Here is a 144,179-nt window from a genome sequence, read left to right on the forward strand (position 1 = left end):
AGTTGCTTCTCATAAATGGTAGTAACATTGTGTCAATAGCAGCTGGATCGCCTTCCACCATCATTGGATAGTTTTGTCCAAGGAAGAGCGTGTTTCCTCCAAGACTTTCAATACTAAACCAGGGAAAAGGTGTTGGCGCTAGTACACTAATATCCATCCCGAATGCCCTACAATGGATGTTGGAATAGTTCTGGAGAGTGCGACCATACGAGACAACACCTGCTTCCTTAGTAACATCAGCAGTGCCCCGTATACAGACAAGAAGAGGTGATCCATCGGAATAAGTTGCCAGGTGCCACTGAGTATATGGGTCCTGCTCGTCCTCATGCTCGTGAATAAAATTTTCAAGTATAGGTGGTGGAATGTTCATAGGACCTTGGAAACACAAGAAGGTTAATTAGTAAAGGGAAACTAGCTAACCCGCATGCATGTGGATAAAACAATTATAATCACGGTGGAAGACAAACGTACCGAAATCATGAGGATTCCATGCAAAAATAGTGCCACGAGTGGTGGCAGCAAACAGAAGACCCTCGTATTGAATTGCATCACAGTACTCATCCGTGTATAGAAACTAATTTTTGAGCAATATCCATCGAGTCGAACAATGAAGGACGGCAACAAGCTTGTCGAAGATAGCGACAACATAAGCATTCCTATAACCCCAAGAGCGGTTGGGAACTCAAAAAATTGCTATCTTCCGTAGAAGACAGTCAGCATGATCGTATTTGAACTCACATATAATACTGGTGTACTCAACCTCTCGGCAGTCATCTGAGATTTTTCAAAGTGGAACCCGGTGACGAGTGTACACATTCACAAGTTACCACTCGCAGTTGTACCCAATATAAACAACCCAATCTCCATTTTCGCCTGTCCAAGCCTTGCCCTCAAGCGATGGCATCTTAACATCCTACGTATCATTATCAAATGACATAAACTTACACAAGGCGAGGCTTCCCTCATCCCCGCGCCAGTCAGCAGGGTCACGACGAAGAAGATAGGGGAGATCAAACCACTCCTGGACCCTTGGGTTCCTTGTAATGATGTTATTAGTTGAGTCGAGAATGGTCTTGAACGAACCTGCCATGCTAGCTGAGGTGATGACGTCGCACCGATCAATGAGTTCCTCCACCGCGTCATCATTCAGATCGGGGCAAGAATAACGGGGTCGTTTCTGGCTTGTTCCCTCCATGGAGAAGATGATCAAATAATGGCAGAAGGAAGGGTGAAGGCAAATGGAGGAGGGAGGAAGAGCTAGTGTGCGACAGCAGTTCCAAATCGAGAGGGAAAGGCGAAGAGTCGGTGGACGGTTGCCACGATACACGAAGAGGCGCCTGGGGAGCTAACGGTTGCCACAGAGGTCACACACTGACGACAAGGGCCGAGTGAATGATACGTCTCCGTCATATCTACTTTTCCAAACACTTTTGCCCTTGTTTTGGACTCTAACTTGCATGATTTGAATGGAACTAACCCGGACTGACATTGTTTTCAGCAGAATTGCCATGGTGTTATTTATGTGCAGAAACAAAAGTTCTCAGAATGACCTGAAACTTCACGGAACGTCTATTTAGAGGTAATAAAACATCCTTGCAAAAGATGAAGACTAGGGGCCCACACCCTAGCCACGAGGGTGGGGGCGCGCCTGCCCCCCTAGGGCGTGCCCTCTACCTCGTGGGCCCCCTGGAGCTCCTCCGACCTCTACTCCAACTCTATATATTTGGTTTCGGAGAGAAAAAATCAGAGAGAAGGATTCATCACGTTTTATGATACAAAGCCGCCGCCAAGCCCTAAAACCTCTCAGGAGGACTGATCTGGAGTCCATTCGGGGCTCCGGAGAGGGGAATCCATCACCATCGTCATCATCAACCATCCTCCATCACCAATTTCATGATGCTCACCGCCGTGCGTGAGTAATTCCATCGTAGGCTTGCTAGACGGTGATGGGTTGGATGAGATTTATCGTGTAATCGAGTTAGTTTTGTTAGGGTTTGATCCCTAGTATCCACTATATTCTGAGATTGATGTTGCTATGACTTTGCTATGCTTACTGCTTGTCACTAGGGCCCGAGTGCCATGATTTTAGATCTGAACCTATTATGTTTTCATCAATATATGAGAGTTCTTGATCCTATCTTGCAAGTCTATAATCACCTATTATGTGTTATGATCCGTTAACCCCGAAGTGACAATAATCAGGATACTTACCGGTGATGACCGTAGTTTGAGGAGTTCATGTATTCACTATGTGTTAATGCTTTGGTCCGGTACTCTTAAAAGGAGGCCTTAATATCCCTTAGTTTCCGCTAGGACCCCGCTGCCACGGGAGGGTAGGACAAAAGATGTCATGCAAGTTCTTTTCCATAAGCACGTATGACTATATTCGGAATACATGCCTACATTACATTGATGAATTGGAGCTAGTTCTGTGTCACCCTAGGTTATGACTGTTACATGATGAACCACATCCGACATAATTCTCTACCACAGATCCATTGCCTACGAGCTTTCCATATATTGTTCTTCGCTTATTTACTTTTCCGTTCCTATTGCTATCATCACTACAAAATACCAAAAACATTACTTTTGCTATCATTACCTTTTGCTACCGTTACCACTACTATCATATTACTTTGCTACTAAATACTTTGCTGCAGATATTAAGTTTCCAGGTGTGGTTGAATTGACAACTCAGCTGCTAATACTTGAGAATATTCTTTGGCTCCCCTTGTGTCGAATCAATAAATTTGGGTTGAATACTCTACCCTCGAAAACTGTTGCGATCCCCTATACTTGTGGGTTATCAAGACTATTTTCTGGCGCCGTTGCCGGGGAGCATAGCTCTATTCTTTGAGTCACTTGGGATTTATATCTGCTTATCATTATGAAGAACTTGAGAGATCCAAAAACCAAGATTTATCCCTCAACTACGAGGGGAGGTAAGGAACTGCCATCTAGCTCTGCACTTGATTCACCTTCTGTTTTGAGTAAGCTTGCGACACCTAAACCTGCTTCTGCTATTCGTTCTGATATGTCGCATGTTATTGATGATGCCACTTCTGCTATGCATGATACTTATGATGAAACTACTTCTATGCTTGATACTACTGTGCCACTTGGTGAATTTCTTGATGAACAACTTGCTAGGGTTAGAGAGAATGAAATTATTGAAACTGATAATATTGATGAAAGTGATGATGAAGACTCTCCCCCTAATAAATATGAATCACCTGTTATTCCTGAGGGTTATGTTTTTGAAAAAGAAGCAGCTCTAGCTATTTTAGCTTGCAAAGATAGATACGAGCTCAAGAGGTTATTTGCTAAATCAAAGCATCAATATATTAATGCTAGAATGAAACCTGACCCTGCTTTTGCTACTTCACCTATCTGTGTTACTGATAAGGATTATAAATTCTCTGTTGATCCTGATATAATTACTTTGGTTGAATCTGATCCTTTTTATGGCTATGAATCTAAAACTGTTGTGGCACATCTTACTAAATTAAATGATATAGCCACCCTGTTCACTAATGATGAGAGAACTCTTTACTTTTATATCCTTAAAATATTTCCGTTCTCATTAAAGGGTGATGCTAAGATATGGTTTAATTCTCTTGATCCTCGTTGTGTGCGTAGTCCCCAGGATATGGTTTATTACTTCTCTGCTAAATATTTCCCTGCTCATAAGAAAGAAGCTTCCTTAAGGAATATATATAATTTTGTGCAAATTGAAGAAGAGAGTCTCCCACAAGCTTGGGGGAGGCTTCTCCAATTACTTAATGCTTTGCCTGATCATCGTCTTAAGAAAAATGAAATACTTGATATCTTTTATAATGGACTAACCGATGCTTCCAGAGATTACCTGGATAGTTGTGATGGTTCTGTTTTCAGGGAAAGAACACCGAATGAAGCTGAAATTCTATTGAATAATATGTTGACAAATGAAAATAATTGGACACTTCCTGAGCCACTTCCCGAGCCAGCTCCTGAGCCTATTCCTAAATCCACTCTGAAGAAAAGGGGTATTCTATTGCTCAGTCCTGAAGATATGCAAGAGGCAAAGAAATCTATGAAAGAAAAAGGTATTAAAGCTGAAGATGTTAAGAATTTACCTCCTATTGAAGAAATACACGATCTTAATTTACCGCCTGTTGAAGAAACACATGATCTTAATCCATTACCTATTAAAGAAATACATGGTCTTGATAACCCGACACATGTAGTAAAGATAAATTCTCTCTATAGATATGATAAAGTTGAAATACCATTTACTAAGTTTGCTAGCCCATGCTTAGATGAGTTTGATAAATTTATGGTTAAGCAAGAAGACTTTAATGCTTATTTTGGTAGAAAATTGAAATACAATTCAAATATGCTTGAACACTTGGGTGATTATATGGCTAATGTCAAAGGTAAACTTAAACTTATTAGTAAACATGCTTCTATGGTTACCACTCAAGTAGAACAAGTACTTAAGGCTCAAAATGATTCGCTCAATGAATTGAATAGTAAGAATAATGATAATGTTGTTAGAGTTATGACTAGAGGTGGTAAAATGACTCAGGAACCTTTGTATCCCGAAGGCCATCCTAAGAGAATTGAGCAAGATTCTCAGAGAAATAATATAGATGCACCTAGTTATTCTAAAAGGAAGAAAAAGAAGAATGATAGGACTTTGCATGCTTCTAGTGAACCTATTGCTGAAACACCTGAGAATCCAAATGATATTTCTATTTCTGATGCTGAAACACAATCTGGTAATGAACCTGAAACTAGTGATAATGTTCATGATGATGCTCAACCTAGTAATGATAATGATATAGAAATTGAACCTATTGTTGATCTTGATAACCCACAATCAAAGAATCAACGTTATGATAAGAAAGAATTTATTGCTAGGAAACACAGAATGAAAAGAGAGCCATGGGTTCAGAAACCCATGCCTTTTCCTCCCAAACCATCCAAGAAAAAGGATGGTGAGGATTTTGAGCGCTTTGCTGAAATGATTAGACCTATCTTTTTGCGTATGCGATTAACTGATATGCTTAAAATGAATCCTTATGCTAAGTATATGAAAGAAATTGTTACTAATAAAAGAAAGATACCGGAAGCTGAAATTTCCACCATGCTTGCTAATTATACTTTTAAGGGTGGAATACCAAAGAAACTTGGAGATCCAGGAGTACCCACTATACTATGCTCCATTAAAAGAAACTATGTTAAAACTACTTTGTGTGATCTTGGAGCCGGTGTTAGTGTTATGCCTCTCTCTTTATATCATAGACTTGATTTGAATAAGTTGACACCTACTGAAATATCTTTGCAAATGGCTGATAAATCAACTGCTATACCTGTCGGTATTTGTGAGGGTGTGCCTGTTGTAGTTGCAAATGTTACTATTTTAACGGACTTTGTTATTCTTGATATTCTCAAGGACGATAGTATGTCTATTATTCTTGGAAGACCCTTTTTGAATACTGCAGGGGCTGTTATTGATTGCACTAAAGGCAATGTCACTTTTCATGTTAATGGTAATGAGCATACGGTACACTTTCCGAGGAAACAACCTCAAGTTCATAGTATCAATTCTATTGAAAAAATCCCATCGATTATTTTTGGAGGTTTTGAATTTCCTCTTCCTACTGTCAAGAAGAAATATGATATTCTTATTGTTGGGTATGTGCATATCCCCGTTAAGGTAACATAGTGTTATTCGAAATTTCTCCGGTTCCATGTTATTCGGAATGAGTTTGTTAACAAGACTTGATCAACCTTGTTAGTGGATTCCTTTTGATGAGCATGAGATGGATGAAACTAGAAGGCACAACCTTCTGTACCCTCCTTTTACTTTCTGTTATTTATATTAAATAAAATAAAAATAAGTATTTTCCGTCTGTTATTTGAATTATCCGTGCAATATAAAAATACCCTGAAAATAAAAGTTCTCCGAATGCCCTGAAATTTAAATATGAGTTTTCTGGAATATTTGAGAATATTTGGCACTGAGAACATAGCATGGGGGGCATCCACCTGGCCACGAGGGTGGAGGGCGCGCCCTACCCCCCTGGGCGTGCCCCCTACCTCATGGGCCCACGGTGGCCCCCTCCACTTATTCCTGCACCCCACACACTTCTTCTTCCTCCCACAAACATGAATATCCAGCTCAAGCACGAGTTCTAGCTCATTTTGCTGCCATTTTCGATCTCCTTGCTCAAAGCACCTCTCACAAAACTGCTTGGGGAGATTGTTCCTTGGTATGTGACTCCTCCATTGGTCCAATTAGTTTTTGTTCTAGTGCTTTATTCGTTGCAAATTTTTGCTGCTTAGGTGACCCTGTTCTTGAGCTTGCATGTCAAATTTATATGGTCAAAAGTAGTTTTGATGCATGATATAGGCTCTAGGCACTTGTAGGAGTAGTTGCTATCAATTCTATTGAGTTTGGTTCACTTTTATTTTGAAGTTACTAAAAATTTCAGAATTTTTCAGAAAATAATGAAGAGATTTTTGAGGGGCTCATCGAGCTGAAGCTCGAAGGAAAAAAGCAAAATGAAGAAGCAAAGAAGCCCAAATATAATCTGCCTCGCACCGCGGAGGTTCGGCCGTGTGAATGGCCTTCTGATGATTTCTTGAGACCAGTCGGGATTTATGATGATTTCTATGAATTGGCTGAGAATGCAAGCCTCACCGCCTTCCTCCACGACCAACGCGAACAATATCGCTTACTCACAAATATCTTTGTGCAAAACTTTCATTTCCATGCTAGGAGCTCACCACCTACGGCGGAGTTTTATTTATATGATGAGCATAAGGAGATGTCACTTTATGATTTTTGTCGTGTTTGTTTGATACCTTTCGAGGGCACAATTGAGGAACCACATCGAGGTGATGTGGATGGGTTTATTGATACCATCACTGTGGGGGAAACGAGGAAGGTTTCCGATGCACGAATCACCAGCATACATTTTCCTGTTTTACGCTACTTTGCAATATTTGCTAGTCGTTGCTTAATTGGTCACGGAAACTATGGAAATCTTAGTGTTCTTGATATTATTATTTTGTTCCACGATTTATTCTCTGATAACTCTGTTAGTATGGGCGGTATTATTGCTAAATGGTTAAGTCTGAACCGTACAAAGGGCCCCATCTTTGGAGGCATCTATGCTTCACGCCTAGCTGCACATTTTAACATACCTATTAGGCATTATGAGAAGGAAGAAAAATTGATGCCCCGTGTTTATTTAGATTATAAGAGTATGGTGGCACACGATTTTATTGTTAAGAATAGGGAAGGGGAGCTTAAATACAAATTGTTCTTTCATAAACATCATCCTGAGACTATTACCCTGCCTGCTCCTTCCTTGTTTGATTTATCTGCAGGCCAGTACCTTGTTCCGTTAGAGGCTATTCACACCTACCGGAACCCTACATCAGCCACAGAGCCAGAGTCGGAACCACAAGTTGATCCTCCACGACAGTCTAATTACCATTGGGATCCGGAGATGATTGCCGACCAGTGGCAATCAGAGTCTTCTTCTTCGCAGTACGACCCCAACTATTACTATGGATATCCGCCAGGCCAATCGTGGCCATAGACCAACTTAGGCCAAAAGCCTAAGCTTGGGGGAGTACGTATTTCCCACCGACATTACATTCATGTTCACACACTCATTGCTAGATGTCGGTGCTCATACTTTTTCATTGTATCATCCATGCTAGTTTATTTCCCTTTTTATGCTTTCTTCTTGTGTGCTTAATAAAACCTTAAGAAAAACAAAACAAAATTAGTTGTAGTTATTAATTAGTTTACTTTCCATGATCATAGTAGTAATTAAAAAGAAAACCCAAAAAGATTTCATGTTCTTCTTTTACTTGTGGGGAGCTTTCCCGTGTAAATAGTTTTATTTCTTTTCTTTTCTTTGGCGGTTGATAGGAGAAGACCATGATTAAATTGTTGAAGTGGCTCTTATATGCATTATTGCTGATCTGACAAAAGAGCCCATATCACCTTGTCTTCTCTCTTGAATTGAATGCTTGCATAATCCAACTTAGTCCAATGCACGTGCACTATTATTATTACCCACATCATTCGGTCGTGCAAGTGAAAGGCAATTATGACGATATATGATGGACTAATTGAGATGAGAAAAGCTGGTATGAACTCGACCTCTCTTGTTTTTGTAAATATGATTAGTTCATCGTTCCTGATTCAGCCTATTATGAATAAACATGTTTGCAATGACAACTAGAGATCATAATTTCTTGTGCCATGCTTGATTAGCTAGGAGCTTATAATGGTTCACCTTGCGTGCCAACATGCTATTAAAATGGTTGTGATGTGGTGTGATAGGGTATTATCCTCCTTTGAATGATTTAAGTGACTTGACTTGGCACATGTTCACGCATGTAGTTGAAACAAAATCAACATAGCCTTCACGATATTTATGTTCATGGTGGATTATATCCTACTCATGCTTGCATTCGGTGTTGATTAATTTTAATGCATGTTCATGACTGTTGTCGCTCTCTAGCTGGTCGCTTCCCAGTCTTTTGCTAGCCTTCACCTGTACTAAGCGGGAATACTGCTTGTGCATCCAATCCATAAACCCCAAAGTTGTTCCATATGAGTCCACCATACCTACCTATATACGGTATCTACCTGCCGTTCCAAGTAAATTTGTATGTGCCAAACTCTAAACCTTCAAATAAATATCCTGTTTTGTATGCTCGAATAGCTCATGTATCAACTAGGGTTGTCCGTATCTTCCATGTTAGGCGGGTTATTCTCAAGAGGAGTGGACTCCGCTCCTCACTCACGAGAAAGTGGCTGGTCACCGGGATGCCCAGTCCCATGCTTTATGCAAATCAAATCAAAATAATTGCAAACAAAACTCCCCCTGGGACTCTTGTTAGTTGGAGGCACTCGTTGTTTCGAGCAAGCCATGGATTGATGCTTGTTGGTGGAGGGGGAGTATAAACTTTACCATTCTGTTTGGGAACCGCCTATAATGTGTGTAGCATGGAAGATATCGCCATCTCTTGGTTGTTATGTTGACAATGAAAGTATACCGCTCAAAATATTATTCACCTCTATTTCAAAACCGAGCTCTGGCACCTCTACAAATCCCTGCTTCCCTCTGCGAAGGGCCTATCTATTTACTTTCATGTTGAGTCATCATCCTCTTATTAAAAAGCACCAGTTGGAGAGCACTGCTGTCATTTGCATTCATTACTGTTAGTTTACATTGAGTATGACTTGATTGGATCTCTTTTACCATGAATTACAATGTCTAGTCAGTCCTTGATCTTTAAAGGTGCTCTGCATTTATGTTTTGCGGTCTCAGAAAGGGCTAGCGAGATACCATCTTGTTATATCATATTATGACTGTTTTGAGAAAGTGTTGTCATCCGAGATTTATTATTATTGCTCGCTAGTTGATTATGCCATTGATATGAGTAAACATGAGACCTATGCGTTATTGTGAATATGGTTAGTTCATAATCTTTGCTGAAAACTTCAATGTTGGCTTTACATATTTACAATAACAAGAGCAAACAGAGTTTGTAAAAGTTTTTCTTTATCACTTTCAGTTTATCAACTGAATTGCTTGAGGACAAGCAAAGGTTTAAGCTTGGGGGAGTTGATACGTCTCCGTCGTATCTACTTTTCCAAACACTTTTGCCCTTGTTTTGGACTCTAACTTGCATGATTTGAATGGAACTAACCCGGACTGACGTTGTTTTCAGCAGAATTGCCATGGTGTTATTTATGTGCAAAAACAAAGTTCTCAAAATGACCTGAAACTTCACAGAACGTCTATTTGGAAATAATAAAAAATCCTTGCAAAAGATGAAGACCAGGGGGCCACACCCTAGCCACGAGGGTGGGGGCGCGCCCCCTACCTCGTGGGCCCCCTGGAGCTCCTCCGACCTCGACTCCAACTCTATATATTTGGTTTCGGAGAGAAAAAAATCAGAGAGAAGGATTCATCACGTTTTACGATACGGAGCCACCGCCAAGCCCTAAAACCTCTCGGGAGGGCTGATCTGGAGTCCGTTCGGGGCTTCGGAGAGGGGAATCCGTCGCCATCGTCATCATCAACCATCCTCCATCACCAATTTCATGATGCTCACCGCCGTGCGTGAGTAATTCCATCATAGGCTTGCTGGACGGTGATGGGTTGGATGAGATTTATCATGTAATCGAGTTAGTTTTGTTAGGGTTTGATCCCTAGTATCCACTATGTTCTGAGATTGATGTTGTTATGACTTTGCTATGCTTAATGCTTGTCACTAGGGCCCGAGTGCCATGATTTCAGATCTGAACCTATTATTTTTTCATCAATATATGAGAGTTCTTGATCCTATCTTGCAAGTCTATAGTCACCTATTATGTGTTATGATCCGTTAACCCCGAAGTGACAATAATCGGGATACTTACCAGTGATGACCATAGTTTGAGGAGTTCATGTATTCACTATGTGTTAATGCTTTGGTCCGGTACTATATTAAAAGGAGGCCTTAATATCCCTTAGTTTCCGCTAGGACCCCGCTGCCACGGGAGGGTAGGACAAAAGATGTCATGCAAGTTCTTTTCCATAAGCACATATGACTATATTTGGAATACATGCCTACATTACATTGATGAATTGGAGCTAGTTCTGTGTCACCCTAGGTTATGACTATTACATGATGAACCGCATCCGGCATAATTCTCTATCACCGATCCATTGCCTACGAGCTTTCCATATATTGTTCTTCGCTTATTTACTTTTTCGTTGCTATTGCTATCATCACTACAAAATACCAAAAACATTACTTTTGCTATCATCACCTTTTGCTATCATTACCACTACTATCATATTACTTTGCTACTAAATACTTTGCTGCAGATATTAAGTTTCCAGGTGTGGTTGAATTGACAACTCAGCTGCTAATACTTGAGAATATTATTTGGCTCCCCTTGTGTTGAATCAATAAATTTGGGTTGAATACTCTACCCTCGAAAACTGTTGCGATCGCCTATACTTGTGGGTTATCAGTGAACCGCATGCAATCCCATCGCACAACACACACGTCTTGTTAAGTTGAACCGTTTCTGTTCTCTTGTGTCAACGCAAATAGTTCATCTGAGTGAACTGCATGCCATATATCGCACACACCTTGATCTGGCTGACCATTTCTTTTGTGTTGCCTAATCACAAATAGTTCATCCGAGTGAACCGTATGTTGTATATCACACACACCTTCATCTGGCTGCCCATTTCTTTTGTGTTGCCTAATCACAAATAGTTCATCCGAGTGAACCGTATGTTGTGTACCGCACATGCCTTCATCTGGCTGCCCATTTCTTTTGTTCCTCCTCATCGCAAACAGTTAGTTGAACTGAATCGTATGCCCTTCATCGCACACGCAACTAAAATCTGAACCGTGTTTGATGCATCCTCCATCTTAAACGTTTTCACCTTTTTTGACGGTTTTGATACACCACCGTTTGCGATTATTGCATCACACACAGTTTCTCGGAGGGTCTCTGATCGTAGTGTCGCGTTAGCAGCATCCTGCAGTAGTGATATATATATACACGCACACATTTCAAAATAATTTCAACAAGCATACCAACAACAAGTTTCCAACAACATAAGAAACATACAAGTTTCCAACAACATATCCAACATACAATGATTTCCAACAAGAAGTTTCCAACAACATATCCATATATACATACATATCCAAAAGAAGTTCCCAACAACATATCCATATATACATACATATCCAAAAGAAGTTTCCAACAAGTTTCCATAAACAAAAAGGAAGCACAAGGAGAAGTGTACACTCCATCAATGCAAGCTTCCTCATCTAAAGCAAATCTGCAAATTGGGAAAGATGAAAGTTAGAAGAAGAAGAACAACAAGAAGAAGAAGAAGACTAGCTAGAAGAAAAAGAAGAAAAAGAAGAATAACTTATCTTCTCTTTCTTTTTCTCCTCTCCTCTTATTTATCTTCTTCTTCTTCTAAGTAAGCTAGGTAAAAATGTAAGTGTGTAGGTCATTTTAGAGCTAAGCTAGGTAAATAGGTCATTTTGGAGCTAACCTAGGTAAAATGGATCATATTGGAGCGAACCTAGGTAAACTTGGTCATTTGGGAGCGAACCTAGGTAAAATGGATCATATTGGAGCTAACCTAGGTAAAATTTGTCATTTTGGAGCTAACCTAGCTAATTATGCCATTTTTGAGTTAAGTAAGCATATTATGCCATTTTTGACATAAGTAAGCTAAGTATAGGTCTTTCTTGAGCTAACCAAGGTAACTAAGCATATTAGAGCTAATTTAGCATTTTAGAGCTAACTTAGGGCAAACTTAGGTCATTTTGGAGCTAACTTAGGTAAAATTGATCATTTTGGAGCTAATTAGGCTTATTATGTCATTTTCGAGGAAAATAAGCTAACTATATGACATATATGAGGTTACCAAGATTGTTATGCCATTTCAAACCTAAGTAAGCTAATTATGCAATTTTTTGCATAATTAAGCTAAGTGTATGTCATTATTGAGCAAACCTAGGTAACTAAGCATATTAGAGATAACTTAGCATATTAGAGCTAACTTAGCATAAAAGAGCTAACTTAGGTCATTTCAGAGGAAACAAAGCTAAGTATAGATCATTTTGGAGATCTGACATACCTGACATACTCCACTCCTCCTTCTTCTCCTTCTCCTTCATCATCCTGATGCGCTTAGAGCGGCGAGGCAGTGGGATGTACTCTTCTACCACAATTGGCATGGTCATGTCGCCCAGCTGTGGGATCGTCGAAGCCACCACCTATAGCAACCAGACCTCAAATAGTCTGATCTCTGTGCTCAGGTGTCATCCCTGGATCAGTAATGCTGACACCATATAGTACTTGAAGGATTTATAATAGAGTAGCAATCACACACTTATTACATCGAATGTCTCAAAAGAGAACTTATTACAATAAGTATGGCTTAAGGCCATCTAATAACGATAACAGCGGGAGACTTGGAAGATAAGTGAGTCCATCAACTCCAACAGCATCACTGAGTATAGAACCACGACCTAAAAGGCACCTTACTCGTCATCTGAAAAGTCTGCAACATGAAACGTTGCAGCCCGAAAACGGGTCAGCACATGGAATATGCTGGCAATGTAACACATAGAAAGTAATGAAAGACTAAGCCTATACTACATGCATATTTGGCTGGTGGAAAGCTCTATGGTTACAATTTTTGCGTAAAGCCAGTTTTTTCCTACTGCAAAGGAATAAATTTTATTTAACTATCATGGTGGTTGTTAAACATTGAGAATGGTTGACAGCATCCTCAATCCCAATTAAAGTAATCATCATTAAAAAAACCCAACAGTAATTAATTATGGTAACATGATGAGATTCAAATGATAATCCAAGTACTAGATACTCGAAACGTCCATAACCGGGGACACGGCTAACCATGATTAGTTTATACACTCTGCAGAGGTTTGCACACTTTTCCCCACAAGACTCGATCGCCTCCGTTGGATTTCTCGCACTACATGGTGTTTGAGAAATGGATGACCGAGACATAGTCTTTCAGAAGCGCTAGCACCTTACGATGGATAGACTGTTACACCTACTTTCCCCTACATCTGCTAATCTACCCTGTAAGAGTTCGCACGACTTAATCAACTATGCTAGAGCCCATAATAGCTTGTGGCTGCACACGAAAATTTCTAGTATGAAAAATCTCATGATCCCTTTGGGCCTGGGTGGCGGTCCATAAAGAAAAACAATAGGTAATCCTGGAATACCCAGGTACCTCAATCCACCCAGATGTGTGTTTAAGTTGCCACCTTAGATAAACCATTAATTAACAAACTCACATCTGTCATGGATATCACTCACCCAATCCACGTCTACTAGCATAGCATGGCATAATAGGCAAACGTAGAAGTAACTCCCAAAGGTTTGGTAATACAATAGGTAATAGGTACTACCTCAACTACTTCCCATCCCACATTTTAATTAGATCCTAATCATGCAATGTTTGAGGATTGATCTAATGCAATAAAACTGGGTAGTAAAGAGGTATGATCAAAGTGTTACTTGCCTTGCTGATGATCCGCGAAACCTAGAGATTCGAAGAAACAGGCGGCACACTCCGGGTATTCTATTGCAGACAAACAAACAAGCATACGATAAGTATTCATCTAATGCACAGGTAAAACTCAAATAAGAGTCTAACCAGGAAGTTCAACTTTAGAACTCCGGTTTGCAAAAAGAATCAAATCAAATGAAGCAACGAAAGTCGAACGGCGAAAGAAACAAACTTTGTTCTACTAATTTGGATCTAAGTCAAATTTTACAGAAGCAAAAACTTGTTTAAGTTGGTTAAACGGATAGAGGGTTTCGAGATCAAAGTCTGGGCGCTTGAATCGCCTGATTCCGACAAACGAGCGAAAAGTTATACTAAAACGAAAATCGGAACAGAAATCGTGATCAGAAAATAATCGCGGAAAATCCGAGAAAAAGATAAACGACGAACAGATTAACGAACGAACGTTCGTTATCTGGATCTAAATGACGAATACGTTCGTTAAAACGAACGAACAAGCGAACGCTCGCTAAATAAATAAACCGAGAAACACCAGTCTAAAAAAACAAAACTAAAAAAATAAACCGCAAAAACCGGGGGGCGAAAACGATGTTGACCTCGGGCAGCGGGTCCGGCGGCGGCTCCGGCGGGCGGCGGCGGGCGGCGCGCGGCTAGGTTTAGGGTTTCGGGCGCGGGTGGGCTGGCGGCAGCGCTGATGGGCTGGGGCGGCTCGGCGCGGCACTATTTAAAGGCTGCCCCCGGGCGGAGTCCCGCTCGGGTACGGCCCGAAGTCGGTTCGTGTTTCTTTTAATAATTCTGCGCAGAAAAACAGACAAAAGAAATACTAAACGGACTCCAAAAATCCCGAAATAAAATTTCCCCCACTTCTAAAATCAAGCCGGACAAAGTGAACATTTATTTGGGGCCTAAATGCAATTTTGAAAAACACATATTTTTCCTAAATTCAAATAAAATATTGAAAAACTCCGAAATAAAATCTTATTTGATTTTATTATTAAATCCTCAATATTTCTTTATTTTGGGAAAGTCATTTTATTCCCTCTCTCATATTTTTGTAATAGAAATAATTGATGATAAAATAATTAAAATCAAATGATCCTATTCTCAAAATTTGAGAAAACTCAAATATGAAAATAACGAAATCCCCAACTCTCTCCGTGGGTCCTTGAGTTGCGTAGAATTTCTAGGATCAAAACCAAAAGCAAATAAAGTATGATATGCATTTATGATCTAATGTATAACATTCCAAATTGAAAATTTGGGATGTTACAAACCTACCCCCCTTAAGATGAATCTCGCCCTCGAGATTCAGGTTAGCTAGAAAATAGGTGAGGGTGGTCCTTGAGCAAATCTTCCTCTCGCTCCCAGGTGGCTTCATCCTCCGTGTGGTGGCTCCACTGAACCTTTCAAAACTTGATAACCTTGCTGCGGGTGGCTCGGCTGGCAAACTCGAGAATCTTAACTGGTTTCTCCTCATAGGTCAAATTGTTATCCAACTGAATTGCTTCCAATGGCACTGTGTCTCTCAAGGGTATGTCAGCCATCTCCGCGTGGCACTTCTTCAACTGAGAAACGTGGAACACATCTTGAACTCCTGACAATCCTTCGGGCAATTCCAACTTGTAGGCCACTTCTCCCATACGTTCCAATACTCGGTATGGTCCTACAAATCGTGGCGCTAACTTTCCCTTAACACCAAAGCGCTTTATTCCCCGAAGTGGGGATACTCGAAGATAAACTCGGTCTCCGACTTCGTAAACTGTCTCCTTGCATTTAGAGTCTGCGTAGCTTTTCTGCCTGGACTGGGCTACCTTAAGCCTATCACGAATCAACTTCACCTTTTGTTCAGACTCCTTAATCAAATCAGGTCCAAACAACTGGCGGTCTCCAACTTCATCCCATGACAATGGTGTCCTGCACCTCCTTCCGTACAAGGCTTCGAAAGGGGCCATCTTTAAACTGGATTGATAGCTGTTGTTGTAAGAGAATTCTGCATATGGCAAATTGTCGTCCCAACTAGATCCATAATCTAGCGCACAAGCTCTCAGCATATCCTCCAAAATCTGATTGACTCTCTCGGTCTGTCCATCTATCTGTGGATGAAAAGCTGTGCTGAACTCTAGCCTGGTACCCAAACTTTCGTGCAACTGATTCCAGAACTTTGAGGTAAACTCGGTTCCTCTATCTGATACTATACTCCTCGGAACTCCATGTAAGCATACAATCCTGGTCATGTATATCTTTGCCAACTTAGCACTGGTGTAAGTGGTCTTTACCGGGATGAAATGAGCTACTTTCTTCAACCGATCAACTACAACCAAATCGAGTCATAGCCTGAACGAGTCCTGGGTAATCCCGTGATAAAATCCATGCCTAGCTTATCCCACTTCCATTCGGGTATCGGCAATGGCTATAACAATCCTGCTGGCTTCTGATGCTCTGCCTTTACTCTCTGACATACATCACAAACTGCTACATACTCCGCAATATCTTTCTTCATTCCGGTCCACCAGAAAGTATCCTTCAAATCCAAATACATCTTGGTATTTCCTGGGTGAATCGAATATGGTGAATCGTGTGCCTCTTGCAGAATCAACTTCCTGATCTCCAGGTCATTGGGCACATAAACACGGTCTTCAAACCATAGGGTGTCATGCTCATCCTCACGAAATCCTTTAGCCTTTCCTTCGCTCATTTTCTCCTTTATAGAGGCAATCTCCTTGTCAGTCTTCTGAGCTTCTCTGATTCTATCCATCAAAGTTGACTGAATCTCCAATGCTACTACATAGCCTCTCAGAACTATTCCCAAACATAGCTCACGAAGATCCTCGGCTAACTCCTTTGGTATTTCTCCCATAATTAGTGTATTGACATGGCTCTTACGGCTCAATGCGTCAGCTACTACATTAGCCTTTCTGGGATGGTAATGCAATCCCATATCATAATCCTTGATGAGCTCCAACCATCTCCTTTGTCTGAGGTTTAACTCCTTCTGCGTGAAAATGTATTTCAAAATCTTGTGATCCGTGTACACCTCACAATGATTTCCAATGAAGAAATGTCTCCATGTTTTCAATGCATGCACTACGGCTGCTAACTCCAAATCATGCATGGCATAATTCAATTCGTGAGGTTTCAGTTGTCGTGAGGCATATGAAACAACTCTCCCTTCCTGCATAAGCACTGCTCCAAGTCCTTGACGTGAAGCGTCGCAATACACCTCATAATCCTTGGTCTGGTCTGGCAAAATCAACACTGGTGAAGTAACCAAGCGTTTCTTCAACTCCTGGAAACTAGCCTCACACTCCTCAGTCCATATGAACTTGGTATCCTTCTTTAACAACTCCGTCATAGGTTTTGCAATCTTGAAGAAATTCTCAATAAATCTCCAGTTGTATCCTGCGAGTCCAAGGAAACTCCGGATCTCTCCAACTGTTGTTGGTGCTTCCCAATTGGTCACAGTGATAACCTTTGTGGGATCAACTGCTATTCTTTCTCCAGATATAACGTGTCCGAGGAATCCTACTTCCTTCAGACAAAACTCACATTTGCTGAACTTGGCATACAACTGATGTTCTCTAAGCTTCTCAAGTACCAATCGCAAATGTTCCTTATGTTCCTCTTCATTCTTCGAGTAAACCAGAATATCATCAATGAACACCACGACGAACTTATCCAAAAACTCCATAAACACTTTGTTCATCATGTTCATAAAATAGGCAGGTGTGTTAGTCAGACCAAATGACATAATGGTGTACTCATACAGCCGATATCTTGTGGTGAATGATGTCTTAGGTATGTCTTGCTCTCGAATCTTCAACTGATGGTACCCTGATTGCAAATCGATCTTGGAAAACACTTTAGCTCCTTGCAATCGATCAAACAGATCATTGATCATTGGTAGTGGGTACTTGTTCTTGATCGTTACTTCATTCAACCCACGATAATCAACAACCATCCTTAACGATCCATCCTTTTTCTACACTAGAAGTACTGGTGATCCCCAAGGTGACGAACTTGGGCGAATGTAACCTTTATCCAGTAACTCCTTAATCTGCTTCTTAATCTCCACCGAATCCTTTGTGGGCATCCTGTATGGTCTCTTCGATATTGGCCCTGTGCCTGGCAAAAGCTCAATCAAAAACTCAATATCTCTATCAGGTGGCATGCCTGGCAACTCTTCTGGAAATACATCAGGGAAATCCCTTACCACTGGTACTTCCTCCTGCACAACTCCTGATAAGGAATTTACTTGTGTCCTATTTGGCGCATGCCGGGATACATACTTGATCCTTCTTCCTTCTGGCGTCGTAAGCAAAATTGTCTTACTGGCGCAATAGATGTTTCCCCCATACATCGACAGCCAATCCATACCGAGAATTACATCCAAACCTTGGGATTCCAGAATAATTAAATCGTTGGGAAAATATGCCTTCCTATACTTAATGGCACTTGGAAACATCCTTGACTGGCCATATACTCCGCTCCTGGTGAGCTTACTAGCATAGGTGTTCTAAGAACCTTAGTGGGCAGGTTATACTTATCCACAAATCCCCTTGATATGTATGAATGTGATGCACCAGTATCAAAAAGAACGAGTGCAGTAAATGACTTAACCAAAAACTTACCTATTACTACATCAGGTTGGGCTTCAACCTCCTCCACATTAACGTGGTTCACTTGTCCCCTGCTGAAAGGGTTCGGCTTCTTCCTAGAGCTTCCATTGCCATTCTGGCCTTCAGGACATTCATTGGCATAATGTCCGATCTTCTGACACTTAAAGCAAGTGACTTGGCTCAGGTCTTTCTTGGCTGGGGTTGATGGGTTGGTACGGTTCTGGCCGTTGCTTCCTCCATTACCATTACCATTCCTGGGGCCATTGTGATCATGCAAGCTACCTCCTCCATGGGTATGCTGAAAATGTCCTCCCGGTCTAGGGGTAAATCGTGGCTTCTACTGAGCTCCTGAATTGTACTTTCCATGTGCATACTTCCTCTTGCGATTTTCAATTTGCTGCTGCTTCCCTTCAATCATGAGAGCACGATCTACCAATTCCTGGTAGTTGTTGAAGGTTGCTACCATCAACTGCATGCTCAACTCATCATTCAGTCCTTCCAGAAACTTCTCCTGCTTAGCTGCATCCGTAGCAACGTCATCTGGGGCATAACGTGCTAGCTTACTAAAGTCATCCACATACTGGCCAACTGTCCGTCCTCCTTGGCGCAAGTTGCGAAACTCACGCTTCTTCATGGCCATAGCTCCTGCTGAAACATGGGCAGTTCGAAAAGCCTGCTGAAACTGGTCCCATGTGACAGTGTCGACAGGGAAAGTGGCTATGAAATTCTCCCACCATGATGCTGCGGGTCCTTCAAGCTGATGTGCGGCAAACTTCACCTTCTCCGCATCTGTGCATCCTGTTGTGGTCAACTCTCTAGCTGTCTTGCGGAGCCAATCATCTTCTACTATCGGCTCGGTGCTACTGGAAAACACCGGCGGATTCAGCCTAAGAAAACGGGCTAAGTGATCAATAGGTGGTGGTGGTGGTGGGTTGTTGTTGTTCCCCTGATTCTGATTCTGGACTAGCAACTGCATCAATGTGTTCTGCTACTGGTTCAACTAAGTGAGCTCCGGTGGAAAGGTAAATCCGGGGTCACGTCTCGAGGCATCTGAGGGTTTAGAAAAGATGAGATTTAAGAATAGAGGGGGTCTAAAGAGAAAAACTACCCGTATGCACATGAGGCAAAAGCAAACAGTTCACTTCATTCAATCAAACAAGGGCATACAATCAATCTAAGTATCACAAAAGTGCTCAGACTACTGTATTTACATGGTGGACTACTACTACTGATGAGGTGGTCTACTAGAAATATTCTTCGGTTGCAGGCTCCATGATATCTGCTCCGGCTTCATCAACATAGTCATCATCGCTATCATCTGGATCCGAGTCGGTGTCGTCGATGATGATGTAGTCTTCCGGGCGAATCTCCTTGGGTTCTCCGTCTTCATCTACTGGTGTAGGGCCTCCCATAAATATCCCGATCTTCATTGTTAGGTCGGCATTCTTATCCACTAATACTTTAATTTCTTCTTCATAATCTTCACGTGTAGCCTTGAGTTCTTCCTCCAGTTCCTTGATTCTTGTCCTTGCCTTCTTCAGGTCTATCATGTCGGCGCACATCTGGTTCTCCTGACGTCGAACGTGCTAGTTTAATTCCTGGATAAAAGCTGCAATTGATCTATCCTTTCTGGTGCTGATCATCTCCCAGTGCTCATCTCGGCGCCCACAAATCTGGTAGATAGTATCCTTGAGATCATTGCGGTAGACTTCTCCAATGCGTCCCATGGCGATGTGAGCTGCCATGCTCTTTCCTAGACTCCAAGTTGGTGCATCAAAAGAAAACTCCACGGGCTCAGTGACTGGTATGAACGTCCTTCCTGGAACTTGAACTTGAATCATCCAGCGCTCTTCTTCAGGTAAAGTGGCGTTGTAGGTTCCGGTGAAGCTTGGTACTCCTATGTTCAGGTATCTAGTGACTTCCTTCAAGTGATGTCCAAAGGGTGTATCTTCATCCGGTTGCGTGAACTTGTTCCTTGCATCCGCCATCCTAAAGAGTAGAAAAGATGAGAGGTCAGAAGAGAAAAGAGTGAGTAGTGATCTAGGTCTTTAGCTTAGTGGTCGTGTCCTACAGTCAGCGTGTGCTCTGATACCATCTTTGTAGCGACCAGACCTCACACAGTCTGATCTCTGTGCTCAGGTGTCATCCCTGGATCAGTAATGCTGACACCACACAGTACTTGAAGGATTTATAACAGAGTAGCAATCACACACTTATTACATCGAATGTCTCAAAAGAGAACTTATTACAATAAGTATGGCTTAAGGCCATCTAATAACGATAACGGCGGGAGACTTGGAAGATAAGTGAGTCCATCAACTCCAACGGCATCACTGAGTATAGAACCACGAGCTAAAAGGCACCTTACTCGTCGTCTGAAAAGTCTGCAACATGAAACATTGCAGCCCGAAAATGGGTTAGCACATGGAATATGCTGGCAATGTAACACATAGAGAGTAATGAAAGATTAAGCCTATACTACATGCATATTTGGCTGGTGGAAAGCTCTATGGTTACAATTTTTGCGTAAAGCCAGTTTTTTCCTACTGCAAAGGAATAAATTTTATTTAACTATCATGGTGGTTGTTAAACATTGAGAATGGTTGACAGCATCCTCAATCCCAATTAAAGTAATCATCATTAAAAAAACCAACAGTAATTAATTATGGTAACATGATGAGATTCAAATGATAATCCAAGTACTAGATACTCGAAACGTCCATAACCGGGGACACGGCTAACCATGATTAGTTTATACACTCTGCAGAGGTTTGCACACTTTTCCCCACAAGACTCGATCGCCTCCGTTGGATTTCTCGCACTACATGGTGTTTGAGAAATGGATGACCGAGACATAGTCTTTCAGAAGCGCTAGCACCTTACGATGGATAGACTATTACACCTACTTTCCCCTACATCTGCTAATCTACCCTATAAGAGTTCGCACGACTTAATCAACTATGCTAGAGCCCATAATAGCTTGTGGCTGCACACGGAAAGTTTCTAGTATGAAAAATCTCATGATCCCTTTGGGCCTGGGTGGCGGTCCATAAAGAAAAACAACAGGCAATCCTGGAATACCCAGGTACCTCAATCCACCCAGATGTGTGTTTAAGTTGCCACCTTAGATAAACCATTAATTAACAAACTCACATCTGTCATGGATATCACTCACCCAATCCACGTCTACTAGCATAGCATGGCATAATATGCAAACATAGAAGTAACTCCCAAAGGTTTGGTAATACAACAGGTAATAGGTACTACCTCAACTACTTCCCATCCCACATTTTAATTAGATCCTAATCATGCAATGTTTGAGGATTGATCTAATGCAATAAAACTGGGTAGTAAAGAGGTATGATCAAAGTGTTACTTGCCTTGCTGATGATCCGCGAAACCTAGATATTCGAAGAAACAGGCGGCACACTCCGGGTATTCTATTGCAGACAAACAAACAAGCATACGATAAGTATTCATCTAATGCACAGGTAAAACTCAAATAAGAGTCTAACCAGGAAGTTCAACTTTAGAACTCCGGTTTGCAAAAAGAATCAAATCAAATGAAGCAACGAAAGTCGAACGGCGAAAGAAACAAACTTTGTTCTACTAATCTAGATCTAAGTCAAATTTTACAGAAGCAAAAACTTGTTTAAGTTGGTTAAACGGATAGAGGGTTTCGAGACGAAACTCCAGGCACTTGAATCGCCTGATTCCGATAAACGAGCGAAAAGTTATACTAAAACGAAAATCGGATCAGAAATCACGATCAGAAAATAATCGCGGAAAATCCGAGAAAAAGAAAACGACGAACAGATTAACAAACGAATGTTCGTTATCTGGATCTAAACGACGAATACGGTCGTTAAAACGAACGAACGAGCGAATGCTTGCTAAATAAATAAACCGGGAAAAAACCAGTCTAAAAAAACAAAACTAAAAAAAATAAACCGCGTTTTTTTAAAAAAAATGGGTGGCAAAAACGAGGTTGACCTCGGGTGGCGGGTCCGGCGGCGGCGACTCCGGCGGGCGGCGGCGGCGGGCGGCGCGCGGCTAGGGTTAGGGTTTCGGGCGCGGGTGGGCTGGCAGCGGCGCTGATGGGCTGGTGTGGCTCAGGGCGGCGCTATTTAAAGGATGCCCCCGGGCGGAGTCCCGCTCGGGTACGGCCCGAAGTCGGTTCGCGTTTTTTTTAAATTCCTCGCAGAAAAACAAATAAAAGAAATACTAAATGGACACCAAAAATTCTGAAATAAACTTTCCCCGACTTCTAAAATCAAGCCGGACAAAGTGAACATTTATTTGGGGCCTAAATGCAATTTTGAGAAACGCATATCTTTCCTAAATTCAAATAAAATATCGAAAAACTCCGAAATAAAATCTTATTTGATTTTATTATTAAATCCTCAATATTTCTTTATTTTGGGAAAGTCATTTTATTCCCTCTCTCATATTTTTTAATAGAAATAATTGATGATAAAATAATTAAAATCAAATGATCCTATTCTCTAAATTTGAGAAAACTCAAATATGAAAATAACGAAATCCCCAAGTCTCTCCGTGGGTCCTTGAGTTGCGTAGAATTTCTAGGATCAAAACCAAAAGCAAATAAAGTATGATATGCATTGATGATCTAATGTATAACATTCCAAATTGAAAATTTGGGATGTTACACCACCATCGCAAGGTCATTGTCAGGAGCCACCACCATCTTGAGGCCATCTTCAGGCAGCACCATCGCTAGGTCATCGTCAGCCACCACCATCTCTTGCCCATTGTGAACCACCACCATTGCTTGGCCATCGTCAGCCACCACCATCACGAGGTCATCGTCAGACAGAATAGGCTACACCTCCTCATCCCCACTCTGCTCCTCTTCTTCCCCACTCCATTTCGGATCATCCTCGCTGCTGCTTTCGCTGTAGCCAGAGTCATTGCTGCTTTTGCTGTAGCCAGAGTCGCTGATGCTGCTCCGATTTCCTGACCAAATGCAACAAAGTTTTTTTAACAATCAGTGTGAGACAAAGCCAAATGGAGAGGAGGAAGAGGCAGAGCATACTGGCATCATCATCATCCTGGTAGTGCATGTAGCACATAGTCGTGTCGAACGCCTTCATAGTGAGCATGGCATCACCGTCGTACCTGAAGACAAGGAAGTACCCGTGCCGCAGGTCGTAGTCACGGATGGACTGCTCCCAGCCATGACACAGGTACATGTGGTCGTTCCTGATCACCACCTCCACATCCCAAAGCCTGTGAAGCCCGCTGCCGGCCTGTCGCAGCTTCAGATTCTTTGGCCGATGCCCATCCAACATCTCCATAAAAGTGCCATGCAACCTCTGCAACATGAGTCAAGGAGTGATGTAGCAAACAACAGAGTTATGATAAAGAGATGGGTGAAGGGGAGATCTCTCCTTTTATATACCTGCCTCCTGGAGGAATTCTCAAGTATGACCGTGAAGAACTTGAAACCTTCCAAGTCGTACTCCGGTGTGGCAGAGCGCAGCCTGTGGTGGCGGCCTCCCCCATCTCTGATAAGAAGCAGAAGAGACCAATTACTACCATTACAACATTATCATATAACATTACAGCAGCAGAAGTTTTGAGCAGAAGATAATCAACTACAATTAATTAATTTGGTAGGTTAGTTGGCAATAGTTGGAACATAGCCAAGTTTTTAGACATGAAAGAAAACTGAGAAAAAAGCAATGCACTTGTGCTCAACAACATCAACAACACTTATTTAATTTTGTAGGTTAGTTGGCAATGGCAATTGGCACCCTTCAAAACTAGGGATTTCTTTAGACATGAAAGAAAACTGAAAATGTTGAAAAACAGAGTATAGTAATCTAAAAACAGAGCATATTTTAGGTGGCTCTAGGTTGACATACTAGAGCTAAGCACAAGATTTATTAGTAGCATGTTATTCAATATATTCTTGATCATCAAATGAAAGAGAATATATATCCTCACCATGCCCGGTTCAATTTGTAAATCAGCCATAAACCCCCGCGGAACTACTCTCATTGCACTAAATGGAAATTTACTAGGTGACATGGCAAACATTTCAGGAACAAAGCAGATTTGACGTTGTGGTCCATGGCAGTTTTCTACATGAACTGTTCTAAATCAAGTCTGTTATCCTCATTTTTATTCTAAGTGTGGGAGTTTTTACCTACAACATGGCAATTTCACACAATCTCCTGTCGGCTACATGAAAGTAAAAAACAAAACAAAAAAACAAAAACAAACTGAAAAACAAGCAGTGCACTTGAGAAAAATACACTTCTTCTTCCTCCACTTCTTCTTCTTCTTCTTCTTCCTCTTCTTCTTCTTCTCTTCTTATTTTTTCATCTTTCTTCCTAACCTAAACTAAACCTAAAGTAAACTAAATGTAAACCAAAACTTAAAAAAACACAAGATTATAAAATTCATCAAAACCACAACCAAGGAAACTGACATGGTGTTCAGCCAGTTAGCTAACAAAACCAACACAATCGACATTGGCACCATCGGTCATGCGGATGCGGCATCAACAACAGCCTCTTGCTATACTTCTTGGGCTAGTAATTCTACCAATCATGTCAATTTTTCAAACGAATTGCTAACTGGTGAACTTGAACAGGGTGATGAGGAGTGATGATGACTGGCAACACTTGACAAAACCACATGTCGAACCACTGAACTGAATCGAACCTAGAGAGAGAGGGTAAACAAGCAGGTGAGAGCAAAGGAAAAAAAGAAAACTTGCTCGTTCTTGCCGAGGCCCTTGCCGGACTTGGATCCCATCTTCTGCAGCAGCCTGAAGCTGACGTTGGAGGGGCGCCGGGGCGGTCATGTGGAGGAAGGGGTCAGGGCGGCCGGGTGGAGGAGGGGGTCGGGGCGGCCGTGTGGAGGAGGGGGCTCTTCTCCTCCTCGTCAATCTGCGCCTACGTAGCTTCGATCGGTAGAGAGAAAGAGAAAGAGAGAGAGAGAGAGAGAGAAGAGGGAGGGGTGGCGCACCTCAGTGTTGGGGACGACCGGGGTCGGGGTCGGAGGCAGAGGGGGTTGGGCGTCCTTCTCGGGGGAGGGGCCGGGGTGTCGACGGTGACGGCGTCGGGGTCGGGTGCCGTGTCGATGATGGCATGGGCGGGTGCGGCATCAACGAGGGTGGCGCGGGGCGAAGGAGGGGGTTGCCGGGGCGGCGGTGGCATGGGGCGGGGTGGCGCGGGGCGACGGCGGCTCAGGCACGGGGCGTAGAGAGAGAGAGAGAGAGAGGATGGAGAGATGGGGCGCGGGCATCGTTGGCATTTTAGTTAGGGTGTGGTTCTTTGCCGTCTGCTAGAAGACGGCAAAGAGCCTAGCTAACGGACGTTAGTTTGGTCACTTTCTTTGCCGTTTGCGAGCTGACGGCAAAGATGCTTTGCTGTCTGCTAGCAGACGACAAAGAAAGTGGCCGTTAGGTGGCTCTCACGAGTGGGCCACCCTATTTCTTTGCCGTATGCTAGTGGACGGCAAAGATCTGGCTGACGACAAACATGATCTTTGTCGTCAGCTCTTTCTTTGCCGTTTGTTTTATGTAAGCTGATGGCAAAGACCTTTGCCGTCAGCTGGCTGACGACAAAGATCAGGCTGACGGCAAAGATCCTAATTCCAGTATTGATGGTGTTATAAAATTTAATGTTGGTGATACGTCCATTTTGCATCATGATTTCCTACTGTTATTTATATTGTTTTTGGTCATTATTCCACCTTATGATGCAATTCTAATGCCTTTTCTCTCTTAATTTGAGAGATTTACATGGAGAGGGAGATTACCGGTAGCTGGAATTCTGGACCTGAAAAAACTAAAACAGAGACACCTATTCTACAGAACTCCAAATGATTTGAAACTTGACAGAGATTTTTCATTGAATATATAAAAAATACTGGAGCAAAAAAAATACCAGAGGGGGCCACCAGCTGCTCACAAGGCAACATGTCACGACCACCCCCTAGGCTCACCCTGATGCCTTGTGGGTCCCTTCTACTTGTGAGCTGCGTTGGTATTTCCCCGAAGAGGAGAGGATGATGCAGTACAATAGAGATAAGTATTTCCCTCAGTTAAGAACCAAGGTTATCAATCCAGTAGGATAACCAAGCAACACCTTGTTAGCGTACAAGGGGTTGTCAATCCCTTGGCGGTTATTTGCAAGGATCAAATCTCATAGTGATAGATAGAAAACACAAAATAACAAATACTTGCACCCCAACGCAAACAAGGGGTTGTCAATCCCTTGGCGGTTATTTGCAAGGATCAAATCTCATAGTGATAGATAGAAAACACAAAATAAAATAAAGTAAATAAAATTGCAGCAAGGTATTTTTGGATTTTAATATATGATAAAAATAGACCAGGGGGCATAGTTTTCACTAGAGGCTTCTCTCTTGAAGATATCATACAGTGGGTGAACAAATTACTGTTGGGCAATTGATAGAAAAGCGAATAATCATGACGATATCCAAGACAATGATCATGTATATAGGCATCACATCCAAGACAAGTAGATCGACTCCTGCCTGCATCTACCACTATTACTCCACACATCGACCACAATCCAACATGCATCTAGAGTATTTAGTTCATAAGGAACGAAGTAATGCCTTAAGCAAGATGACATGATGTAGATAAAGTAAACTCAAGAAATATGAATAAACCCCATCATTTTATACTTAATGGCAACAGTGCAAATACATGTCTTGTCCCTTTCTATCACTGGGATATAGATCACCGCAAGATTGAACCCATTACAAAGCACCTCTCCCATTGCAAGAAAAATCAATCTAGTTGGCCAAACGAAATCAATAGACTGGAGGGAAATACAAAGCTATAATAATCATGCATAAAATAGTTTAGAGAAGACTCAAATAACATTCATAGATAATCTAATCATAAACTCACAATTCATGGGATCCCAACAAACACACCATAAAAAGTGATTACATCGAATAGATCTCCAAGAACATCAAGGAGAACATTGTATTGAAGATCAAAGAGAGAGAAGAAGCCATATAGCTCTTAGCTATGGACCTATAGGTCTGTGGTAAACTACTCACACATCATCGAAAGGGCAGCAAGGTTGATGTAGAGCCCCTCCATGATCGATTCTCCCTCTGGTAGAGTATCAGAAAAGGCCTCTAGATGGGACCTCGCGAGAACAGAAGCTTGCGACAGCAGAAAAAGTGTTTCGGGTGGCACTCTATTGGTTTCCCGTTTTTAGAGAATTATAGAGGTGGAGTTAGGTCAAATTGAGTGAAGGGGGCCCATGGGGCACCAGGGCGCGCCTACCCCCTGGGCGCGCCCTGGTAGCTTGTGGGCCACTCCTTCATCTTCTGACCCCCCCCCCCCCCCGAAGCTTCTAGGGTTTCTTATGTCCAGAAAAAATCATCAAAAAGTTTTGTGACATTTGGATTTTGTTTGGTACTAATATCATGGAAAACCAAAAACAGGAAAAAAACAACAACTGGTACTTGGCACTAAGCTAATAGGTTAGTACCAAAAAATGATATATAGTGACATATAATTGCATATAAAACATCCAAGATTGATACTATAATAGCACAGAACAATAAAAAATTATAGATACGTTGGAGACGTATCAAGCATCCCCAAGATTTAATTCTTGCTCTTCCTCGAGTAGGTAAATGATAAAATCAAATTTTTTATGTGGAATGCTACCTAATGTAATCTCTATTTTGTGGCATGGATATTAAGATCTGAATGATTCAAAGCAATACTCTATAGTTTGACATAAAAACAATAATAATAAGGCATACCAACAAAGAATCACGACTTTCAGAATATCAATGCTAAAGAACATTATCCCTACAAAATCATATAGTCATGTCATGCTCTGTCTTCTTAACACAAAGTATAAGTCATGCACCACATGGGTCTTGGCCAAGCGATTAGTTCATACTTTTTAACGCGCTTCAACATTTTCAACTCTCACGCAATATACGAGCGCATGCCATGGACATAGCACTATGGGTGGAATAGAGTACGGTGGTAGAGATTCATATGGAGAGGACAAAAAAGGAGAAAGTCTCATATTGATGAGGCTAATCAATGGGCTATGGAGACGCCCATGAATTGATGCCAATGCAAGGAGTAGGGATTGCCATACAACGGATGCACTAAGAGCTATAAGTGTATGAAAGCTCAAAAAGAAAACTAAGTGGGTGTGCATCCAACTTGCTTGCTCATGAAGACCTCGGGCATTTTAGGAAGCACATCATTGGAATATACAAGCCAAGTCATATAATGAAAAAATCCCACTAGTTATATGAAAGTGAAGGCATAGGAGACTTTCTATGTGAAAAAATGGGCTACTTTGAAGCACAAGTGTGGAAAGGATAGCAACATTGCGGAAATCCAATTCGACTCTTGGGAGCATATGCTCCTGCCCATGAAAAATATTTTTATTGGGTGTAATTATAATCTTTGTCACCCAAAAATAGTGTGTTAGATGGTGATTTGGTTTTCTCAACGCTGCGTGCAATTTCAATGGAACTATGGATAGTTTACTTGTTAAACTCACATTGTTATGAGAATTGGTTGCAACATATTTTTGCTGAGATTTGATTATACAAAATATTATTATTTTATTATTATTATTGAGACTGAAACTGAAAATACACACTAGTGCATATTGGGTCATCGCAAATAGTTAATAACCCTTGTCCACAAGGAGTTGTGAAACAGTAGTCTTGCGATGGTGTGAGATATGCAGTGGCGTAGCCAAGATTACGGGTCAAGGTGGTGCAGTTGACTTAATAAAATTCATCACAAATATAACATAACAACATACGAGTACTAGTATGGAGTTTATCAAAAATATTGAATTTTGAACCGCAAACAGTAGAACAATAGTTCTACGGTATAATTTTCATTAATAGAAAGTATGTTACAAGGAGGGAGGAAAAAACATATGAAAGACTAATAAAATCCTATACAAGTGATTACAAACTCATCTCAAGTTGGTGCTGTTTTAACCTTCTCAAGGACCAGGCGTAGCCACACTCGGTTCAACTAAAGTTGGGGAAACTGACACCCGCTAGTCACTTGTGTGCATAGCACGGCGGTAAAACCAGTCTCACGTAAGCATATGAGTAATGTCGGTCCGGGCCGCTTCATCCAACAATACCGCCGAACCAAAGTGTGACATGCTGGTAAGTAGTATGACTTATATCGCCCACAACTCACTTGTGTTCTACTCGTGCATATAACATCAACACATAAAACCTAGGCTCGGATGCCACTGTTGGGGAACATAGTAATTTCAAAAAAATTCCTACGCACACGCAAGATCATGGTGATGCACAGCAACGAGAGGGGAGAGTGTTGTCTACGTACCCTCGTAGACCGGAAGCGGAAGTGTTATAACAACGCGGTTGATGTAGTCGTACGTCTTCACGGCCCGACCGATCAAGCACCGAAACTACGGCACCTCCGAGTTCTAGCACACATTCAGCTCGATGACGATCCCCGGACTCCGATCCAGCAAAGTGGCGGGGAAGAGTTCCGTCAGCACGACGGCGTGGTGACAATCTTGATGTTCTACCATCGCAGGGCTTCGCCTAAGCACCGCTACAATATTATCGAGGATTATGCTGGAGGGGGGCACCGCACACGGCTAAGAGAACGATCACGAAGATCAACTTGTCTCTAGAGGTGCCCCCTGCCCCCGTATATAAAGGAGCAAGGGAGAGAGGCCAGACGGCCCTCGGGGCACGCCAAGGAGGGGGGAGTCCTCCTCCTAGTAGGAGTAGGACTCCCCTTTCCTAGTCCAGCTAGGAAGAGAGAAGGGGGAAGGAAAGAGAGGGAGAGGGAGAGGGAAAGAGGGGCCGCGCCCCCCTCCCCTAGTCCAATTCAGACTCCCCATGGGAGGGGGCGCGCCACCTCCTGGGCTGCTGCCCTCTCTCTCCCTCGGGCCCACAAAGGCCCAATACTTCCCCGGGGGGTTCCGGTAACCCTTCCGGCACTCCGGTTTTCTCCAAAATCACCTGAAACACTTCCGGTGTCCGAATATAGCCGTCCAATATATCGATCTTTATGTCTCAACCATTTCGAGACTCCTCGTCATGTCCGTGATCATATCCGGGACTCCGAACAACCTTCGGTACATCAAAATATATAAACTCATAATGAAATTGTCATCGTAATGTTAAGCGTGCGGACCCTATGGGTTCGAGAACAATGTAGACATGACTGAGACACGTCTCCGGTCAATAACCAATAGCGGAACCTGGATGCTCGTATTGGCTCCTACATATTCTACGAAGATCTTTATCGGTCAGACCGCATAATAACATACGTTGTTCCCTTTGTCATCAGTATGTTACTTGCCCGAGATTCGATCGTTGGTATCTCAATACCTAGTTCAATCTCGTTACCGGCAAGTCTCTTTACTCGTTCCGTAATACATCATCCCGCAACTAACTCATTAGTTGCAATGCTTGCAAGGCTTAAGTGATGTGCATTACCGAGAGGGCCCAGAGATACCTCTCCGACAATCGGAGTGACAAATCCTAATCTCGAAATACGCCAACCCAACAAGTACCTTCGGAGACACCTGTAGAGCACCTTTATAATCACCCAGTTACATTGTGACGTTTGGTAGCACACAAAGTGTTCCTTCGGTAAACGGGAGTTGCATAATCTCATAGTCATAGGAACATGTATAAGTCATGAAGAAAGCAATATCAACAAACTAAACGACATCATTCTCCTAATGATGTGATCCCGTTAATCAAATGACAACTCATGTCTATGGTTAGGAAACATAACCATCTTTGATCAACAAGCTAGTCAAGTGGAGGCATACTAGTGACACTTTGTTTGTCGATGTATTCACACATGTATTATGTTTCCGGTTAATACAATTCTAGCATGAATAATAAACATTTATCATGATATAAGGAAATAAATAATAACTTTATTATTGCCTCTAGGGCATATTTCCTTCACTTACAACTATAGAACTTGTTAGAGAATTCATATCTATCGACCCGGGCATGAGCTTGGAAAACCACTTTCAGCTCTTGGAACATCTCATATGCTTTGTGTTGCTCAAAACGCTTTTGGAGCCGCGGTTCTAAGCTGTAAAGCATGCTGCACTGAACCAGGGAGTAATCATCACTACGCGATTGCCAGGCGTTCATAACGTCTTGAGTTGCTAGGAAAATGGGTGCGTCGCCTAGCAGTGCTTCAAGGACATATGCTTTCTTGGCAGCTATGAGGATGATCCTCAAGTTACGGACCCAATCCGTATAGTTGCTACCATCGTCTTTCAGCTTGGTTTTCTCTAGGAACGCGTTGAAGTTGAGGGCAACATTAGCGTGGGCCATTTGATCTACAATACATATTGTAAATACATTTTAGACTATGTTCATGATAATTAAGTTCATCTAATTAAATTATTTAATGAACTCTCACTCAGATAGACATCCCTCTAGTCATCTAAGTGATACATGATCCGAATCGACTAGGCCGTGTCCGATCATCACGTGAGACGGACTAGTCATCAACGCTGAACATCTCCATGTTGATCGTATCTACTATACGACTCATGTTCGACCTTTCGGTCTCTCATGTTCCGAGGCCATGTCTGTACATGCTAGGCTTGTCAAGTCAACCTAAGTGTTTTGCATGTGTAAATCTGGCTTACACCCGTTGTATCAGAACGTTAGAATCTATCACACCCGATCATCATGTGGTGCTTCGAAACAATTAACCTTCGCAACGGTGCACAATTAGGGGGAACACTTTTCTTGAAATTTTAGTGAGGGATCATCTTATTTATGCTACCGTCGTTCTAAGCAAATAAGATGTAAACATGACAAACATCACATGCAAATCATAAAGTGACATGATATGGCCAATACCACCTTGTGCCTTTGATCTCCATCTTCGAGGCGCGGCATGATCACCATCATCACCAGCATGACACCATGATCTCCATCATCATGATCTCCATCATCGTATCTTCATGAAGTTGTCTCGCAAACTATTACTTCTACTACTATGGCTAACGTTAGCAATAAAGTAAAGTAATTACATGGTGTTTTCATTGACACACAGGTCATACAATAAATTAAGACAACTCATATGGATCCTGTCGGTTGTCATACTCATCGACATGCAAGTCGTGATTCCTATTACAAGAACATTATCAATCTCATACATCACATCCTTTTGGCCATATCACATCACATAGCATACCCTACAAAAACAAGTTAGACATCCTCTAATTGTTGTTGCATGTTTCACGTGGCTGCTATGGGTTTCTAGCAAGAACGTTTCTTACCTACGCAAAAACCACAACGGTGATATGCCAATTGCTATTTACCCTTCATAAGGACCCTTTTCATCGAATCTGATCCGACTAAAGTGGGAGAGACAGACACCAGCTAGCCACCTTATGCATCAAGTGCATGTCAGTCGGTGGAACCAGTCTCACGTAAGCGTACGTGTAAGGTCAGTCTGGGCCGCTTCATCCCACAATGCCGCCGAATCAAGATAAGACTAGTAACGGGAAGCAAATTGAACAAATCATCGCCCACAACTACTTTGTGTTCTACTCATGCATAGAATCTACGCATAGACCTAGCTCATGATGCCACTGTTGGGGAACGTAGTAATAGTTCAAAATTTTCCTATGTGTCACCAAGATCAATCTAGGAGATGCTAGCAACAAGAGAGAGGGATTGCATCTTCATACCCTTGAAGATCGGTAAGCGGAAGCGTTACAAGGAAAGCGGATGATGGAGTCGTACTCGCGGTGATTCAAATCACAGAAGATCCGATCCAGCGCCGAACGGACGGCGCCTCCGCGTTCAACAAACATATAGCCCAGGGACGTCTCCTCCTTCTTGATCCATCAAGGGGAGAGGAGAAGTTGAGGGAGAGCTCCGGCAGCACGACAGCGTGGTGGTGGAGCTTGCAGTTCTCCGGCAGGGCTTCGCCAAGCACTACGGAGGAGGAGGAGGAGGTGTTGGAGAGGGGGAGGGGCTGCGCCAGGGGAAGGGTATGGCAGCCCTCCCACCCCCACTATTTATAGGGGAAGGGGAGAGGGGGCGGTACCCCCAGATCCCATCTACAAGGGGGGCGGCCAAGGGGGGACTTGACCCCCAAGTCAGATGGGAGGCACCCCCACCCCCTAGGGTTTCTAACCCTAGGCGCCTAGGGCCCCTTGGGGGCGCACCAGCCCACCAGGGGCTGGTTCCCTCCCTTGTTCAGCCCACTTGGCCCACCGGGGCAGGTGGCCCCACCCGGTGGACCCTTAGACACCTTTCGGTGGTCCCAGTACAATACCGATAACCCCCGAAACCATTCCGACGACTGAAACTGGACTTCCATATATAAATATTCACCTCCGGACCATTCCGGAACTCCTCGTGACGTCTGGGATCTCATCCGGGACTCCAAACAACCTTCTATAACCACATATACTATTTCCCATAACAACTCTAGCGTCACCGAACCTTAAGTGTGTAGACCCTACGGGTTCGGGAACCATGCAGACATGACCGAGACATCTCTCCGGCCAATAACCAACAGCGGGATCTGGATACCTATGTTGGCTCCCACATGTTCCACGATGATCTCATCGAATGAACCACGATGTCAAGGATTCAATCAATCCCGTATACAATTCCCTTTGTCTATCGGCATGTTACTTGCCCGAGATTCGATCGTCGGTATCTCTATACCTTGTTCAATCTCGTTACCGGCAAGTCTCTTTACTCGTTCCATAACGCATGATCCCGTGGCTAACTCCTTAGTCACATTGAGCTTGTTATGATGATGCATTACCGAGTGGGCCCAGATATACCTCTCCGTCATACGGAGTGGCAAATCCCAGTCTCGATTCGTGCCAACCCAACAGATACTTTCGAAGATAGTTGTAGTGCACTTTATAGCCATCCAGTTACGTTGTGACGTTTGGTACACCCAAAGCATTCCTACGGTATCCGGGAGTTGCACAATCTCATGGTCTAAGGAAATGATACTTGACATTAGAAAAGCTTTAGCAAACGAACTACACGATCTTGTGCTACACTTAGGATTGGATCTTGTCCATCACATCATTCTCCTAATGATGTGATCCTGTTATCAATGACATCCAATATCCATGGTCAAGAAACCATGACCATCTATTGATCAATGAGCTAGTCAACTAGAGGCTTACTAGGGACATATTACGATCTATGTATTCACACATGTATTACGGTTTCCGGTTAATACAATTATAGCATGAACAATAGACAATTATCATGAACACGGAAATATAATAATAACCACTTTATTATTGCCTCTAGGGCATATTTCCAACAATAGCGACGACGGCTAATGCATGTACGACTCTGATATGTGCTCCCATGGATCAAGAAACAGAGGGGATGACTGCCAATGAGGCAGCGGCGTACGGCAAGCTCAAGAGATTTTGCTCTAATACCATCAAGAGCCTCGCCCCACCGTTGCTCCGGGAAGTGCAAGCATCTCATCTATGACCTGAGGCTGAGCCCTTCACGCCCAAGAGGACCACAAGAGCTTCCAAGAAGAGCACGACGACTAAGAGGCCACGAGACACGCCGGTGGAGAATGTGCTTCTCCACGCACTTGTCATGGTGCCGGGAGATCTTGAGGTGGATGATGGGGTGGTGCATGAGCTCAAGGAGCTCTTTGATTCTCTGCTACGTGAGCAACATGTGCGGATTATTGCGGCTCTCTTCGGCAAGTCGTTACCATCGGCGGAAGAGATGGAGTGTAACACCCCGGATATGATTTACCTAATATGTAATCCAACTCTTGCTATTTCCGGCGCTAAGTTATTTTATTTCCTCGGGTTCGGGTTTTTGTCTCCATGTGTTGTTGTCGTTGTCATGCATCTCATATCATGTCATCATGTGCATTGCATTTGCATACGTGTTCGTCTCATGCATCCGAGCATTTCCCCGTTATCCTTTTTGCATTCCGGCGCTTCGTTCTCCTCCGGTGGTCATTTCTACCTTTCTTTCGTATGTGGAGATTAAACATTTCCGGATTGGACCGAGACTTGCCAAGCGGCCTTGGTTTGCTACCGGTAGACCGCCTGTCAAGTTTCATACCATTTGGACTTCGTTTCATGCTCCAACGGTTAACCGAGGGACCGAAAAGGCCTCGTGTGTGTTGCAGCCCAACACCCTTCCAATTTGGCCCATAACCCACCAAAACCCTCTCCATCATCTAGAGCGTTCGATCACGATCGCGTGGCCGAAAACCGCACCTCGTTTGGACTCTCCTAGCTCCCTCTATGCCTATATATATCTCCCCCCATTCGAAATCACGGGTGAAACCCTAGTTCCCCTCCTCCTCCAGCCGCCGGACAAAATCCGGACGGCCGGACGTTGTCCGCCGCCGCCGCCGACCTACCACGCCGCGCCACGTGTCCCTGGGCCGGTCCCCACTTCCCCGCCGTGCCCGCGGCCCGCCGAAGCCCGAGGAGGGCCCCCGAGCCCAGACGCCCGCGCCGCCGCCCCGCCTTTGTCTTCTTCCCCGCGCGCCGCCCACCGGATGCCGCGCCGCCGCGGATCCACGCCGCCGGCCGCCGCCACCCAGCCCGCTCCTCCGCCGAGCCGAGGCGCGCCCCGCCTCCGTCCTTGCTTCGCGCCGCCACCCGGGGAGCGCGCCGGCCGCCGCGGTGCCATCGCCGGCCTCCCCCTCCACCGGCGAGCTCCTCCTCACCTCCGGCGTCCTCCTCCGGCGAGCACGAACTCTGGCGCCGATCTGCTACAGTGCGCGCCCGATCTAGATCCGGTCCGGGTTGCTACAGTAAACCCTAGATCGGGTTGACTTCCCCCCCTCTTCCAGTAATTTTTGCATACTTTGACGCATCGTAACTTTGCATATGTAGCTCCGTTTTGGACGTTTAGCATATCAAAATGTTCGTCTCAAAGAGTACATCATTTCTTCTCATTGCATCATTTTCATTTGAGCTCATCTTGATACCCGAAATGCTCTTGGAAGAGTGCTATTTGAGATAATTGTCAGATCTGCTGCTCCAATTAGATATTTGTCATTTTTGCCATGATTAATGTGTGCATGATATGCCCCTGAGCTCTACATGAGTTTTGTTATATGTTTTGCCATCTTTCCAGAGGTGCAACCCATGTATTTTTGTGATGTGTGTGGTGACTAGCACAAGCTTGCAAAGTGGTGCATTCGTTAATGCTGATTTCAGGGACTTAGCAATTCCACTAAGTCCTAGATCTGTTTATATCTATATGCCATATGTTCATGTTGTTTCCTAGTGATCTGTGCCTCTTTTGAGGATGATCGGTAAGGATGTTTTGTTAATCTTGTAGTGCTCTATCCATCCATGTCTTTGTTTGCAATTATGGGGCACCCTAGCTTGAGTCAATCGAGCTCTACTTTTGCTATTTCGTGAATCTGGGCAGATTGTCTACTTGTTAGCGATTTTGCCGAGGATGTTGTAGTTGATCCGTGCATGCTATGTTATTTTTCTTGCTATGTCTAGCTTTTATAATGTGTATTCTTGATGGGTGTATGCTTAGATTGTCATGACATGCTCTGTAGTGAGTGCATCGAGCTCGTAAACATGCCTACTTGATATCTGATTTGCATGCTCCAGTTTTTCACTAAGTCTGTGATCTGATTATGTTTTTGCCATGTTCACATGCTTGCAATTGTATTTTCTGATCCCTTTTGGCTCAAGGTCACTAAGGGTCTTTTGTTAAGCTCTTTGAGTAGCTCCATACCATGCTTTACTTTGCCATGTTCAGGTCCTGTAGCATATAGTTTTCATGCTCCAAAGTGTGCTACCTGATCTGAAATTCCAGACAAGTGTTAATTTCACTAAGTCTGAAATCTGTTTACCAAATGCATTTTTGCCACGCTTGTTTGAACCTGTTGAGGGATGAATTGGCCGTAGCTCAGTGTTCATCTTTTGTTAAGAATCATGAATGGATCCCTTCCATGTATTTTGATGCCATGTTTGAGTGCTGTAGAATGTTCATCTTGTTGCATTTAGATGGCTACTTGCTGTAAATCGCAGACCGGTGTCATATTTGAATTGCTTGCCATTTCCAAACCGTGTCTTCGATTCCGGTGATCTTTATATCGTTTTCAAGCAAAATCATATCACCTTTCCAGTGGCACACTTGGATTTCCATGTTTAGGCCAGGTTCATTCATTCCTTGTCAAATCTTGCATATGTATCACATATCGCATCCCGCATAGCATACCCTGTTTGCATCATGTTGTTTGAGTTTGCACGTGGTTGATTGTGTTCTGTTTGCTTGTTTGTCTTGTTTGGGTAGATCCGAGAGACGAGTTCGCTAACGAGGAGCCCGTTGAGTTTGCTTTCGAGGATCTGGTCAACTCTGACAACTTTGCAGGCAAGATGATCATACCCTCGAAATCACTTCTATCTTTGCTTTGCTAGATGCTCGCTCTTGCTATGCCTATGCTACGATGCCTGCCACTTGCTTATCATGCCTCCCAAATTGCCATGTCAAACCTCTAACCCACCATGTCCTAGCAAACCGTTGATTGGCTATGTTACCGCTTTGCTCAGCCCTTCTTATAGCGTTGCTAGTTGCAGGTGAAGATTGGAGACCGTTCCTTGTTGGAACATTATTTACTTGTTGGGATATCATTATATTATCTTGTTATCTTAATGCATCTATACACTTGGTAAAGGGTGGAAGGCTCGGCCTCTCGCCTAGTCTTTTGTTCCACTCTTGCCGCCCTAGTTTCCGTCATATCGGTGTTATGTTCCCGGATTTTGCGTTCCTTACGCGGTTGGGTGATAATGGGAACCCCTTGACAGTCTGCCTTGAATGAAACTCCTCCAGCAATGCCCAACCTTGGTTTTACCATTTGCCACCTAGCCTTTTTCCCTTGGGTTTCGCGGACTCAAGGGTCATCTTTATTTTAACCCCCTTGGGCCAGTGCTCCTCTGAGCGTTCGTCCAACCTAGAGCACCGTGCGGGGCCTTGCCTTCTCTTCTCGCTCTCTTTTGCGAACAGGTTAGCCACCATATATGCTAGTCGTTTACTGCAGCTCCACATATTTACCTTGCCTTACCTATAAGCTTAAATAGTCTTGATCGCGAGGGTGCGAGATTGTTGAGTCCCTGTGGCTCACAGATTACTTCCAAACCAGATGCAGGGCCTGATGACTCCATTCCATATGACGCGCTTGAGCTCAAGTGGGAGTTCGACGAGGACTCACACCGTTACTATGTGTCTTTACCTGATGATCAGTAATGGTGCCCAGTTGGGGCGATCGGGACCATATCGCATGTTGGGTTGATCTTTTATTTTGGCACCGTAGTCGGGCCATGAGTGATTGGATGATGTAATGCTATTTATGTACTTTGATTGACGTGGCGAGTGTAAGCCAACTATGTTCCTTCCCCTTTTATTATTTATATTACATGGGATATTGTGAAGATTGCCTAACTTGCGACATTGCTTTCAATGCGGTTATGCCTCTAAGTCGTGCTTCGACACGTAGGAGATATAGCCGCATCGAGGGCGTTACATGGAGGCACGAAACACGATGGTGGTGTGCGCTTAGGCGAAGTGACCTAGTGGAGTTGGCGAAAGCATTTACATGGATCCACACCCAAAAGTGCTATGCTGGAATGTTCGGGGAATGAACAATACGGCAAAACGTAAGGCAGTGCGTGAGTTCGTGAGTACGTTAGAGGTCAATCTCATTTGCTTCCAAGAGACTAAGATGGATGTAATAGATAGGTTCACTGTGATGCATTGTATGGGTCCATCCTTTGATGGCTTTGCTTACTTGTCGGCGGAGGAGACGCGTGGTGGAGTGTTGCTAGCTTGGGATAGCTCGGTTCTGGAAGTGGAATCCATCCAACTCGACACGAACTTTATCACAGGAAGAGTGCGTACCAAAGTTGGGGAGCCATGGTGGATCTCGGTACTTTATGGACCCTAAGGCGACGAGCGGAAGAGTCAGTTCTTGGATGATCTTAGACTGAGGCGCACGATTTGCCCCGGCGCTTGGCTAGTGCTTGGAGATTTCAACATGATTCTACGAGCCTCCGAAAAGAGCAACAACAATCTAAACAGGAGCATGATGAACAAGTTTAAAGATTTCGTGGATGATCATGAGCTTCGTGAGATGTACATGCATGGAGGGAAGTACACTTGGTCCAACAAGAGGGACGTGCCCACGCTGACTAAGATCAATTGTGTCCTCATGACGGTGGATTGGGAGCTTCAAAATGCGAATCACCTACTTCAGGCGCTAAACACGGGAGTCTCAGATCATGCACCACTACACCTCACCACGAGTGCAGACTTTTGCCCCCAAAAACACTTCAGATTTGAGCTCTCCTGGACCAGATTAGAGGGCTTCGAGGAGGCTATGCGTGAAGCCTGGACCTGTGATCCCAGGATTGTCGACCCCTACAAAATACTGGAAGCGCTGTTGCACAACTCAGCGGTTACCCTCCAAGTGTGGGGCCAGCGGAAAATTGGAAATGTTAAGCTTCTGATGAGGGTTGCCACTTGGCTGATTCAGAGACTCGACATTGCGCAGGAGAATAGGACACTGAGTGTCAGGGAGGTATGGCTTCACCGTATGCTCAAAAAAGCACTGTTGGGCATGGCGGCACTAGAAAGAACGATAGATCGGCAGCGGTCCCGATTGAGATGGATTAGAGAAGGGGATGCCAACACAAAACTCTTTCAGGCAGTGGCTAATGGAAGAAGAACTAAAAACTTCATTGCTTATATCAAGCTGGGGTATAGTATCATTACGGACCAGGAAAGGAAGATGCAGGTGTTCACGGAAGCTTATGAAAGGCTGCTGGGGACTGCGCGATCGAGGGAGCACACCCTCAACATGCACTACTTGGGGATCGAGGCTAAGGATCTGATCAGCTTGAAAGAGATGATCATAGAGGAGGAGGTGTGGCGGGTTATTAAAGAGATGCCTACAGATAGGGCTCCGGGGCCGGACGGCTACATCGGAGCTTTCTTTCAAAAGGCTTGGCAAATCATAAAGCAAGACGTCATGGTCGTGATGATGAAGCTCTTTGTGGGGGATACGAGAGGCTTTGCCAAAATGAACAAAGCAAACATCATCCTCATCCCCAAGAAGCCAGACGCAGAGGAGATAGGTGATTATAGGCTAATAAGCCTAATCCATAGCATCACAAAGCTATTCGCAAAGATCCTGGCCAATCGGCTAAGGCTACAAATGAAGGAGCTGGTGGCGATGAACCAGTCGGCGTTCATCAAGGGGAGGCACCCGCATGATAACTTATTATTGGTATGACAAGTGGCGAGGAAAATTCACGCGAGAAGAACCCCGGGCGTCTTCCTGAAGCTGGACATATCGAGAGCCTTTGATTCTCTCTCCTGGCCCTTCCTCTTCGAGGTGTTGAGAGCAAAGGCTTCGGCCAAAGATGGATAAATTGGATGGCGTCGCTTTTGATGACCGCAAGCACAAAGGTGGTGGTGAATGGAGTGCAGGGTAGGAAGATTGTGCATGCCTGCGGTTTGAGGCAAGGAGACCCGATCTCACCTATGTTGTTTGGCATTGCCATGGAAGTCCTTTTGGTTCTTATGCACAAGGCCATTGATGTGGGTGCGCTTAATGCCTTCATCGGGATCACTCCGATGCAGAGCGTATCCATATACGTTGACGACGTGGCCACGTTCACTAGGCCTTCATCGCAGGATTTGGCGACGGGCAGGGCCATATTAACAGTGTTTGGAGAGGCCTCGGGGCTAAAGGTCAACTATCGCAAGTCAACAGTAGTTATCATCAGAGGCACTGACAAAGACAAGATTAGAGTCGCAAACATGCTCCAGTGCAACACCTCGGACTTCCCCTGCAAATATCTGGGGCTACAGCTTGCAATCAGAAGTCTAACGCGAGTGGACTGGCAGCCCATGTTGGACAAGGTGAGGCATTGCTTGCCGGGGTGCCAGAGGGGGCTGGTCCAAAGGCCCGGACGATTAATCTTGGTGCAATCCGTCGTTGCGGCTCGGCCGGTGCACCTGTTGGGTTATGTAGTAATTTCAAAAAAATTCCTACGCACACGCAAGATCATGGTGATGCATAGCAACGAGAAGGGGGAGTGTGATCTACGTACCCTTGTAGACCGACAGCGGAAGCGTTAGCACAACGCGGTTGATGTAGTCGTACGTCTTCACGGCCCGACCGATCAAGCACCGAAACTACGGCACCTCCGAGTTCTAGCACACGTTCAGCTCGATGACGATCCTCGGACTCCGATCCAGCAAAGTGTCGGGGAAGAGTTCTGTCAGCACGACGGCGTGGTGACGATCTTGATGTACTACCGTCGCAGGGCTTCGCCTAAGCACCGCTACAATCTTATCGAGGATTATGGTGGAAGGGGGCACCGCACACGGCTAAGAATATGATCACGTGGATCAACTTGTGTGTCTAGGGGTGCCCCTTGCCCCCGTATATAAAGGATCAAGTGGGGGTGCGGCCGGCCAGGAGGAGGGCGCGCCAGGAGGAGTCCTACTCCCACCGGGAGTAGGATTCCCCCCCTTTCCTAGTTGGAATAGGATTCGGGAGGGGGAAAGAGGAGAGAGAGAGAGAGAGAGAGAGAGAGAGAGAGAAGGAAGGGGGGCGCCGCCCCCCTCTCCTTGTCCTATTCGGACTAGGGGGGAGGGGCGCGCGGCCCAGCCCTGGCCACCTCTCCTCTCTTCCACTAAAGCCCACTAAGGCCCATATACCTCCCGGGGGGTTCCGGTAACCTCCCGGTACTCCGGTAAAATCCCGATTTCACCCGGAACACTTCCGATATCCAAATATAGGCTTCCAATATATCAATCTTTATGTCTCGACCATTTAGAGACTCCTCATCATGCCCGTGGTCACATCCGGGACTCCGAACAAACTTCGGTACATCAAGATGCATAAACTCATAATATAACTATCATCGAAACCTTAAGCGTGCGGACCCTACGGGTTCGAGAACAATGTAGACATGACCGAGACACATCTCCGGTCAATAACCAATAGCGGAACCTGGATGCTCATATTGGCTCCTACATATTCTACGAAGATCTTTTATCGGTCAGACCGCATAACAACATACGTTGTTCCCTTTGTCATCGGTATGTTACTTGCCCGAGATTCGATCGTCGGTATCTCAATACCTAGTTCAATCTCGTTACCGGCAAGTCTCTTTACTCGTTCCGTAATACATCATATCACAACTAACTCATTAGTTGTAATGCTTGCAAGGCTTATGTGATGTGCATTACCGAGAGGGCCCAGAGATACCTCTCCGACAATCGGAGTGACAAATCCTAATCTCGAAATACGCCAACCCAACATGTACCTTTGGAGACACCTGTAGAGCTCCTTTATAATCACCCAGTTACGTTGTGACGTTTGGTAGCACACAAAGTGTTCCTCCGGTAAACGGGAGTTGCATAATCTCATAGTCATAGGAACATGTATAAGTCATGAAGAAAGCAATAGCAACATACTAAACGATCGAGTGCTAAGCTAACGGAATGGGTCAAGTCAATCACATCATTCTCCTAATGATGTGATCCCGTTAATCAAATAACAACTCTTTGTCTATGGTTAGGAAACATAACCATCTTTGATTAATGAGCTAGTCAAGTAGAGGCATACTAGTGACACTCTATTTGTCTATGTATTCACACATGTATTATGTTTCCGGTTAATACAATTCTAGCATGAATAATAAACATTTATCATGAAATAAGGAAATAAATAATAACTTTATTATTGCCTCTAGGGCATATTTCCTTCAGTCTCCCACTTGCACTAGAGTCAATAATCTAGTTCACATTGCCATGTGATTTAGCACCAATAGTTCACATCATTATGTGACCAACACTCAAAGGGTTTACTAGAGTCAATAATCTAGTTCACATCGCTATGTGATTAACACCCAAAGAGTACTAAGGTGTGATCATGTTTTGCCTGTGAGAGAAGTTTAGTCAATGGGTCTGCTATATTCAGATCCGTATGTATTTTGCAAATTTCTATGTCAACAATGCTCTGCACGGAGCTAGTATAGCTAATTGCTCCCACTTTCAATATGTATCCAGATTGAGACTTAGAGTTATCTAGATCAGTGTCAAAATTTGCATCGATGTAACCCTTTACGACGAACCTTTTTGTCATGTCCATAATCGAGAAATATATCCTTATTCCACTAAGGATAATTTTGACCGCTGTCCAGTGTTCTACTCCTAGATCACTATTGTACTCCCTTGCCAAAATCAGTGTAGGGTATACAATAGATCTGGTACACAGCATGGCATACTTTATAGAACCTATGGCTGAGGCATAGGGAATGATTTTCATTCTCTTTCTATCTTCTGCCGTGGTCGGGCTTTGAGTCTTACTCAATTTCACACCCTGTAACACAGCCAAGAACTCTTTTCTTTGACTGTTCCATTTTGAACTACTTCAAAATCTTGTCAAGGTATGTACTCATTGAAAAAACTTATCAAGCATCTTGATCTATCTCTATAGATCTTGATGCTCAATATGTAAGCAGCTTCACCGAGGCCTTTCTTTGAAAAAATCCTTTCAAATACTCCTTTATGCTTTGCAGAATAATTCTACATTATTTCTGATCAACAATATGTCATACACATATACTTATCAGAAATGTTGTAGTGCTCCCACTCACTTTCTTGTAAATACAGGCTTCACCGCAAGTCTGTATAAAACTATATGCTTTGATCAACTTATCAAAGCGTATATTCCAACTCCGAGATGCTTGCACCAGTCCATAGATGGATCGCTGGAGCTTGCATATTTTGTTAGCACCTTTAGGATTGACAAAACCTTCTGGTTGCATCATATACAACTCTTCTTTAAATCCATTAAGGAATGTAGTTTTGTTTATCCATTTGCCAGATTTCATAAAAATGCGGCAATTGCTAACATGATTTGGACAGACTTAAGCATCGCTACGAGTGAGAAAATTTCATCGTAGTCAACACCTTGAGCTTTGTCAAAAACCTTTTTCGACAAGTCTAGCTTTGTAGATAGTAACACTACTATCAGCGTCCGTCTTCCTCTTGAAGATCCATTGATTTTCTATGGCTTGCCGATCATCGGGCAAATCCATCAAAGTCCATACTTTGTTCTCATACATGGATCATATCTCAGATTTCATGGCCTCAAACCATTTCGCGGAATCTGGGCTCATCATCGCTTCCTCATAGTTCGCAAGTTCGTCATGGTCTAGTAACATGACTTCCAGAATAGGATTACCGTACCACTCTGGTGCGGATCTCACTCTGGTTTACCTACGAGATTCGGTAGTAACTTGATCTGAAGTTACATGATCATCATCATTAGCTTCCTTACTAATTGATGTAGTAGTCACAAGAACAGATTTCTGTGATGAACTACTTTCCAATAAGGGAGCAGGTACAGTTACCTCATCAAGTTCTACTTTCCTCCCACTCACTTCTTTCGAGAGAAATTCCTTCTCTAGAAAGGATCCATTCAAAGCAACGAATATCTTGCCTTCGGATCTGTGATAGAAGGTGTACCCAACATTTTCTTTTTGGGTATCCTATGAAGACGCACTTCTCCGATTTGGGTTTGAGCTTATCAGGTTGAAACTTTTTCACATAAGCATTGTGTAACGCCCGGATAATTAGGCTACAGTAAAACTCTTCTAGTGATGCCATGTCATCCGTGTTACTGTTGCTAATCAAGTGGTAGTTCAAAATCATTGCAAATTCAAAATATGAATTAGTGACAAACACCCTAAGTTTTCAAAAGGCAAAGCGAAAATGTTCGGGGGTTGCCAAATATTGCACTGGTAATTATGGTGAAGCAAACACCATTTTATAAAATGCCTAAATACCCTAAAACTAAATAAAATAGAAAGGGAAAATAAATAAAAGAAAGAGATTACAAAAAAAAGAAAAAAAGAAAAAAAGGGGGGAGCCCCCTGGACCAGGCAGCCCAACCCACCCGCACGGCCACCGCCCAACCCCCTGGCCCGCAGTCAGCCTGGCCGGCCCAGCCGGCCCAGCTCCCACACCGCGTCCCCTTCCCCTGTTCCCCCGACCCGGGTCGGAAGAGGGCACGTCCCAGCCGAACCCACCTCGCCGGCGACGAGGCGAGGGGATAAGGACGCCGACGCCGCGCCCCCTCGGTCTCTCCTCCCACTCGCCCCCACTCTCCCCTCGGTCCTTGCGCCTTCCCCCTCAGATCCACCGCGCTCCCCTTCGTTCCCCTCCGTAACCGAGCGCCGCCGTCGCCATGGCTGCGCCATAACCGCGGCCACCGGCCACCCCGCGCCTCGCTAGCATGTCCACGAGACGCGCCGACGACCTCTACTTCGGCTACGCCTCGCCATCGAGCTCGAGGAGCACCGCAGGCCACGGATCGAGTCGTCTGCTTCCTCGACGGCCGCCGGCGATCCCCTTCCTCCCCGACGAGCTCTGCTGCTCCTAAGCCACCACGGGTCTTTCTTGACCGCTCGGTGAGCTCCACTCCGTCCTCTCCCCCTCTCCTTCTTCGCCTCACGGTGCCCTAGCTAGCTGCCGCCGAAGCACCCGACCGCGCCGCCGCCTGCACGCGTCGCCGGCGCCCTTCCGGTGACCAAATGGTCACGGGGCCGAGTCCTTTGTGCTCAGCGCGTCGCGCAGCTCCCCCCTGGCCTTCCCGTTAGCCCCGAAGCGCGCGGTGTCGCCATCTTCATTTCGCGCCCGAACCACCTCACCGCCGACGAGCTCGTGGCGCTCGACTCCGGCCACCACCGCATCTACAACCACCCCCACTCACTTCGCCGTCGTCTTGCCGTTCGAACGCGACCGGTCCCGCTCGATTTGGTGCCCTATGGGCGAAACCCGCCACTCTCCCGAGCCGCGCCGCCGCGGAAATGGACTCGCCGGCGTCTAAACGCCAGCCGGCTGATGTGGCATGCATGGGGTCCACCCCCTGGGTCACTGCCTGTGGGCCTGGGGCCCCAACTGGCCAAGTTGACCGGGTCAACTACGCTGATGTGGCAGCTACTGCCACTGACATGTGGGCCCCATGTCTTAAAACGAATAAAAATAAATAGATAAATTGCTAATTAATTAAATTAATTAATTAAACACTAATCTCTCACTGAGTACCGGGCCCCACCCACTAATTAACCCAATTTAGTTAGTTTTAGAATTCTGTTAATATCCCTGACAATGACATGTGGGTCCCACTGGACCCACCTGTCTGGTTTGACTGGTCAACTGACCAGTTGACCTGCTGACATCACTCTGATGTCATGCTGACGTCATCATTCACTGTTTTGGATAATGTTGGAATTAAATAACTAAATAAAATCAGAAAATGATTTAAATCTTTAGAAAATCATATCTTTTAATCCGTAACTCGGATGAAAATACTTTCTACATGAAAGTTGCTCAGAACGACGAGACGAACCCGGATACGCAGCCCGTTCGTCCACCACACACCTCTAACATACCAAACACGCAACTTTCCCCCTCCGGTTCATCTGTCCGAAAACGCGAAACACCAGGAATACTTTCTCGGATGTTTCCCCCCTTCGTCGGTATCACCTACTACCGCGATTGGGCACACCTAGCATCGTTACTTGTCATGTCATGCATCGATATGCATTTTTTTGCATTGTATTCATTGTTTCTTCCCCCTCTTCTCTCTGGTAGACTACGAGACCGACGCTGCTGCTGCCCAGTTCGACTACGGAGTTGACGACCCCTCTCTCTTGCCAGAGCAACCAGGCAAGCCCCCCCTTTGATCACCAGATATCGCCTATTCTACCCTCTACTGCTTGCATTAGAGTAGTGTAGCATGTTACTGTTTCGATTAATCCTATTCTGTTGCATAGCCTGACATTGTTGCTACATCTGTTGATACCTTACCTGCAATCCTAAATGCTTAGTATAGGATGCTAGTTTATCATCATTGGCCCTACATTCTTGTCAGTCTGCCTTGCTATACTATTGGGCCGTGATCACTCGGGAGGTGATCACGGGTATATACTATATACTTTATACATGATACATGTGGAGACTAAAGTCGGGTCGGCTGGTGGAGCACCCGCGAGTGGATCTTTGAGGCGGAGCGGCAGGGCAGGTTGAGACCGCCTAGGAGAGAGGTGGGCCTGGCCCTGTTCGGCGTTCGCGGATACTTAACACGCTTAACGAGATCTTGGTATTTGATCTGAGTTGGCTACGAGCCTATACGCACTAACCATCTACGCGGGAGTAGTTATGGGTATCCCGACGTCGTGGTATCAGCCGAAGCACTTCAGACGTCAGCGACGGAGCGGCGCGCGCTGGATTGGAACGTAAGCCTGCTCTTGTATTAAGGGGCTAGTTCTGCTTCCGGCCGCCCACGCAACGTGCAGGTGTGCTATGGGCGATGGGCCCAGACCCCTGTGCGCTTAGGTTTAGACCGGCGTGTTGGCCTCTCTGTTTTGCCTAGGTGGGGCTGCGACGTGTTGATCTTCCGCGGCCGGGCATGACCCAGGAAAGTGTGTCCGGCCAAATGGGATCAAGCGTGTTGGGTTATGTGGTGCACCCCTGCAGGGAAGTTAATCTATTCGAATAGCCGTGATCTTCGGTAACAGGACGACTTGGAGTTGTACCTTGACCTTATGACAACTAGAACCGGATACTTAATAAAACACACCCTTCCAAGTGCCAGATACAACCGGTGGTCGCTCTACCTCAGGGATATGAGGAGGGGATCGCCGGGTAGGATTATGCTATGAGATGCTATTTGGAGATGCTACTTGGAGATGCTACTTGGAGGACTTCAATCTACTCTCTTCTACTTGATGCAAGACGGTGGCTGCGAGAAGCGTAGTCTTCGACAGGATTAGTTATCCCCCTCTTATTCTGGCATTCTGTAGTTCAGTCCACTGATATGGCCTCCCTACACATATACCCATGCATATGTAGTGTAGTTCCTTGCTTGCGAGTACTTTGGATGAGTACTCACGGTTGCTTTCTCCCCCCTTTTTCCCCTTTCCTTTCTTTCTGGTTGTCGCAACCAGATGCTGGAGTCCAGGAGCCAGACGCCACCGTCGACGACGACCCCTACTACACTGGAGGTGCCTACTACTACGTGCTGCCAGCTGATGACGACCTGGAGTAGTTTAGGAGGATCCCAGGCAGGAGGCCTGCGCCTCTTTCGATCTGTATCCCAGTTTGTGCTAGCCTTCTTAAGGCAAACTTGTTTAACTTAAGTCTGTACTCAGATATTGTTGCTTCCGCTGACTCGTCTATGATCGAGCACTTGTATTCGAGCCCTCGAGGCCCCTGGCTTGTATTATGATGCTTGTATGACTTATTTATGTTTTAGAGTTGTGTTGTGATATCTTCCCGTGAGTCCCTGATCTTGATCATACACGTTTGCGTGCATGATTAGTGTACGATTGAATCGGGGGCGTCACACATTGCAACCTCAAACTTTAAGAAACGACAGCTTAGGTTTCTTGCCAAACCATAGTTCATATGGTGTCATTTCAACGGATTTAGATGGTGCCCTATTTAACGTGAATGCAGTTGTCTCTAATGCATAATCCCAAAATGATAGTGGTAGATTGGTAAGAGACATCATAGTTCGCACCATATCTAATAAAGTACGGTTATGACGTTCGGACACACCATTATGCTGTGGTGTTCCAGGTGGCGTGAGTAGTGAAACTATTTCACATTGTTTTTAACTGAAGGCCAAACTCGTAACTCAAATATTTTACTTCTGCGATCATATCGTAGAAACTTTTTATTTTTGTTACGATGATTCTCCACTTCACTCTGAAATTCTTTGAACTTTTCAAATGTTTCAGACTTGTGTTTCATCAAGTAGATATACCCATATCTGCTCAAATCATCTGTGAAGGTCAGAAAATAACGATACCCGTCGCGAGCCTCAACACTCATCGGATCACATACATCAGTATGTATTATTTCCAATAAGTCAGTAGCTCGCTCCATTGTTCCGAAGAATGGAGTCTTAGTCATCTTGCCCATAAGGCATGGTTCGCAAGCATCAAGTGATTCATAATCAAGTGATTCCAAAATCCCATCAGCATTGAGTTTCTTCATGCGCTTTACACCAATATGACCTAAACGGCAGTGCCACAAATAAGTTGCACTATCATTATTAACTTTGCATACTTTGTCTTCAATATTATGAATATGTGTATCACTACGATCGAGATCCAATGAACCATTTTCATTGGGTGTGTAACCATATAAGGTTTTATTCATGTAAACAGAACAACAATTATTCTCTAACTTAAATGAATAACCATATTGCAATAAACATGATCAAATCATATTCATGCTCAACGCAAACACCAAATAACACTTATTTAGGTTCAACACTAATCCCGAAAGTATAGGGAGTGTGCGATGATGATCATATCAATCTTGGAACTACTTCCAACACACATCGTCACTTCACCCTTAACTAGTTTCTGTTCATTCGGCAACTCCCGTTTCGAGTTACTACTCTTAGCAACTGAACCAGTATCAAATACCGAGGGGTTGCTACGAACACTAGTAAAATACACATTAATAATCTGTATATCAAATATACCTTTGTTCACTTTGCCATCCTTCTTATCCGCCAAATACTTGGGGCAGTTCCGCTTCCAGTGACCAGTCCCTTTACAGTAGAAGCACTTAGTCTCAGGCTTAGGACCAGACTTGGGCTTCTTCACTTGAGCAGCAACTTGCTTGCCGTTCTTCTTGAAGTTCCCCTTCTTCCCTTTACCCTTTTATTGAAACTAGTGGTCTTGTCTACCATCAACACTTGATGCTCTTTCTTGATTTCTACCTTCATCGATTTCATCATCATGAAAAGCTCGGGAGTCGTTTTCGTCATCCCTTGCATACTATAGTTCATCATGAAGTTCTACTAACTTGGTGATGGTGACTAGAGAATTCTGTCAATCACTATCTTATCTTGAAGATTAACTCCCACTTGATTCAAGCGATTGTAGTACCCAGACAATCTGAGCACATGCTCACTAGTTGAGCGATTCTCCTCCATCTTTTGGCTATAGAACTTGTTGGAGACTTCATATCTCTCAACTCGGGTATTTACTTGAAATATTAACTTCAACTCCTGGAACATCTCATATGGTCCATGACGTTCAAAACGTCTTTTGAAGTCCCGATTCTAAGCCGTTAAGCATGGTGAACTAAACTATTAAGTAGTCATCATATTGAGCTAGCCAAACGTTCATAACGTCTGCATCTGCTCCTGCAATAGGTCTGTCACCTAGCGGTGCATTAAGGACATAATTCTTCTGTGCAGCAATGAGGATAAACCTCAGATCACGGATCCAATCCGCATCATTGCTACTAACATCTTTCAACACAATTTTCTCTAGGAACATATCAAAATAAACACAGCGAAGCAACAACGCGAGCTATTGATCTACAACATGATTTGCAAAATACTACCAGGACTAAGTTCATGATAAATTTAAGTTCAATTAATCATATTACTTAAGAACTCCCACTTAGATAGACATCCCTCTAATCCTCTAAGTGATCACGTGATCCAAATCAACTAAACCATGTCCGATCATCACGTGAGATGGAGTAGTTTCATTGGTGAACATCACTATGTTGATCATATCTACTATATGATTCACGCTCGACCTTTCGGTCTCCGTGTTCCGAGGCCATATCTGTATATGCTTGGCTCGTCAAGTATAACCTGAGTATTCCGCGTGTGCAACTGTTTTGCACCCGTTGTATTTGAACATAGAGCCTATCACACCCGATCATCACGTGGTGTCTCAGCACGAAGAACTTTCGCAATGGTGCATACTCAGGGAGAACACTTCTTGATAATTAGTGAGAGATCATCTTATAATGCTACCGTTAATCAAAGCAAGATAAGATACATAAAAGATAAACATCACATGCAATCAATATAAGTGATATGTATGGCCATCATCATCTTGTGCTTGTGATCTCCATCTTCGAAGCACCGTCGTGATCACCATCGTCACCGGTGCGACACCTTGATATCCATCGTAGCATCGTTGTCGTCTCGCCAATCTTATGCTTCCACGACTATTGCTACCTCTTAGTGATAAAGTAAAGCATTACAGCGCAATTGCATTGCATACAATAAAGCGACAACCATATGGCTCCTGCCAGTTGCCGATGACTCGGTTACAAAACATGATCATCTCATACAATAAAATTTAGCATCATGTCTTGACCATATCACATCACAACATGCCCTAGAAAAACAAGTTAGACGTCCTCTACTTTGTTGTTGCAAGTTTTACATGGCTGCTACGGGCTTAAGCAAGAACCAATCTTACCTACGCATCAAAACCACAACGATAGTTTGTCAAGTTGGTGCTATTTTAACCTTCGCAAGGACCGGGCGTAGCCACACTCGGTTCAACTAAAGTTGGAGAAAATGTCACCCGCTAGCCACCTTTGTGCAAAGCACGTCGGGAGAACCGGTCTCGCGTAAGCGTACGCGTAATGTCGGTCCGGGCCGCTTCGTCCAACAATACCGCCGAACCAAAGTATGACATGCTGGTAAGTAGTATGACTTATATCGCCCACAACTCACTTGTGTTCTACTCGTGCATATAACATCAACACATAAAACCTAGGCTCGGATGCCACTGTTGGGTTATGTAGTAATTTCAAAAAAAATCCTACGCACACGCAAGATCATGGTGATGCATAGCAACGAGAGGGGAGAGTGTGATCTACGTACCCTTGTAGACCGACAGCGGAAGCGTTAGCACAACGCGGTTGATGTAGTCGTACGTCTTCACGGCCCGACCGATCAAGCACCGAAACTACGGTAGCTCCGAGTTCTAGTACACGTTCAGCTCGATGACGATCCCCGGACTCTGATCCAGCAAAGTGTCGGGGAAGAGTTCCGTCAGCACGACGGCATGGTGGCGATCTTGATGTACTACCGTCGCAGGGCTTCGCCTAAGCACCGCTACAATCTTATCGAGGATTATGGTGGAAGGGGGCACCGCACACGGCTAAGAATATGATCGCGTGGATCAACTTGTGTGTCTAGGGGTGCCCCCTGCCCCCGTATATAGAGGATCAAGGGGGGGGGTGCATCCGGCCAGGAGGAGGGCGCGCCAGGAGGAGTCCTACTCCCACCGGGAGTAGGATTCCCCCCCCCTTTCCTAGTTGGAATAGGATTCGGGAGGGGGAAAGAGGAGAGAGAGAAGGAAGGGGGGCGCCACCCCCCTCTCCTTGTCCTATTCGGACTAGGGGGAAGGGGTGCACGGCCCATCCCTAGCCACCTCTCCTCTCTTCCACTAAAGCCCACTAAGGCCCATATACCTCCCGGGGGGTTCCGGTAACCTCCCGGTACTCCAATAAAATCCCGATTTCACCCGGAACACTTCCGATATCCAAATATATGCTTCCAATATATAAATCTTTATGTCTCGACCATTTTGAGACTCCTCGTCATGTCCGTGATCACATCCTTGTTGGGGAACGTAGCAGAAATTCAAAATTTTCCTACGTGTCACCAAGATCTATCTATGGAGAGACCAGCAACGAGTAGAAAGAGAGTGCATCTACATACCCTTGTAGATCGCTAAGCGGAAGCGTTCAAGTGAACGGGGTTGATGGAGTCGTACTCGTCGTGATTCAGATCACCGATGATCAAGTGCCGAACGGACGGCACCTCCGCGTTCAACACACGTACAGCCCGGTGACGTCTCCCACGCCTTGATCCAGCAAGGAGAGAGGGAGAGGTTGAGGAAGACTCCATCCAACAGCAGCACAACGGCGTGGTGGTGGTGGAGGAGCGTGGCAATCCCGCAGGGCTTCGCCAAGCACCATGGGAGAAGAGGAGGAGGGAGAGGGGCAGGGCTGCACCAACGAGAGATCAAATCGCGTGTTATGGGCAGCCCCTAGGCCTCATATATATAGGGGAAGGGGAGGGCTGCGCCCCCTTTAGGGTTTCCCACCCCAAGGGGCGGCGGCCAGCCTCCAGATGGCATCTGGTGCGGCGGCCAAGAGGGGGGGAGGAGTCCATCCTCCCCAAGGCACCTCGGAGGTGCCTTCCCCCTTGAGGACTCTTCCCTCTAGGGTTCCCTAGGCGCATGGGCCTCTTGGGGCTGGTGCCCTTGGCCCATGTAGGCCAAGGCGCACCCCCTACAGCCCATGTGGCCCCCCGGGGCAGGTGGCCCCACCCGGTGGGCCCCCGGGACCCTTCCGGTGGTCCCGGTACAATACCGATGACCCCGAAACTTGTCCCGATGGCCGAAACAGGACTTCCTATATATAAATCTTTACCTCCGGACCATTCCGGAACTCCTCGTGACGTCCGGGATCTCATCCGGGACTCCGAACAACATTCGGTAACCACATACAAGCTTCCTTTATAACCCTAGCGTCATCGAACCTTAAGTGTGTAGACCCTACGGGTTCGGGAGACATGCAGACATGACCGAGACGTTCTCCGGTCAATAACCAACAGCGGGATCTGGATACCCATGTTGGCTCCCACATGTTCCACGATGATCTCATCGGATGAACCACGATGTCAAGGACTCAATCGATCCCGTATACAATTCCCTTTGTCTAGCGGTATTTTACTTGCCCGAGATTCGATCGTCGGTATCCAATACCTTGTTCAATCTCGTTACCGGCAAGTCACTTTACTCGTTCCGTAACACATCATCCCGTGATCAACTCCTTGGTCACATTGCGCATATGATGATGTCCTACCGAGTGGGCCCAGAGATACCTCTCCGTTTACACGGAGTGACAAATCCCAGTCTCGATCCGCATAAAACAATAGATACTTTCGGAGATACCTGTAGTGCACCTTTATAGTCACCCAGTTACGTTGTGACGTTTGATACACCCAAAGCACTCCTACGGTATCCAGGAGTTACACGATCTCATGGTCAAAGGAAGAGATACTTGACATTGGCAAAGCTCTAGCAAATGAACTACACGATCTTTTGTGCTAGTCTTAGGATTGGGTCTTGTCCATCACATCATTCTCCTAATGATGTGATCCCGTTATCAACGACATCCAATGTCCATAGCCAGGAAACCATGACTATCTGTTGATCACAACGAGCTAGTCAACTAGAGGCTCACTAGGGACATATTGTGGTCTATGTATTCACACGTGTATTACGATTTCCGGATAATACAGTTATAGCATGAATAAAAGACAATTATCATGAACAAGGAAATATAATAATAATACTTTTATTATTGCCTCTAGGGCATATTTCCAACAGTCTCCCACTTGCACTAGAGTCAATAATCTAGTTCACATCGCCATGTGATTAACACTCACAGGTCACATCGCCATGTGACTAATACCCAAGAGTTTACTAGAGTCAGTAGTCTAGTTCACATCACTATGTGATTAACACTCAATGAGTTTTATGTTTGATCATGTTGCTTGTGAGAGAGGTTTTAGTCAACGGGTCTGAACCTTTCAGATCCGTGTGTGCTTTACAAATCTCTATGTCATCTCCTAGATGCAGCTACCACGCTCTATTTGGAGCTATTCCAAACAACTGTTCTACTTGGAGCTATTCTAAATTATTGCTCCATTATATGTATCCGGTCTCTCTACTCAGAGCTATCCGGATAGGTGTCAAGCTTGCATCGTCGTAACCTTTATGACGAACTCTTTTACCACCTCCATAATCGAGAAAATTCCTTAGTCCACTAGTTACTAAGGATAACTTTGACCGCTGTCCTGTGAGCCATTCTTGGATCACTCTTGTACCCCTTGACTGACTCATGGCAAGGCACACTTCAGGTGCGGTACACAGCATAGCATACTGAAGAGCCTACGTCTTAAGCATAGGGGACGACCTTCGTCCTTTCTCTCTATTCTGCCGTGGTCGAGCTTTAAGTCTTAACTTCGTACCTTACAACTCAGGCAAGAACTCCTTCTTTGACTGGTCCATCTTGAACACCTTCAAGATCATGTCAAGGTATGTGCTCATTTGAAAGTACCATTAAGCGTTTTGATCTATCCTTATAGATCTTGATGCTCAATGCTCAAGTAGCTTAATCCAGGCTTTCCATTGAAAAACACTTTCAAAATAACCCTATATGCTTTCCAGAAATTCTACGTCATTTCTGATCAACAATATGTCAACAACATATACTCATCAGAAATTCTATAGTGCTCCCACTCACTTCTTTGGAAATACAAGTTTCTCATAAACTTTGTACAAACCCAAAATCTTTGATCATCATCAAAGCATACATTCCAACTCCGAGATGCTTACTCCAGTCCTTAGAAGGATCGCTGGAGCTAGCATACCTTTTAGCATCCTTAGGATCGACAAAACTTTTCTGATTGTATTGCATACAACCTTTCCTTACGAAAACTAGTAAGGAAACTTGTCTTGACATCCATCTGCCAGATTTCATAAATGAAGCTAATGCTAACATGATTCCGACGGACTTAAGCATCGCTACGATGAGAAAATCTCATCGTAGTCAACTCCTTGAACTTGTGAAAAACTCTTCGCCACAAGTCGAGCTTCATGGATGGTGACATTTCCATCCACGTCCATCTTCTTCTTAAAAGATCCATTTATCTCAATGGATTGCCGATCATCGGGCAAGTCCATCAAAGTCCATGCTTTGTTCTGATATATGGATACTATCTCGGATTTCATGGCTTCTAACCATTTGTCGGAATTCGGGCCCACCATCGCTTCTCCATAGCTCATAGGTTCATTGTTGTGTAGCAACATGACCTTCAAGACAAGATTACTGTACCACTCTGAAGTAGTACGTATCCTTGTCATCCTACGAGGTTTGGGAGTGACTTGATCCGAAGTTTCATGATCACTATCATAAGCTTCCACTTCAATTGGTGTAGGTGCCACAGGAACAACTTCCTGTGCCCCTGCTACACACTGGTTGAAGTGATGGTTCAATAACCTCATCAAGTCTCCACCATCCTTCCACTCAATTCTTTCGAGAGAAACCTTTCCTCGAGAAAGGACCCGATTCTAGAAACAATTCATATTGCTTTCGGATCTGAATTAGGAGGTATACCCAACTGTTTTGGGTGTCCTATGAAGATGCATTTTATCCGCTTTGGGTTCGAGCTTAATCCTGAAACTTTTTCACATAAGCGTCGCAGCCCCAAACCTTTAAGAAACGACAACTTAGGTTTCTCTAAACCATAATTCATACGGTGTCATCTCATCGGAATTACGTGGTGCCCTATTTAAAGTGAATGTGGTTGTCTCTAATGCCTAACCCATGAACAATAGTGGTAATTCGATAAGAGACATCATGGTACGCACCATATCCAATAGGGTGCAACTATGATGTTCGGACACACCATCACATTATGGTGTTCCAGGCGGTATTAATTGCGAAACAATTTCCACAATGTCTTAATTGTGTGCCAAAACTCGTAACTCAGATATTCATCTCTATGATCATATCATAGACATTTTATCCTCTTGTCACAATGATCTTCTACTTCACTCTGAAATTACTTGAACCATTCAATAATTCAGACTTGTGTTTCATCAAGTAAATATTCTCAACATCTACTCGAATCATCTGTGAAGTAAGAACATAACGATATTCACTGCATGCCTCAGCACTCATTGGACTGCACACATCAAAATGTGTTACTTCCAACAAGTTGCTATCTTGTTCCATCTTACTGAAAACGAGGCTTTTCAGTCATCTTGCCCATGTGGTATGATTTGCATATCTCAAGTGATTCAAAATCAAGTGAGTCCAAACGATCCATTTGCATGGAGTTTCTTCATGCATATACACCAATAGACATGGTTCGCATGTCTCAAACTTTTCAAAAACGAGTGAGTCCAAAGATCCATCAACATGGAGCTTCTTCATGCGTTTTATACCATTATGACTTACATGGCAGTGCCACAAGTAAGTGGTACTATCATTACTATCTTATATCTTTTGGCATGAAAATGTGTATCCCTACGATCAAGATTCAATAAACCATTCCTTTAGGTGCAAGAGCACTTATTCAGGTTTAATACTAATCTTGATGGTAGAGGGAGCGTGCGATGTTAGATCACATCAAACTTGGAAACACTTCCAACACATATCGTCAGCTCACCTTTAGCTAGTCTCCGTTTTATTCCGTAGCTTTTATTTCGAGTTACTAACACTTAGCAACCGAACCGGTATCTAATACCCTGGTGCTACTAGGAGTACTAGTAAAGTACACATTAACATAATGTATCCAATATACTTCTATCGACCTTGCCAGCCTTCTCATCTACCAAGTATCTAGGGTAATCCTGCTCCAGTGGTTGTTCCCCTTATTACAGAAGCACTTAGTCTCGGGTTTGGGTTCAACCTCGGGTTTCATCATTAGAGCAGCAGCTGATTTGCCGTTTCATGAAGTATCCCTTTGTTCCCTTGCCCTTCTTGAAACTAGTGGTCTCACTGACCATCAACGATTGATGCTCCTTCTTGATTTCTACTTTCGTGGTGTCAAACATCGCGAATACCTCAAGGATCATCATATCTATCCCTGATATGTTATAGTTCATCACGAAGCTCTAGCAGCTTGGTGGCAATGACTTTGGGGAAACATCACTATCTCATCTGGAAGATCAACTCCCACTCGATTCAAGTGATTGTTGCACTCAGACAATATGAGCACAAGCTCAACGATTGAGCTTTTCTCCCTTAGTTTGCAGGCTAAGAAAATCGTCGGAGGTCTTATACCTCTTGACGTGGGCACGAGCCTGAAATCCTAATTTCAGCCCTCGAAACATCTCATATGTTCCGCGACGTTTCGAAAACGTCTTTGGTGCCTCTACTTAAACCATTTAACTGAACTATCACGTAGTTATCAAAACGTGTATGTTCGATGTTCGAAACATCCACAAACGACGTTTGGGGTTTAGCACACTAAGCGGTGCATTAAGGACATAAGCTATCTACTGTCTGCATAATTGCTACTTTCAACTTTCAACTATATTTTCTCTAGGAACATATCTAAAACAGTAGAACTATAGCGTGAGCTACGACATAATTTGCAAAAGGTCTTTTGACTATGTTCAGGATAATTAAGTTCATCTTATGAACTCCCACTCAGATAGACATCCCTCTGGTCATCTAAGTGATCACATGATCCGAGTCAACTAGGCCGTGTCCGATCATCACGTGAGACGGACTAGTCATCATCGGTGAACATCTTCATGTTGATCGTATCTACTATACGACTCATGCTCGACCTTTCGGTCTCCGTGTTCCGAGGCCATGTCTGCACATGCTAGGCTCGTCAAGTTAACCCTAAGTGTTTTCGCTGTGTAAAACTGTCTTACACCCGTTGTATGTGAACGTAAGAATCCATCACACCCGATCATCACGTGGTGCTTAGAAGCGACGAACTGTAGCAACGGTGCACAGTTAGGGGAGAACACTTCTTGAAATTTTGTAAGGGATCATCTTATTTACTACCGTCGTTCTAAGCAAACAAGATGCATAAACATGATAAACATCACATGCAATCAAATAGTGACATGATATGGCCAATATCATTTTGCTCCTTTGATCTTCATCTTCGGGGCTCCATGATCATCATCGTCACCGGCATGACACCATGATCTCCATCATCATGATCTCCATCATCGTGTCTTCATGAAGTTGTCACGCCAACGACTACTTCTACTTCTATGACTAACGCGTTTAGCAATAAAGTAAAGTAGTTTACATGGCGTTCTTCAATGACACGCAGGTCATACAAAAATAAAGACAACTCCTATGGCTCCTGCCGGTTGTCATACTCATCGACATGCAAGTCGTGAATCCTATTACAAGAACATGATCAATCTCATACATCACATATCATTCATCACATTCTTCTTGGCCATATCACATCACATAGCATACCCTGCAAAAACAAGTTAGACGTCCTCTAATTGTTGTTGCATGTTTTACGTGGCTGCTATGGGTTTCTAGCAAGAACGTTTCTTACCTACGCAAGACCACAACGTGATATGCCAATTGCTATTTACCCTTCATAAGGACCCTTTTCATCGAATCCGTTCCGACTAAAGTGGGAGAGACTGGCACCCGCTAGCCACCTTATGCACCAAGTGCATGTCAATCGGTGGAACCTGTCTCACGTAAGAGTACGTGTAAGGTCGGTCCGGGCCGCTTCATCCCACAATACCGTCGAAACAAGATTGGACTAGTAACGGTAAGCATATTGAACAACATCAACGCCCACAACTACTTTGTGTTCTACTCGTGCAAAGAATCTACGCAATAGACCTAGCTCATGATGCCACTGTTGGGGAACGTAGCAGAAATTCAAAATTTTCCTACGTGTCACCAAGATCTATCTATGGAGAGACCAGCAACGAGTAGAAAGAGAGTGCATCTACATACCCTTGTAGATCGCTAAGCGGAAGCATTCAAGTGAACGGGGTTGATGGAGTCGTACTCGTCGTGATTCAGATCACCGATGATCAAGTGCCGAACGGACGGCACCTCCGCGTTCAACACACGTACAGCCCGGTGACGTCTCCCACGCCTTGATCCAGCAAGGAGAGAGGGAGAGGTTGAGGAAGACTCCATCCAACAGCAGCACAACGGCGTGGTGGTGGTGGAGGAGCGTGGCAATCCCGCAGGGCTTCGCCAAGCACCATGGGAGAAGAGGAGGAGGGAGAGGGGCAGGGCTGCACCAACGAGAGATCAAATCGCGTGTTATGGACAGCCCCTAGGCCTCATATATATAGGGGAAGGGGAGGGCTGCGCCCCCTTTAGGGTTTCCCACCCCAAGGGGCGGCGGCCAGCCTCCAGATGGCATCTGGTGCGGCGGCCAAGAGGGGGGGAGGAGTCCATCCTCCCCAAGGCACCTCGGAGGTGCCTTCCCCCTTGAGGACTCTTCCCTCTAGGGTTCCCTAGGCGCATGGGCCTCTTGGGGCTGGTGCCCTTGGCCCATGTAGGCCAAGGCGCACCCCCTACAGCCCATGTGGCCCCCCGGGGCAGGTGGCCCCACCCGGTGGGCCCCCGGGACCCTTCCGGTGGTCCCGGTACAATACCGATGACCCCGAAACTTGTCCCGATGGCCGAAACAGGACTTCCTATATATAAATCTTTACCTCCGGACCATTCCGGAACTCCTCGTGACGTCCGGGATCTCATCCGGGACTCCGAACAACATTCGGTAACCACATACAAGCTTCCTTTATAACCCTAGCGTCATCGAACCTTAAGTGTGTAGACCCTACGGGTTCGGGAGACATGCAGACATGACCGAGACGTTCTCCGGTCAATAACCAACAGCGGGATCTGGATACCCATGTTGGCTCCCACATGTTCCACGATGATCTCATCGGATGAACCACGATGTCAAGGACTCAATCGATCCCGTATACAATTCCCTTTGTCTAGCGGTATTTTACTTGCCCGAGATTCGATCGTCGGTATCCAATACCTTGTTCAATCTCGTTACCGGCAAGTCACTTTACTCGTTCCGTAACACATCATCCCGTGATCAACTCCTTGGTCACATTGCGCATATGATGATGTCCTACCGAGTGGGCCCAGAGATACCTCTCCGTTTACACGGAGTGACAAATCCCAGTCTCGATCCGCATAAAACAATAGATACTTTCGGAGATACCTGTAGTGCACCTTTATAGTCACCCAGTTACGTTGTGACGTTTGATACACCCAAAGCACTCCTACGGTATCCAGGAGTTACACGATCTCATGGTCAAAGGAAGAGATACTTGACATTGGCAAAGCTCTAGCAAATGAACTACACGATCTTTTGTGCTAGTCTTAGGATTGGGTCTTGTCCATCACATCATTCTCCTAATGATGTGATCCCGTTATCAACGACATCCAATGTCCATAGCCAGGAAACCATGACTATCTGTTGATCACAACGAGCTAGTCAACTAGAGGCTCACTAGGGACATATTGTGATCTATGTATTCACACGTGTATTACGATTTCCGGATAATACAGTTATAGCATGAATAAAAAGACAATTATCATGAACAAGGAAATATAATAATAATACTTTTATTATTGCCTCTAGGGCATATTTCCAACAATCCTGGACTCCGAACAAACTTCGGTACATCAAGATGCATAAACTCATAATATAACTGTCATCAAAACCTTAAGCGCGCGGACCCTACGGGTTCGAGAACAATGTAGACATGACCGAGACACGTCTCCGGTCAATAACCAATAGCGGAACCTGGATGCTCATATTGGCTCCTACATATTCTACGAAGATCTTTTATTGGTTAGACCGCATAACAACATACGTTGTTCCCTTTGTCATCGGTATGTTACTTGCCCGAGATTCGATCGTCGGTATCTCAATACCTAGTTCAATCTCGTTACCGGCAAGTCTCTTTACTCGTTTCGTAATACATCATCTCACAACTAACTCATTAATTGTAATGCTTGCAAGGCTTATGTGATGTGCATTACCGAGAGGGCCCAGAGATACCTCCCCGACAATCGGAGTGACAAATCCTAATCTCAAAATACGCCAACCCAACATGTACCTTTGGAGACACCTGTAGAGCTCCTTTATAATCACCCAGTTACGTTGTGACGTTTGGTAGCACACAAAGTGTTCCTCCGGTAAACGGGAGTTGCATAATCTCATAGTCATAGGAACATGTATAAGTCATGAAGAAAGCAATAGCAACATACTAAACGATCGAGTGCTAAGCTAACGGAATGGGTCAAGTCAATCACATCATTCTCCTAATGATGTGATCCCGTTAATCAAATAACAACTCTTTGTCTATGGTTAGGAAACATAACCATCTTTGATTAACGAGCTAGTCAAGTATAGGCATACTAGTGACACTCTGTTTGTCTATGTATTCACACATGTATTATGTTTTCGGTTAATACAATTCTAGCATGAATAATAAATATTTATCATGAAATAAGGAAATAAATAATAACTTTATTATTGCCTCTAGGGCATATTTCCTTCAGCACCATCTTATGATCACGAGGCACCGGAGTGCGTTCTAGAGGATATGAACAAGTGGATGAGATCCTTTTTCTGGGCCGGCAAGGACAAGTGCAATGGCTGGCAGTGCCTGGTAGCATGGGATAAAATCTGTCGACCTAAAGTCTTTGGTGGTCTGGGCATCAAAAACCTGAAGTGGCAAGCAAATGCGCTCAGAGTAAGATGGGAATGGCTCAAGAGGACCGATGCCCAACGCCCATGGCAAGAACTGCCATTGATGAAGGATGATGATGCTAAAGAGGTGTTTGATACATTGGTCAACATCAGAGTAGGGTCGGGCGAGCGAGTGCTTTTCTAGAAGGACATGTGGATTCACGAAGTGGCGGCAGCGGACATTGCACCATTATTGGTCGCGTTGGTCTCGGCCAGGACGGCAAATAGACGCACGGTGTGTCAGGAACTCGATGGCGCTAGCTGGACACAAGACTTTCAGGCAAACACCTCCTTCACAGCCCTCATACAGCTCATGCATCTTGCTCATGCAATTAACACGGTGGCGAGGGATTCGGATCAACCAAACAGCTTCACTTGGCCGCTCACGACGACAAGCTCCTACTCGGCCAAATCGGTCTATCACTACCTCTACTCCGAGCTGATCAGATCGCCCACTGCAGATTGCACTTGGAGAAGCTGGGCACCGCTCAAATGCAAGCTATTCGTCCGGCTTGCTTTACAGAACAGATTGTGGACGTCGGACAGGAGAGCCAGGCACGGGTTACAAGACCAACCGTCGGCTTGCTATACGTGCTTGCAGGCGAAGGACAATGTGGAACACATCCTGGCAAACTGCACCTATGCTCAGGAGGTGTGGCACATAGTGTCCGGCCTTCTTCACATTCACATACAAGGGCCACTGGAGGTGGATGAGTTCACGGAGTGGTGGCTCGCTGCGCGCATGGGTTTCAATAGAGCTGACCGGAGAGGTTTTGACACGATGGTGACAGCAGTAGCGTGGGCCTTGTGGAAGCAGAGGAACGCCAGAGTATTCAACAGGGCCAGTGAGCAAAAGACCGCGTTCGACCTTCCATCCATGATCCTGGATGAAATCGCCGAGTGGAAGATGGCGGGTGTGGGCGTCGGAGGACTACAACGTTTTGTGAGAAGTTAGTCTAAGATAGTGAGGCATTGGTGTCGCGTATGTTGTAACGTCCTTCGTGTTCGCACCTAGGACGCAATCTTGTAATTATACTTCTTCCTTCTATAAAGCTATGATACACCTTTGGCATACTCTCGAATAAAAAGATAAAACTTTGTCTTAATAAACAAAATGTCCATTCGGATCAACACCATCTTGGTGTGGGGCGTCTCCGACTCAGAACTGTGGCTTTTGGTCCACAGCCACAGGGATCAACTCAAAGTCCATGACTGACTAAATTGACCCGTCCTCATCAACCCTTTCCCCAAGCAAACATAGACCATCATCCCCTCCCCAGCTTCTTTCTCTTGAAGAGAAAGGCAACCAACACCCCGCGGCAAAGAGATCTACGCCGCTCATCTCACAACAGGCTCCCCCCTCTCGACGCCGTTATAAGTAGTGGCTTCCTTCCAGTTCCATCCCTCCCCGTCCCTCCAAACCCACGCCACCGCCACCTTTCCCGCCGGCCCCGCTTCCGCCTCCGCCGCTGTCTGGTCCTCGAGCCGAACCGCTCTCCTCCCATGGCGGACCCGGTCGACGCTCCTTCCAAGCCGACCCCGGTCGACGTCCCTTCCAAGCCGGCCCCGGTCGACGTCCCTTCCAAGCCGGCCCCGGTCGACGCTCCTTCCAAGGCGGCCCAGGTCGACGGCCCTTCCATGGCGGCCCAGTGCGGCGCGCCTCCCAAGGCGGCCACCGGTCCCGGTCTCTACTCCGAGATCGGCAAGAAGGCCAGAGGTCAGGACGAGCGCGCGCTTCCCTTTTGGGTTACTTTTCAGGGGTTTTGTGGAATTTTGGTGGTGATGATTCTCGATTTGAGCTTTCTAAGCGACTAATCGCTCCCCCCCTTTGACTAATTTCTGGTTGCTGTCCTTGGTGGTTTTGCAGATCTTCTCTGCAAGGATTTCACCACGGACCAGAACCTTACCCTCACCACTTACGCCGCAAATGGAACTGTGAGTACTGAGTAGTAGTAACGATCTCTGCTCGCCTTTCGTCGTTTCCTGTCACGATTCGTTCCTGTATGTGGCAGTTTATAATTGTTTGAGTTGGGTTCTAGATGACTGCTGGGGTTTTCGTTTGAGGTGTTGTGTTGTGTAGTGTGCACAGGATTCGGGGCTTCGTTTTTGTTTTCTGCATTTTTTATGCAGATTGGGGATGAAGTGCGTCTTCGCCAGCGGTCTGTTAGGCTTTTGGGGGATGGTTCGATTTTGAGTTGAGTTGGAGTGCACGAGATCTCAGACTGCCTTAAGAGTAGTTGGTGGATGAGGTGTGATATTGAGCTCTTTTTTTCAGTTCAAATCGTTGGTAGTCCCTGTCTCGGATGCTCTAGTTTATTACTCCCTCCGTTCCTTGATATAAGGTGTATAGATTTTTGAGAAAAAGTTCAAAATATAAGGTGTATTGCCTTGCACCACTCATTTGAATAACTTTTTAAGGGATTTGATTACATTTCCTTACATAGGGCAAGCTCCTCTATTTTCTCATATTAATTAGTCAGGTGTAATCTTGCCCAAAACTTGTGAAATTTTCCCTCCATGTGCACTCTTTAATTTCCGTGCTAAAAACTATACACCCTATATTTAGGAATGGAGGGAGTATATGGGTGTGTCTAGGGCACATCTAGATGTGCTCTAGTTATTGCACATCTAAGTGAGTGAATCAAGCATAAAAGAAAAAGAGAAAAGAGAAAAAAATATTCACACGAATCTTAATGTAAGATCAATGACATGACTTAGATGTGCAATACTTATGGCACATCTAGATGTGCTTTAGCAAAACTGTTGAAATTACTGTGTTCATGTTATGTCATATGGAATGTTGATTACAGGTTGGTTAGAACTTGCAATTTTCTTGGTTTCAAATTTGACGTGAAGCTGTATGCAAGAGTTTTTGGTGTGTGTGCATTGTGACACACATATTGATGGTCTTCATGGACTGAAGCTGTATGCTTGATGAAAGTGGCATTTGGGGTTGGATGTAATAGTTAGTGAGGAGCATGATGCTTTAGTATCTGCAGATTTCACTTTTCACCAAGTAAACCTAGACCTGATATTAATTAGGTGTTATTCCCTTTATTCTGTGCCATTGTTCATCATTTCTTCGCCCCCCTGATTTATTTAGTGTCTAAAAGTACGTGTTAATACAGTATTAATATGAATTGCTTTCTGATCTTTAGGATTTGGTGTTTGGTACCTTTGGGTGTTAACATTTTGGTTCTAGATCTGCTTGCACTCTACCTAGTTCTCCTTATTTTTGGTTTCAGAGATTATGTTTACACCCAGATAAACTTCTGGAACTACGTTATGTTACTCAACAATGTAGGATTTCTAACGTGTATTTATGAACTTTCTTTGTTGATTATGGCTGAAGCCCCGCCCTGAATTAATAGGTAGATTATAAGGTAGATAATCATTAGAGAGTTTGCAATTATAATGTAACAGTAAATACTATATTACATAATTTGTACTTCCTCCATCCGAAAATACTTGTCATCAAAATGAATAAAAGAGGATGTATCTAGATGTATTTTAGTTCTAGATACATCCTTTTCTATCCATTTTGATGACAAGTATTTTCGGACGGAGGGGGTATTGGTTTATTTTGGTAGGACCATTGTTAATATGTTAGTTCAATTTGTCTACTGCTTTATAGATACACATGCTGACAAACAACTGATTCAGTCACACTTTTTCATTTTTATATAGTCCATTGTTAACTGACACTGTCAAAATTCCAAAACCTGACAGTTCAGCTCTTGTTGACACTTGGCTTGCTAGAAATCCTTATTTTTGGCTTCAGATTTTCACCCAGAAAAACTTCATGTTATGTTCTTTAACTGGAACTACGTTTATTTAACTTATCAATGCAGGATTTCTAACGTGTATTTATGAACTTGATCTTTATTAATTGTGAGTGAAGGCACGCTCTGAGAATAGGTAGATGAACATAGATAGTCGTGAAGGAGTTAGCAATTAATACTAGATTCTAGAATTTGTATTGGTTTATTTTAGCAGGACCATGATCGATACGTTAAATCACTTTGTCTACTGTTTTATAGATATATGTTTGCTCATTATGTGATACAGACTGACAAACAACTGATCCAGTTACACCTTTTCAGTTCTTTTATAGTCCCTTGTTTACTGACACTGTCAAAATCCTAAAACCTGCTAGCATTGCTTGTCTTTATCCATTTTCTGTCCATACTTGTCTCATTTTTCATATTTCTGTAAAGTTCAGCTCCCGCAGTCTTAAGCTTTCAGTTCTAGGTGTGAACTATAAATCTGATAATATATTCTGTAATTTATCCCTATAGGCAATCACTGCTACAAGCACAACGACAAAAGAAGCTGTCCTTGGCGAGATCCAGACCCAGTTTAAGTACAACAATGTCAAAGTTGATGTGAAAGCAAATTCAGACTCTCAAGTAAGTTTGTGGCCGTGTCCTTTTCTGGTCAAATCTTATTGTAAGGAGCTCTCAGATCCTGTTGATGAACCAAGCTTAGTCAACCGTTTCAATGTTTCCTTTTTAGGTGTTAATCACAACCACATCCGAGACTCGGTACATACCAGGCTTGAAGAGAATTGTGACCGTTCCTTTGACAAACCACACTCCTGCTAAGGTACCATCATTTTCCAGATTGGTTTGGTCTTTTATAGCAAAAAAAATGATGTCTTTTACACTCTTACCTTCTTCTTGCAGGCTGAGTTGCAATACTTCCATGATTACGCTGGAATCAGTGTGGGTTTTGGCCTACACTCAAAACCTCTGATTAACGTTTCAGCTCTGGTTGGCAACAAAGCTTTTGCTCTTGGTGCTGATGTTGCCTATGATAGTGCAACTGGGGATTTCACCAAGTACAATTTCGGAGCGAGTTTCACCAACGACGATCTTTACGCTGCTGTGATGCTGTAAGTTTTTGCTTCTAAAAGACTCTTGACTGCTTCACCTTTCCTGTAATCTTGCATGAACTAGATGGGGGTGTGTATGAATGGTGGATGATTTCCCTTTTCAGGAACAACAAAGGGGACAGCCTATCTGCGTCTTACTACCAAATGGTGAGCAACAGCCAGGCAGCTGCTGGAGGAGAAGTGAGCCACAGCTTGTCGAGCCATGAGACCACCACCACCTTGGGGTTTCAGTATTCCTTGGACCCTCTGACCACCACGAAGGTGCGCTACGACAACCACGGCATGGTCCGTGCCCTCATCCAGCACGAGTTGAGGCCCAAGTCATTGCTGACCATCTCCAGCGAGTTCGACACCAAGGCCATCGAGAAGAGCTCCAAGATCGGGCTCTCGCTGCTCCTTAAGCCCTGATGATGATGATGCCGATCCCTTCTAGGTTTAGGATGGGGGTGGTAGACTGGTAGCTTTCCATATCACATACACCTGAGGAGGTCGTGTTTGGTCCGACTCGTCTTGTTTCTGCGAACTTGTCCTCGCTTGCTGTCATCTTATTGAGAATTAGTACTACTTGTCCAATGTCCAGTAGCTTGTTTTAGATGTTCGAGAGCTATATCAGTGATTCTCTAGGTATTGAACTGAAATCTCGTAAATGCTTTTGGCCTTCATATGCCTCTATCTAGAAAATTCAAGTCCCTTTCCGTTATGCTATTATGCTTCCCCACAATTCTTGGATCCCTCTTGCTACTTAACATGCTATGCAAGTGTATAACTTATACTTGAATACACTAGAAAAACATGATATGCTTCATTTATTCTCGTATAAATCCAACAAAGTGGACTTCAACCTTATTGTAAATGCACTGTCTTACATATATCAGACAGAGTGGGGTAACCACTGAAAATAAGCAGCAGGCAATTTTGCCTTCAGTAGCAATGGTTCTGCATATAGATACAAAAAATGTTCAAGTGCGTACATATTAAAGCGTTGCTGCAGGGAAAATGCTTCCACTGCCATTGCAACCTTTTCTCGGCACCACTAGTGACCAAGTCAGCCACTCCATTCTGATGCCATCCCTTCCTACCTGTATGCTATTAGTAGATTATTATACTGAGTAGCGGTGCAACAAAGTCTAGGATGCCGCTTCCCAGATTTTGTAATCATGTCCCTCTGCTGCAACAATCCAGTTTATGGGACCAGTTGGTTCAAAATGTCCCGCGCCAATCTTCATCAGTAAATTCTCATTAATCTCGGCGGCATATAAATTCTGTTCTGCCTTCAGTATCTTGATCTACATACCGACATATACATATGACCAGCAATTTTAGAAATTAGTTCATTGCATATATGGACATCATCAAGTGGAAGGGAGAAAAGAAGGTACACATTTTATACCTTGCTGCGGCACTGAATCTTTAGGCGGCATCTGATAGACATTAATTTGGCAATATCTTGTTGTAAGTGTGAGAAGATGTGATCATAGAAGACTGCAGGAGTGCCAGGATGTGTCAAGATATAGGCATAGCCTTGCATCTCCATACCATAGGGAAATCTCCAATGACCCTACAGTTACCAAAACCCATGTTAGGAGTATCAAGATTGGTAACTCAGAGTTGAACCCCGGAGCACGTGTCACATTATTGACAAAAATGTTGACAAAAAATTATTGACAAAAATGTTGCAAACACTTGTTATCTTGTGCCCTGTGAAAAAAGAGCAAATTCAATGCATACAAAGTTGCTATTCTAGCAACTCATTCTTCCTTTTTGTGAAGAACAGTTACTAACATACTTTGTCATGAATTGCTGTAAAAAAAAAACTTCATCATGAATTGCTGTAAAAATATATATACTTTGTCATGAAAATTTGCAGGTACATGCACATGACTGAATTTTATAAAACTTTAAAATATCCTCTCTTTTTTAAAAAAAACTGAAGGGTGCAAACGAGCTTGGGAGCACAAAATCTCACTCTTGGATCAAGACCTGTAAAAAAAAACTTGCAGATTCTTGCAAAAAAAAATTGTGTGTGTGTGTGGGGGGGGGGGGGGTGATCTTAGAATATAATTCGTTTATACAAGAATTCTCAGGATTTCAAATTTCAACAGCGATGGAGTAAGACAGGTTATTTTTAGAAACCGTGTTTCGAAAAATAAATAAAAGGGAAATTGAGCAACATTAAGCAAATAAGAAAAAGGCAGCTACTAAGATACATCAGATGGCAGGATACCCAGCATAGAATGGCAAAACCTTTTGACTATTTCCTACACAAGTACAATTAAGCCAGGATATGTCCACTTGTCCAAGGTTCTGTACAATACTAATATTAGGGAGATATGGCTAACATTGTGTCACATGCTAAAATTTCGGGGTCCATGCCCATCACACATCGATCCGTGCATATATAGAGATAATGTACTGTACCTGAGTAGAGCCGGTGTCATGATTTTCTATAAATGTGACTGCACGTGAAGGCCACCAACCTAATACTCCAGGGGGTTTTCCTTTTTCATCAGATAAGCGCCAATACTCAGATCTTTCCAGTGCCTGTGCAACGCAAGGAAGTTCCATATTACAATCATAGAAACAAAAGAAGAAAAACCTAGGAGAAGAGTACACAAGGTCCACCAGTACAAAAACAAACAATGGGTGAAACTAAGCACTAAAATCATTCATGAGTTAAATAGCATCAGGAAACCACTTCAGAACAGATTTATCAACACTTGCTGGCATGGGAAAACTATGTAAAAGCAAGTTTAATTAACTGACATCATGATGGTTTTGCACCTGCATCTCGCATTAAAAATAATAGCAAGAACTGATTGTAGAGAAAAATACTCAATCATCAATAACATTACATGATCTTTCTGTAAAAAAATAGTAAAAATATATAAGACATGATTCAACCAAGCAGGCAGGCAATGCTTCATGACGCATATGGCAACCAAAGTTACTTGAACGAATTTCGCTGAAATCTTACCATATGAAGTATTCCCTTAGTAGTGACATCAAATGCACCAGCAGTTCCGTTTGTAGCATTTATCCAGTCAACAATTCTCTGCCTGTGAGCATCCTGGTTATAATCCATCTCACCATAAGTATAACTGAGAGAGTCCCAGTACTCTCCTACTGCAAAGTATGGTTCAGTTGCTTCCATGTAATCTTTGACATATCCACCCCAAAAGCCACGAGCAAAATCAAGTCTCCACCCATCATATCCAACTTCCTTTCTGCAATTCGAGGAGAATAACTATGAAAACATGTGATGCTGGCACTTCCGCAAAATTCAGGTCCAATGGTCTATAATTCAATTTATATCCTAAAGTTAATGGAAAATATACCGACACATTAAGATTTGCCAGCTTCTCACATATTGGAGTAGTGGGAACATCAAATGTTCTATCTCCAAAGGAAGGAACAGATAGTATTCCCTAATAATGTGCCACTCATTCAACAAACTATTTATATATTAAAATTGGAGGGAGGAGTTATTCTTGAATGTGTTGTGTGGGCTATGTGTCAGGCCATCTTGAGTTTTCTCCTCTTTCTTTTCTCAAGGAAGTAGGCCATGTTAAGTTTGTTAGACATTCCTATCAACCAACTATCCCAAAAGACTGATCTGATAGGAAGAGGAGATAACTGATTGGGGAAAATACAGGGACTGAGAAAAAAGAAATCAGGTCTGATATTATGTTAGATATTCCTATCAACCAACTATCCCAAAAGACCGATCTGAGAAAAAAGAAATCAGGTATGACGTGTTTTTTTATAGGAACACTGTATGACAGGAAGAGCATCGAATGAATGGAACTCTGAATTCCATATCCATTTATCTGCCTCTCTTATCTTCTTCTCAGATCATATCCCTGATCCCCAACTCTCTGGTGGATTCACACATTATCCAGACCAATTCACTGAGAGATTTGATCGTCAGAGTTGAGAATACAAGTCATATAACACACAGCTGCAAATTAGATACATAAATGATGCATTTGCATGTAGTCTATTAATGGACGCTGCACATTTGAACAGCTCATGCATTAACAGATAGTTAAGAATGAGAAAACGTAGGAGCTTTCGCCAAGAAATGAAAGGGTGGCAGACCTCATCCAGCGAAGCCATTCTTTAATATCAGTTCTCACAAAATCTTGTGAGTGATCAATGTTTGGTGCAGCATGGAAGTTATCTCCACTGCTCTTGTTTCCTCTTCCCTACAAGCACAAGAATTTCACCATGAACGTACAAAGGGTTAACAGATATCATATGCTGCACAAGCAAAATAAAATGGTAAAAACATGTAGAACAATCTTTTTGAACGGAATGTAGAACAACCTTGTAATTTCTAATTTTACTTCTGGAGGTGGATATGTGTTTCCTTCTATTTCAGAACACAGGTCAAGTTCCATTAAGTTATTTACACAACTTACGTATGAATGCAAATTAGTGCATTTTACTTTCAATACTAAAAAGGTAAAACAATAAAAGGCAAAAAGGCAAAGAGTTAGTCAGAATTTGCAGGTCACTCAGCCAGACTACCTTTAAGCATCATTTTGTTGGTTGACTAAAGTTTATTTTCTCGTAACTTCAGTAAGCCCACACTTGAGGGTAAATATTTGTGAATTTCATTACTATATCCATGCGGAGGACTGATGCTACCCATTTTATGTTTGTGTCTTCAACAGAAATTATAACAGCACAGTGGAAGAACCAAATAACCACAATCGGTGATGATATTAGTGAATCAAAATGAACTTTGAAGAACAATGTACTCGGAGTCGACTAATAAGGTTTAGTTAGCATGGAAAAGCCTCACCTGGAAATGTGGATCATCAGCAACGACTGCTCGGTCATCCCAGTTCATACGCCCACCAAAAATATTCCAGATCCCGTTTTGATTCTGAAACTGAGCACATCTGTGATTTAGAACAGCATCACCAAGAACCTTCACACCATTTTCATGGAAAATATCCACAAGCTGCTTCAACTCTGCCATGGTTCCATATCTGAAACATTGATGATATCATGGTAATGCTTAGCACAGCTCGGCTGATGAGGTTGGGAGAAATTTGTAAGGAAAACAAGCTCAGTACAATTTTGCAACAAGATTAGCAATGCTTTTCTCATTTATTACCCAAGTGCTTGCAAGATCATGTTTCTACAGTCTACACCGATAGTAGCAAGATATCCAGAACAACAAATATACACCAGAGAGCCACAACATCTACTACATAGCCTCATCAGTCACCTAATACAGAACATGCATCATGTTAGAGTACGTAATGGGCCTAATGGGCCCGTTAGTCTTAGGGTTAATTAGAGATAAGAGTCACTTTCTTAGGGGTCAAGTAAGCCTTGCTCGGGAGTCAAGTAAACCTCTCTATATAAAGAGAGGAGATGTATCAATCTAATCAAGCAAGAATTAAGAAGGAAATCCTTCCATCTTGCCCGGCCGTGGGCAAAAGGCCCCCGGCCGGCCTTCTTGCGCCCTCCTTCTAGCAGCGCCGTAACAATTTGGTATCAGCTAGCTTCGGTTCGATCATGTCTTCACCGCCGCCCAACCCGTCTCTTCCGCTGCCGGTCACGACCGTCGCCCCGCTCCTGCCCGCGCCAGGATCCTTCGTCGCGCCCGCCCCCGTCGTCCTCACCCCGGAGGTGTCCGGGGCGCTGCGGGACCTAACACAGGCGGTCCAGGAGATCCACCTGTTCTTGGCCGGGTCCTATGGGCCGCACCCGGCTGCGCCGCCCATCACCGCCACCGCGCCGCCGTGGCTGCTGTGGCAGCCGCCGCACCAAGCGGCCCCCGCCGCGCTCGCCGGGCTGCTGCAGCAGCCGCTGCAGCTGCCATCCATCGCCCCGTCCTGGCTGTCGTGGCAGCCGCCGCACCAGGCGGCCTTCGCCGCGCTCGCCGGGCCACTGCAGCTGCCATCCATCGCCACCACCGCCCAGCCCTGGCTGCACTGGCAGCCGCCGCTCCTGCCGGCCTCCGCCGCGCCCGGCGCTCCGCCGCAGCAGCCGCTGCCGCTGCCCGGTGCGCCACTGCCGGTTAGCTCCGGCCCCGCATCGACCGCGCCGGCGGGAGTCCCGCTCCACCAAGTCCAGTCCCCGTCGTCGCCGTCACCGCTTCCGTCTTGGATCGCTACCCGCCACGTGTCGGCGGCGGTGAGGCTGCAGGCTACTGCGCACGGCCTCCTAGCGCGTCGGCGTGTGCGGGAGATGCGTGGTCTGCAGCTGCCGCTCCTTCAAGTTGCCCTTCGCTGCGCAAAGGACCTCGATCTCATCCGCTGCGCCGGGGATCTTGGGCATGCGGTTTCCCCCACGGGCAGCGGGCATGCTGTTTTCCCCACGGGCAGCGACCTCCAAGTCTGCGACATTGGCGGTTGGGGGGGGCGCACCCCTCCTCGTCATTCTCCATCGCAAGCCCCCCACTCTTCCCTGTGCGGTGCAGACCAACAGCCGTCCGGCAGGAAGAAGGCATGGTGTCACCGACAACAACGCTCCACGTAGCACCACTGCATTCCGTCATCGGGCGCCGCAAGGGCGCCTCTGCTGGTCACTCTTGCGACCACTTCCAGGTGGCCATACACATGCACTCCTTTTGTCCAGATGGTGTCCATGGGATCCAGGTGGCTGTACACGTGCATGTCCGACGTGCGGATGGTATCCACTTTTTGTTAAGAGGTCCAAAATAAATCGTCCCAGTCCATTTCAGGTTGAGAATAATAAAACAAGCCGAGATGTAAAAGGCTTGTTTTTAGGTGTTAGGTTTGGGTTGCGTCGAGTCATGGTTATAAGTTGGTTAGGCTGCAGCTTGAGGACAAGCTGCATGTCCAGGTGGGGTGTAGTGTTAGAGTACGTAATGGGCCTAATGGGCCCGTTAGTCTTAGGGTTAATTAGAGATAAGAGTCGCTTTCTTAGGGGTCAAGTAAGTCTTGCTTGGGAGTCAAGTAAACCTCTCTATATAAAGAGAGGAGATGTATCAATCTAATCAAGCAAGAATTAAGAAGGAAATCCTTCCATCTTGCCCGGCCGTGGGCAAAAGGCCCCCGGCCGGCCTTCTTGCGCCCTCCTTCTAGCAGCGCCATAACACATCACCTGCCTTGTTCATTCATTAGGAGGAAAACTTCTGGTCAGTTCATCATTTACTCAACAACCACCAAATAGTTTTCCACAGTTTGCACATTGGCATGCATTACACTAGCAGGCAAAACTTTACACAAGCAAAATCACAAACAATGCAGACGGGTATACGATGAGACATTGGTTTGCCGAACTTCTACTTCATGACCAAATAATATAATGAATAATTCATGCAGGAAATAGTATCATGGCAGTGCTTGCACTAACCATGGAAAGAAATAAGGTCCCAAATATTTAGTGCAGATAAAAAGGGTCAACATCCATAAGGGTTGTACTTACTGGTAAAGTTAGGAACAGCATTACAGGATAAAGAATATACAGCTTGAAGATGGTATATCTTAAAGACAACAGCTAGCATCAACAATTTGCAACTTGCAAAAAATTACATTTAGAAGTTTGGCATGTATGTGGGCTTTGTTAATCAAGTTTACTTATTTTGTTCAAGCTCAAAATATTAAACATGGTATTGATCATGCATCAGCCAGTTGCTCCAAAAGTCCAAACTGATGGAGAGAGGCGGGCAATATATTTCAACACTCCACCTCACGTCTAGGCTTATTTAGTCCTCGCACGTGGGATCGATGTAGGCTGCATAATCTATTTTTAATATTGCGTTGGCAGGGTCTTGAACTCATGACCTGTTGGCTCTGATACCATACTGAATTCATGCACCAAACAGACCAGACAGTTGCTCCAAAAGTCCGAACAGATGGAGAGAAGCGGGCAATATATTTCAACACATGGAACTAGTTTGCACATTATACACTGACATCCAGTTCAAGGGACTAGCAAAGGAGATATTATGGCAGAAAATAGAAACTAACAAAATAAAGTAAGGTAACATTACCAAATGTATCCAATTCTCGAAGAACCATTTTAAGGAATATAATGGCTTTCCACAAGTAAATATACCTGGAATTTAGGTTGTATAAATCCCTTGGCATGTATCCTTCAGGTGATACAGAATCAGTAGGTGGTGGTGACCAAACAATGGTGAAACCCAGGGATGACAACTCCTTGGCCTTTGTACCAAGTTCAACATACCATTTTCCTGACTTATGTGACTCCCAATTAAATCCTTGGCACACTATTTCGAATCCAGATCCAGTGCCAGAACAAGCTGGCTTCACACTTTCTGGGTCATCGATGTAAACAGGGTCTTCTATGGCATCAATAGTGGGGCTCCTAAAAATGCTATATGCTTCAGCTGCTAACCTCTCAATTTCTTGTAGAATATCTTCTTGCAGAACTTTGTTCTTTGCTCGTTGACCTCTTCTAGACGACAGGCCAACCACCAGATTTCTTATATCGCTGATTAGGCCATCAGTTTGCGCAGACTTATCATCAAGTTTATGTTCACCAGCCTTATGAGGCTCTTGAGTGCTGCCAAATTGCTCCACCCTCGTAAGAGGAATATAGAAATCAAATCCATTCTCCAGATTTCTCAACCAAGTATGCTCATTAAGTTTGAGCACGAAAACAAGACCTGAGTAGTCTGCATCCAGTAGGAATGATACAGCGTTGCCTGTACCATCAGTTTTTTGCTGCAGCACCAGGTAAGATGTGTGAATAGGAATAGCTAACTAATTTTCAGGCAGCTTAAGTTTCTGGATCTCAAGAATAATACATGTAAATGCTCTATGAATGGAAGGAAACAAGAAAGAAAGAAAAATTGCAGCACCCCAGAAACACCTATTGTCAACTCAAAAGAGTAAAACTTGCTTGTGTGTACATTCTGTTTGAAGATATAAGAGAGAACCACTCCTAAACAGACTAGGGAGCTTGTCCTCGCTTGACCAACCAAAGCAGGAATCACCCAGAAAGGAAGCACATTTTTAGCTCCATGGCATCATTCTCCTTTCCTTTGTCATTAGACGCACATGAGTCCGCATTGGATGTGCACTGAGTTTAATTATGTAGGTTCCCAAAGTCAAGTACAGTTATTATACAAACTGTAAAGTGGTATATATGTTTTGAATTGCTGAAACGCACAATCCCCAAGGTCTTCAGAGATTTGCCAAATATCAGACTAGTTTTTATACTTCACTGTTTTTCTACAGAAGGTTCAATGAAATTCCAAATTATCCAATTTGTTTGAAGAAAAAGTCAAGTAACCAGACCTTTAGTGGAGTTACAGCGGAACCCTAAGTTTTTGTTCAAATTTTGCAAAACTCGCATGAAAATCAGAAAAACTTTCATGGTGTCTTATCACCGTCGGTGGTGAGATGGAACAGGAGGAGCTGTCCTCGTCGCTTATCTGCCCCGCTAGCTTGCCGATGTGAGCACTAGGTTGAGCTCATGCATGTCGCCGGCCACTGCTGATCCGTGTTAACACACCTATCGTCCAGGAGGATTACACGCAGTATCTATTAGGTACTTCCGGTTGTTAGCTATGCATTAATGCATACTTATCCATTGTAAACCGTAGCTTATCTCTCTGATCTTCCTTGTTCTTCACGATGTAATCCCAACAACCTGTATGCTTATCAGGGATCAGCCCCTGGATATTTAACACGTACGCGTCCCCTCCAACGAGGGTAAGACCCTACCCGCAATCTTAATATGGTATGGGAGCCAGGACGTCTTGAGTTCAGGACCCTGACAACACGGTATTAAAAAATAATAATTCTGCGGCCTACATCGATCCCTCGTCTAAGGACTAAATAAGCCTAGACGTGAGGCAGAGTGTCGAAATATATTGCCCGCCTCTTTCCATCAGTTCGGACTTTTGGATGAATTGGCTGGAGCATGAATTCAATAATTCATGCCAACCTTGGTCAAGAGAATCTTGTTCTAAGATTACTCCCTAATCTCCTAACTAGTTTGGCAGCTATTATCTCAAGGAATCATCATATGGTGCAGAAGGTGGAGCCACGGCTCTATGGTTCTGCAGAATTTTTTTTAGCGGCAAACTTGAGGGGAGGCCCTGACAAGTAAATTTTATTTAAACAAGAAAAAAGTAAGGCGGCCTGTTGATAACACAATACTATATTCTATACCCAAATAGTTGATCCCCACCACATCTATTTCTCTCAACACGGACATCCCACCTCACCACACATGCCACCTAACCCTCCACATCATCAAGTACATGCAATCCCTTCATATTCCATTTTCCAGCACATGCACTATAACGTGCAGCCAACGTCCGCTTACTGCTATAAATTCCCATATATTCTAGTTTTATTCTTAATTTTATTCTTTACAAACTTATTGCTATAAATTCCTACAGCAAGGCATGGGTATTAGCTAGTTAGGAGTATAAAGGAAACAGCAACAATTAATTGCACGACAGAGCCAACTTTACTATTTAAGTGAATTTTCTGTTTCCGTTATTCCCTCATCAGATTTAAAACACCCTGAGCCTATTTTGTACACTTTCCTAGTAAAAGGGGCACGATTGAAAGAAGTAGCCCTCTTAACAAGGAGATTATATTACAGAGCAAATATCTTTCAAAGATGTAAATATTTACAGAAAATGTGGAAAAGTAAACACAAGCTTATGGAGAAGTTACTAATACCAAACTCACCTTTAGTTTTAATTTTTGCATACACTACAAAATATCATTTATTTAAAGATTGTTAAGTTTATCCTATGGATAATCTATAGTAAGCACCATCACACTTTACCAGTTTAATATACTGTGGGATGGTGAATTTTAGCCCATACAATTTCAAAAGTGTGCGTGGTACAATTTTCAGTTTCCATTGTACATGGTGAATCAGAAAATAACAGTGTACAAGTGGCATGATGTGATTCTACTTCTGCAAACTGCTTTTGCATGCCATTTATTACAGAGCAAAGCTCGTCAGTATCTTAACACAATTCAATTTCATCTCTCTTTCTACAAAGGGCTCAAAGTTATCTCCTTACCTCTAGCAAGGTCTGAAGAGCTTTCTGTCGGAAGATCTTCGTGTTTGGTGGATGCGGTTCTGGTGGGATCTCCCAAGTCATGGTATTGCCTTTGCAAACTCCCCAATGAATGATAACATCTCCAGTAATGTCAGTATAGAATTCCACGAGACTTTTATCTGTTTCACTATTCTCCGTCACAGCAACAGATACAAAATGCTCAAAATACTCTGATTTTAAGATGGGATATTCCTCATAGAACTCTGAAATGCATTTTGTGCTTGGACCTTTATCCCCAGGAACTGCTTCTTTTAGCTGAGCATTAGATCCTTCAGGTTTCACTCCTAAGACACAAGAAAATCCAATATGTTAGATAGCATTCCTTGAAGGCCCCAAAAAATCAGATTCTTCAGCTTGTGAAAGCCAATACCATGTAATTTCTCGGTCAGAACATACCATGTAATTCTCTGAGAATGCTACTGACTACTGCAGTTCAGTAATTGACTTGAGGACAAAACAGGTTGTCATCCAAAGAACAATAATAGCACGAAAAAGGGTGCAAAGTTATCAAGGAGAACCATATTTTACAAGTCAGCATTTTTTATAGCAGTTGCTTGCAACTATGATTGCTTTAAAACAGGATTTCCTTGGTTTATGCAAGTGAAATTTCATTGCTTGTATGCTAATGTTATTACACTCAGATAATAATCAGATGGCGTGACATGAGAGTCCGTTTTGCGCATGTGTGCTGAAACATACTTCCAGAAATGTTGTTTTTGCCATGAACTTAGGTAAAAATGGAGCAAATTGGCGATGCAGCAGTATTTACTCTGCTAAGGGTGTTGTGGCTTTTTCTTATTGGTCTAGGGTTTGGGAGTGTCCTTGAATCCTTGTAATATAATTTGCCCCTTTGGGCAGTGCAATACAACAAGTCTAGTCATAACATGGCACTATGGTAGTATAGCACGAATGTTCAGGCTACAGGTCCTGTATTTGCCACTGACGTTGCCTCTCTTCAGCCACTACTGCTCATCGTCTTCCATTGCGCTACCCCCAGGAGGAGCGAGTTCCGCTCCTGGGGCTAAGCAAACTCATCCGCAACCCTGTAATTCATTGTAGCGGGCAAGGATAACCAGTGGTTGCATCTAAAATTTCCTTTTACATTGCTCAGGGTTCTAATGCCAAATAGTTGTGTATTATTAAGTACTTCCGTAGAAGAAAAATATTTATATCTAACCTAAACCCACTCAAATAGGACAGAGTACTTGAAGCTCTAAAATAACCTGGGTAGACATCAATACCTTGTTTTGCACCTAACGGATCTCCATCCTCGAGGGACCCACTTAAGGGTATTCTGAAATCCCCACCCTTATGTTGAAACCATGCACCTGTTCCCTCTTCCTAACAAAGCAACAATCAATTGAGACATTAAAACTGGAAGCTGAATAAACCCTTCAAACCTAAAAGAGCCAGAGCAATGCACATAATTTTACTAAATTTTTTTTTGAAAAGAGGAATATATTAATATTGCGAAGATATCAATTACACCCATCCTCTGCACCTACAAGATGTTGCAAAGACATCGAGGATGCACACAGCCAAAGGAAAAAATTAAAAACAAAGGAAAAAAACAAAGGTCCCGCCACAATGATCGACTCCTCTCAGCAGCCGCACACAAACCACCACCAAATACAACACCCGGAAAACATGAAGGTCTCCAAAAGCAACGCCACCAAAAAGGAAACAGTGCACAAGCGTCGTTGTTGCCCGATCCAAGATCTTAGGTTTTCATCCTGGAGAAGTCCGAGCTCTCAAGACAATTCCTTCAGCAAGGCAATTGCTAGGCACAACCAATGAAGGCCAGACCTTAGGTTTTAACCCTGAAAGTCCCGGCTTGGCATCCGAGGAGCACCACCAAAAATAAATTCCTCCAGTGTTGCCGCCCCCACTCATCACTGCTGCTCCCGAGATTTATCTAACACCTGGCTGACTCCATCGCCTCCAAGGCTCCGCCCGTCCAACTGATCCTCCGATCTCGACCACCATGACCTTCTCCACCGCTGTCTCCACCATGGAAATCGAGAAGCCGACATGTCCCAAGGTGTCATCAACCAATAAAGCTTCGCGCCACGCCCTTAGAACCTCATAGGCTGATATGACGTGCACGACCGGAATCGAACCGATCCAGATATCCTGAGCAAGATCTCCGGCGGCCGTTCCGGAACAGGCCGATGGCCAGATCGAGGAAGACCGATCATGCAGGCCGTTGCCGTGATACGAGAAGAGCACAAGGACCGCCTCCTTATGCGAGCAAAACCAATAGGCCCCCACGCCGACAGTCAGAGCAACAGAGTAGAAAACGGCCGCAGCGCCTCCATGCGCGCAGCACTCCATCCAGAGCAGGCCCAGCGGGCCCAGATCAGGCCTGAGGCCCAGATCAGATCCGCTACCTGCACCGCCGGGGGCATCACTGCAGGAGCAGCGCGCCGCCCGCATCCATCTGTCCACTCTGTCTCCAGGCCCCGGCCCCCAAGACCGCGCCTCCTTGCACCGCCGCCACCGGCCCACCACCACCGCGATGCACTCCCTGCCCTCCGTCATTTGACGAGAAGGGCGCCGCCACCGCTGTGCCTCCGGAGTCGCTCGGGTGGAAGCGACCCAGGAGGAGTTTTCTTCGCCCAAATTCTCTGCCGATGGGTCATATTAAAATATGAAGGGCAGGCCTGGTGCAGTGGTGAAGTACTCCCCACTTGTGTCAAGAGGTCCTGGTTTCGACGCAGCCTCTCTGCATTGCGCTGTATGGGTAAGGCCTACCTCATAAAATCCTTCCCCAGACCCCACCTGGTGTGGGAGTTTCTAGCTCTGGGTCTGTCCTATGGATCTATTAATATATCAGCTCTGATGAGGCATGTGTTTCATATTGCCTTTAGTATGCAGATATGCATGTCTGTGGTGTACAATATCTTTTGGTTAGACAACTAGAGACTGCATACACAACTTTCCATAGCAGCATTCGGTGGTAGTATAAATGGAATGGAATTGAGTGGGCAAGTCCTATATTTATGGTCAGAGTTTTAATCTCTACTCCTAATGGACGAATTGGTTGAATAGTCCCTCCCACTTTCAACCGGTTTATTTTCAACCGGTTTTTTTTCAACCGGTTTTTCTTCGTCCCACCTCCCACCACCCCCCTCCCACCGGTTTTCTCTTTCTCGTCTGGCCGACAATACACCTAATCTCAAATATTTATGGTATTTATGGTAATCAATCACAATTAATCCACGTATGGTAAGGCTATAAACTTAGAAATCTCAAATATGATAATTATAGTAATAAATCAATCCATGTATGGTAAGGCTATAACTAAGGAAATTTCGAATATGGTAATTATCACCAGAATCAAAGCTTTCCAAAAAAGTTCTTCTTGCCATACCCTAATCGTGACCTCCTCATCCTGAGGCATTATCTCTACTCTTAATGGAGCAGTTGCTAGGATTGCGTCCACTGTTATTATTCGTCTGGTTTATTTTCGTCCGGTTTATTTTCGTCTTTCCTTCCACCATCCCATGTACCGAAAGCCAAACGGATCAGAACTTTCCATGTGGACACAAATTATTTAGTAATGTCTTTATGGGAGAGAATCAATCACGGTTAATCTCTAATCAATATTTAAAAATCAAATCTAAATTAATTAACTTACCATAAGTCGGTCAATCACTGATTAATCTTTCCATACGTAGTCAAATTACATCAAAGGACTTTCACCCCGCACCGCACGACTCTTCTCTCCCCCTCGCCGCCTCCCGCCTCGGGCCGCTCGCCGTTCGTCTTCCCGAGGGACGCAGCCGCACCACCGCGCTCAGCTGCTCCCTCACCTCCCCCGCCGTCCTCACTCGTAGGACGCCGCCGCACCTCTCTCTGCATCACCCTGTTGGCGGGATCCAGGTCACGGGGCTGATGACCTCATCATCTCTGACGGCGGATCTGGTCATCGGCGAGGAGGCCGAGCCTCATGCTTCGGCCACAGCCACCCCGACCTCGTTGTATGTTCGCCTCCTCATCCACCCCCTTCCCTGTCCAATTTTGCTTTATTTTGGTTCGTCTTTCATCCCGTCCAAACCGGACTTTTTACCTTACGATGCCCGCCTCCTATGTTTCTGCATTAACTAACACGGCGTCGCGTGATCGTGGAGCAGCAGGGTTGAGAGGATGGGTCTCAGTGACGGGCGGATGGCGTTCGTCGTGTGAGCAAAAATAGTATGTAACTCATGGAGTGCAAGCTGTTGTGCGGCTACATGGCGACGCTCGACTGTAGCATTGAGACGTAGGGCACGTGCGCCATGATGTCGTGCTTCACCATCGCCTCCCCTAGCTTTCTCTCAAGGCATCGTGGTCTCGATGGGTTGGGGCTCGCCTCCCGCACTCCTCTTTGTCGTGTACAAAAACCAAGGTGACCCCTAGGTACTCTCAACGCTTGGTCTAGAAATCACTCGAATTCGTTGCCCAAGCCGAGTGTTGTGATCTGACGGTCGGTCATCGTGCAGGTGTCAAATTATTGAGGGAGGCTTCAGATCGTCCTGGGCATGCCGACGATCATCTCTGACGGCGGATCTGGTCATCGGCGAGGAGGCCGAGCCTCATGCTTCGGCCACAGCCACCCCGACCTCGTTGTATGTTCGCCTCCTCATCCACCCCCTTCCCTGTCCAATTTTGCTTTATTTTGGTTCGTCTTTCATCCTGTCCAAACCGGACTTTTTACCTTACGATGCCCGCCTCCTATGTTTCTGCATTAACTAACACGGCGTCGCGTGATCGTGGAGCAGCAGGGTTGAGAGGATGGGTCTCAGTGACGGGCGGATGGCGTTCGTCGTGTGAGCGAAAATAGTATGTAACTCATGGAGTGCAAGCTGTTGTGCGGCTACATGGCGACGCTCGACTGTAGCGTTGAGACGTAGGGCACGTGCGCCATGATGTCGTGCTTCACCATCGCCTCCCCTAGCTTTCTCTCAAGGCATCGTGGTCTCGATGGGTTGGGGCTCGCCTCCCACACTCCTCTTTGTCGTGTACAAAAACCAAGGTGACCCCTAGGTACTCTCAACGCTTGGTCTAGAAATCCCTCGAATTCGTTGCCCAAGCCGAGTGTTGTGATCTGACGGTCGGTCATCGTGCAGGTGTCGAATTATTGAGGGAGGCTTCAGATCGTCCTGGGCATGGAGATGAGGCTGGCCATTAAGGATGTGGGTGAAGGTCACGTCGTTTCTTCTCCTGGCTCCAATATCCACTGCTGATATTTTGAGTTCTTTGATCTGAGAAAGAACCATGGGAACGTAAGGTTTTTAACCCAACATGATTTAATTACCCTTTTCACTTTTGTATTTTATAAGTACATAAGCATTCAGTTCTTCTATCCTTTGTACGAGGATGCAATTCACTCCAAACATGTAAACAGTGTCACATCTTACAGAAGCTTCTAATTTTTTACAATGAGTATGGTACATAAACCAATGTGCTTGGGTTGTGCTTTGTGTTTCTGTCATGCCTTGTCTTTAGAAGGCACCGTGATGAATGCTAATTTAATAGAGGAGAATCAAGCAAGCGATGTGCAATGATTTTAATGAATTTTAATGACCATATTCTACACTTAATGATGATTGATAGTCGATTTATGGTTTCTCCCACTTTAGTAAGAAAGATGTGGTGTACAGAATCTTGCAAAAATGGAGGATATGGATTTGGGGCGCGAACTGTCCCGACCACGGCGGTGCTGCCTACCAACACCATGTGCAAGACTGCCTGACTTGTCCTCTATCTTAATGGTAAGTTTCTCTCTTTTTCTATCTCGTGGTCTCCTTGATTTGTCTTTCGAGAAAGGATTGAAAGTAGTTTGGGTGGTTCAATTAATTCAATGCCCAACAATATCATCAGTTGTCAGCAAGAAGTTACTCCAAATTCCATCGCCTAACAATATCATCAGTTGTAAGAAGTTAGGAGTTTGGTACGTACCCCGGTGCAAGAGACCATGGATGCAAAAGGTACTTCTGCTAGAGTAAGATTAGATAGTCAAATTGTAGACAAACAGCAGTGTGCATTGGCATTGCAACTTCTGACATGGGATATTTGTGTAGTCAGATAATTAGGAACCTAGACTACAAGGGCAAATGGGAGGCACCTTTCATCGACATTCAGCCCAGGGAACCTCAACTTTCCCACTGTTGTACATTCATACTACTGTCCATGTATCGCTTCTGCTCAACTATAATACACGGAAACATGAAAGCTCATGTTTTTCCCTTGTTTGTGCAGAGTACAAGGATGATTCCTACATCTATGCATTGATATGCTGAACCACATTGGCATTGAGCCAAGCCAGGTTAGTGCTTCAAAAATTCTGAAAAAATCTGTGAAATGTTGTTGACACTTTGTTAAGTATTTGGTTTAACTATGTATGTTTGATTCTTATCCTATGAAGCATAATTAAAGTGTTGACTCTGTTTGACATTTTGATGTATTACGTCTAATTAGTAGCATTTGACTTTTGTTTCATTTCAGATGTCTGATGTAGACAACTAAGGCAATGGCTATTGCATTGTAGGACGAGAAGGTCCAACGCGGTGGCGGCGGGTACATACCCAACGCGGCGACCCGTGGGCGCACCGGTTCTAGGGCCTTGAGAGCTGGGGCCGGCATCCAGGCGGTGAACATGGATGGTGGCGTGTGGAAGTGGGCGGTGGTGGGCAGGGAACAATGTGGCCCTGTCGGCGTCCTCTTCGTTTAGCTTGACATGATCGTCGTTCAGCTGAAAACAAGATTACCTAAGGGATATTAAGACTAGAACATGAATGCACAATACTTTTCCGATGTGATTTTTGTAAATGGAATTAACTTTGTAGAGTTGGCATGACATGCGCCTTCACTAGCGTTAATAATAGACCCTCCCTCCTTCCAAATTCCTGACCAATCATTGTTTTTGTAAGGATCCTTCTCGACTTTTGTTAGTTGTTCATCTATTGTTCATCTATGAATGAATTTAACCATGTGGTCTAACTGATTGGTCATATGAACTTATGAAGTAGTTGTCGTGTGTACTAATTGCGACAAATGGAATCCTTTGCTTTTTGCATTGTTCACTAATATCATTAATAGATATGCATGTGTTACCGATATTTCTTAATTTGGCTGACTGAGCATTACTAGGCTATAATTCTTTGTGACTTTTGATTCTGTTTGTTGTTCTGATCCTATGTCGAATCAATCCCGATCCATGGGGAAGAAGATACAAGGGGACCGACCACTGAGTCGATGATGCCGACGATCGAGGACGGCAAACATAATCATTTTGGTGTCATAGGTTCATTGGAGCTGATGCCGCCACCTCCTCGCCCCTTGGTCTCGGAGGTTGTGATGGCCAGGTTAGCGACATGGCCACGTAGTATGCCTCATTTTCTCCTATTGCGTTGTTTCTTTTTTATCATGTGATTTCTATTTTGTTTCTGTTAGCAATAATTACAGCTCCATGAAGCAAAAGAAAGCTTGAGAAATCATTTTTGTTTATACTCAAAGGCTTGGCTACCTAGGGGTGTTATTGACTCCCTACCAAAAGTTGTGTTTATACTCAAAGGCTTATGCATGCTTTCTAAAAAATATGTTGCACAATCACTGTAATTATGGTGTTATGTGAGTTAGAAGATTTCAAAAGTGCATCAATTGAGAATTACACATATTTATACATCGGACAGGGAAGCATGTATTTGATATTTCCTGCTGAAATTCAGCGTTTTCTATCGGAGGTCTAAATTTTCATATGCCAGACTTTTAAGTTAGATGGTGTGTTATAATGATTTTTTATTGGATGTTGTGCTGTATATTTGGGTCTATGTAATATTTGTTAGGAAATTCCATAATGTATTAAGGTTCTGGTTGCAGCATCTTGGAATATTTGTTTAAAGGTAACAAAATGCTCCATCTGTTGTCTTTAATTAATGGTTAATAACAATGGAAATGCTTCGTGAGATGATTGGTCTTAAGCATAAAAGTCATGTAGGGTGCTATCTACCTTGTGTAATATAGTGCACAATAAAGAGTACTATGTTTCTGTACCACTTTCTTTATTTTGTGCATCGCGTGTCTTTCTATGTATATATTATCGAATTACATTTTGTATCGAAGAATATTTTGTGTGATATGGATTTCAATTATGTTTACACGTAAAACTTGATATGCATTATGTTTATATATGCACACGGTAAAAATATTTAAAAGCCCGTGGCAACGCACGGCCTTCTACTAGTATAATACAGTAAGTTAAGAAACACACGAGTGTAAAGTTCGAACCTTGAGGACAAAATAGATAGCGGCAATTGGAGTGTCCTTATCAAATTTGATTTGCACTTCATGAAGTATATGTCCTTCTGAATTGGGTGAAGTCTCCAATGGTGTTTCAATTGCAGAGTCCTGAAAGTTTCAAATATTGTTCAGCAATTTGAGGTGGTGTTTGGTTCTCTAGTCCTAGGACTTTTTCTAGTCCCTAGGACTTTTTGAAAAAGACTCTCAAGGAGGTGCTTCTAAGGATTTTTAGCAAAAAGCCTCAAAAAAGTCCCACCCTGTTTGGTTTGCTAGGGATTTTTTCTAGTCCCAACACAAAAAAGTCCCTGAAACCAAACACCCCCTGAATCCTAAATAGTTACTACTAGAATTATATCTAAATGATAAATAAGGGAGCGGTTCCTAGAAGTTAGTGTCGCACAGACACCCATATGCCAGTTTCAATAGCTGAAAACTGTCTGAACTGCTTGAACAGTTTTCACAAGTTTAGAACAACCTTGATTGGAACCGAACCGGGAGGTCTAATTTCCGAAGGAGGTTGATCCCATTCACTGCAAATAAGGAGGATAAGATGAATTCAGTTCTTTTAGAGAGCAGAACATCGAAAACAAACCTGCCTTGAAAAATTATTATTTGTTCAAGCAACAAAGACAGAAGTGCCTATCAAGACAATGACATGGGAGACTAGGAGACATAACACACATTGACATGCAATCAAATAAAAGAGAACATGTGAACATCTCCACCCAGTTGTGCAAACATGTGATTATTAGTTAGAATGTGCATTGATGATATTCCAGAAGAAAAGAGGCTGGATAGTTCCAATACCAGTATTCCTTTATACAACAAAAATGTAGTACCAAGTTTTGTGCTGAATTTCCTCTGCTTAGTTAGGAGCAACCACATTGCCCACCTGATTTATTTACTAGTGCTCCCTCCGTCCCATAATATAAGAACGTTTTTCAAACTGTTTTAGCTTCAAAAACGTTCTTATATTTTGGGATGGAGGGAGTACTACTCTGGAATGAACGTGTTCATAGTTTCCCAAGGCATCCACTAAGAGACGAAGTCGAACCCGGTGCAGTGAAGCGGGATCGCGAGCGAAGCCTACCTCGCTGACAGGTGACAAGGCGTGCATACCTGCCGGTCTCACCGTGGTAGGAGACACCCCAGTGCAGCAGCCACTTCCCCTCTACGTCGCACCCGATGACGATCTTGCACTTGCCGTCCGCATCCGGCTCCGCCTCCACTCTCACCCACGCCTTCCCTTCCACCTGGACACACCACACCACAGAATCAAATACTGTATGTAGCAGCCAGAATAATAAAAGGAAGAAAAAGGAGAGGCACAATCCACAGTTCCACACGACGGGGCATAGAAGAGGTTACAGTTTGGCATCGGCGGAGGGGGAACTTCTCGGAGAAGACCACCGCGGCCTCCCCGGAATCATCCACGAGCACCTCCGCCGCGCCGGCGTGGGCGACGACGACGCCGCCCCGGGCGAGCCTGACTCTCCTGGGTGCGGCACGGGATCGGGCCACCCGCGGGCGCGCGGCCACCAGGAAGGCCTCCCCGGGCGGGCCGGACCTCGCCGGCGGGACCGCCCGCGGGATCGCCGGAATGTTCCAGCTAACCGCCGACATGTCACAGCCTCTCGCGCTCGCTCTCCGTGTCTGTCCAACGCGCTCCTCTCGTGTGCGGAAGGGAAGGGGAGGGAAGTGGACGGGAACGGAAAATGAGGTGGGACGGGGGAAAATAAAGAGCAGGGCTTAAAAAGGAATGGCCCGTCGTCGTCGGGAGATGATTTCCGGGCCCGCGCGTCAATGGGGGGAGGGCCTGGCCACGACCGGTGGAAAATCGCTGCCGCGCCGAGGCGGATTGGGAAGGGGGGAAAGTGGTCGCTCCTCCTCCCGAAGCTCGATTTGCTAATTTTGGGATCCCAAAGCGGACGGACGGCTCTCTCGCCGACTAGCCGTGCGCAGCGGTGATGTGGTGGAGTATCTTTTTCTTCTTCGTTTTCTTGACCTGACGGTGGTGTGGCATTAACAAGCGATTGATTATTAGGCTAACTTCACCGACCTATCCTGTCCGCCCTTGTACGTTTAAAATAAAAGAGCGCGCGGCCGTAAATGGACTTTTGTCCGTTTTGTGTCCGCTTTCGATCCATTCGCGGCCCAAGTTTGCGCCGTTTTTGGGGTGAAACGGACACCACGCGGACGCGCGGGTCGTCTGCGCGTGTCCTCCCCTGGCCCGCCCGTCGGTGGCACAACGCATGCCTTTTTCTATCCGCCCCCCTCCCTCCCTCCGACCGCATCCCTTCCACTCTTCCCCTCGCCGCCGCCGCCGCTGCCATTGCAGCCGTACAGTTTGGACGCGAGCTCGCTCAACCCCTTCCCCTCGGCGCCGCCGAGCTACCCAACCACGGCCACCTGGTTTGCGCACCCGCCGGGCGGTTTTGGGGCGGATCCGGTCGGTCTTGAGCTCGGCTGGCTGTGGGAGGCCGGGCCGCGCCATGGACTGGTAGGGCACCTCGCCGGAAGGCCCTGGCAGGGCCGCAAGGCCACATGCAGGCAGTGGCTCCTCCTCTAGCCGCTCGGGTCTGTGGCTCCTCCTCTAGCCGCTCGGATCTGCACCGTCGGTGGTCCGCCGGCAGATACACAAATGGCGGCCGACCGGGCTCGGTGCTTGCCCAAAAGCTTGCCGGCGCACCGTTGTCACTCAGTAAGTGCGACCACTGTCCAAGGATGGTCGTGCGCCGCGTGTCTACAACGCAGGAACATCCCGGATGGGTGTTCATCAAGTGCTTAAACAATGGGGTATGCGTTTTTTTTAGCTTCGGTTTGTGCTCTAGATTTGACTAGTTGTGCTAACTTCAAATTTTGTTGTGTAGAATAGATGCAAGTTTTGGTATTCGGAAGAAGAGTACATCGATATATTGATAGAACGAAATTTAGTACACGTTCGTGCACTTTTAGCTAACATAGAGGTTGTAAATGAGACAAGTGCACTTGCTAGATTAGAGGCTAGACACGAGACTAGATGTGAGGAGGAAGCAACATCGACTTTTGGCTTGAAGAAGAAAGGAGGATGCCAGATCGAGCCTCCTCCTCCACAGATCAACAACGAATGCATCGAGAAGGCCCTAACCCAACTCAAGGGAGCAGTTATGGAAGTTAGGTGTCTTCTAAAATGTATTTTTGTGGTTCTTTTTTTTGGTCTTGCTTTACTAGTTAAAATGTGATGATGTATTTTTTATGTACCAAAATGAATGATGAAATAAAGTTAAGGACTTGCAAAGAAATAATACGCAGACAGGATGCGGCCGAAATGCGTCCGCGCGCTGGGCGCACGGCCACCGCATCCCAGGACACGCCCGAATACGACCCCAAATCTCTATCCAAACGAACAGATCCGGATAAAACAGACGTCCGTTTGAAGTCATGCGGTGGAATTGGCCTTACGTGTTCTTAAGAAACAAGCGATTGATTACGTGTCCGGCCGTTAACTAACGGATGAGCGGGGAAGACAAAAGGAAATGGCGCGCGAGGAAGCGTGGGGTCAGAGCATGGGGCCGCATGTCCTTGGGTCGCCCCTCCGCATGGGATTTCTCGGCAACGATGTGGCTTGTCTGCTCTAGGTCTGCAAGAAAATCTCCACACTCTCCAGACCAATTTGTTTTCTGAATCAATTCAAGATCGACTCGAATAAAAAATGAGCTAAGTCCAAATTATGTACTAGCTGAAACGAGCCCAAGTTGAGTCAACACTAGCTCGCTCGATGATAGTTTGGCCTAATATCACTACGTTAAATGACCATGCCATGTACTAAATGGAAATATGATAATTTATTACTATATATGAGTATGACATCTATGTGTTTTTTCCGTCTTATTCACTAGCAAGTATGAAAGCTTAATTAAGTGCAGAGAAAATTTAGACCTTATTATGGTACTTGATCGACGGTGTGTTAAACAATAATGTGGTCAAAATCAAGCTTCGTAAACTTTGATCAAGTTTATAAATAAAAATATTAATATATACAATAACAAATCAATATCATTAAATTTATTATTGAATGTACTTGCACATCATATAGATTTGTTATGGTATAAATATTTATATTTTTTCTATAAATATGTAGAGTAAATAAAAACGGAGGAAGTACTACACTCGCGACTAACAGACTTCCATGGATAGTTAAAGTAATTAATCTCCCTCTCCCTGAATTTCGGGTCGGGTGGTGGGGCTGCCTCTCTCTAATCCCAGCCAAAGATGGGAAATGTGCCCCTCCGTTGAGTCTGTATGTCTAGCATCTCTCAGTGTTATATATCTTGTTGTTTTTGGCAAAAGTTTCCAGGCATGTGCGCCTTTGTTTTATTGTCTTATGTCCACTAAGACCACTATTTGTTGCTACTTGATCCAAGAGACCAAGATGAGCTCTCCCGAGCACAACGAGCTGCCTATACATTCGAATGAAGTATTCCTTTTTCACTTTCCTGTCATCTAGTTGGTACCATAGTTTATAAATAAATGAATGATCTTTGAATACTTCTGTTGTTATTTTTCTACATATGAGTTATAGTTAGACTGTTCACATGTAAAATACCCTTGAATAGGGTGCAAGTAGAGTTGTATCTACGAAATTTTTTGTCATCCTCTACAAAAGAAATTGTTTAGCAATTAGCATAGATCGATGTTAGTTCCTTTCAACGCAATCTTTTGAAGCCATAATATCATACCAGTGGTTGGGGTGCCACCTTGTGGCGCCTCTTGAGGCCGGATTTTGCGCATTAATCAAGTTGGCGTATTAGTTAACATCTTTGTGTGACATGATTCTTACTTCAGCGAGAAGACAGACAGTCCAAGAGAGCAATAGTTGTATGTTGGTTGTTCAAAATACAAGACATGGCAATAGAACTGCAGCAACAAGAGTGTGCATTGATAGAGTAGAGCAAGCATAGTAGTTTCATACGTGTGTATTTTTGGTGATTCTACAGAGTATAAAATGCCAAGTTTAAAGAATCGAAGAGCACATATATCCTTCAACATAAATTTTCTTGCATTCTTGCAAGTTTGGGATATGATCGACCTGTTGATGTCATATTTCTGAAGTAAGGTTGAGGTGAGGAAGATAATATTTCTGAAGTAAGTTTGAGGTGAAGGATGTCTTCGGTTCGTGAAAGAGATGCCTCTACACACTTGCAAAGCATGAATCCATCATTGAATTCTTCATGAGTAGGTCATTTCTGCATTAGCATTTCCAAAAGAACAATGCATAGTTGTAGACATTGCCATTGGTTGCCATTTCACTGCCCATGCCATACTCTGCAATAATGTTGCAAAACATAAATTTCATGAGAGGATAAAAATAATAAAACATGTTATCGGCTAGTATTAATAAGACCAAAATACTTGTGTGGTGTGCATGCCTTGTTGTGCGCATCTCCAAAGAGTATGCTTTTTCCAACAAGCTTGGGAGTTAAAAAAATCTTACTACAAAACCTATTGATGGATGTACATGTGCGATATCAAGGTTTGCTAAGTTACTTTCACAAAGTTCCATAAGTTACTTTTCATTGTTTTGATAAATGTTGTGTGGGTAGACCTATACTAAGGTAATGTTTTTACTTGAACAAGTGCCTACTTGTGACTATACCCTCAATGCAAAGACAAGATGAGTAATTAAGAATTAAGATAAATCTAACCATAACATTAAACTTTGGGATCCAAAACAACTTCTTGTGCAACAATTCATAAACCGGGGTTTGGATTTTTATCACTCCCGTAATCCATCATCTACAAATTAATTCCACAATGCATTCCGCTAGTCCCAAAGATGGTGAAGTGTTACGTAGTCGACATTATATAACACCACTAGAGGAAAAACATCACAACATAACATCAAAAACATTGAATGCTACTGAACCTCACGTGATTACTAGCAACAAGACATCTCTCATGTCCTTAAGGACTAATAGATCTGCTCATAAGACATCATATGGATCATGATCAGTGGGTATGAATAGATGGTAAACAATCTGAACATAACAATCTTTCACCGATAAATCTTCTAAGCATCAACCATAAGATGTAATCAACACATAAAAGTACTCTCAACAACCAATCTAAGGTTACGGTACATAGATAGAATAGAGGGATCAACTAGGGTCGGTGATGGAGATTGTGTTAGTGAAGATGTTGATGAAGATGATGAACCCGATGATGAACGGAGTGTTGGTGAAGATGATGAATTCAATTTCCCCTCTCGGAGGGAAGTTTCCCTAGCATAACCGTCATGATAGAGGACAAAAGTGCTCCGCATTGGTTCCGCCTCGCAGGCGGTGACGAAAAGGTTTGATTACTTTTATGTGATTTTGCTAGGGCAAATGAGATTTTGTGGCTAAAGGACATTGAGAGGAGCCTCAAGGCCAGTAGACTGGCCCACCACGCAGTTAGGGGGTGCGTGGCTAGGTCGTTAGCGCCCATGCGGCTCCCCTCTGGCCCTTCTTCGGTCTCCAGACTATATTTTCGAAAAATAATTCACAAAAATCCCCGATATTTTTGGAGCTCCAGAAAATTGCTTTTTATTCTGTTGCAAATTAGGTGCAGATTTCCAGCTATCCGGTAATTTCCCTCTCTGCGTATGCCTTGCAGTTTAAGAAGAAAAGACACTAGAATTGCATCATAATGTGAAATATATCATTGACAAAGAATAGATTACAAATAGGGGAACAATGATGCAAAAATGGACGTACCAAGAGGCGGGGCGGACGGGCCGTCGGTTCCTCCTCCCGGGGTGGGGCGGCGTGACTGTGAAGGGACGCGGTGTATAGGCGACGGCCGGTGCGAAATGGTGTGGTGCGGGGAGGCAAGGCGGTGTGAGCAGTGCCACCAGTTCGTCCCCTGGCCGACTGCAGGCCGGGGAGGCACGGAGTGATGGCGGAGTGCAGCAACGGCGAGGAAACATGACGGGGTGGTCCTAAAAGTTTAGCGTACTTGGCTCCCGCAAAAGTTTACGGAAAGACCATCTTCCCATAGAAGACGGAGAAGTTCAGTACTTTCGCCGTCCTAAAATAAGTATCGCCGACTTAGTACAAAGTGACACTTATTTTGGGGCGAAGTGAGTCGAATTTATGGAATCTTGTAAATATTTTTCACATTTATGAAAACTGTTGGAGAGTTTTTTCCTTAATTTTCACTAAACAGTGGTTACTTTATAAATGCTTGCAGACGCTTTTAGAGCATCTACAGTCGGGCACTCAAAACTAGCCTTAAACGTCCGGCAGTCCGGCCGGTCACGAAAATCTGATCCAGACGGGTACCTCAAACAAGCCTCAAACGCCCGGGCTGACCGGCAACCCTCATATCCAGCCCAAATAGACTACATAGGACTGGCGATGGGATCCCACGTGGAATCGCCCGGAAACCCGGTGATCCGACGGATGCCTCCTCCATCGCTGCGGTGTGAACGTCACGTGGCGCCGCTCCATCTCGCCGCCCGAGCCTAAATCCGGCTATTCAAGCTGGCTGGCGTCCCTAACCCTAGACCATCCACCTCCTTCCTCTCCGCGCCACCACCCGAGCCCGTCCGCCTCCTCTCCCCCACTCTCCGGCATCGCCGTGATCCGGCGAAAGTGAAGGAAATATGCCCTAGAGGCAATAATAAAGTTGTTATTTATATTTCTTTATATCATGATAAATGTTTATTATTCATGCTAGAATTGTATTAACCGGAAACTTGATACATGTGTGAATACATAGACAAACAAAGTGTTCCTAGTATGCCTCTACTTGACTAGCTCGTTAATCAAAGATGGTTAAGTTTCCTAGCCATAGAAATGTGTTGTCATTTGATGAACGAGATTACATCATTAGAGAATGATGTGATGGACAAGACTCATCTGTTAGCTTAGCATTATGATCGTTTAGTTTGTTGCTATTGCTTTCTTCATGACTTATACATGTTCCTATGACTATGAGATTATGCAACTCCCGAATACCGGAGGAACACTTGGTGTGCTATCAAACGTCACAACGTAACTGGTGATTATGAAGATGCTCTACAGGTGTCTCCGATGGTGTTTGTTGAGTTGGCATAGATCGAGATTAGGATTTGTCACTCTGTGTATCGGAGAGGTATCTCTAGGCCCTCTCGGTAATGATCATCAATATAAGCCTTGCAAGCAATGTGACTAATGGGTTAGTTGCGGGATGATGCATTACGGAACGAGTAAAGAGACTTGCCGGTAACGAGATTGAACTAGGTATGAGGATACCGACGATCGAATCTCGGGCAAGTAACATATCGATGACAAAGGGAACAACGTATGTTGTTATGCGGTTCGACCGATAACGATCTTCGTAGAATATGTAGGAGCCAATATGGGCATCCAGGTTCCGCTATTGGTTATTGACTAGAGAGATGTCTCGATCATGTCTATATAGTTCTCGAACCCGTAGGGTCCACACGCTTAACGTTCGTTGACGATATAGTATTATATGACTTATGTATGTTGGTGACCGAATGTTGTTCGGAGTCCCGGATGAGATCACGGACATGACGAGGAGCTCCGGAATGGTCCGGAGGTAAAGATTGATATATAGGATGATATGGTTCGGCCAAGGGGTGAAGCCCACGAGGCTTTAGGTCGGTGCAAAAGGAGTTTTGTGGAGGCCAGGGGGCCAGACGCCGAGGCCCATGGCCTCTGGGCCAGACGCCAAGGATTGTGGCGTTTGATCCTGGCGTTTGAGGAGGCTTTTGGTCCAAGTTTCAACCACAAGGCTCAACATATAAATAGAGGGACGGGGCTAGCACCAAAGCGACATCAAGAATCACCAAGCCATGTGCCGGCAACCCCATCCCCTCTAGTTTATCCCCCGTCATAGTTTCCGTAGTGCTTGGCGAAGCCCTGCGGAGATTGTTCTTCACCAACACCGTCACCACGCCGTCGTGCTGCTGGAACTCATCTACTACTTTGTTGGGGAACGTAGTAATTTCAAAAAATTGCCTACGCACACGCAAGATCATGGTGATGCATAGCAACAAGAGGGGAGAGTGTTGTCCACTTACCTTTGTAGACCGAAAGCGGAAGCGTTAGCACAACGTGGTTGATGTAGTCGTACGTCTTCACGATCTGACCGATCAAGTACCGAACGCACGGCACCTCCGAGTTCAGCACACGTTCAGCCCGATGACGTCCCTCTAACTCCGATCCAGCCGAGTGTTGAGGGGAGAGTTTCGTCAGCACGACGGCATGGTGACGATGTTGATGTTCTACCGACGCAGGGCTTCGCCTAAGCACCGCTACAGTATTATCGAGGTGGACTATGGTGGAGGGGGGCACCGCACACGGCTAAGAGACGATCAACTTGATCAACTTGTGTGTCTAGAGGTGCCCCCCGCCCCTGTATATAAAGGAGCAAGGGGGGAGGCGGCCGGCCTAGGAGGAGGGCGCACCAAGGGGGGAGTCCTACTCCCACCGGGAGTAGGACTCCTCCTATCCTTGTTGGAGTAGCAGTGAAGGAAAGAGGAGGAGAAGGAGAAGGAAAAGGGGGCTGCACCCCTTGTCCAATTCGGACCAGAGGGGGGCGCAGGCCTCCTTCCTTTTGGCCTATCTCCTCTATTCCCGTATGGCCCAATAAGGCCCATATACTCCCCGGCGAATTCCCGTAACTCTCCGGTACTTTGAAAAATACCCGAATCACTCGGAACCTTTCCGAAGTCCGAATATAGTCGTCCAATATATCGATCTTTACATCTCGACCATTTCGAGACTCCTCGTCATGTCCCCGATCTCATCCGGGACTCCGAACTCCTTCGGTACATAAAAACATATAAACTCATAATATAACTGTCATCGTAGCGTTAAGCGTGCGGACCCTACGGGTTCGAGAACTCTGTAGACATGACCAAGACACGTCTCCGGTCAATAACCAATAGCGAAACCTGGATGCTCATATTGGCTCCTACATATTCTACGAAGATCTTTATCGGTCAGACCGCATAACAACATACGTTGTTTCCTTTGTCATCGATATGTTACTTGCCCGAGATTCGATCGTCGGCATCTCAATACCTAGTTCAATCTCATTACCGGCAAGTCTCTTTACTCGTTCTGTAATACATCATCTCGCAACTAACTCATTAGTTGCAATGCTTGCAAGGCTCAGGTGATGTGCATTACCGAGAGGGCCCAGAGATACCTCTCCGACAATCGGAGTGAGAAATCCTAATCTCGAAATACGCCAACCCAACAAGTACCTTTGGAGACACCTGTAGAGCACCTTTATAATCACCGAGTTACGTTGTGACGTTTGGTAGCACACAAAGTGTTCCTCCGGTAAACGGGAGTTGCATAATCTCATAGTCATAGGAACATGTATAAGTCATGAAGAAAGCAATAGCAACAAACTAAACGATCAAGTGCTAAGCTAACAGAATGGGTCAAGTCAATCACATCATTCTCCTAATGATGTGATCCCGTTAATCAAATGACAACTCATGTCTATGGTTAGGAAACATAACCATCTTTGATCAACGAGCTAGTCAAGTAGAGGCATACTAGTGACACTTGTTTGTCTATCTATTCACACATGTATTATGTTTCCGGTTAATACAATTTTAGCATGAATAATAAACATTTATCATGATATAAGGAAATAAATAATAACTTTATTATTGCCTCTAGGGCATATTTCCTCCAGTCTCCCACTTGCACTAGAGTCAATAATCTAGTTCACATCGCCATGTGATTTAATACCAATAGTTCACATCACCATGTGATTAACACTCATAGTTCACATCGACATGTGACCAACACCCAAAGGGTTTACTAGAGTCAATAATCTAGTTCACATCGCTATGTGATTAACACCCAAAGAGTACTAAGGTGTGATCATGTTTTGCTTGTGAGAGAAGTTTAGTCAACGGGTCTGCCACATTCAGATCCGTACGTATTTTGCAAATTTCTATGTCAACAATGCTCTACACGGAGCTACTCTAGCTAATTGCTCCCACTTTCAATATGTATCCAGATTGAGACTTAGAGTCATTTGGATCAGTGTCATAACTTGCATCGACATAACCCTTTACGACGAACCTTTTGTCACCTCCATAATCGAGAAACATATCCTTATTCCACTAAGGATAATTTTGACCAATGTCCAGTGATCTACTCCTAAATCACTATTGTACTCCCTTGCCAAACTCAGGGCAGGGTATACAATAGGTCTGGTACACAGCATGGCATACTTTATAGAACCTATGGCTGAGGCATAGGGAATGACTTTCATTCTCTCTCTATCTTCTGCCGTGGTCGGGTTTTGAGTCTTACTCAACTTCACACCTTGTAACACAAGCAAGAACTCCTTTTTGACTGTTCCATTTTGAACTACTTCAAAATCTTGTCAAGGTATGTACTCATTGGAAAACTTATCAAGCGTCTTGATCTATCTCTATAGATCTTGATGCTCAATATGTAAGAAGCTTCACCGAGGTCTTTCTTTGAAAAACTCATTTCAAACATTCCTTTATGCTTTGCAGAATAATTCTACATTATCTCCGATCAACAATATGTCATTCACATATACTTATCAGAAATGATGTAATGCTCCCACTCACTTTCTTGTAAATACAGGCTTCACCGCAAGTCTGTATAAAACTATATGCTTTGATCAACTTATCAAAGCGTATATTCCAACTCCGAGATGCTTGAACCAGTCCATAGATGGATCGCTGGAGCTTGGATATTTTGTTAGTACCTTTAGGATTGACAAAACCTTCTGGTTGCATCATATACAACTCTTCTTTAATAAATACATTAAGGAATGCAGTTTTGTTTATCCACTTGCCAGATTTCATAAAATGCGGCAATTGCTAACATGATTCGGACAGACTTAAGCATAGATACGAGTGAGAAACTCACATCGTAGTCAACACCTTGAACTTGTCGAAAACCTTTTTTCGACAATTCTAGCTTTGTAGATAGTGACACTAATATCAGTGTCCGTCTTCCTCTTGAAGCTTGCCGATCAATGGGCAAGTCAATCAAAGTCCATACTTTGTTCTCATACATGGATCTCATCTCAGATTTCATGGCCTTAAGCCATTTTGCGGAATCTAGGCTCATCATCGCTTCCTCATAGTTCGTAGGATCGTCATGGTCAAGTAACATGACCTCTAGAACAGGATTACCGTACCACTCTGGTGCGGATATCACCCTGGTTTACCTACGAGGTTCGTGTTGGGGAACGTAGTAATTTCAAAATTTTCCTACGCACACGCAAGATCATGGTGATGCATAGCAATGAGAGGGGAGAGTGTTGTCTACGTACCCTCGAAGACCGGAAGCGGAAGCATTAGCACAACGCAGTTGATGTAGTCGTACGTCTTCATGGCCCGACCGATCAAGCACCGAAACTACGGCACCTCCAAGTTCTAGCACACGTTCAGCTCGATGACGATCCCCGGACTCCGATCCAGCAAAGTGTCGGGGAAGAGTTCCGTCAGCACGATGGCGTGGTGACGATCTTGATGTTCTACCGTCGCAGGGCTTCGCCTAAGCACCGCTACAATATTATCGAGGATTATGGTGGAGGGGGGCACCGCACACGGCTAAGAGAACGATCACGAAGATCAACTTGTATGTCTAGAGGTGCCCCCTGCCCCCGTATATAAAGGAGCAAGGGGGGAGGCCGGCCGGCCCTTGGGGCGCGCCAAGGAGGGGGAGTCCTCCTCCTATTAGGAGTAGGACTCCCCTTTCCTAGTCCAACTAGGAAGAGAGGAGGGGGAAGGAAAGAGAGGGAGAGGAAGAGGGAAAGAGGGGACGCGCCCCCCTCCCCTAGTCCAATTCGGACTCCTCATGGGAGGGGCGCGCCACCTCCTGGGCTGCTGCCCTCTCTCTCCCCTCAGGCCCAATACTTCCCCGGGGGGTTCCGGTAACCCTTCCGGCACTCCGGTTTTCTCCGAAATCACCCGAAACACTTCCGGTGTCCGAATATAGCCGTCCAATATATCGATCTTTATGTCTCGACCATTTCGAGACTCCTCGTCATGTCCGTGATCATATCCGGGACTCCGAACAGCCTTCGGTACATCAACATATATATAAACTCATAATGAAACTGTCATCGTAACGTTAAGCGTGCGGACCCTACGGGTTCAAGAACAATGTAGACATGACCGAGACACGTCTTCGGTCAATAACCAATAGGGGAACCTGGATGATCATATTGGCTCCTACATATTCTATGAAGATCTTTATCGGTCAGACCGCACAACAACATACGTTGTTCCCTTTATCATCAGTATGTTACTTGCCCGAGATTCGATCGTCGGTATCTCAATACCTAGTTCAATATCGTTATCGCCAAGTCTCTTTACTCGTTCCATAATACATCATCTCACAACTAACTCATTAGTTGCATTGCTTGCAAGGCTTAAGTGATGCATTACCGAGAGGGCCCAGAGATACCTCTCCGACAATTGGAGTGACAAATCCTAATCTCGAAATACGCCAACCCAACATGTACCTTTGGAGACACCTGTAGAGCACCTTTATAATCACCCAGTTACGTTGTGACGTTTGGTAGCACATAAAGTGTTCCTCCGGCAAACGGGAGTTGCATAATCTCATAGTCACAGGAACATGTATAAGTCATGAAGAAAACAATAGCAACATACTAAACGATCGGGTGCTAAGCTAATGGAATGGGTCATGTCAATCACATCATTCTCCTAATGATGTGATCCCGTTAATCAAATGACAACACATGTCTATGGTTAGGAAACATAACCATCTTCGATTAACGAGCTAGTCAAGTAGAGGCATACTAGTGACGTTTAGTTTGTCTATGTATTCACACAAGTATTATGTTTCCGGTTAATACAATTCTAGCATGAATAATAAACATTTATCATGATATAAGGAAATAAATAATAACTTTATTATTGCCTCTAGGGCATATTTCCTTCAGTCTCCCACTTGCACTAGAGTCAATAATCTAGATTACACAGTAATGATTCTAACACCCATGGAGCCTTGGTGTTGATCATGTTTTGCTCGTGGAAGAGGCTTAGTCAACGGGTCTGCTACATTCAGATCCGTATGTATCTTGCAAATCTCTATGTCTCCCACCTGGACTAGATCCCGGATGGAATTGAAGCATCTCTTGATGTGCTTGGTTCTCTTGTGAAATCTGGATTCCTTTGCCAAGGCAATTGCACCAGTATTGTCACAAAAGATTTTCATTGGACCCGATGCACTAGGTATGACACCTAGATCGGATATGAACTCCTTCATCCAGACTCCTTCGTTTGCTGCTTCTGAAGCAGCTATGTACTCCGCTTCACATGTAGATCCCGCCACGACGCTTTGTTTAGAACTGCGCCAACTGATAGCTCCACCGTTTAATGTAAATACGTATCCAGTTTGCGATTTAGAATCGTCCGGATCAGTGTCAAAGCTTGCATCAAGGTAACCATTTACGATGAGCTATTTGTCACCTCCATATACGAGAAACATATCCTTAGTCCTTTTCAGGTATTTCAGGATGTTCTTGACCGCTGTCCAGTGATCCACTCCTGGATTACTTTGGTACCTCCCTGCTAGACTTATAGCAAGACACACATCAGGTCTGGTACACAGCATTGCATACATGATAGAGCCTATGGCTGAAGCATAGGGAACATCTTTCATTTTCTCTCTATCTTCTGCAGTGGTCGAGCATTGAGTCTTAATCAACTACACACCTTGTAACACAGGCAAGAATCCTTTCTTTGCTTAATCCATTTTGAACTTCTTCAAAACTTTGTCAAGGTATGTGCTTTGTGAAAGTCCAATTAAGCGTCTTGATCTATCTCTATAGATCTTAATGCCCAATATGTAAGCAGCTTCACCGAGGTCTTTCATTGAAAAACTCTTATTCAAGTATCCCTTTATGCTATCCAGAAATTCTATATCATTTCCGATTAGTAATATGTCATCCACATATAATATCAGAAATGCTATAGAGCTCCCACTCACTTTCTTGTAAATACAGGCTTCTCCAAAAGTCTGTACAAAACCAAATGCTTTGATCACACTATCAAAGCGTTTATTCCAACTCCGAGAGGCTTGCACCAGTCCATAAATGGATCGCTGGAGCTTGCACACTTTGTTAGTTCCCTTTGGATCGACAAAACCTTCCGGCTGCATCATATACAACTCTTCTTCCAGAAATCCATTCAGGAATGCAGTTTTGACATCCATCTGCCAAATTTCATAATCATAAAATGCGGCAATTGCTAACATGATTCGGACAGACTTAAGCATCGCTACGGGTGAGAAGGTCTCATCGTAGTCAATCCCTTGAACTTGTCGAAAACCTTTTGCGACAAGTCGAGCTTTGTAGACAGTAACATTACCGTCAGCGTCAGTCTTCTTCTTGAAGATCCATTTATTCTCAATTGCTTGCCGATCATTGGGCAAGTCAACCAAAGTCCACACTTTGTTCTCATACATGGATCCCATCTCAGATTTCATGGCTTCAAGCCATTTTGCGGAATCTGGGCTCACCATCGCTTCTTCATAGTTCGCAGGTTCATCATGATCTAGTAGCATGACTTCCAGAACAGGATTACCGTACCACTCTGGTGCGGATCTTACTCTAGTTGATCTACGAGGTTCAGTAGTAACTTGTTCTGAAGTTTCATGATCATCATCATTAACTTCCTCACTAATTGGTGCAGGTGTCACAGAAACCGGTTTCTATGATGTACTACTTTCCAATAAGGGAGCAGGTACAGTTACCTCATCAAGTTCTACTTTCCTCCCACTCACTTCTTTCGAGAGAAACTCTTTCTCTAGAAAGGATCCATTCTTAGCAACAAATGTCTTGCCTTCGGATCTGTGATAGAAGGTGTACCCAACTGTCTCCTTTGGGTATCCTATGAAGACACATTTCTCCGATTTGGGTTCGAGCTTATCAGGTTGAAGTTTTTCACATAAGCATCGCAGCCCCAAACTTTTAGAAAATACAAATTTGGTTTCTTGCCAAACCACAGTTCATAAGGCGTCGTCTCAACGGATTTTGATGGTGCCCTATTTAACGTGAATGCGGCCGCCTCTAAAGCATAACCCCAAAACGATAGCGGTAAATCTGTAAGAGACATCATAGATCGTACCATATCAAGTAAAGTACGATTACGACGTTCGGACACACCATTACGATGTGGTGTTCCGGGTGGCGTGAGTTGCGAAACTATTCCGCATTGTTTCAAATGTAGACCAAACTCATAACTCAAATATTCTCCTCCACGATCAGATCGTAGAAACTTTATTTTTCTTGTTACGATGATTTTCAACTTCACTCTGAAATTCTTTGAACTTTTCAAATGTTTCAGACTTATGTTTCATTAAGTAGATATACCCATACGTGCTTAAATCATCTGTGAAGGTGAGAAAATAACGATATCCGCCACGAGCTTCAACATTCATTGGACCACATACATCTGTATGTATGATTTCCAACAAATCTGTTGCTCTCTCCATAGTACCGGACAATGGCGTTTTAGTCATCTTGCCCATGAGGCACGGTTCGCAAGTACCAAGTGATTCATAATCAAGTGGTTCCAAAAGTCCATCAGTATGGAGTTTCTTCATGCGCTTTACACCGATATGACCTAAACGGTAGTGCCACAAATAAGTCGCACTATCATTATCAACTCTGCATCTTTTGGCTTCAAGATTATGAATATGTGTATCACTACTATCGAGATTCATCAAAAATAGACCACTCTTCAAGGGTGCATGACCATAAAAGATATTACTCATATAAATAGAACAACCATTATTCTCTGATTTAAATGAATAACCGTCTCGCATCAAACAAGATCCAGATATAATGTTCATGCTTAACGCTGGCACCAAATAACAATTATTTAGGTCTAATACTAATCCCGATGGTAGATGTAAAGGTAGCGTGCCGACTGCGATCACATCGACTTTGGAACCATTTCCCACGCGCATCGTCACCTCGTCCTTCGCCAGTGTCCGCTTAATCCGTAGTCCCTGTTTCGAGTTGCAAATATTAGCAACAGAACTAGTATCAAATACCCAGGTGCTACTGCGAGCTCTAGTAAGGTACACATCAATAACATGTATATCACATATACCTTTGTTCACCTTGCCATCCTTCTTATCCGCCAAATACTTGGGGCAGTTCCGCTTCCAGTGACCAGTCTGCTTGCAGTAGAAGCACTCAGTTTCAGGCTTAGGTCCAGACTTGGGTTTCTTCTCCTGAGCAGCAACTTGCTTGCTGTTCTTCTTGAAGTTCCCCTTCTTCTTCCCCTTGCCCTTTTTCTTGAAACTAGTGGTCTTGTTGACCATCAACACTTGATGCTCCTTCTTGATTTCTACCTTCGCAACTTTTAGCATTGCGAAGAGCTCGGGAATTGTTTTATCCATCCCTTGCATATTATAGTTCATCACGAAGCTCTTGTAGCTAGGTGGAAGTGATTGGAGAATTCTGTCAATGACGCAATCATCCGGAAGATTAACTCCCAGTTGAATCAAGTGATTATTATACCTAGACATTTTGAGTATATGCTCACTGGCAGAACTGTTCTCCTCCATCTTGCAGCTATAGAACTTATTGGAGACTTCATATCTCTCAATCCGGGCATTTGCTTGAAATATTAACTTCAACTCCTGGAACATCTCATATGCTCCATGACGTTCAAGACGTCGTTGAAGTCCCGGTTCTAAGCCGTAAAGCATGGCACATTGAACTATCGAGTAGTCATCAGCTTTGCTCTGCCAGACATTCTTAACGTCGTCAGTTGCATCAGCGGTAGGCCTGGCACCCAGCGGTGCTTCCAGGACGTAATTCTTCTGTGCAGCAACGAGGATAATCCTCAAGTTACGGACCCAGTCCTTGTAATTGCTACCATCATCTTTCAACTTTGCTTTCTCAAGGAACACATTAAAATTCAACGGAAAAACAACACGGGCCATCTATCTACAATTAAACATAAACAAGCAAGATACTATCAGGTACTAAGTTCATGATAAATTTAAGTTCAATTAATCATATTACTTAAGAACTCCCACTTAGAAAAACATCCCTCTAATCTTCTAAGTGATCACGTGATCCAAATCAACTAAACCATAACCGATCATCACATGAAATGGAGTAGTTTTCAATGGTGAACATCACTATGTTGATCATATCTACTATATGATTCACGCTCGACGTTTCGGTCTCAGTGTTCCGAGGCCATATCTGCATATGCTAGGCTCGTCAAGTTTAACTTGAGTATTCTGCGTGTGCAAAATTGGCTTGCACCCGTTGTAGATGGACGTAGAGCTTATCACACCCGATCATCATGTGGTGTCTGGGCACGACGAACTCTGGCAACGGTGCATACTCAGGGAGAACACTTTTATCTTGAAATTTAGTGAGAGATCATCTTATAATGCCACCGTCAATCAAAGCAAGATAAGATGCATAAAAGATAAACATCACATGCAATCAATATAAGTGATATGATATGGCTATCATCATCTTGTGCTTGTGATCTCCATCTCCAAAGCATCGTCATGATCACCATCGTCACCGGCGCGACACCTTGATCTCCACCGTAGCATCGTTGTCGTCTCGCCAATCTTATACTTCTACGACTATCGCTACCGCTTAGTGATAAAGTAAAGCATTACAGGGCGATTGCATTGCATACAATAAAGCGACAACCATATGGCTCCTGCCAGTTGCCGATAACTCGGTTACCAAACATGATCATCTCATACAATAAAATTTAGCATCATGTCTTGACCATATCACATCACAACATGCCCTGCAAAAACAAGTTAGACGTCCTCTACTTTGTTTGTTGCAAGTTTTACGTGGCTGCTATGGGCTTAAGCAAGAACCAATCTTACCTACGCATCAAAACCACAATGATAGTTTGTCAAGTTGGTGCTGTTTTAACCTTCGCAAGGACCGGGCATAGCCACACTCAGTTCAACTAAAGTTGGAGAAACTGACACCCGCCAGCCACCTGTGTGCAAAGCACGTCGGTAGAACCAGTCTCGCGTAAGCGTACGCGTAATGTCGGTCCGGGCCGCTTCATCCAACAATACCGCCGAACCAAAGTATGACATGCTGGTAAGCAGTATGACTTATATCGCCCACAACTCACTTGTGTTCTACTCGTGCATATAACATCAACACATAAAACCTAGGCTCAGATGCCACTGTTTGGGGAACGTAGTAATTTCAAAATTTTCCTACGCACACGCAAGATCATGGTGATGCATAGCAACGAGAGGGGAGAGTGTTGTCTACGTACCCTCGTAGACCGGAAGCGGAAGCGTTAGCACAACGCGGTTGATGTAGTCGTACGTCTTCACGGCCCGACCGATCAAGCACCGAAACTACGACACCTCCGAGTTCTAGCACACGTTCAGCTCGATGACGATCCCCGGACTCCGATACAGCAAAGTGTCGGGGAAGAGTTCCGTCAGCACGACGGTGTAGTGACGATCTTGATGTTCTACCGTCGCAGGGCTTCGCCTAAGCACCGCTACAATATTATCGAGGATTATGGTGGAGGGGGGCACCGCACACGGCTAAGAGAACGATCACGAAGATCAACTTGTGTGTCTAGAGGTTCCCCCTGCCCCCGTATATAAAGGAGCAAGGGGGAGGCCGGCCGGCCCTTGGGGCGCACCAAGGAGGAGGGAGTCCTACTCCTAGGACTCCCCTTTCCTAGTCCAACTAGGAAGAGAGAAGGGGGAAGGAAAGAGAGGGAGAGGGAGAGGGAAAGAGGGGCCGCGCCCCCCTCCCCTAGTCCAATTCGGACTTCTCATGGGAGGGGGCGCGCCACCTCCTGGGCTGCTGCCCTCTCTCTCCCCTCAGGCCCAATACTTCCCCGGGGGGTTCCGGTAACCCTTCCGGCACACCGATTTTCTTCGAAATCACCCGAAACACTTCCGGTGTCCGAATATAGCCGTACAATATATTGATCTTTATGTCTCGACCATTTCGAGACTCCTCGTCATGTCCGTGATCATATCCGGGACTCCAAACAACCTTCGGTACATCAAAATATATAAACTCATAATGAAACTATCATCGTAACGTTAAGCGTGCGGACCCTACGGGTTCGAGAACAATGTAGACATGACCGAGACACGTCTCTGGTCAATAACCAATAGCAGAACCTGGATGCTCATATTGGCTCCTACATATTCTACGAAGATCTTTATCGGTCAGACCGCACAACAACATACGTTGTTCCCTTTGTCATCGGTATGTTACTTGCCCGAGATTTGATCGTCGGTATCTCAATACCTAGTTCAATCTCATTATCGGCAAGTCTCTTTACTCGTTTCATAATACATCATCTCGCAACTAACTCATTACTTGCATTGCTTGCAAGGCTTAAGTGATGTGCATTACCGAGAGGGCCCAGAGATACCTCTCCAGCAATCGGAGTGACAAATCCTAATCTCGAAATACGCCAACCCAACATGTACCTTTGGAGACACCTGTAGAGCACCTTTATAATCACCCAGTTACGTTGTGACGTTTGGTAGCACACAAGGTGTTCCTCCGGCAAACGGGAGTTGCATAATCTCATAGTCACACGAACATGTATAAGTCATGAAGAAAGCAATAGCAACATACTAAACGATCGGGTGCTAAGCTAATGGAATGGGTCATGTCAATCACATCATTCTCCTAATGATGTGATCCCGTTAATCAAATGACAACACATGTCTATGGTTAGGAAACATAACCATCTTCGATTAACGAGCTAGTCAAGTAGAGGCATACTAGTGACGTTTAGTTTGTCTATGTATTCACACAAGTATTGTGTTTCCGGTTAATACAATTCTAGCATGAATAATATGAAGGAAATGTGCCCTAGAGGCAATAATAAAGTTATTATTTATTTCCTTATATCATGATAAATGTTTATTATTCATGCTAGAATTGTATTAACTGGAAACATAATACTTGTGTGAATACATAGACAAACTAAACATCACTAGTATGCCTCTACTTGACTAGCTCGTTAATCGAAAATGGTTATGTTTCCTAACCATAGACATGTGTTGTCATTTGATTTATGGGATCACATCATTAGGAGAATGATGTGATTGACATGACCCATTCCATTAACTTAGCACCCGATTGTTTAGTATGTTGCTATTGCTTTCTTCATGACTTATACATGTTCCTGTGACTATGAGATTATGCAACTCCCGTTTGCCGGAGGAACACTTTGTGTGCTACCAAACGTCACAACGTAACTGGGTGATTATAAAGGTGCTCTACAGGTGTCTCCAAATGTACATGTTGGGTTCGCGTATTTTGAGATTAGGATTTGTCACTCCGATTGTCGGAGAGGTATCACTGGGCCCTCTCAGTAATGCACATCACTTAAGCCTTGCAAGCAATGCAAAACTAATGAGTTAGTTGCGAGATGATGTATTACGGAACGAGTAAAGAGACTTGCCGATAACGAGATTGAACTAGGTATTGAGATACCAACGATCGAATCTCGGGCAAGTAACATACCGATGACAAAGGGAACAACGTATGTTGTTGTGCGGTCTGACCGATAAAGATCTTCATAGAATATGTAGGAGCCAATATGAGCATCCAGGTTCCGCTATTGGTTATTGACCGGAGACATGTCTCGGTCATGTCTACATTGTTCTCGAACCCGTAGGGTCCGCACGCTTAATGTTACAATGATAGTTTCATTATGAGTTTATATATTTTGATGTACCGAAGGTTATTCTGAGTCCCGGATATGATGACGGACATGATGAGGAGTCTCGAAATGGTCCAGACATAAAGATCGATATATTGGACGACTATATTCAGACACCGGAAGTGTTTTAGAAAACCGGAGTGCCGGAAGGGTTACCGGAACCCCCCGGGGAAGTATTGGGCCTTAGTGGGCCTGAGGGGAGAGAGAGGGCAGCGGCCCAGGAGGTGGCGCGCCCCCTCCCATGAGGAGTCCGAATTAGACTAGGGGAGGGGGGGGGGCGCGGCCCCTCTTTCCCTCTCCCTCTCCCTCTCTTTCCTTCCCCCTTCTCTCTTCCTAGTTGGACTAGGAAAGGGGAGTCCTACTCCTACTAGGAGGAGGACTCCCCCTCCTTGGTGCGCCCCATGGGCCGGCCTCCCCCTTGCTCCTTTATATACGGGGGCAGGGGGCACCTCTAGACACACAAGTTGATCTTCGTGATCGTTCTCTTAGCCGTGTGCGGTGCCCCCTCCACCATAATCCTCGATAATATTGTAGCGGTGCTTAGGCGAAACCCTGCGACAGTAGAACATCAAGATCGTCACCACGCTGTCGTGCTGATGGAACTCTTCCCCGACACTTTGCTGGATCGGAGTCCGGGGATCGTCATCGAGCTGAACGTGTGCTGAACTCGGAGGTGCCGAGCGTTCGGTACTTGGATCGGTCGGATCGTGAAGACGTATGACTACATCAACCGCATTGTGCTAACGCTTCCGCTTTCGGTCTACGAGGGTACGTGGACAACACTCTCCCCTCTTGTTGCTATGCATCACCATGATCTTGCGTGTGCGTAGGAAAATTTTGAAATTACTACGTTCCCCAACATTGGTATCAGAGCCAGGTTTTATGCGTTGATGTTATATGCATGAGTAGAACACAAGTGAGTTGTGGGCGATATAAGTCATACTGCTTACCAGCATGTCATACTTTGGTTCGGCGGTATTGTTGGATGAAGCGGCCTAGACCGACATTACGCGTACGCTTACGCGAGACTGGTTCTACCGACGTGCTTTGCACACTGGTGGCTGGCGGGTGTCAGTTTCTCCAACTTTAGTTGAACTGAGTGTGGCTACGCCCGGTCCTTGCGAAGGTTAAAACAGCACCAACTTGACAAACTATCATTGTGGTTTTGATGCGTAGGTAAGATTGGTTCTTGCTTAAGCCCGTAGCAGCCACGTAAAACTTGCAACAAACAAAGTAGAGGACGTCTAACTTGTTTTTGCAGGGCATGTTGTGATGTGATATGGTCAAGACATGATGCTAAATTTTATTGTATGAGATGATCATGTTTGGTAACCGAGTTATCGGCAACTGGCAGGAGCCATATGGTTGTCGCTTTATTGTATGCAATGCAATCGCCCTGTAATGCTTTACTTTATCACTAAGCGGTAGCGATAGTCGTAGAAGCATAAGATTGGCGAGACGACAATGATGCTACGATGGAGATCAAGGTGTCGCGCCGGTGACGATGGTGATCATGACGATGCTTCGGAGATGGAGATCACAAGCACAAGATGATGATAGCCATATCATATCACTTATATTGATTGCATGTGATGTTTATCTTTTATGCATCTTATCTTGCTTTGATTGATGGTAGCATTATAAGATGATCTCTCGCTAAATTTCAAGATAAAAGTGTTCTCCCTGAGTATGCACCATTGCCAAAGTTCGTCGTGCCCAGACACCACGTGATGATCGGGTGTGATAAGCTCTACGTCCATCTACAACGGGTGCAAGCCAATTTTGCACACGCAGAATACTCAAGTTAAACTTGACGAGCCTAGCATATGCAGATATGGCCTCAGAACACTGAGACTGAAAGGTTGAGCGTGAATCATATAGGATATGATCAACATAGTGATGTTCACCATTGAAAACTACTCCATTTCACATGATGATCGGTTATGGTTTAGTTGATTTGGATCACGTGATCACTTAGAAGATTAGAGGGATGTTTTTCTAAGTGGGAGTTCTTAAGTAATATGATTAATTGAACTTAAATTTATCATGAACTTAGTACCTGATAGTATCTTGCTTGTTTATGTTTAATTGTAGATAGATGGCCCGTGTTGTTGTTCCGTTGAATTTTAATGCGTTCCTTGAGAAAGCAAAGTTTAAAGATGATGGTAGCAATTACACGGACTGGGTCCATAACTTGAGGATTATCCTCATTGCTGCACAGAAGAATTACCTCCTGGAAGCACCGCTGGGTGCCAGGCCTGCCGCTGATGCAACTAACGACGTTAAGAACGTCTAGCAGAGCAAAGCTGATGACTACTCGATAGTTCAATGTGCCATGCTTTACGGCTTAGAACCGGGACTTCAACGATGTTTTGAACGTCATGGAGCATATGAGATGTTCCAGGAGTTGAAGTTAATATTTGAAGCAAATGCCCGAATTGAGAGATATGAAGTCTCCAATAAGTTCTGTAGCTGCAAGACGGAGGAGAACAGTTCTGTCAGTGAGCATATACTCAAAATGTCTGGGTATAATAATCACTTGATTCAACTGGGAGTTAATCTTCCGGATGATTGCGTCATTGACAGAATTCCCCACTCACTTCCACCTAGCTACAAGAGCTTCGTGATGAACTATAATATGCAAGGGATGGATAAAACAATTCCCGAGCTCTTCGCAATGCTAAAAGTTGCGAAGGTAGAAATCAAGAAGGAGCATCAAGTGTTGATGGTCAACAAGACCACTAGTTTCAAGAAAAAGGGCAAGGGGAAGAAGAAGGGGAACTTCAAGAAGAACAGCAAGCAAGTTGCTGCTCAGGAGAAGAATCCCAAGTCTGGACCTAAGCCTGAAACTGAGTGCTTCTACTGCAAGCAGACTGGTCACTGGAAGCGGAACTGCCCCAAGTATTTGGCGGATAAGAAGGATGGCAAGGTGAACAAAGGTATATGTGATATACATGTTATTGATGTGTACCTTACTAGAGCTCGCAGTAGCACCTGGTTATTTGATACTGGTTCTGTTGCTAATATTTGCAACTCGAAACAGGGACTACGGATTAAGCGAACACTGGCGAAGGACGAGGTGACGATGCACATGGGAAATGGTTCCAAAGTCGATGTGATCGCAGTCGGCACGCTACCTTTACATCTACCATCGGGATTAGTATTAGACCTAAATAATTGTTATTTGGTGCCAGCGTTAAGCATGAACATTATATCTAGATCTTGTTTGATGCAAGACGGTTATTCATTTAAATCATAGAATAATGATTGTTCTATTTATATGAGTAATATCTTTTATGGTCATGCACCCTTGAAGAGTGGTCTATTTTTGATGAATCTCGATAGTAGTGATACACATATTCATAATGTTGAAGCCAAAAGATGCAGAGTTGATAATGATAGTGCGACTTATTTGTGTCACTGTCGTTTAGGTCATATCGGTGTAAAGCGCATGAAGAAACTCCATATTGATGGACTTTTGGAACCACTTGATTATGAATCACTTGGTACTTGCGAACCGTGCCTCATGGGGAAGATGACTAAAACGCCGTTCTCCGGTACTATGGAGAGAGCAACAGATTTGTTGGAAATCATACATACAGATGTATGTGGTCCAATGAATGTTGAAGCTCGTGGCGGATATCGTTATTTTCTCACCTTCACAGATGATTTAAGCAGATATGGGTATATCTACTTAATGAAACATAAGTCTGAAACATTTGAAAAGTTCAAAGAATTTCAGAGTGAAGTTGAAAATCATCGTAACAAAAAAATAAAGTTTCTATGATCTGATCATGGAGGAGAATATTTGAGTTACGAGTTTGGTCTACATTTGAAACAATGCGGAATAGTTTCGCAACTCACGCCACCCGGAACACCACAGCGTAATGGTGTGTCCGAACATCGTAATCGTACTTTACTTGATATGGTATGATCTATGATGTCTCTTACAGATTTACCGCTATCGTTTTGGGGTTATGCTTTAGAGACGGCCGCATTCACGTTAAATAGGGCACCATCAAAATCCGTTGAGACGACGCCTTATGAACTGTGGTTTGGCAAGAAACCAAAGTTGTCGTTCCTAAAAGTTTGGGGCTGCGATGCTTATGTGAAAAACCTTCAACCTGATAAGCTCGAACCCAAATCGGAGAAATGTGTCTTCATAGGATACCCAAAGGAGACAGTTGGGTACACCTTCTATCACAGATCCGAAGGCAATACATTTGTTTCTAAGAATGGATCCTCTCTAGAGAAATAGTTTCTCTCGAAAGAAGTGAGTGGGAGGAAAGTAGAACTTGATGAGGTAACTATACCTGCTCCCTTATTAGAAAGTAGTACATCACAGAAACCGGTTTCTATAACACCTGCACCAATTAGTGAGGAAGTTAATGGTGATGATCATGAAACTTCACAACAAGTTACTACTGAACCTCGTAGATCAACCAGAGTAAGATCCGCACCAGAGTGGTACGGTAATCCTGTTTTGGAAGTAATGCTACTAGATCATGATGAACCTGCGAACTATGAAGAAGCGATGGTGAGCCCAGATTCCGCAAAATGGCTTGAAGCCATGAAATCTGAGATGGGATCCATGTATGAGAACCAAGTATGGACTTTGGTTCACTTGCCCAATGATCGGAAAGCAATTGAGAATAAATGGATCTTCAAGAAGAAGACTAACACTGACGGTAATGTTACTGTCTACAAAGCTCAACTTGTCGCAAAAGGTTTTCGACAAGTTCAAGGGATTGACTATGATGAGACCTTCTCACCCGTAGCGATGCTTAAGTCTGTCCGAATCATTTTAGCAATTGCCGCATTTTATGATTATGAAATTTGGCAGATGGATGTCAAAACTGCATTCCTGAATGGATTTCTGGAAGAAGAGTTGTATATGATGCAGCCGGAAGGTTTTGTCGATCCAAAGGGAACTAACAAAGTGTGCAAGCTCCAGCGATCCATTTATGGACTGGTGCAAGCCTCTCGGAGTTGGAATAAACGCTTTGATAGTGTGATCAAAGCATTTGGTTTTGTACAGACTTTTGGAGAAGCCTGTATTTACAAGAAAGTGAGTGGGAGCTCTATAGCATTTCTGATATTATATGTGGATGACATATTACTAATCGGAAATGATATATAATTTCTGGATAGCATAAAGGGATACTTGAATAAGAGTTTTTCAATGAAATACCTCGGTGAAGCTGCTTACATATTGGGCATTAAGATCTATAGAGATAGATCAAGATGCTTAATTGGACTTTCACAAAGCACATACCTTGACAAAGTTTTGAAGAAGTTCAAAATGGATCAAGCAAAGAAAGGATTCTTGCCTGTGTTACAAGGTGTGAAGTTGAGTAAGACTCAATGCCCGACCACAGCAGAAGATAGTGAAAAAATGAAAGATGTTCCCTATGCTTCAGCCATAGGCTCTATCATGTATGCAATGCTGTGTACCAGACCTGATGTGTGTCTTGCTATAAGTCTAGCAGGGAGGTACCAAAGTAATCCAGGAGTGGATCACTGGACAGCGGTCAAGAACATCCTGAAATACCTGAAAAGGACTAAGGATATGTTTCTCGTATATGGAGGTGACAAAGAGCTCATCGTAAATGGTTACGTTGATGCAAGCTTTGACACTGATCCGGACAATTCTAAATCGCCAACCGGATACGTATTTACATTAAACGGTGGAGCTGTCAGTTGGTGCAGTTCTAAACAAAGCGTCGTGGCGGGATCTACATGTGAAGCGGAGTAGATAGCTGCTTCGGAAGCAGCAAACGAAGGAGTCTGGATGAATGAGTTCATATCCGATCTAGGTGTCATACCTAGTGCATCGGGTCCAATGAAAATCTTTTGTGACAATACTGGTGCAATTGCCTTGGCAAAGGAATCCAGATTTCACAAGAGAACCAAGCACATCAAGAGACGCTTCAATTCCATCCGGGATCTAGTCAAGGTGGGAGACATAGAGATTTGCAAGATACATACGGATCTGAATGTAGCAGACCCGTTGACTAAGCCTCTTCCACGAGCAAAACATGATCAGCACCAAGGCTCCATGGGTGTTAGAATCATTACTGTGTAATCTAGATTATTGACTCTAGTGCAAGTGGGAGACTGAAGGAAATATGCCCTAGAGGCAATAATAAAGTTATTATTTATTTCCTTATATCATGATAAATGTTTATTATTCATGCTAGAATTGTATTAACTGGAAACATAATACTTGTGTGAATACATAGACAAACTAAACGTCACTAGTATGCCTCTACTTGACTAGCTCGTTAATCGAAGATAGTTATGTTTCCTAACCATAGACATGTGTTGTCATTTGATTAACGGGATCACATCATTAGGAGAATGATGTGATTGACATGACCCATTCCATTAACTTAGCACCCGATCGTTTAGTATGTTGCTATTGTTTTCTTCATGACTGATACATGTTCCAGTGACTATGAGATTATGCAACTCCCGTTTGCCGGAGGAACACTTTGTGTGCTACCAAACGTCACAACGTAACTGGGTTATTATAAAGGTGCTCTACAGGTGTCTCCAAAGGTACATGTTGGGTTGGCGTATTTCGAGATTAGGATTTGTCACTCCGATTGTCGGAGAGGTATCTCTGGGCCCTCTCGGTAATGCACATCACTTAAGCCTTGCAAGCAATGCAACTAATGAGTTAGTTGCGAGATGATGTATTACATAACGAGTAAAGAGACTTGCCGATAACGAGATTGAACTAGGTATTGAGATACCAACGATCGAAACTCGGGCAAGTAACATACCGGTGACAAAGGGAACAACGTATGTTGTTGTGCGGTCTGACCGATAAAGATCTTCGTAGAATATGTAGGAGCCAATATGAGCATCCAGGTTTCGCTATTGGTTATTGACCGGAGACGTGTCTCGGTCATGTCTACATTGTTCTCGAACCCGTAGGGTCTGCACACTTAATGTTACGATGACAGTTTCATTATGAGTTTATACATTTTGATGTACCGAAGGTTGTTCGGAGTCCCGGATATGATCACGGACATGACGAGGAGTCTCAAAATGGTCGAGACATAAAGATCGATATACTGGACGGCTATATTCGGACACCGGAAGTGTTTCGGGTGATTTCGAAGAAAACCGGAGTGCTGGAAGGGTTACCGGAACCCCCCGGGGAAGTATTGGGCCTTAGTGGGCCTGAGGGGAGAGAGAGGGCAGCATCCCAGGAGGTGGCGCACCCCCTCCCATGAGGAGTCCGAATTGGACTAGGGGAGGGGGGCGCGGCCCCTCTTTCCCTCTCCCTCTCCCTGTCTTTCCTTCCCCCTTCTCTCTTCCTAGTTGGACTAGGAAAGGGGAGTCCTACTCCTACTAGGAGGAGGACTCCCTCCTCCTTGGCTCCCCAAGGGCCGGCCAACCTCCCCCCTTGCTCCTTTATATACGGGGGCAGGGGGCACCTCTAGACACAAAAGTTGATCTTCGTGATCGTTCTCTTAGCCGTGTGCGGTGCCCCCCTCCACCATAATCCTCGATAATATTGTAGTGGTGCTTAGGCGAAGCCCTGCGACGGTGGAACATCAAGATCGTCACCACGCTTTCGTGCTGACGGAACTCTTCCCTGACACTTTGCTGGATCGGAGTCCGGGGATCGTCCTCGAGCTGAACGTGTGCTAGAACTCGGAGGTGTCGTAGTTTCGGTGCTTAATCGGTCAGGCCGTGAAGACGTACGACTACATCAACCGCGTTGTGCTAACGCTTCCGCTACCGGTCTACGAGGGTACGTAGACAACACTCTCCCCTCTCATTGCTATGCATCACCATGATCTTGCATGTGCGTAGGAAAATTTTGAAATTACTACGTTCCCCAACATAATAAACATTTATCATGATATAAGGAAATAAATAATAACTTTATTATTGCCTCTAGGGCATATTTCTTTCAGTTCGGTAGTAACTTGATCTGAAGTTACATGATCATTATCATTAGCTTCCTCACTAATTGGTGTAGTAGTCACAGGAACAGATTTCTGTGATGAACTACTTTCCAATAAGGGAGCAGGTACAGTTACCTCATCAAGTTCTACTTTCCTCCCACTCACCTCTTTCGATAGAAACTCCTTCTCTAGAAAGGATCCATTCTCAGCAACGAATATCTTGCCTTCGGATCTGTGACAGAAGGTGTACCCAACATTTTCTTTTGGGTATCCTATGAAGACGCACTTCGCCGATTTGGATTTGAGCTTATCGGGTTGAAACTTTTTCACATAAGCATTGCAACCTCAAACTTTAAGAAACAACAGCTTAGGTTTCTTGCCAAACCATAGTTCATACAGCATCGTCTCAACAGATTTAGATGGTGCCCTATTTAACGTGAATGTAGCTGTCTCTAATGCATAACCCCAAAACGATAGCGGTAAATCAGTAAGAGATGTCATAGGTCGCACCATATCTAATAAAGCACGGTTACGATGTTCGGACACACCATTACACTGTGGTGTTCCAGGTGGCGTGAGTAGTGAAACTATTTCACATTGTTTTAACTAAAGGCCAAACTCGTAACTCAAATATTTTACTTCTGCGATCATATCATAGAAACTTTTATTTTGTTACGATGATTCTCCACTTCACTCTGAAATTCTTTGAACTTTTCAAATGTTTCAGACTTGTGTTTCATCAAGTAGATATACTCACATCTGCTCAAATCATCTGTGAAGATCAGAAAATAATGATACCTGCCACGAGCTTCAATATTCATCGGACCACATACATCAGTATGCATGATTTCCAACAAATCTGTTGCTTGCTGCATTGTTCCGGAGAACGGAGTCTTAGTCATCTTGCCCATGAGGCATGGTTCGCAAGCATCAACTGATTCATAATCAAGTGATTCCAAAAGTCCATCAGCATGGAGTTTCTTCATGCGCTTTATACCAATATGACCTAAACGGCAGTGCCACAAATAAGTTGCAATACCATTATTAACTTTGCATCTTTTGGTTTCAATATTATGAATATGTGTATCACTACGATCGAGATCCAACGAACCATTTTCATTGGGTGTGTAACCATATAAGGTTTTATTCATGTAAATAGAACAACAATTTATTCTCTTACTTAAATGAATAACCTTACTGCAATAAACATGATCAAATCATATTCATGCTCAACGCAAACACCAAATAACACTTATTTAGGTTCAACACTAATCCCGAAAGTATAGGGAGTGTGCGATGATGATCATATCAATGTTGGAACTATTTCCAACACACATTGTCACTTCACCCTTAACTAGTTTATGTTCATTCTGCAACTCCCGTTTCGAGTTACTACTCTTAGCAACTAAACCAGTATCAAATACCGAGGGGCTGTTACGAACACTAGTAAAATACACATCAATAATCTGTATATCAAATATACCTTTGTTCACTTTGCCATCCTTCTTATCCGCCAAATACTTGGGGTAGTTCCGCTTCGAGTGACCAGTCCCTTTGCAGTAGAAGCACTTAGTCTCAGGCTTAGGACCAGACTTGGGCTTCTTCACTTGAGCAGCAACTTGCTTGCCATTCTTCTTGAAGTTCCCCTTCTTCCCTTTGCCCTTTTCTTGAAACTAGTGGTCTTGTCTACCATCAACACTTGATATTTTTCTTGATTTCTACCTTCGTTGATTTCAGCATTACGAAGAGCTTGGGAATCATTTCCGTTATCCCTTGCATATCATAGTTCATCACGAAGTTCTACTAACTTGGTGATGGTGACTAGAAAATTATGTCAATCACTATCTTATCTGGAAGATTAACTCCCACTTGATTCAAGCGATTGTAGTACCCAGGCAATCTGAGCACATGCTCACTGCTTGAGCTATTCTCCTCCATCTTTTAGCTATAGAACTTGTTGGAGACTTCATATCTCTCAACTCGGGTATTTGCTTGAAATATTAACTTCAACTCCTGGAACATCTCATATGGTCCATGACGTACAAAACGTCTTTGAAGTCCCGATTCTAAGCCGTTTAAGCATGGTGCACTAAACTATCAAGTAGTCATCATATTGAGCTAGCCAAACGTTCATAACGTCTGCATCTGCTCCTGCAATAGGTCTGTCACCTAGCGGTGCATTAAGGACATAATTCTTCTATGCAACAATGAGGATAATCCTCAGATCACGGATCCAATCCGCATCATTGCTACTAACATCTTTCAACTTAATTTTCTCTAGGAACATATCAAAAATAAAATAGGGGAGCTAAACGCGAGATATTGATCTACAACATAGATATGCTAATACTACCAGGACTAAGTTCATGATAAATTAAAGTTCAATTAATCATATTACTTAAGAACTCCCACTTAGACAGACATCCCTCTAATCTTCTAAGTGATCACGTGATCCATATCAAGTAAACCATGTCCGATCATCACGTGAGATGGAGTAGTTTCAATGGTGAACATCACTATGTTGATCATATCTACTATATGATTCATGCTCGACCTTTCGGTCTCCGTGTTCCGAGGCCATATCTGTTATATGCTAGGCTCGTCAAGTTTAACCTAAGTATTCCGCATGTGCAACTATTTTGCACCCGCTGTATTTGAACGTAGAGCCTATCACACCCGATCATCACGTGGTGTCTCAGCACGAAGAACTTTCACAATGGTGCATACTCAGGGAGAACACTTGTACCTTGATAATTAGTGAGAGATCATCTTATAAAGCTACCGTCGAACTAAGCAAAATAAGATGTATAAAGATAAACATCGCATGCAATCAAAATATGTGACATGATATGGCCATCATCATCTTGTGCCTTTGATCTCCATCTCCAAAGCATCATCATGATCTCCATCGTCACCGGCATGACACCATGATCTCCATCATCTTGATCTATATCAATGTGTCGTCACATGGTTGTCTCGCCAACAATTGCTCTTGCAACTATTGCTATCGCATAGCGATAAAGTAAAGCAATTATTTGGCGCTTGCATCTTATGCAATAGAGAGATAACCATAAGGCTTTGGCCAGTTGCCGATAACTTCAACAAAACATGATCATCTCATAAAACAACTTATATCTCATCACATCTTGACCATATCACATCACAACATGCCCTGCAAAAACAAGTTAGACGTCCTCTACTTTGTTGTTGCAAGTTTTACGTGGCTGCTACGGGCTGAGCAAGAACTGTTCTTACCTATGCATCAAAACCACAATGATAGTTTGTCAAGTTGGTGCTGTTTTAACCTTCGCAAGGACTGGGCGTAGGCACACTCGGTTCAACTAAAGTTGGAGAAACTGACACCCGCCAGCCACCTGTGTGCAAATCACGTCGGTAGAACCAGTCTCGCGTAAGCGTACACGTAATGTCAGTCCGGGCCGCTTCATCCAACAATACCACTGAACCAAAGTATGACATGCTGGTAAGCAGTATGACTTATATCGCCCATAACTCACTTGTGTTCTACTCGTGCACAACATCAACGCATAAAACCTAGGCTCGGATGCCACTGTTGGGAAACGTAGTAATTTCAAAAAAATTCCTACGCACACACAAGATCATGGTGATGCATAGCAACGAGAGGGGAGAGTGTTGTCCACGTACCTTTGTAGACCGAAAGCGGAAGCGTTAGCACAACGCGGTTGATGTAGGCGTACGTCTTCACAGTCCGACCGATCAAGTACCGAATGCACGGCACCTCCGAGTTCAGCACACGTTCAGCCCGATGACGTCCCTCTAACTCCGATCCAGCCGAGTGTTGAGGGAGAGTTGCGTCAGCACGACGGCGTGGTGACGATGTTGATGTTCTACCGACGCAGGGCTTCGCCTAAGCACCACTACAGTATTATCAAGGTGGACTATGGTGGAGGGGGGCACCGCACACGGCTAAGAGACGATCAACTTGACCAACTTGTGTGTCTAGAGGTGCCCCCTGCCCCTGTATATAAAGGAGCAAGGGGGGAGGCGGCCGGCCTAGGAGGAGGGCGCGCCAAGGGGGGAGTCCTACTCCCACCGGGAGTAGGACTCCTCCTTTCCTTGTTGGAATAGCAGTGAAGGAAAGAGGAGGAGAAGGAGAAGGAAAAGGGGGCTGCACCCCTTGTCCAATTCGGACCAGAGGGGGGGGGCGCATGCCTCCTTCCTTTTGTCCTATCTCCTCTATTCCCGTATGGCCCAATAAGGCCCATATACTCCCCGGCGAATTCCCGTAACTCTTCGGCACTCCGAAAAATACCCAAATCACTCGGAACCTTTTCGAAGTCCGAATATAGTCGTCCAATATATCGATCTTTATGTCTCGACCATTTCGAGACTCCTCATCATGTCCCCGATCTCATACGGGACTTCGAACTCCTTCGGTACATAAAAACATATAAACTCATAATATAACTGTCATCGTAGCGTTAAGCGTGTGGACCCTACGGGTTCGAGAACTATATAGACATGACTGAGACACGTCTCCGGTCAATAACCAATAGCGGAACCTGGATGCTCATATTGGCTCCTACATATTCTACGAAGATCTTTATCGGTCAGACCGCATAACAACATACGTTGTTCCCTTTGTCATCGGTATGTTACTTGCCCGAGATTCGATCATCGGCATCTCAATACCTAGTTCAATCTCATTACCGGCAAGTCTCTTTACTCGTTCTGTAATACATCATCTCACAACTAACTCATTAGTTGCAATGCTTGCAAGGCTCAGGTGATGTGCATTACCGAGAGGGCTCAGAGATACCTCTCCGACAATCGGAGTGACAAATCGTAATCTCGAAATACGCCAACCCAACATGTACCTTCGGAGACACCTATAGAGCACCTTTATAATCACCGAGTTACGTTGTGACGTTTGGTAGCACACAAAGTGTTCCTCCTGTAAACGGGAGTTGCATAATCTCATAGTCATAGGAACATGTATAAGTCATGAAGAAAGCAATAGCAACAAACTAAACGATCAAGTGCTAAGCTAACAGAATGGGTCAAGTCAATCACATCATTCTCCTAATGATGTGATCCCGTTAATCAAATGACAACTCATGTCTATGGTTAGGAAACATAACCATCTTTGATCAACGAGCTAGTCAAGTAGATGCATACTAGTGACACTTTGTTTGTCTATGTATTCACACATGTATTATGTTTCTGGTTAATACAATTCTAGCATGAATAATAAACATTTATCATGATATAAGGAAATAAATAATAACTTTATTATTGCCTCTAGGACATATTTCCTTCATACTTCGCCCGTCTTGCTGGATAAGAAGGCGAGGACGTCATCGAGCTGAACGTATGCTGAACGCGGAGGTGCCGTACGTTCGGTACTTGATCGGGACGGATCGTGAAGGTGTATGACTACATCAACTGTGTTACTAAATGTTTCCGCTTTTGGTCTATGAGGGTATGTAGACACACTCTCCCCTATCGTTGTTATGCATCTCCTAGATGGATCTTGCGTGATCGAAGGATTTTTTTTGAAATACTGTGTTCCCCAACAGAAAGATCACCACATACACTATGATCACGCCGGAGCGCCAGAGGCAGATGGCGGAGGAGATCCAGGCAAGACACGCCAACCGCATCGCTGTCGGGCTGCCTCCAAACTCGTAGGAGTCGGAGGAGGAGGATGAGTAGCAACCGGAGAAGGAGGAGGAGGGAGAGCAGCTGCTGAAGTCAATGGAGGTGGCGGATCCGAAGGAGGACAAGGCGAAGCAGCCTGCTCCGGTGTTCAACATGCTGGAGGCGGAGGTGGAGGCGGAGTTCGCCATCGTCCAAGCCGAGGAGATGGCGGAGCAGTAGGCCATCTTGGAGTCAATCCAGTATGAGGCCTATGTAGAGGCTAACCGGCAGGAGTAGGGGTGTCCAACGCGCTATTCACCGAACTCGACGCGGATATAGAGAAGGAGGAAGCCGGAGCAGAGCAGCTGCAGCTGCTACTCATGTAATCAGAGCCGGCACGGAGATAATCGACATCTTCGACTAAGAGTAGCTAGATCATCTACATAGTACGTAGGTTATTTCATTTGCATGCTTTGGTATGGATTTAAGAATCTAATATGAGATGTTCGGATACAGTTGTACTAATTTGAGATGTGTCGATCACTATCACAAGTCATATTTATCATATGCGGCTATACAGATGCTCTTAAACCCCTTCTCTTTTTTTAAGGAAATCTTTTTTTGAACCGAGTGTAACTCCTTTCCATTACTTTCATAACGGAAATACAACAGTTCAAAGTCCATCCAGGAAACCAAGAAAGGGGAAAACGAGTTCAAAGCATCACTGGAAAACCCACAATAAACACCCGTTATCGGGCAGCTTATTGTGGGGGAAAACCCAATGACATCATAACAACTACACAAAACTACTAGGAACACAGGCTATCCAGAGCGATAATCTAAGAAGACCACGACAAATTGCTCACGCAGGAGCAAAAACCCACTCACACAGCCAGGCTACAACCTCTAAAAGAAACAGGGACAGGGGGTCCCAGGCGAAGTAGAGAGAGCCACATCACGACGTTCATCATCTTACTTCAGTTGATCCCTCCCGGTGCCGCGCAGATACGCATCATGTTCGAAGCATTGATCCTCAACATCTTAGCTCCATGCTCCATTGCTTCACGATCTTATCCCATCATCAGACCTGCCCAATAAGTAATATAACCACAAGCAGCGTATACTACATCAAAAGGAGATCTCAATTTCTTGAATTCAAAGGTGGCTCTGTTATGACTATTCCACATAGCCCAACAAAGTGCGGCTAAACCAAAAGTATAGAACTTCTCCCCATCTGGGAGAAACATATAGCACCAGGAGAAATACTGCCATATATTGTTCGGACAAAGGTCCGTTCCCAGCACACATCCAACGCTCCACATGACTCCAGCCACTGGACATGTGAAGAACAGGTGTTGGGATGTTTCTTTGTTATTACAAAAGGAGCAGGAGGGATTCCCCAACCATCTTCGCCTCTTCATCACATCTCTAGTCAAGATAGAGTCTTGAAAGAGCTGCCACACGAAGATTTGGATTTTAAGTGGAATTTTGCTTGCCAAATCCACTTATAGTTACACCCAGCTAAATTTCTTTCCAGGTAACCATAGATTGATTTGGTAGTAAACTTGTTCTTCTTTCTCCCCAAGGACCAAACAACCTGATCAAGTTCGTTAGTGATCGGCCACAAACCCACCACATTTTGCATTTCTCTCCACTAATCCAGAAGGGGGGTGTGTGGAGACGTCTTCGAAAGAAGTTGTCGTCCACACCAGTTTTAAAACTTGCAACCATGATCCCTTGATTATTGCAAATGCTATACAATGCAGGAAATTGACTGCATAAAGGGGGTTGATCATTAATAGAGTCATCCCACACTCTAGCAAGGTTACCAGATTTCAGCAACACCTTCCTACCAGTAAGGTAGTGCTCCTTGACTTTCATAATAGCCTTCCAAATCAGGGAATTACCAAATTTAGTTTTCACCGATACAACCGTGTCTTTTTGAGGTATTTGGTTCGGATTATGTCCTGCCAAAGCCCTTGCTGCGTTTCCAACTTCCACCACCACTTGATGAGTAGGCTAATGTTTTGTTTATGCAGGTCTTTCACCCCCAGGCCCCCATTTTCTTTGGAGCGACAAATTCTAGACCATTTCACCAAATGATATCGTTTCTGACCTTCATGTTCTTGCCAGAAGAATCGTTTGCGGTGCTTGTCTAGTTTTCCAATCACCTTTTTCGAGAGTAAAAACATAGACATATAATAGAACACTATGCTGGTTAGTGATGCATTAAGGAGAATCAACCGTCCCCCCGAGGAGGCTGCATTACCAATCCAGGATTCACAACACTTGAGGAATCTCTCATCCAAAAAGTCCTAGTCCAGACTATGTAGGGTGGAAAAACTGACTGGTACGTCCAGGTATTTCATAGGGAAGTGTTCGATGCTGCAATTAAACAGCTCAACATAGAAGGAAATTGTCTCATCATCTCCCCCAACACATACATAATATCCCACTCTTGATGAAGTTAATTTTAAGTCCGAACATAAGCTCGAACATGTACAGAAGAAGCTGAAGGTTCACAACTGCATCTTTGTCATGTTCGTAACAAAGAACTGTATCGTCCACATATTGTAAGATAGCCACTCCCCCCTCAATCAAGTCCGGCGCAAGCCCAGTCAGCAACTTCTCTTTCTGAGCATTGAGAACCATTTTTGAACGGTTTTGCTAAAACTCATTCGAATGAGAAATAGATTGGTCTCATTCACTTTTCCAACCGTCGGATCTAGCCGGGCCGCGATTCATGTTTGTCAACGTGGAGAGCTTCGTAGCGACGTGCGCGCGCCCATCTGGTGTTCGGCTTGCGACCCGGCCCCTTTTTTTGTATTTGCAGTCGAGCCCAGACTGTTTTTGACGCAAAAGCCCAGGCCTGCCTAGAAAAGGATCTGCTAGTTTTTTATGAGCAAATATGTTGCTGACGGAGTGGCTTCAATTTTTTTCTTTTTTTGGGCGAGCAAGAGAATCCTGGCTGCTACATTGCTCCAATATTTATATCAGCGGCCTCCAGTACTGTAGTGTCATGCCCTTTCTTTGTTTTTTTGTTATGGGAATGCAGACCTCAACTTTTTTTGATTTTTTTTGTTTTCTTCTACAACACATTTTTGTGTAATACCTTTTCGTTGTTCTAATCCATCCCAAGGTCATGTTTTTGTGTTTTCCCCGTATATGTAGGATGGTGTGCCCAATCTTCCATTCACATTGTGGGAGCGATAACGAGCAGAGTTTTCACATTGTTATCCATGATGACTCTGAAGCTTCAGCGATAATCTTTTTTCTTCTTTTCTTAATTGTTTTTTCTTGCCGTCATTTTATTAACATGAAAGCATTTTTTTTCTTTTTTGATATATTTCATGTTTGTCCTTTTTCTTTTTCCTTTTTGTTTTGTCAACAGAACATTCCATGCACTGCAAGGAATAAGTTTAAGTAGGTGTCTGGGTTGAACTTTAAGGTGGTCGACGACGTCATTTTTTTCGTTAGCTCCCCCTGAGCGTAACTGCAACTTAGCACACCCAAGCGCAACCGGGCGTTGGGGGGAGGGTTTGTCGGCGTCGATGAAAATTGGTTTCCATTTTTTTGTTAGGGTTTTTTGTTGTAGTCTCAACCGCCCCAACCCAAGCACAATCGCAACTCAGCACTCCCAAGCCCAAATGGGTGGAGGGTTATCGGCATCGATGAAATCGGTTTCCATTTCTTTTTGTTAGGGTTTTCTGTTGTTGTAGTCGCAACCACCCCAACCCGAGCGCAATCACAACTCAGCACACCCAAGCACAACCGAGAGTCGGGGCGGAAGGCTGTCGGCGCCGATGAAATTGGTTCCATTTTTTTGTACTTGCAACCACCCCAACTCGAGCGCAATCGCAACTCGGCACACCCAAGCGCAATTGCAAGACATATAACATGACCGCAACCGGGGGTCGGGCGGAGGGCTGTCGGCATCGATGAAATCGGTTTCCATTTTATGTTTGTTAGGGTTTTTTGTTGTTGTAGTTGCAACCGCCTAAACCCCAGCGCAATCGCAACTCACCACACCCAAGCACAACCGGGGGTCTGGGTTGGAAGGAAAGTTGTCGGGGCCAGTTGCATGTGTTGGGAAACATTGCATGGAAAACAAAAAAAAATCTACGCACATGCAAGAACTATCAAGGAGATGCATAGCAACGAGAGGTTTATGTGTTCTGTCATTTTGTCTTTATTGCAAATATGTTTTTGCTTTTTTCGTCTTATTTCCTAACACAGTTTTCACCTTTTTTTTCCTTTTTGTTTGTATTTGTTGATATCACATTGAAAATCCCAAAGAAATTTGTTCAACCATTGAACTTGGCTCTAGAAGCGGTTGTTGATATCACATATGTTTTGTTTTGCTTTCCGTTTTTGTTTTATAGTTTTGTGATTGCCCTAGTTGCAAGTCCACCATTGACTCGCAACTGTGGGTGCCTGCATGCCACTTGCAAGTAGAACATTGACTCACAACTAGGGCTGTTTAATCGATGCCACTTGCAACTCAATCATCAACTTGCAACTCGGTCTTTTGTTGTTCTTTTGCAATTGCTCTAGTTGCAAGTCAACCATGGACTCGCAACTATGGGGGGCCGCATGCCACTTGCAAATTGATCCTCGACTCGCAACTGGTCTATTTTTTGTAGTTTTTGCAATTGCCCTAGTTCCAAGTCAACCATCGACTCACAACTGTAGGGGGCCTGCATCCCACTTGCAATTAGACCCTCAACTCGCAATTGGTCTATTCTTTTTTGTAGTTTTGTAATTGCCCTAGTTGCAAGTCCACCATCGACTTGCAGCTGGTCTGTTTTTTCCTAGTTTTGTAATTGCCCTAGTTGCAAAGTCCAACATCGACTCGCAACTATGGGTGCCCGCATTCCACTTGCAAGTAGACCATCGACTCGCAACTAGGGTTGTTTACTCGATGCCACTTGCTACTTGACCAACAACTTGCAACTCGGCTTTTTTGTTGTTGTTGTTTGCAATTGCCCTAGTTGCAAGTCAACCATCGACTCACAACTATGGGGGCCCACATGCCACTTGCAAATAGACCTTCGACTCGCAACTGGTCTTATTTTTTACTTTTCTAATTGCCCTAGTTGCAAGTCCACAATCGAGTCACAATTTGTGGGTGCCCCGCATGCCACTTGCATGTAGACCATCGACTCGCGACTGGTCTATTTTTTTCTTGTTGTTAGGTCTTTTTGTTGTAGTTGCGACTGCTCCAACCGCAACTACGGAACATATAATGTGACCGCAACTAGAGGTCGGGGGATAGTTGTCGGTACCGATGAAATCGGTTCCAATTTTTTTGTTAGGTCTTGTTGTTGTAGTTGCAACCGCTCCAACCCGGAGCAATTTGCAACTCAGCACACCCTAGTGCAACTGCAGGACATATGATGCAACCGCAACTAGGGGTTGGGGGAAGGGTTGTCAACGTCGATGGAATACAAGCAACTGTGGGGCCCGCATGTCACTTGCATGCGGATCATCGACTTGCAACTTTGGGTGGTTACTCGATGTTAGTTGCAAACCAACCCTGGACTTGCAACTAGCCATTTTTGTGTGCTGCTTCGTAATTGCCCCGGTAGCATGTCCACAATCGTCTCGCAACTGCAAGGGCCCGCATGCCACTTGCAAGTAGACCATCGACTCGCAACTGCTCTTTTCTGTTGTTGTATGTTTGTTGTTTTTGTTCTTGTTCTTGGTTGTTGTGTTGGTTGTTGGCGGTGTTTACTCGATGCCACTTGCAGCTTGACCGTCTACTAGCAAATGGTCTACTTGCAAATAGACCATCGACTCGAAACTGGTCTGTGTTTTTTTCTTTTGTAATTGTCCTCCTTGTAAGTCCACCATCGAATAGCAACTGTGGGTGCCCGCATGCCAGTTGCAAGTAGACCATCGACTCGCAACTAGGGTTGTTTTACTCGATGCCACTTCAACTAGACCATGGACTTGCAACTGGTTTGTTTTCTGTATGTAGTTTTTGCAATTGCCCTAATTGCAAGTCCATCATTGACTCGCAACTGTGGAGGGCCCGCATGCCAATTACGAATAGACCCTCGACTCGCAACTGGTCTGTTGTTTTTGTAGTTTTATAATTGCCCTAGTTTCAAGTCCACCATCAACTCGCAACTGTGGGTGCCCGCATGCCACTTGCAAGTAGACCATCGACTCACAACTAGGGTTCTTTACTCGATGCCACTTGCAACTCGACCATCAACTTGCAACTCAGATTTTTTGTTGTTGTTTGCAATTGCCCTAGTTGCAAGTCCACCATCGACTCGCAACTGTGGGGGCCCACATGCCACTTGCAAATGGACCCTCCACTCGCAATCGATCTGTTTTTGTTTTGTAGTTTTTTAATTGCCCTAGTTGCAAGTCCACCATTGACTTGCAACTGTGGGTGCCTGCATGCCACTTGCAAGTAGAACATCGACTCGCAACTAGGGTTATTTACTCGATGCCACTTGCAACTCGACCATCAACTTGCAACTCAGCTTTTTGTATGTAGTTTTTGCAACTGCCCTAGTTGCAAGTCAACCATCGACTCGCAACTGTGGGGGCCCGCATGCCACTTGCAGATAGACCCTTGACTTGTAACTGGTCTGTTTTTTGTATGTACCTTTTGCAATTGCCCTAGTCGAAAGTCCACCGTCGACTCACAATTGTGTGTGTGTGTGTGGGGGGGGGGGGGTGCATCCCACTTGCAAATAAACACTCGACTCGCAACATGTCTGTTTTGTTTTGTAGTTTTGTGATTGCCCTAGTTGCAAGTCCAACATCGACTCGCAACTGTGGGTGTATGCATGCCACTTGCAAGTAGACCATCGGATCGCAACTAGGGTTGTTTACTCGATGCCTCTTGCAACTTGGCTTATTTTGTAGTTTGTTTTTGCCCTAGTTGCAAGTCCACCATCGACTCACAAATGTGGGGTGCCCGCATGCCACTTTCAACTCTACCATCGACTTGCAAACTCATTTTTTGTAGTTTGTAATTGCCCTAGTTGCAAGTCCACCATCGACTAACAACTTGTTTGTTTTTTGTCTGTACTTTTGTAATTGCCCTAATTGCAAGTCCACCATTTGACTCGCAACTAGTCTATTTTTTGTCCGTACTTTTGTAATTGCCCTAGTTGCAAGTCCACCATTGACTCGCTACTGTGGGGGCCCGCATGCCACTTCTAAATATACCATTGACTTGCAACTAGGTCTTTCTGGTTTGATGCCACTTGAAAGTCGACATTCCCCCTGCAACTGGTTCATTTGTTTTTTCATGCCACTTGCAAGTGGACACTCGACTTGCAACTGGGTTTTTTTATTTTGATGCCCACTTGCATGTGGACATTGGGCTTGCAACATTTTTTTGTTGATTCCAGTTCAAGTCAATAGTCAACTTTGCAACTGGGTTTTCTTGTTTCATGCCACTTGTCGGTCGAGGGTCGATTAGAAACTGTGGGATCATATTTTGTTTGTTTGTTGCCACTTGCAAGTAAAGTGTCATTATTTGCATTTTTGTGTTTTGTGATCTTCCGGAGTCCACCATTTTTCTTTTTGACTTGCAACTATGATTCTTTGTGTTCATGCCTCTTTTTTTGCAAGTCCAACCTTTTTTGATTCGATAGTTTATATTTCACAAACACTTTTTTCCGTATCTTTTTGAAGCTAAAATTTTGCAACCAAGCGCCAACTAACTTGAGAGCCCCTAGTTGTTACTCCTTAGTGAACACACAACTATTTTTTTTCCTTTTTTCGTCTCTTTTTTTGTTGATTTTTGTTGTAGGCGCACTAGTGTTTTTAGTGACCCTTTTTTTAATCTCAATTTTTTACAAGGACAGACCCCCAAAATGCTTTCTCTATGTGTTTTTAGACTAAACACAGTGTTCTATAGTCAACTGCTATTTTTAAACCTTTTTAGGGGGGTTTTCTGCAAGATCTCCACAACAACAATGGTTCTCCGATGTATATCCACACAGACACATTTATTTTTGCATTTATTTTGTCTCCCATTTGCACTGTTTGAATCGGTGGCGCAGAGGAGGAGGAGGAGACGTGGACGACAAGCTTGAAGCCTTTGGCGAACGAGCCTCCCGCTCCGCACCTCTGCTCGACGCACGAGGCATCCAATTTGGAGACGGCGAGGCAAATACATTTTTAAACATTTTTAATACATAATGAATATTGTTTAATGATATTATACATTTTCAAATGCATCTTTATATTTTTAATACATGATAGGATTTTTTTATATGTGAGAATACTTTTTGTGAAATATCATAACAAATGTAAAAAATATATATATTTCATTTTTTCTACAAGGAGCATGAAAAATAGAAAAACTTAAACAGGAAAAATAAAAAAACTTCAACATTTTCTATAAGAAGCATAAAAACCAAACAGAAAACCAAACAGAAAACCGCTAGAGAACTGCACATTAGAAAAATTATACAAAGGACAAACCTAGGCCGGACGTTGCTTGTGGCAACGCTGCTGCTGGCAAAAAAACAATCCCAGCCAAGCACAAATCGTACTAACAGAGAAAGAAAACCAAGTTAGAAGCGACTGGATCGTGCGATGCAAATTTTTTGGGCTTCTCTGCGCGTGCGTGTACAACAGACATCCAAAACTGGTAAGCAACAACCAAAAACTGACGGGCCAAACCGAAAAACAACAACTAAAACCAGCCCAAACTAAAAACTGGCCCAGTGGACGAAACAAGTCAAAGGGGGACTCAACCGGACTGCAACAACAGGGGATGACATCATGTGAATGAGACCATACTTATGTTTCATCTAGATGAGTTCTAGGCGCTCTCATTTTTGAAAGGGTTTCTACAGCAATACTAAACAGGAAGGGGGAGTTTTTTAACCATTTTTTTAAGGGAATCTTAAACCCTTTTTTTTTTCTTTCATTATGTGCAATCTCTGCTTGCTTTCCCATACGAGTTCCATCGACGCTCGGCGGCCAACACCGACACACATGCTGTCCCAATGCACCCAGCGCGTGCTCCTGCCATCGTCGCCTCTCGCCTCCTCGTCCGGGACAACCAGCGCATCACCGCCCTCGCTCGCGCTGGCGACCTGGCCGCGGCGCGCCGGGTGTTCGACGCCATGCCCCGCCGCGACGTCGTCTCCTGGAACGCGCTCCTCACCGCGCTCTGGCGCGTCGGCCGGGACCTGCCCGCGGCGCGCCGCTTCTTCGACGACATGCCGTCCCGCAACGTCATCTCCTGGAACTCCGTCGTCGCCGGCTGCCTCGCGCACGGCGACCTCGCTGCCGCCTCCGCCTACTTCGCGCGCACCCCGCGTCGCAACGTGGCCTCGTGGAACGCCATGCTTGCCGGGCTCGTCCGGCTCGGCTGCATGAACGACGCGGAGAGGCTGTTCGGTGAAATGCCTGAGAGGAACGTGGTGTCGTACACCACCATGGTTGATGGGCTCGCGCGACGTGGGGAGGTGGGTAGGGCGCGTGCGGTGTTTGACGAAATGCCAGAGAGGAACTTAGTGTCGTGGGCAGCGATGATAAGTGGGTATGTTGACAACAGCATGCTCGACGAGGCAAGAAAACTGTTTGCAGCGATGCCAGAGAAGAATGTCATGGCATCCACCGCCATGATCACTGGATATTGCAAGGAAGGAGATGTGGAGAGCGCCAGGAAGCTTTTTGATGAGATTTATGTCAAAGATGTCATCTCGTGGAACGCCATGATTGCAGGTTGCTATTCCTTTCTCATTATGCAGCTTGCTAATTGCTTAATACTATGTGCAGTCCTAAGAATTCTTATGTTGCTTGGATACTTCTATTGGATGTTGTGTATTTACCTCCATGCCAAGCCATCCTGGCTGTTCATATCTTCAAGCTGTTCTTGAGTTTGTGCATCAGTTCTTTCTCGAATCGATTTGCGTAAGTGCATGCATTTGCATGAGTTAGCGGTTGTAAATGATTTTTGTTGTTTGCCTTTTGCCGTTTCAAACAATTGACAGTGTTTGGTGTCAATTTTATACCTCTAGTGAACTTCACAATTAAGAAACAAATAGTCACTAAATTTTCTTGCTTGGCATGAACTAAATGTTGGTTGTAATACTCTGAATCAACAATGTTCTCTAAGAAAAAAATTACAAAATTCATGCCTGATGATGTTGATTCCTTACAATTTTGCAATTGTTAGGAACTCATGCCTTAATTGTTGGTTGCAACTCTGGAGTGCAATGCTGCAGGATGGTTTGGTTGGACTATTGAAGCCTTGGACTAATGTGTTTCGAACTTTTGGATGGCGTGCACCCTACGTTGTTGTTGAGGTTCTTGACTGAGAGAACCATTTCACTTCATTAGGGGGGCGCGGGGGATAGAATTCATAATAGAAGAAAAAACTCTACCTAGGTCTATTTCTTTTTAATGCTGCCACTGAACTCTCGAAAATCCTCACATTTCACTTTCCATATTTCTGCAGGTTATGTTCATAATGGATACGGAGAAGAAGCTTTGAAATTGCACATCATAATGCTCAGAGAAGGTACAAAACCAGATCATGCGACTCTTATTGCAACCCTGACAGCATGCTCTGCTCTTGCTTTGCTCAGACAAGGAAGATCAACACATGCTGTTGCTGTCAAAACAATGTTAGAATCTAGCACATCTTTTTGTAATGCTTTGATCACAATGTATAGCAAGTGTGGTGATGTCAGTGAGTCAGAGTTGGTCTTCATAAATCTTAAAAGCCAGGACATTGTTTCGTGGAACACAATGATTGCGGCATATGCACAACATGGCAAATATCAGAAAGCTATTTCTCTCTTCCATGAGATGGAAACACGTGGGCTGATACCGAATGATATTACCATCCTTAGTGTGCTATCAGCATGTGGGCATGTTGGCAGGGTGGATGACAGCTTGAAACTATTTGATCTTATGTCATTCAAATACGCGATATATCCAGGAGCTGAACACTATGCTTGTATTATCGATATATTGGGTCGAGCAGGACAGTTTGAGAAAGCATGTAGTTACATAAAAGACATGCCATTTGAATCTGAGAAGAATGTTTGGGGTGCATTGCTGGGGGCTTCCAAGACTCATGGTAATGTGCAGTTGGGTGAACTTGCGGCGAAAATGCTTGTGCAGTCAGACTCAGGAAGTTCAGGGCCTTATGTGATGCTTTCAAATATATATGCTGCTGCTGGCATGTGGGGTGAAGTCAATCGAATAAGAGGTCAAATGAAGGAAAAAGGTGTGAAGAAACAACCTGGATACAGCTGGACTGAAATTGCTAATAGAGTTCATATGTTTGTGGGTGGTGATGCATCTCATCCAGAGATGAACAAGATCATATCTGAGCTGAGAAAAATCAGCTTTCATATGCAAATGATGGCCAATGAAACTCATACAATGGTAGAGATGTCCCAGGAATCTGGATAGGGCTTTTCATACTCTTCATGCACACATGTCATTTGCAGCCTCTGCTCAATTAGAGTATCTGTCTGCGAGTTCAAGGATCAAATTTACAGGCCTTAGATTGTTTGTCTCAGGTACATGGATTCCCTGCATGGCTTTTAAACAGACGAGTCTAATGGATGTTAGTATCATGATAAACCTGGGCTTTTTTCCTTCAATAAAAGAAGCCCCCCTGCTGTTTATAAAGAAATTGAAACTAGAAAGTAGAAGAAACAGTCTTTATAGGTCATTTCCATAATCATTTCTATTGATCATGGAAATAATTTTGTTCTGGGTGATAAAACAATCTTGATCCAGTTTTACCTAGGAATTTCTATCTGCAACCTTGACTGGGATGAACACATGGTTGTCAGGTCTATTAATCGCAAGGAGAGTGCTATAGTTTTTCTAGCGGACCGGTATTTGGTACTCTACAGAATCATACATGTATTTTAGACATTGCCTAGTGGGATATGCTTGCTGTGATGTTACTTTGATCTATATGGACAGAAGGGACTTTAGACCTCTGTGAAATTTACATCGTTAACAAAGGATTGATGTTCGTCCATGAGCTCTTTATTCCTCTTTTGTTCCCTTTGATGTCATTAATTGGAATTGTCATTGCCGCAAAATTCAATCCACAGAGGATGGTCAGCAGCAAGTTAAAATTATGCATACAGGAACAACGTTAGAGAACAGAGCAGTAGCTGCATATTGGTTTGCTTAAATGGAAGTCACTTGTATATTTTGGTAATCCAGATAAACTGACATTTTCCATGTTACAACATTGGTCTAGCTGCTGCTGTTGCAAATCCTAGTTTAGTAGCTGCATGCTTTATTTTGCTTTGGATATATAGTGGAGAGGTGGTTTTCTAGTTTTTTTATCTCGAGAGCTTATGATTGGGTATGCGGACTGGAATGCAGTTTTATTTGACTTTATATAAATAATAAACTCGCAACACATGGACAAGGAAGTTTAGAACTGGGAAATTAGGTATTTATTTTACCTGGTCGTTGAAATATTTTTGTTTAGAGAACAATAGATAAACAACGATTAGGCAAGTTCAATTGCAAATATTCCTAAACTCATTAACAGGTTCTGCAGACTGTTATGAGAAGACTAGGACTGCTAAATTGCACATTGCTAGGTTTCTGCATTAGTCTTGAACATAAAAGAATTTCCATATCAAGCTTTGTTATGTGGGGATAGACATACAAACCTACAGGAGGCACAAGAAGCCCATGATGGAAAGAGCCACGCCTGAAACTTAAGGGGATAAGCATCCCTAGTTATCCTTAGCAGTTTAAATCTCTTAGAGATATTTCTTGATTCTCAAGTTAGTTGTGTCCTAAAATCTGTTAGTTCGGCCTAGCCTCCAAGTTGTAAGCTGGCTATGTAATGCACTAATGCCTGGCAATATCAATCAATAGATAACTAGAAAAATAGTCCCAGCTATCCTCCCCAAGTTTCTCCCCTGCTCTTGTTGTGCGGCAGCCTCGTCTTGGCTACCTATCATCTACCATGTTCATAACAAGCTTTCAGATGTAGCAGATTGAAAGGTGGAGGCAGCATATGTCAAGCAGCCCTAGAAACTATTTCGGGTTTCGTATTTTCACTACCTGTATGTTTTACATATATGTTACATCCTCTGTAATTTACATCTGTAAAACTGAATGGATAAAAGGGTTTCTCCGCACTTGGAACATCTCATTTTGTCAAGCATTATAACTATCTTGAGTTAAAGGGATTTGAAGAAAAAAAATGGAATCTAGAGTGTATACTTGTATTTAGTCACTGCCTGGTGCCTGAGGATGCTAGATTACACTTTGAGTTTGAGGGTTTCTTTTCTTCATTATGTCACCAAATTTCCTAAGAATCGTCCTCTTTTGCTGCCTTGCAGGACTCCTAATATCCTTTGAACAAGGAGAGCTTTCAGCATCAGAGTACATATTATCTGCTGCCACATATCTTCCTTTCCTGTTGCCTCCCTTGGCATCTATGGGTGATGCTTCTGCCGAGGTTTTGGTCGACTCTGAACTGAACATAGCATCAATCATGTCCTTCAATTCTCTAATGCTACTCTGTGCAGCAGCCTCACTTACCTTCAAGGACTCGTATTCTTGGACGATGCTCTTTAAGGTATTCTCTTTCTCAGACATGTCTTCTTGAAGCTGAGAATTTTCTACCCTGGCAATCTCCAAGGATTCTTTTGCTACATTGGCTTCATTAACTGCATGCTTCAGCATTTCCCTCAGCCTGGAATTCTCATCTCTGATCACTCTCTGTGATTCAAACAGTTTGTCATTCTCTTCCTTTGCTTTGTTCATCTCCCCCTCAAATATCTTGATGCAATCGATGAGTCCTCTCTCTTTCTCTCTTGAGGCTGCTGCCAACTCATCCAACTCAAAATTCAGTCTGGCAGCCTCTTCCTGTGCCAACCGGAGCTTTTCTTCCATGATTTCCAGAGAGGCCTTTGAGTTCTCCAATTCAGTTGTTGCATTTTTCAACTGAGCTTGCACCATCGAGAGCTCCATTTTTGCCTCTCTAGCTGCCGTGGTTTGTTCCGTCAAGGCTATCGCCAAGTCATCCATGGCTTTCTTGCACTTCTCCTCGGCTTCGACAGCCAACTTGAGGTCACGCTGTAATGAGAATGTCTCCACCTCACCAGGATCGGCAAAGGAGAAGGACATTACACCACTTCTTCTGAAATTCCTGGCTGGCTGTCTAGTTGGATTAGAGGACAGTGCCACCAAGGTCTTGTTGTTGTCTTCAAGCGAATCTATCTCAAGCTTGGCCTCCTCCAGAGATACCTTAGTTTGTTCAAGCTGCTTTGTTTGGGCCTCCAGCGACACTAGCATGTTCTTCTCTGAATCCCTTGCTGCCTCCAGCTCAACTTCTAACTGCTCTAATCTGCGTGCAAGGTCCAACTGATCGTCTCCACTGCTGCCTTTTAGCTTCTTCTTACTGCTTTTCTTCTTGAGCTCCTCTATCTGATCCAGTGCACGTACCTTCTCCTCTTTCTCCCTTACCAGCTCCTCCTGCAACTTGTTCAACTGCTCGTGCATATCTGATTCCTCAGTGAAGCGCGGCGTGGAAACTTGGTTCCCACTGGAAGACGACTTGACGCTGTGAACATAAAACAAAGCCCCTGTTGGTTCATCGATTGTTGACAGTAATCGAAACAAAGAAATAACAACACAAGAAATTCGGCAGAAACCTAAATTTCATGGAACCGCAACCATGATTCATGTTGGCCAACAGATAACAAATGATTCGATGATTTGGATAAGAAAACTCGGGAAGAAACTAAATACTCTACCTGGACTTGAAGGAGAACATCTTCTCGGGTCAGGAACCGTGCTGGTGCTGGCAGCCCAGGATCAAGCAATTATGCCACCTGGGTTACTCCTATGAGAATCAGATCACATGCATAAGCGGGAATCAGGTACTGCCCCGAGAGGTTGGTTTGTGCATACCGGAGCGGAGAGAGACTATGGTGGCTGTCTCTCGAAGCAAAGAGGCTTTTCTTTATGGCGAAACTTCAAAACAGGGCAGAGAAGCAGAGATCCAAGACCGCGTCTTGTGCGCTGTTAAAGAAGGGGAAAAGATGAATCAGAGACTTGTTGAAACGGTCGAACTCCAAGAGCCGCCTTGAAGGTGAAGGGAAGCACGTCCAGAGGCGGTCAGCCAAAGACCACAATACAATTCGCTATTCTATAAACGAAAGCGGTGCGATTTTGTTTCCTAACAGATGATGAGATACCTATTCTTTTGCCTGGCATTTCTTTATTATTTCTCGATATAAAATGTACCAGTTGAACCGTGCTTCGCTGACCTGAGCGTTGGTGGCCTCAGCTGGGCCAGCAGTCCGTCAGACGAAGGCGCACCACTCGTCGGCTCCGTTCAGCATTGTGTGGTTGAATTGTTGAGGGGAAGAATGACGAGGCTACTACCAGGCAGGAGGATCCTTTTATAAACGACGACTTGGCCTGCCCTTTCCCCTTCTAATCAATACTTTACAAATTTAGAATTTAATAATCGAATTATTTATCGTTGCGTGCACGAATTGACCATTAGAATATTGGACTGGTTTGGTGGCATCCTTTTGGAAAGGGAATGCTGGATTAATGTGCATTTCATACTTGACATAACTGGTGCTACAACATTTTGGTTACCCTGCTCCTCCTGTTAACTCTTTGCAAAAATGTTGGAGAATTTCCTAGTTGTGGAGGAACAACGCCATTAATGTCCTTCTTTTTAGGAAATGAATTGCGGCATGCGGACCTGGATGCGCTGGAGCAAGCCGAACATATGCTCGAGGTGAAGAAACGTCGAAGCTGTGGACAATTAAATACACCCTCTATAACTAAATATAAGACGTTTTTGTAGTTTAAATTGGACTGCAAAACGAGTATGGCATTTGGGACCTCGGCCTCCATGGAGGCCAATTTTTTGAAAAAATCAAAAAATTCAGTAACAAAAATAATTTGATTTTTTTTATAAAAGTAAAAAAAAGATGTCAGGTGTATGTGTGTAAAATTTCAGGATAAAATGCGACCTGTATAAAAAAGAAAAATTCTTGGTATGAGAGGATGAATAGTATCATGTGTTAAAAAACCTCAGATTTGTTTCTTTTTCATCCTCATGACCAAGAATTTTTCAATGTATTTCGTCCTGAAAATTTACACACTTGTGCATTATGCCTTCATCTATAACTATATATTTTTTAGATTTTTTTGAAATGCAAAAAGTGAATTTTCATGAATTTTGATTTTTGCATTTGATGGCCTCCATGGAGCTCGGCCTCCAAAAGCAATTTCTCTGCAAAAAATGTCTTATATTTAGTTAAGAAGGTAGTAATAATTGATTTCTAGTCATAGATCGTAAAAAAAGAATTCACGCTTAAAACGGGCCTTAGTCATCCAACAGTTCCGCCGGATCACGGTGATCAATATGATCTTCCGCATCTTGCAAAGGGGTAGGGTGACTCCTTTGGCCAACCGCATTACCCACCCTGATCAATCGGCTTTCATCCATGGGCATTATATCTTGGATGGAGTCCTAGTATTTCGCGAAGTCCTCCATGAGGTTATGCCAAACACCTGAAGGCCGTCTTCCTGAAAATCGACTTCCACAAAGCCTATGGCACGGTCAGCTGGACCTCCCTTCGGGAAGTGTTGCTCTGGAAGGGGTTTGACAACCGTTGGGTAATTCGGGTCATGCAGATAGTCTCATCCGGACAAAAAAACGCGGTCAACATCAACAGTGAGATCGGTCCCTACTTTCCCACTGTATGTGGGGTTAGGCAGGTGATGAGGACATTAATACCATTGTTACACCCACAGCCCCTGCTGCTATACATACTGGACCAATTACTAGAGCTCGCGCACGCAAATTGAATTACCAGGTACTTTCGTTTCTTGGTGACAATTCTAATGTTCATGAGAATATGATGCTGCCTAAATTGGATACATTTGTGTTGATTACTAATGAAGGGCCTAGCATGGACAAGAGGGATGAACACTGGAGCAGGATCAAGCATGGAGATGAAGGCGCGCGTGAAGGGATCCAGAATGGTATTTCTAGTGCATATTTGAGCACTTTGAAGCCTCCGTGATGACCTACAAGGACATGGACGAAATATACAAGATGCCCCTTCATAAATTTCGTCCATAGCTTATTGTAGGTGCTGCGCCACCTTATTTTTGGGCCAGGCCCATGTAATTTCGAAATACTTAAGTACAGGCTGTTTTTAGAGTCCGTATGTGTGGGGAAACAAAGTTAGGGTTGGTTTCGGACCCCTCCTACAAGGGGTCACGAAAATCCACCACACTCCTTGTAGGATCGAAAGTATGTCTAGAGGGGGGGGGTGATTAGACTACTTGACCAAATAAAATCTAGCCTTTTCCCAAGTTTAAGTCTTGGCAGATTTTAGCAACTTAGCACTAGTCAAGCAATCAACCTACACATGCAAGTCTAAGAGTATAGCAGCGGAATGTAAAACATTGCACATGAAGGTAAAGGGAGGAGTTTGGAGGGAGCAAATGCAATGTAGACACATAGATTTTTGGCGTGGTTCCGATAGGTGGCGTTATCGTACATCCACGTTGGTGGAGACTTCAACCCACGAAGGGTAATGCTTGCGCGAGTCCACGGAGGGCTCCACCCACGAAGGATCCACGAAGAAGCAACATTATCTATCCCACCATGGCCATCGCCCACGAAGGACTTGCCTCACTAGGGTAGATCTTCACGAAGTAGGCGTTCTCCTTGCCCGTACAAACTCCTTGGTTCAACTCCACAATCTTGACGAAGGCTCCCAAGTGACACCTAACCAATCTAGGAGATACCACTCTCCAAAAGGTAATAGACGGTGTGTTGATGATGAACTCCTTGCTCTTGTGCTTCAAATGATAGTCTCCCCAACACTCAACTCTCTCTCACTGATTTGGATTTGGTGGAAAGATGATTTGAGTGGAAAGCAACTTGGATTAGGCTAGAGATCAAGATTCATATGGTTGGAATGGAACATCTTGGTCTCAACACATGAGTAGGTGGTTCTCCCTTAGAAAATGAATGTTGGAAGTGTAGGCATGTTCTGATGGCTCTCTCTTCGAATGAAGAGTGGGTGGAGGGGTATATATAGCCTCCACACAAAATCTAACTGTTACACACAAATCACCAAACTCGGTGGGACCGAATCATGAAACTCGGTCAGACCATTTAGTTCAAAATGTGAACGTTAGGCTTTTTCGGTGGGACTGATATGTCAACTCGGTGGGACCGATTTCATTAGGGTTAGGGCATAACGTAATCTCGGTGACACCGATTACACAAACTCGGTGGGACCGATTTTGGTAAAAAGCTAACCAGAGAGTTGGTCAAGCAAACTCGGTGGGACCGATTCGCTCATCTCGGTGAGACCGAAACGTTACGAAGGGGAAACAAATAGTTTACATTGTGAACTCGGTGGGACCGATCGCTCATCTCAGTGAGACCGAAACATTATGAAGGGGAAACAGAGAGTTTGCATTGCGAACTCGGTGGACCGATCGCTCATCTCGGTTGGACCGAAACGTTACGAAGGGAAACAAAGAGTTTGCAATCCCATCTCGGTGAGACCGAGATCCCTATCGGTGAGACCGAAGTGACTAGGGTTTGTGGCATTGGCTATGTCAAGAAAACTCGGTGGCGTCGGATGGCATGTTTCGGTGGGGCCAAGTTTGACTTTTGGTTTGGGACATATGTGGATATGAGAAAGTGGTTGAGGGTTTTTGGAGCATATCACTAAGCATTTTGATCAAGCAACCCATTAAGCAACACCTCATCCCCTTTTAATAGTATTGGCTTTTCCTATGGACTCAATGTGATCTTGGATCACTAAAAGTAAAATGTAGAGTCTTGAGCTTTAGAGCTTGAGCCAATCTTTTGTCCTTAGCATTTTGAGGGGTCCACATTTCTAATCCATGCCATGCCAATCATTGAGCTTTCCAGAAATATTTATCTTGAAATAGCATTAGCTCAATGAACTATATGTTGTTAATAATTACCAAAACCACCCAAGGATAGTTGCACTTTCAATCTCCCCCTTTTTGGTAATTGATGACAACATATAGATCAAAGCTTCGACAAATGATCATAAGATTAAAATACATCGGCGCTTTGAGAAGTATGTGATAAGCAAGAGCTCCCCCTAAAATTGTGCATTATTTAAATTTGCTTTTGACACTACAGGAATCAACTACTTTGCCATCTGCCACAGCAGACGGCAAAGGCATGGATGGCTGACGGCAAAGGTCTTTGCCGTCTGCCGCGGACGGCAAAAGGGGACGGCAAAGTAAGGTTCGGCAAAGAACTACTTTGCCGTCTGCTTCGGGTGGCTGACGGCAAAGGGGCCTTTGCCATCAGCAGCGGACGGCAAAGAGTGCAGACGGCAATAAATGCGCTGTTACTCCGTTAGGTGGTTAACGGCAGGCCTTTGCCGTCCGCCGCTGACGGCAAACTTCGGAAGGCCTTTGCCGTCCGCCGAATGATGTCAGCCGACGTCACTACACGGCAGGCCTTTGCCGTCCATCACTGTAGGCAAAGTTTTTACTCTTTGCCGTCCGCCGCCGACGGCAAAGCCTTTGCCATCAGCCACTGTAGGCAAACTGACCAAATTGGTCAGCCTCCCAGGAAGCACAGTTGCCTGCCACGTGGCCTCTTTGCCGTCGGCTGCTGATGGCAAAGAGCCCTTTGCCGTCGGTGGCAGACGGCAAAGAGCCTGCATATTGTCTCTTTTTTTCTGTTTTTTTTAATCCAACAATTTTCACAGCAAATATATATGACATATATAGATATATTTAACAGCAAACATATCACATATCCAGCACATAATTCCATATACATATTACATAGCAAAGTTTCATCAACATAGCAAGTTCCATCAAGTTCCATCCATACACATTGTTCCATATACATATTACATAGCAAAGTTTCATCAACATAGCAAGTTCTATCATAGCAAGCTAGGTACAATGCAAAGTTTTAGCAAAGAAAAAGCAAGCACTCCATCATAGCAAGCTAGCTTCCATGAAGTGAGTGAAATCTGCAAAATGGTAAATAAGAAAGTTAGAAATAGGTGAATAGAACAAGAAGAAGACTAGAACAAGAAGTATATGTCATTTATGAGCTAACTTAGGTGAAATGGATCATATATGAGCTAACTAAGTTGAAATGGGTTGTTTATGAGCTAACTTAGTTGAAATAGATCATTTATGAGCTAACTTAGTTGAAATGGGTCGTTTATGAGCTAACTAAGGTGAAGGGCATCGTTTTTGAGCTAACTAAGGTGAAATGGATCGTTTTTGAGCTAACTAAGGTGAAATGGATCGTTTTTGAGCTAACTAAGGTGAAATGGATCGTTTTTGAGCCAACTAAGGTGAAATGGATCGTTTTTGAGCTAACTTAGGTGAAATGGATCATTTATGAGCTAACTTAGGTGAAATGGATCATTTATGAGCTAACTTAGTTGAAATGGGTCGTTTATGAGCTAACTAAGGTGAAATGGATCGTTTTGAGCTAAGTAAGGTGAAATGGATCGTTTTTAGCTAACTTAGGTGAAATGGATCATTTATGAGCTAACTTAGTTGAAATGGGTCGTTTATGAGCTAACTAAGGTGAAATGCCATGTTTTTGAGCTAACTAAGGTGAAATGGATTGTTTTTGAGCTAACTTAGGTGAAATGGATCATTTAAGAGCTAATTTAGGTGAAATGGATCGTTTTTAGCTAACTTAGGTGAAATGGATCGTTTAGGAGCTACTCTAGGTAAATTGGGTCATTTTAGAGCTAACTTGGATAAACTGGATCATTTATAAGCTAACCTAGGTAAGATGGGTCATTTTGGAGCTAACCTAGGTGAAATGGGTCATTTTAAAGCTAACGTAGGTAAAATGGATCATTTAGGAGCTAATCTACGTAAAATGGGTCATTTTAGAGCTAACTTGGATAAATTGGATCACTTATAAGCTAACTAAGGTAAAATGAGTCATTTTAGAGCTAACTTAGGTAAAATGGATCGTTTATGAGCTAACTAAGTTAATTATGCAATTTTTGACATAAGTAAGCTAAGTACATATCGTTTTAGAGCTAACTTAGGTAAAATGGATGGTTTATGAGGTCAGTAAGCTTATTAAGTCATTTTGGAGGAAAAGAAGCTAACTCTAGGTCATTATGGTAAGCATATTGGAGGAAATAAAGCTAAGTCCAGGTCTTTATGCATTTGTTAAGCAAAACACTAGAGAAACTTACCATGATCACGGAGGTGTAGGAGCGGGCTGGCTCGCGCCGGTAGCTGGAGAAGGATCGTGCGATGCGTTTTTGGAGTCAAGCTGCACCAAAGATCATTTCCAATGTCTCGTTAGCATTATGACACTCAAATGTTAAGACTAGCAAGTAATGTCCATTCAAATTAAACTCACCGTGCTCCCAGGAGCAATCACTGGCATAGGCGGAGCGGTCTGACCGGACTTCTCGCACACAGACTGCACATTTAGTTTTCACAACAGAGTCATACTAGTTAGTAATGAGACTCAAATGTTAAGACTAGCAAGTAATCTGCAGAAGAAACTTACCACAAGGAGCTCGTACATGGCCCTTGCCTGCATGTCATTCCGTGCCCTCTCCTCCTCCAACATCTTTGTCGTCCTCTCCTCCAACTCCCGCTGCCTCTCCGCCGCCTCCGCCAGAAGTTTCTCCGTTCTATCTCTCTCACTCTGTATAGCAGCCTACAACACCACTCACATGACCATTTGTAA

General features: G+C 44.2%; 4 protein-coding genes across 5 annotated transcripts; 2 read left to right on the forward strand and 2 right to left on the reverse strand.

Moving 5' to 3' along the window:
- The first annotated feature begins 64,318 nt into the window (after nucleotides 1-64,318).
- On the forward strand, nucleotides 64,319-68,542 carry LOC123061723 (mitochondrial outer membrane protein porin 1). Its single transcript, XM_044484941.1, has 6 exons — nucleotides 64,319-64,665; nucleotides 64,816-64,883; nucleotides 67,247-67,357; nucleotides 67,464-67,553; nucleotides 67,634-67,842; nucleotides 67,947-68,542. Exons 1-6 carry the CDS (start codon nucleotides 64,452-64,454, stop codon nucleotides 68,248-68,250), a joined length of 996 nt encoding a protein of 331 aa, XP_044340876.1. The 5' UTR covers nucleotides 64,319-64,451; the 3' UTR covers nucleotides 68,251-68,542.
- An 83-nt stretch (nucleotides 68,543-68,625) lies between these two features.
- Nucleotides 68,626-88,896, reverse strand: LOC123061722 (alpha-amylase 3, chloroplastic). Its single transcript, XM_044484940.1, has 13 exons — nucleotides 88,538-88,896; nucleotides 88,289-88,422; nucleotides 87,645-87,699; nucleotides 87,158-87,277; nucleotides 80,128-80,227; nucleotides 78,848-79,170; nucleotides 75,886-76,517; nucleotides 72,650-72,839; nucleotides 71,941-72,047; nucleotides 70,817-71,066; nucleotides 70,261-70,383; nucleotides 69,233-69,400; nucleotides 68,626-69,128 (listed from the first exon to the last, which is right to left on the reverse strand). Exons 1-13 carry the CDS (start codon nucleotides 88,790-88,792, stop codon nucleotides 68,970-68,972), a joined length of 2,616 nt encoding a protein of 871 aa, XP_044340875.1. The 5' UTR covers nucleotides 88,793-88,896; the 3' UTR covers nucleotides 68,626-68,969.
- A 42,479-nt stretch (nucleotides 88,897-131,375) lies between these two features.
- Nucleotides 131,376-133,962, forward strand: LOC123061724 (pentatricopeptide repeat-containing protein At4g02750). The gene is made up of 2 exons (XM_044484942.1): nucleotides 131,376-132,166; nucleotides 132,903-133,962. The coding sequence occupies exons 1-2, from the start codon at nucleotides 131,443-131,445 to the stop codon at nucleotides 133,865-133,867; spliced, it is 1,689 nt and encodes a 562-aa protein (XP_044340877.1). The 5' UTR covers nucleotides 131,376-131,442; the 3' UTR covers nucleotides 133,868-133,962.
- Nucleotides 133,963-135,435: 1,473 nt separating this feature from the next.
- On the reverse strand, nucleotides 135,436-137,814 carry LOC123061725 (myosin-11). Of its 2 annotated transcripts, XM_044484944.1 has the most exons (4): nucleotides 137,719-137,814; nucleotides 137,360-137,470; nucleotides 137,203-137,280; nucleotides 135,436-137,009 (listed from the first exon to the last, which is right to left on the reverse strand). In XM_044484944.1, exons 3-4 carry the CDS (start codon nucleotides 137,220-137,222, stop codon nucleotides 135,698-135,700), a joined length of 1,332 nt encoding a protein of 443 aa, XP_044340879.1. In that variant the 5' UTR covers nucleotides 137,223-137,280; nucleotides 137,360-137,470; nucleotides 137,719-137,814; the 3' UTR covers nucleotides 135,436-135,697. The 2 variants fall into 2 exon arrangements, with proteins under 2 accessions (XP_044340879.1, XP_044340878.1); XM_044484943.1 differs by lacking the exon at nucleotides 137,719-137,814 and having other exon boundaries at nucleotides 137,203-137,638.
- Between the last annotated feature and the right edge of the window lie 6,365 nt (nucleotides 137,815-144,179).

Source organism: Triticum aestivum, chromosome 3A, assembly GCF_018294505.1.
Source record: "Triticum aestivum cultivar Chinese Spring chromosome 3A, IWGSC CS RefSeq v2.1, whole genome shotgun sequence".
In the NCBI taxonomy this organism is placed as follows: Eukaryota; Viridiplantae; Streptophyta; class Magnoliopsida; order Poales; family Poaceae; genus Triticum; species Triticum aestivum.

Excerpts from the sequence above, each read along its gene's own strand:
- LOC123061723 (XM_044484941.1), top strand. The coding sequence starts at position 64,452 with ATGGCGGACCCGGTCGACGCTCCTTCCAAGCCGACCCCGGTCGACGTC. Across the intron at positions 67,554-67,633 it reads CAAACCACACTCCTGCTAAG|GCTGAGTTGCAATACTTCCA; the intron begins GTACCATCATTT and ends TTCTTCTTGCAG. Across the intron at positions 67,843-67,946 it reads CTTTACGCTGCTGTGATGCT|GAACAACAAAGGGGACAGCC; the intron begins GTAAGTTTTTGC and ends TTCCCTTTTCAG.
- LOC123061722 (XM_044484940.1), bottom strand. The coding sequence starts at position 88,792 with ATGTCGGCGGTTAGCTGGAACATTCCGGCGATCCCGCGGGCGGTCCCG. Across the intron at positions 72,048-72,649 it reads CTGATGATCCACATTTCCAG|GGAAGAGGAAACAAGAGCAG; the intron begins GTGAGGCTTTTC and ends TTGTGCTTGTAG. Across the intron at positions 70,384-70,816 it reads CTAAGGGAATACTTCATATG|GCACTGGAAAGATCTGAGTA; the intron begins GTAAGATTTCAG and ends TGCGTTGCACAG.
- LOC123061724 (XM_044484942.1), top strand. The coding sequence starts at position 131,443 with ATGCACCCAGCGCGTGCTCCTGCCATCGTCGCCTCTCGCCTCCTCGTC. Across the intron at positions 132,167-132,902 it reads GTGGAACGCCATGATTGCAG|GTTATGTTCATAATGGATAC; the intron begins GTTGCTATTCCT and ends ATATTTCTGCAG.
- LOC123061725 (XM_044484944.1), bottom strand. The coding sequence starts at position 137,222 with ATGTTCTCCTTCAAGTCCAG. Across the intron at positions 137,010-137,202 it reads ATGTTCTCCTTCAAGTCCAG|CGTCAAGTCGTCTTCCAGTG; the intron begins GTAGAGTATTTA and ends TTATGTTCACAG.